This window comes from Gymnogyps californianus, chromosome 14 (genome assembly GCF_018139145.2).
Source record: "Gymnogyps californianus isolate 813 chromosome 14, ASM1813914v2, whole genome shotgun sequence".
Taxonomy (NCBI): Eukaryota; Metazoa; Chordata; class Aves; order Accipitriformes; family Cathartidae; genus Gymnogyps; species Gymnogyps californianus.
In genome coordinates this window covers 2884291-3006186 of record NC_059484.1, presented here as the reverse complement: position 1 = coordinate 3006186, position 121896 = coordinate 2884291, and the positions used below count along the sequence as shown (strand labels likewise).

The 121896-nt window shown below is 48.5% G+C and overlaps 2 protein-coding genes across 4 annotated transcripts; both read left to right on the top strand.

Moving 5' to 3' along the window:
* The first annotated feature begins 1194 nt into the window (after nt 1-1194).
* On the top strand, nt 1195-14556 carry NPM1 (nucleophosmin 1). Of its 3 annotated transcripts, none has more exons than XM_050905349.1 (11): nt 1195-1292; nt 2072-2151; nt 5180-5299; nt 5965-6058; nt 6831-6934; nt 7465-7526; nt 8044-8098; nt 9720-9809; nt 10473-10574; nt 13148-13222; nt 14199-14556. In XM_050905349.1, exons 1-11 carry the CDS (start codon nt 1229-1231, stop codon nt 14235-14237), a joined length of 885 nt encoding a protein of 294 aa, XP_050761306.1. In that variant the 5' UTR covers nt 1195-1228; the 3' UTR covers nt 14238-14556. The 3 variants fall into 3 exon arrangements, with proteins under 3 accessions (XP_050761306.1, XP_050761307.1, XP_050761308.1); XM_050905350.1 differs by having other exon boundaries at nt 9720-9813; nt 10480-10574; XM_050905351.1 differs by lacking the exon at nt 9720-9809.
* A 14454-nt stretch (nt 14557-29010) lies between these two features.
* Nucleotides 29011-102179, top strand: FGF18 (fibroblast growth factor 18). Its single transcript, XM_050905435.1, has 4 exons — nt 29011-29036; nt 57407-57587; nt 83037-83143; nt 101913-102179. Exons 2-4 carry the CDS (start codon nt 57407-57409, stop codon nt 102177-102179), a joined length of 555 nt encoding a protein of 184 aa, XP_050761392.1. The 5' UTR covers nt 29011-29036.
* The last annotated feature ends 19717 nt before the right edge of the window (nt 102180-121896 follow it).

Sequence of the window (121896 nt, the reverse complement as noted above, 5' to 3'; positions counted from 1 at the left end):
CCACGTGCCAATTCACATGAAAAAGCAGTTCACTCCCATCTGAACACCAGCTGAAAGGGAGTTTCCCAAAACATTGTTGCTCCCTGGTCCTCAGAGCCCAGTGGCACGGAGAGCAGTAACTCAGAATGGCAGCTCATCTTAATTGGTATGGAGACAGGAAAAGGGGCTGCTTTTTTCTTCTTTTTAATCAAAGCTGACAGGAGCTGTCAGCTCGTGGCACACACAATAGAGGAATAGGAGAGTACGTTTCACTGCAACAGGGCCTTCCTCTACGTGGAGGAGCAGTGGTAGATGCAAGCTCCTCGCCTCGCTCAAGCTCTTCTGTGGCTCAGGTCTGGAAGCCGTAAGGCTGTGCTTACGCACCCCATTTCTCAGTAGGGTTTGTTACTTTGGCCATAGCATTAAGCCTTTTGGTTCTTTTGCTACCTCCGCGAGGCCCTGGCCCGCAGGGTGGCAATGGAGCCTCTGTGGGCTGTGAGCTCTGCTGGGCCCTGAGCCGCATGAGGGAGGCTGCCCGCGGCACCCCGCTGCCGGCACAGCTTCCCCGGGCAGGCTGTCCAGCCCACCACCAAGCAGGGCGGCTGCCCCTTGACAGCACTTTCTATTCAGCCGGGCGGGAGAGGCACCTGAGCAGAGCAGCGGGGCGCAAGCAGCCACCCAGCGCCCAGGCTGCGCCTCCCCCGGGCCGCAGAACCCGCCGGTGTCGGGCCCTTCCCGCCCGGCAGCCGTACGCGCCCGCGGACAGCCATTTCACGCCGCCGCCCGGCCGGACCCTTCAGGCTACAGCGGCAAGCGGGCACCTGCCTGGGCGGCGCTCGCCGCCCTTTCCCCGCGAGGCGTGCTGGCGAGGCCACGCCGGCCACAGCCGTGAGAGAAGAGCCACCCGCGGGCGGCCCGCCCCGGCCCTGCGGGCCCGCAGCCGCTCCGCGGGGTGCGGGGGCCGCCCCGGCCGCCTCCATTTTGTGACGGCCGCGGCCCCCCGCGCGCGGCAGAGCGCCACGGGCCGCGCTCGCGACCCCCTTCCCCCGTGAGCGCGCGGCGGCGGCGGGGCAGGGCGGCGCGTGCGCAGAGGCGGGGCGGCGGGCCGAGGGGGCGTGGCCGGGGCGCGGGTCTCGCGAGAGCGCGCGGGCTATATCTGGGAGTGGGCGGGCATGAGGCTTCCTTTAGTGCGCGTCCGCCCGCAGCGCCGCGTTCCGTTCCGCTCCTCCCGCGCGAGCAGGCCGAGAAGATGGAGGACAGCGCCATGGACATGGAGAGCATGGGCCCCCTGCGCCCCCAGACCTTCCTCTTCGGTAACGGCCCGCCGCTCCCCCAGCCCCGCGCTCCCGCTGCCTGCCGGCCTCTTTCCTCCGCTCCCTCAGGCCTCGGGGCCGAGCGGGAGGCGGCGGGGCCCGCGTGGGGGCCGCGGCCTGGTGCCGGCCTTGCGCCGCGCCTCAGCGGGGGGGGGGGGGGGGGGCGGGCGGGAAGGGCCTTGTCGGGGGAGGGGGCGCGCGGCGCCCGCGGCCGTTACCGCCGCGCGTTCCCCCGCGGCGCGCGCCCCACGTGGCGCGCTGCTCGCACGTGGCGGCGGCCCGGCCCGGTGCGCTTTTGTTCCCCGCGCCGCCCGCCCGTCTCCCAGCCCGTTCCTAGGGACGCGGGCGCGCTCGGAGCGCGGTGCCCGCGGGCGGCCGCGGAGCACATGGCAGCGCGGCGGGAGGTGGAGCACGTGGAGGGCGGCGGGGCCGCGGCGCGCCTTGGTTGCCGGCGGCCCCTGGGGCGGCCCGGCCGCCGACACGGGGCGTCCCGGGAGATGGCATACCCCCGGGCAGCGCGGAGGACGCTGGACCTGGACGGTCTTAGAGCGGATGGGCTTGAAAGGACTACGCTAGGATGTGCGCGATCGGCAGTAGGCCGCGGACTCGCCTGGGATTTTCCCCACCCCACGTGTTTCTCTTCTTGTGTGCCTGGAGTGCCGTTGGTTTTCTGTGCAAGTGCAGAGCCTCGAAGCAGCAAGTTTTAAAATAATAAGTGGTTAGCAGATACCTGCGTCTAAGTAAAAAAGTATGCTTATAATTAAATGGTCTTTTTACAGGCTGCGAGCTTAAAGCAGATAAGGAGTATCAGTTCAAAGTAGATGATGAAGAAAATGAGCATCAGTTGTCTTTGAGAACGGCAAGTATCGTTTGGTTTTTAACTTCCAGGTTTTAAGTTTTTATTTTTAAGTAGTGGTGTGCGATGTTGTGAGAAGTGAGTTTTTTAACACATACATTAGTTTCCTTAAACTTGTTTCTTTTAGTGGTGTTTTTCTGTGAGTCTGTTAAATAATAAGCTGTTCTTATTGGGAGTGGAGCATACCATGTCACTTGAAATATTTGCTGTATTGAAAAAAAAAAGTTTAAAATATCTACTGATGTTTTTGTCATTTACAGCAAGCAATGCAAGGGTGGAAAAGTTTAAAAACGAATTTGCAGTAGGCTAATACATGTGTATTAAACGGAATTAAAGGTCAGAGTGCACACTCTGACATCTCTAATGCAGTAGTTCAGATGCTACAGGAGCACAGGGGGAGGATAGATTTATAAGAATCATACATGGGTACATTTTAGTAGACTTTATTAGAAACTTTATTTTGAAAAGCTTTTCCATATATTCCCCAGACATAATTCCAGTGCTTTTTTCTGTAGGCAGCTAGTAACTAAATCTAAATGGGGGGGAGGTTTATGTTTTGATTTATTGTCCTTAGTGTTGCCCTCACTAAGGATGTAACTGGGAAAAGCTGTCTTTCATTCAGATGATTCATCTAACAGACTCCTCACTGAGCAGGATACTCCTGGAAATCAGGATCTGTACACTGAGAGTTCTTAGATGTGTCCTTAGATCTTTCTGCTGCCACACAAACAAGAGACAATATTTCAAGGCCTTTGTTCTGGGCTAAGCATGTTACTTCTGGTTAGCAAAAAGATAATATGCCTCAACTTCACAGGCAGGGAATTGAAGAGTTGTAGCATGTCTCTATGGTTTATTACTGTGTTTATTTAAATACAAAGAGATACCTTGATGATACCTGGAAACAAAAGAGTCTTATAATTGTGGATTACTTCCTACGCCAGAATTGCTTCCTACAGGAGACTTGCATAATAACGTGCTCCAAACTTATTCGCAGTGATACTTACAACACTTTAATATAGGCATTACGGTTTTGTGAATCATGTGTCTTCAGTCCTTGTATTTTATGAAAATTACAGCCTGGACTTGACAATGACTAATTTGTTCTTAATTAGAATTTCTTTCGAGGGAAGAATATAACAGTAAAGTATGTATAGGACAAGTTCATGTGGATAGTTCTCATATCTGAATGTTTGTCATGCAGATGAAATTAGTCACTGAGTGATACTTGAGTTGTATGGCTTTATCCAAAGATCCTGGTTTTGGCAAATTACCTAGAGCATCTCTTCTGATGCTGTGCCCTCTTCATAGGGAATGAAGCAGATTTGGATGCATACCAGTACTTAGTTTTTAGGGTTGCGGGAAAAAAGTCTAATTCAATAACCTGTCTTTTTTAAAGACAAAAGATGATATACAGGAGACATGGGAAGTTGAAATAACAAATGACAAACTGGAAATGTCTTAAGAGGCTTGGAAGATCTTGGGCATAGCTACAAACAGAAAATGCCTTGGCAAGCAGAGGAAGGAGTTGATGGAAGATAAGAGTGTGAAGGTAGCAAATACCCAGTGACTGATCTGTGCACCTGATAAAAGACTAGATGTTTAAAGATTGACTGACACATGTCAGTTAAGATACAAATGTGGCGATGGACTTGGGTATGAGGTACAGAAGGAGGTGGGGAGAAAAAGATAAAAGTGAAAGGGGAGGACAATTTATGCCTGTAGAGGTAGAAAGTAGCACGAGGGTTTCTGTAGATGTCTTACTAATGATAGCTGAAAGAGGGGTGGTCAGTGCTTCATTGCCTATTTAGTGCCAGCGTGTATTCCTTCAGTGTAGAAATGAAAGCACATGAATGGATACTTGCCAGACACTTGGTAAAGAAATTAATAGTAAGTGCTGTAGTATTGCTTGAACTGGTGCAAATGACAGGAGTAACTGGGGGTGGAGGGCATGCTTTTAAATTCTTGTCCTGGTGGTTAGTCCCACCAGCTGAATGATTCGGTCTTGTTGCTAACCCATTTGAGAGGTGAGATGAGCAGCAATTTACAGTAACAACTTGCAAGGAGTAGTGAATCCTATATCCTATTTCTCAGCCTTCAGCCTGATACATCTAGTCTGGATCATTATAGCCTGCCTAAAACTCAGCTCTTGGAGAAAGGAAACTTAAGTTGTATGCCTCTACCGGCAGTGATTACACCCACATCTGCCATGGAGGGTGGAAAGCTTTCTTTTCATGGGCATTGGGAAGGGAAACAGAGAGCCTTGTTCACTGGTCTTGGGAAGAATTGTACTACTTCAAGGGATTCTTGGTTTTCAGATCTCTTGCAGGTAATCCTGACTCAGATGCCAGAGGTTCAGAGAACTGGAATTTCAGACCTGTCCAATGTCTGTCACTTATATGCCTCCCTGCAGCTATGATTTTTGAATCTTCAGAATGTGCCAGACTTGTACTCAGTGTAAAGAATCTAGGCACTTGAGTTTTGAAATGCTCTGGGACAGCAGCTTTCAGTCCATGGTGAATTAACTCAGGAGGCATATGCATAAATGACAGTTCAGTAACTGAGCAGTTGTTAAGACTTAGCTCCTCATTGAATGTCAAGTAAGCAAAAAGTGTGTAGTGTGATAAAGTGAAGCAGTTGGCAGACGAAACATGGCAGGAAGGGGAAGGATAAAGGCTTTGATTCTGTAGTAGTGATAGCGGTTGTTTCCCTTCCTCTAGGCATGTGTTTGTACTTCTTCCCTTGGGCCAACTTCAGTGCTGACTGGACTTGCCACTGACCCATTTCAATGCAGTAATCCGGTAGCAAAAGGCCTGCTTTTCACTCTCCTCAAAACACATGCCTTGAGTTGCACCTTGCAAGTGCCGGTGTTATGAGGAAAGAGGATATTGGCTTGGGGAGGAGTGCAGCTGAATCATTAGCAGTCAGAAATACAAACTTCAGTCTTCAGAGATGCAGAACAGTGAATGGAGTTTAAAAGACTTCAGAATATTTGGGAAGATTCTCAGAATGTGCACTGTTCTTTACTTCACAGGTTACTTTAGGGGCTGGAGCCAAAGACGAATTACACGTTGTAGAAGCAGAAGCATTGGACTATGAAGGCAACCCTATTAAAGTAGTACTGGCATCTCTGAAAATGTCAGTGCAGCCTACGGTAAGTACAAGAGCTTGGAAAAATCTACTATAAATTGGGTCTCAGGTGAGAAAGACAAGGTAGAAAAGAATTACGCTTTTTTAAAAAGAAATGATAGTAATTATGCATGTCATCTCTATGTATACAAGTGTATGTGTTTGCAAGCAGATGCATCTGTAGCCTGCATTGCTTGCTTTGAGCCTAGGGTGAGAAAAATCTAGTTTTTCTGCAGGTCCCAGGCTCTTAAGAGATTCTAAAGATGGCTGCTGCCCTTTCTTGATTTAAGGGCACCCTACTTGTCATTCCTGCCATCTGGAATGTAATTTGAATCAGTGTTGATGATGCTGTACAAGTGGAACCGCACAATGCTGGGGGCAGGTGTGATGGATAATGTTCAAATTGGCATTGCTGCCAAGCTGAGTAGAAACAAATGTGGATTGGTCTGGCTTTGAGAACTGTGCTTTAATTATTATAAGCAATGAGACTGTAATAAGCCCTGTTCTGGCTTATTGACCCTGATTTGACTCTAAAGACTTCCAAAATAATCTGTCAGATGGAAACTTGGAGCAACTGTATTAGCCTTGGAGTCTACAGATATTGGTGCTCTTAGTTTCATTTGAATGGATTGTCTGTTAAGCACACTTTGCCTTTAATATTTGAATAAATAACAGTGCTTTTTTCCTTAGGTTTCATTAGGAGGCTTTGAGATCACACCACCGGTGGTCTTGAGGTTGAAATGTGGTTCAGGGCCTGTTTACGTCAGTGGTCAACATCTCGTAGGTATGTGTTAACTGGTTACTAATCTGTGATCTTGCTACCTGTCAGCACCAACAGAACTTGAGTGATGTATCTGGTGTCTCAAGCAGTACTTTCTCTAATACTGACCCTCCGAATCTTTAATTCACTGTGCTCAGAGGCATGAGGTGACTGTAGGAAAGGAGTTCAGAGAAATGGTTGCATACCTTTCTTGCCTGTTGTTTTGTATGGATAAGGGGAGTTTGTCAGCCTTGCAATTTGATTTCTAATTTCTCTCCTTAAAAATGAGTGTTAGGTTCCTGGTGTTAGTGTCTCACAGCAGAAAGCTGTGAGCTTTCTGCTTATCAGTTGAGAATGAGAAGACTGCCCATGAAATAGTTTTGAGTTTACACTAAAAACTAAGCCAGGACTAGCCTTCTCCTTTGTAGAATTGTCTTTGAAACTGATCTTTCTCTCTAGAAGTTCTCTGAAATGTGTCTCCTTGGAAATGGAGAAAATTTTGTTAACTTTCTATGGCTGCTTTTCTGTGAGGAATGTTACAGGCAGTGTATGAGTGGTTTATTCACCCATTTTGGATTTCAGTGTAGTACTATCTGCATACAGTCAACTGGAAAAGTTTCTGATGTCAGTGGTTAGATTGCTGGTAGGAAGCTTCCTCCTATCAATTCAGCACCTCAGCAAGACCTTGACTATTTAGTTGTGGGTGATACTCTTCTGTTTGTTTCTTACTAGCAGTCTTGCTTTAACTGATGTTAAATGAGGTGGGTTTTTTTACACGTTGCCATCATTTTATCAGCATTAGAGGAAGAGCCAGAATCAGATGATGAGGAAGATGATACAAAAATTGTGAACACTTCGACAAAGAGACCAGCAAGTGGAGGAGGAGCTAAAACACCACAGGTATATATACTTTCAATCAGCTTGTCTGCAGAATTTTCTTTTGGTTTGGTATTGCTGCCTCTAGGAGTAAGCAGTTAATGGCTTGCTATGATTTGCTTAATATGTGGTCTGTTGATATCTGTGGGGAAGGATTATTTTGTACTTGGGTCTTGACAAGTACTAAATTACGGAAGTGTGGTTAAGTACAGATAGTTTCCAAAACTTTGCTGGAGGGGCTGATACGAAGGCCACTTCTATGTGGAAGTTCTGTCTGCTGCAGTAACTGAGCGTGCAGATTCTTGTATAAACATCATCATACTGCAAGAGTTTAAATGCTGATTGAAGCTCTGTAGTGTAGAAGGAAAGATTCTTATGCTCAGAGCATGCTGTAAATTTGTCAATAGCTTTTGACTTGGCAGGTGTAACTTGTTTGGTTTAGCTAAATTGATCGAAGATAGTCTTGTAAGTATGCCACAAACTGTTTTGGATCAAGGTTGCTGTTTATTAAGCCAAAATGGTATTGATGCTTAACATGCTTGATCTTTTTAAAGAAAAAAGCAAAATTATCAGAAGATGATGAGGATGATGATGAAGACGAGGAGGAGGATGATGAGTATGTATTCTTGTTTTGATAATGTATTTTGAAATACAGGGTTAACTGTTTCAGAATACGAGTTGTGTGACATAACTGGATGTTAAGTGAGCAAGCTACTTTTTATCTTGGCTACAAAAAAAAGCGGACTTACCTCAAGTTTATCTCCACAATGCAATCTAAATTAGTGTTATTCAAATATGTCATACTGGGTTATAAAACTTAGTTTCTTGTAATTCATTAACTTGTAATCAATTTAGAATTTCTTTATTAGTAGTAGTGAAAGTCTTAAGATATGTGCCTTCAGTATTAAAGCAGAAGGCAATGCGTTTAATGGCTTTAACAGTAGTAGGTAGAGTATTTGGCCGAACACCTTGCCATGTGTTAAATAAGGTATAAGGCAGACTTGGGAAGATTACTTGCTTCCTTCATGAATAAACATTTTATTGGGAGGGAGGGGGAAGACTAATTCCTAATGTGGTTAAAGCTGTGAGTATGCATCTTGAGTTATGGTGAGTGACTACCTTTCTAATTGTAGTGATGAGGATGACTTAGAGGATGATGAGGAAGAAATGAAAACACCAATGAAGAAAGTAAGTGGCGCATATATATACACGGACACATTGTGACTCTTCACCCATGAAGGATTAAACAGCCTGTTTAATAAACTTGAAAGGAAGTGAGTGGACACCAGATGGACTTACTATCTGCAGCGAAGTTTATTCAGACAGGGGGAGCAAGTGCTAACACCTCTTAACTTACTAATAGGTGCTAATTAACTGTCCTGATTGAGTTGTCTTTGAGGATTCATATGAAGAACCCTAAAGCAGAAGTAGGGGGAGGGGAAGCTGTGTTTGCATAAGCAAGATAGCTGTTTAGGTTTGAACTCTGCATTTATTGTAATGCAGAAGCTAACAGAGATGTCCTCTTCTTTGTACAGTATTCCATTTTATAATGGACTAGATATCAATACAAGGGATGACAGTAATTGGGCAGATAGTTTCTTCAGTCAATGAGTTTAAGCACAGCTATTTGGAATGTGTGAATGGGATGCTTTGATTTAGCTTAGTCTGTATAAAGAAATTGTAATAGGACATTAGAACACTTCAGTGTGAATACACATCCAATCCATATTTTATTTACTTTGCTGCAGAGGGGTGGCTGGGTTCTTAGCAGCATGCATATGCACATGCGCAGATGTCAGACTGGTATGATTTCATGTATGGCTATTGGGCAGCAGACAAAATCCTGCTCAAAGATGTGGTTTGTGCTTTGCCATTTCAGTTAGTCCTGCATGCTGTGAAAAAGGTCTTTTTAGCAACCTAACTTTCAATAAAAAAGGATCTAAATGTGTGAGCTCGTCGGAAAAGTTTCACTTTAGGCAGCCGAGTGCTTGAATGTGAAATTACATCAGCCCTTGAGTGCCATCTGGTGGTAAAATAAACTGTAAGACAGCTTGGCAACTGCAGAGGTAGAAGGTAGTAATTTTTTGGAACGTGCGTACTTTGGCTTGAACTCGTGTTCATATCTGCCGTTTAGAAACAAGCATTTAATGTTTTACTTCACTATATGCTGCTCTGTCCTAATGGATTTCTATAGGTGATAGTGCACAATAGTTTAAGGCCTGGTGAAGACAATCTGAACTGCGGATTTCCTGCAATCTAATCAAATCTAGTGTGGCTGAACGAAATGGTCCCTTGATGTATATAGGAGTATAAGAATCCGATTCTTAAATATACACGTGGCGTTGCCCATCCCAGATGATGTTTCTGTATGCAATGCCAAACGGGATAATGGTTGTGTTACAAAAAAACCAAGTAGCACTGAGTCAGATCTTGGAATCGCAGTGCCATCTAGAATTAGTTTTATGCAATATCTGCCCCCAAAAGTCTGCATGGTAATATATAAGGAAGGATGTAATATATAAGGGAAATGGAGTGGAGGTCCCACATACTTGTATGGCATCATAACAAAACTTGATGTTGGTTATGTGATGTATTGTGCTTCACCAACAGTTTTTCATTTGAGTTCCTGTAACGTACGTGCTTTTTGCTTAAGTAATGGACACTGATCATGTTGCATGGGCAATGAGAATGGTTTTTGTTTGATGTTGAATGGTATGTATTTGTCACTAAGTCTTGAGTATTATGTTAACAAGCTTAACATTTACTGGCAGTTTTTCATGGCAAATGAACTTAAGTGCTTTCTTTTCAGCCTGTCCGTGAGGCTTCAGGAAAAAATATGCAGAAAGCAAAGCAAAATGGAAAAGACTCTAAGCCGTCCACACCAGCATCTAAATCAAAAGTGAGTGGAGACAAATAAGTAAAACAAATGTTTATTCTAGTGTAGAAGCTAGTTTTCTTGCCTGATGGTAACTTTAAATAACGTACTAACCATTAAGTTAGGTTTTTGAATCTTAATATGAAGCATGCTGGGGATACTGTTCATTGCTTCATGTTCCCCTGTAAAACTGTTCAGTGATCAATATATAACTACAACAGCCAAGATTTGAAATGAGACATGCTGTCCCTTGTGAGTATTGGTTATCCCACAGTTTAAAATACAACTCTGTAGCTTTTGTGTAGCTGCTTATACAAGAGGACGAGTGCCAACTGTGTTGCCACTGCAGTGCACCAGGAGGCTGCTGCTAATAAGGGAGTCTCACTTAGCTGATCCATTTGAGAACTAACAGTTTTCTTCTTCAGTTGCTTTGTAGTTGTCAAGCTTCCTTATGCAGTGTTTCCTTGCTGCGTGTACTTGAACATGCATGCCAGGAAGGTTGATACAGAAATTAGTGTGGGATGGATGGCAGGATAGCATCTATCTGAAGTATCTGTGACAGCTAGTTCTTTTATTCCATATAAATTCTGCAGTAGGTTTTAACATTCTTGTTTTTAGAAAACTTGATCTCATATACTAAGTAGCTTTATGTATCTGCAAGTTCCTAATGAAATGAATAATTTTCAGACTCCAGATTCCAAGAAGGATAAATCTCTAACTCCAAAAACACCGAAAGTCCCTCTGTCGTTAGAGGAGATTAAAGCAAAAATGCAAGCGTCTGTAGATAAGGTGAGTTTTTGGAAACTTCAGGTTTCTCAGCCTTATTTTTACGCTTCCACAGATCAGAAGAACTGGATGTTTTTAAGAAACGGTTACATGTCACTGATTGCTGGTGCTGTTATCAGAGTATGTTGATGTTGAAGCTCAGGGAAATGAAAACTCATTTGGGACAAAAAGAAGCCTCTGTGCTAATGAGAAACAAAACCACTTTGTTTTTGTATTCCTCCAGTAGTGGTGATTAGTAATTTGGTATTTCTTGGTGAACTGTCTCAGTTAAAATTTGGAGGAAAAAAAAAACCCAAACCACAACAAAACACAAAGCAACAAACCTTGGGTGATATTTATTCTAAAGGTGTCTTAAGTAGTTGTATACATTTTATTTTAGGCAACTAAAGTAAATCAGAGTTCTTCACATGCTTGGAATAGCTTGGTCTTAAAGCAGTATCCAACTTAGATATCCAGATGCTTGTAAGGCTTTGTAACTTCCAGAAGGGGGAGATAGGTGCTTGTGATACGCATTAATGAATCAATAAAGACCTGAAAGGATTTGCTTTCTGAACTGGAGATAAAGGGTTAATTGGGTTTCCCCTCAATGGTTGTTTCATCTTTTGACGGTCACAGGGCAGTCACTCAGCTTCTGGTTGTTCTCAGCTTTGACTAGCACTTCATGGTTATGCGTATGAGTATTCTTCTTAGCTGCTATTTAAGTATAAAAAAGAAAAATGGATTTTAGTTACAGGCTGGTTGGGTAAAAGTGTAGCAGGTAATAGCTGTTCTTTCCCCCTTAGCCAAGTTTGGAAACCTGTGTGCTGGCTAGGGGTGCAGTTGAGTACGCACCTGTACTGCAGAATAGGTGGTAGTGAGGACCTGATAGCTAGACTATATGAGTTCTGATCTTCACTAGCTCAGGAGTGTGCTTACATCATATGCTCATTTGTGACTGAACCAGATTCTTTATTGGAGAATTATTTTTGGCTGATGTTGGTGCTGTGAAGAATTCTGTTTGTTTTTTTTTTCAGTTTGGTCTGAGATGATAAACTTTTTCCCCCTTACACTGGCCATCAGGTCATCTATAGAATTAGAATTATCTTCTGCTTAGATTCTTGATGGTTTGAGGCAGTTTTGTCCCAGGAATGCAAAATAAGACAAAAAGTGTTTCAATATAGAGTGGATGCAGAGTGAGCAGTGACATGTTATGATCAGGATTGAATCGCATATCCCTAAATTGTGAACCTGACAGTGATGGATGGTATCTTTCTGCTAGGTCAAACTAACCTCTTGGATCTAGTGGATGCTAGGGTGGTTTTTTGCATGACTCAGAGCAGCCACGATTAGTATTGTTTCTGCAGTGTAAGCAGAAGTGGCTGAGCTGCTCATGGTAGACAATGTCCCTATGGAGGGAAGCGTGCAGACCAGATAACTGGCAAGTAGCTTTAGAATCTACTTTCTGTTCCCGAAGAGTGTTTTTACTGGGAAATGCTGTGTAAGCACAAATACGCAGAAGCCATAGCAGGCAGCTTAATTTAATGTTTTCCAAGATGGTGCTAGAGCATACTTTAGTAAGGCAAAAGGTTTGTGCGTTGCCATATACTACAGCACTTGTAGCTGACAGCCAGCAAGTTAGCAGCTTTACAAAAAAAAAATCACTTTATTAGAGTGGAACTGCTGTATTATGTAGTAAGTAGATGTCAACAAGCTAATAGAAAAGCATCAGTACTTGACAGAATCCAGAGGTAAGACATTGTCCAAATCCAAGCTTTTTGGTTGCAGTATTGCAGTTTCAGATATTCCTAATGTAGCTTTGTTTCCTTTGAACATAAAATTGCTGTCTTCTGCACTGTGCCGAGTAGCAGCTAAGTGTACTGTCAATATTGGCTAGGTATATTTCAACTGATGTACCTGAAAAATGGCAAAAATACTACTCACGGGGTGCATGTGAAAGTAGTAAATCAATGTCTCTTAAAAGTGTGCTGTATTATTGTGCCTGGAGGTGGGAAGAGACATGAAGATAAACCTAGATCCATGAATTATTACTGAATCTGCTTTGTACATTTGAGTATGTACAAAGACAATTTCAGAGATAGAAGCAAATGTCTCTAGAAGACTTGTTTAAATTCATAAACTAATGCATTAGAATGAGTCTTAAAGGGTAGGTGGGAGATGAGTTAATTTTTTGCTTTAGAGAGCTGAAGTCAAACCTGCCTGTGAAGGATAGTAATGTCTCAAGTTGCATGCTGTACTAAGAATCCATAAATATGGAATTAGTTCTAGTTTACCTGAATAGCGTATGAATGTTGACTACAAACAAGGTTACTTTAAGTGATGAATGCTTGCTGTTAACATTTTTAAGCATGAGCAAAGGTGCTTGTACAGCCATTTTAGTGTGTAGGCACTCACTCCTGTGAGAAATACCTGGGTACTGTAGAGAAACGTTTTAAAATGGTTTAAAAGATTGGTTTGGGATGTTGCAAGGTGAGTTCAGTAAAATTCCACGTGTATTGCAAAGGGTTTAAGCTTCATAAGTTATTTATTGGAATCATGAAATGACCTGCATACACTAAAGCTTGCTTTTTTCAAAATAGGGTTCTTCCCTTCCTAAGCTGGAACCCAAATTTGCCAACTATGTTAAGAATTGCTTCAGGACGGAGGACCAGAAGGTAACTAAATTTATTGGAACTTGATAAAGTCCAAAAACTTTTATAACCTGACTTAGGGATTCTTTTCCACTTCTTAATCTTTACAAGCTTTGGACTGTTTCAAAGGGTTACAAACCACAAACAATACTTCAAATTAAATAAATGGGAACGGTTTTAAGGGTTTAGTTGGCTAAGATGGGAAAGCTAATATTTTATTACATTTTTCCAGCTTTTATATGGTTGGTAAATTATCTCTTGCTTACTAAACCCACAGAATTTTCCTTTTGGCACTGTATTGGCTAAGGAAATGAGCTGTGGTTTTCCTTGCTGCTGAATTTGGCCACCTAGGCCAGTCTGCTGTTCAGCCTTTTGTTGGGGAGGGTGTCTGGGAGGGGGAACTGTTTTGTGATTGAGATTATGGCTTTCTTGCTACATTTTCTCCCAAAGTCAACTGAACTCTTGTAAGAGGGCAAGCCAAAAGGTGGTATCAGGAAGCAAGTTTCGGAATTAGTTATTACTCAACGTATACTAGGCTAAAATGTGTCTTAGATTTCCCTATCAAAATTGCTGTAAGTTAAAACTTTGTTCCAGTGACAGAATTCCTTATGCTTTCCTGCTTCCCTCAGTGGTTCAGAGTAAACTTGTCTGATAGACAAATTGATACGTTCTTGAAAGAACGTTTAAAAGCAGTTAGCCTCAGCTACTGGAGCTGGTCTGACATTAGCCAGGGTAGGCAGAGTTCAGCCAATATTTGCCTAGCTGGTCCACACCCATCCTCTCGCTTACCTTCACTGAATTCTTACTATTGTGACTTACAGTGAATAACAGTCTTCTAGCAGGAGGACCTAACGTCTTGCTTTCAACTTGATTTTCTTTGAAAGGAATGCATTTTTTGTCGTAATTTAATGTCAGTGTTTTGTGGAGTAAGTGGAGATAGTAAACTGAAAATAATTAGAAAAATGGGTTTCAATTTCTAACTCTTTGTGTACACTTCCAGGTCATTCAAGCTCTCTGGCAGTGGAGACAGACTCTGTAAGAAAAGAAAACAGTTTAAACAGTTCATTAAAATCTGCAGTCTTATTTCTGTAACCATTATTTGGCTGTCCTTTTTACAAATGCTGAAAGAGCTTTCCCTACTGTGTCTGATAAATGTCATCCAGATTACCTTGCCAAGAATGTGTTGTCCAAAATGCCTGTTTAGTTTTTAAAGACGGGACTCCACCCTCAGCTTCATTTTAAGTATGTATGGAATGTTTTGATAAGGCATGGTGGTGGTGGTGGTCAGACAAATGGAAATGGTGGGGAGACTTAAATGTATGTGGAAAAAAAATAAAATTTAGTATTTTAATAAAGTACTATCGTTTCTTTTTTTATGGGTTGGGGGTAGTCTGCATACTGAATCCAGAAGATAACAGGGCTTTAAAGTTCTGATAGGAACTACTGCTAAGTATTTTAGATACTTCTCTTTACCAAGTACACATCAGATAGTCTCATTTATGTTGTCAACTTTAAAAACAACTCTGATTCCATGAGCTTTACAGCTACTGAGCAGATGATTGGTGAGAAGACTAAGTGGTAAGTGGGGCTTTATTCTTGTCTGGAAGTGACCACTAATTATATAATTGCCTAAAACAGCCTTTCCTGCATCTTGATTTCTGACCTGCTTCATTGCTCTTTGGTTTATGGTTTCTGTCTAACAACTGAGTTTGTAGGGCTTGTGACTCCACTTGTAAAATGTAATACTTTTGACGGGGAATTGCTGGCTGTGCTGTTCCTCTGAGGGGCTGCAGTCTCTGAGGTTGTCTCACATAATGACTCCTGTGAGGGCTTTGTGGAGAAGAGAATTAGCTTGAATGCTGTAGGGTGTGCCTAGAGAGCTCGCTGAGGGAGATCAGTGCCAGTGCATAAATTCCTGGGAATGATGAGGAGCTAATCTCCAGCAAATCCCAAAAGCTCACATGGGCAGGTAGTCCTGTGTCGGTTCCTTCGGTCTTCTTTGATTATTGCCTACCAATGACGCTAAGAGGCAGAGTTAGAACAAAATTTTGGACCATTCTTGGTTGTCGTGTAAAGTAGAAATGCCAAGGTATTCTTGGTTGTCATAAAGTAGAAATGGCAAGGCATAAGGGCTATTTCAGGTGAAGGGGAAAGAAAGCGTGCGTGTCATGCCTGGCACTGAACTCTTCCTCAAGGCTCTTGTCTAAAGGCTGTATCGCTTCAAATGCTTGAATACTATGCGTAGTAACTGCAGTAATGGTATGAAGATGGAAAGAATACTTCACAAGAAAACATTTAAGCAGTTGTATGGTAAGTGTTAAGCTTTGCTTTAATCCTTGCTATGTGTGAGAATTAATGCAACTGACTTGTTTTTCACAGCAGAAAAATCTTATTTGAGAACAGAAGGGCATTAAGTCAGGCTTTAGCAGGTTGAGGGTTTTTTCCACTTGAAGGACTTGCACAGTTGGGGTCCTGCAGCGGTTGCATTCGCAAGACATGGTAAAAACTTCTGTTGGGTTGTGCTAATTGGGCATGGGGTCTCTTCTACTGGGCATTTTTTTCCAAGTTGTTCTAGAAGCAGAATGTATAATTTGATTTGTAAAATTGTTGCTGGAAATATTTTTAAGGTTTGCTACTATAAAAACCTTAGTTTCTATAGTTGGGATTCTGGGCATGATGGAAGCCAATGCAAGTCTCCAGAAGCAAATATTTCTTTTTGGAAAAACAAAGCCAAGCAAAGTGCATGGTAGAGAAGTGAAACATGGTGCAAGTCTAGTGACAAAGATTCATTTAAGCTTGAGTATAATTGCAGCATGTGAAATGGCAAGAGTATAAGGGTTTGAAATGCCTGTTTCGATGGGGTTATGTCAATAGATGATGTCATATGCACAAGTGAGAGCAAATTTCCCTGGTGAAATAGAGCTAATGGCACAGACAGGCTTATTTAAGCAAAATTGCCCTCAATTTTGGCTGAAACAAGTGAAAATTGTACAGTAATTTCAGTAAGAGGCTATCCAGCCAATAAAATATTCTGAGTATTAAACTTCTAAGAAACGCCAGGGTGTTGTCTGTCTATAGGTCACTGACCAAAGCAGCTCTGTGGGGCGCAGCCACGCTCGGCACAAGGATTGCAGGGGGAAGATGGAGTGCCCGTATGGGCAGTTCTAAAGGAAAACGTATTCCTGTGCCGTAGCCAAGGTATAAGGTAAGTCAAATCTTTGTCAGGCTGCCATTAAGCATCGTGAGGCATCTTTGAGGCATCTGCATCGTGGCATAAAAACTGATAACTTTTCTTGGCCCCGGTTAGCTTGCTCACTCTTTTCTGCCAGTTTGCATTCTTACAGCTCCAGCTGTGAAGTGGTCAGTGTGGCTGTCCCCTGCCCCGCTCCTGGCTGCGTGGCGGTCTGCCCCGTCCCTCCCAGGAACAGACCTTGCCCGTTCCTGCCAGTCATGTCTCCAAACACTTCGCTCCTGCTGGGACTGGCCATCCGATGACTCCGTGGGAGTATCCTCTAGGAGTATCCTCTAGGATATTCACATGCAGCTGCCAGTTCTGCTTCTTTGAACAGAGCCTCAAAGGTTAAATTCAAAAAAACTTTAATCTCGGATGTGAAAATAATGGCTGAAGAGAAGATACCAAATACCAGATGTGGGTTATTGAAGTACTGGACTTGCTGCAGAGTTGAAACATGTTTTTACCATGGTAATAATGGCATGATTGCAACAAAGCTGTAATGTTTTGATAGCTACGTTGAGGCTTATAAGCCTGTGTGAGCCTGGTCCTTGAGGATGGCTTGTTTGAGAGCGTGGAGGTACGTAGTCAAGTGCCTTGATGCAAATGCAGGCTTTCTCACTCTACCATGGGAAAACAACTTGCCTTCCCTTTACGGGGTGGTAAAACACCTCTTCAGGTGGCTGTCCCTTGACCTCTTCTTTCTCCATGAATTTCTCTCCCTACTGCCTTCCCTGTTGTAAGACCTTTCTGCTCCTTGTTTTTTTGCATGCTTCGTTTCCTCCTGTAAGTGTTTCATTCCGTACAATGAACAGGTAGCTGGTGGTGTTCCCCTGCACAGGCCAAGGGGAAGGCCACACAGCTGAGCGGGTGTGCGGGGACCACGCAGGGTGTGCAGCAGCACTGTCCTCTGCTGCACAGCGGTGGCTGCAGATACAGCTGCTCCGTACAGATCTATTTTGTCTCCAAGTCTCTGGTGTTTCTGGACATCAGATTTCAGAAGACGTGATAATAGAAGGATACAGTCCTGCAGTAAAACAACCTTTTCCAGCTTCAGGAGGTCTTGGTCTGTGTCATCTTCCTTGAGGTATTCAAGAAAAGTGCTTGTGGCCACCCTAGGTCTGTCTCGGGGTTCTGTTTGCTCCTATGAATCAAACTAGCTTGCCAAGATGGTGTCTCAGACCCCAAGCGCTATGATGGGTGCGGGGCTCTTATTTTGCCTGTGCTCAGCAATTGTTGCAGCCTTTGGAGAGGAACAACTTGAGCATGGCTGGCAGGAGGGTGGAAGGGAGTGTGTGTGGGCTGAGGTAATGGAAAACAGGGCCAGGATGGGTGGTGGTTCTGGGCTTCTTGCCACCCAGACAGTCCCTCAGGGGCTAAGTTCATGCTGGAACATGCTCTCTGTCCTCTCCTTTTCTAGAAATCTTACCCAGATACCCCAAGCTATGTCCTCTCTCCTTCCAGTGTGCCATTACTGACTAGCAGCCAAACTCTCCCAACTTTTCCTTCCCTCTTTCCCTGTGGAAAAAGCACGTAGATCCTTATGCCTCTTGCCGTTTTCCCAAAGGGGCATTAAAGACTGGAGCCTACTTACGAAATGTCATAGAAAAAGCTGCAAATGAATTGGGTGGTTTGGAGCTAAGTGTTAGATGGAGCGCCGTTATTCCCTGGCCTTGTCTAATGGGCAGTAGGTGCTGGCAAGCAGCAGCAAGCGCAATTGGTTGTGTTGAGTGAGGTTTGGAGGTTTTGGGATCTGGTATTTATTAAGGGTTGCTTCGTCTGAGTCCTGGTTCTTGTAATGTGAACGAGGAGAGCTGAGCTTGCGTGATTGGGCACAGGAGAAGCGGTACAGGACTTCGAGGTGTGTCTGAAAGGGCCTGGCTCGTCCTTCCTTTTGCAGACAGCAGAGGGAATCCCCTGCTCTCTACTCGCTGGTTGCTTTTTATCTACATTTACACTTTCGGGAGCAATTGTGTGCTGTGTTGGATCAGCTCTTCAGTGGCTGGCTGTTGGGTTGTCTGTTACGTGAGTGGATATTAAGCCATGCCTTATTTGGACCAAATAAATTGATCAAATATATTAAAAGTTACTTAAGATGATGTAAGTGTGCCATGGAGTCCACTGGACTCTACTTGTATGCACGCATGGCCTGTGGTCAGTTGTATGGGGATGACTTTTGCTCTGCTCCTTACTTTCTTCAGCAACTCTTTCTTCTTCCCTTTCACCACTTCTATGAGCTCTCCCTAACCAAGCCAGAAGAGCCTTTATAGGAGAAGGATCCCAAGAGAAAACAAAGAATGAGAAAGGGCAATGAATCAAAAAAAAAAAAAGAGAAAAAGGGGGTTGAGGGTCAAAAGTGAGAACAGGAAAAATGGAGACCCTCAGTGGGATGTTCAGCGGGGGACTTCTGACAGTGCCTGCCACTTCCAGAGGTGTCCACGTGGGCAGTGATGCGCTGCCCAGGGACTTGTCCAGCTGAGGGAATGGAAATCAGCATACTTCAACAGCAAATGGCGAAAGGAGGGAACATAATTAGGCCACTCAAACCAGAATTGATGTGCCCGGTTCATCTTAGACCTAGTGTTTGGTTTACACTGGTACTAGAAACAGTCTGTTTCACACTGAAGGCAATTTTGTTAGAAGGGTCCTACAGTCTTACTTGAGATCCCTTCAACTCATTGCTGGGGCCGTAAGCCTGCTGAGCCCAATCCAATTCTGTTGACTTTAAGAGAAAATTAGTTCTTCTTGAATGAGGATATACATTTTCAAAGCTGTTTTCAAATTAAGCCTGAGGTTTTTTAATTGATTTTTTTTCATGAAAAATAACTGCAGGGAGAGTTGAAGGCACTGTAGCTTGTCGAGGTACTCGCCATCTCACTGCTGTAGCCACCTTTGTGCTCGATTCCTGTAACTTCTTTCCCACTAATCTTTACACTTGTCCCAAAGCTTGTAATTGTGTTGTTCTTCCAAGAATGTCCTTGCTGAGAGACTTCTAGTGACAGCAGTGATAGTGTAATCATCCCAGTGTTGCTTCCCATAGTACCTGCTGCTTTAGCTGTTCCCTGTATATGTGTGTGTGTGGACACTGAGGCAGTGGACACCTACATCAAATAGATAAAGCTTTCCATTTACTAACAAGGCCACCTCTGGCCTTTAGGACACTTCCTTGCCCCTTAATTCTTTTTTTTTTCCCCTACTTTTAAGACTTTGCTTCAAGTTTTCCACATGGAAATTGCTTTTATATGACCCCACCCCTCCTACCTAAGGGCAATAACATGTCATGGGATCACCATAATGAAGAAGGGGACCCAGCCCTTGTGATCTCTGGAGACCACAGGAGGACAGGGAGATTGGGGGATCTTGCCTTCTGTTTTAGAGTCTCAAAGTAGGAGAGGTACTTCTGCTTGTTCCCTCTAGCTTTATGGTTCTGGATAGTCCCTTCCAACTCATTCCCAGTTCTAGATCTTCCCACAGCCTTCTCCTTGCTAACTTGGTCCATCACTGCTCCTCAGGCTGCTCCTCTCTGTCTTTTGATCCTTATCAGTTCTTCCTCCAGTCTTTTCTACCCATTGCTGTTGTGAGGAGCGCTGACTTTCCCTGGTCAGTCTTGCACACTCAGTCTCTAGAAAAAGCTTGAACACCATTGCAAACATGGTGCTCCTTCCTGCATGAATCTGTTTCCCCTTGTGTGTTGCTTGGCAGAGTGTCCCTGAGAGCACAGCAGAGACTGATGCCCTCATTTCAGTCGTGGTGAAGAACGGTGATGATAAAAGCCCAGTCCTGCGGCTGCACCGCCACGCAGGCAGAGCGTTCAGCCTTACCTGTTTGTAGGGCTGCAAGATGCTTGTGCATGCCCCAGCAGAATGGGTCCTCCAGAGATGTCTTCTCTTTGCTGATCTGTGACACTGACTTTTCCAGAAAAAAAAAGCTGTGTTTGGGTATATTTTTGTGGAAACAGCAAAGAAGATGACTCACTCATCTGTTGTATGAGTTCTTGTTCTGAAGCTGGGTGTGGCCTATGGCTCCTCTTCAGAAGGATCAGTAGAAACATACTTTTTTCCGTGTTGTTTTTAAAGAGCTGTCCTGTGTCTGTCTCAAGGCCCACCTTGAGTTGCTCCAAGTTGCTCATTCAGTTGTGCCGCGGCTGAGGACAGTGACAAGGGGCATGGAGAGGTCCAGGAGATCACCAGTTGGTCAGCGCCTGCAGCTGTGTGTGCATCAACCCTGAACTGCCCCAGGGGTGGCACGTGCCAGCTGTGGGGACACGTGGGGTCATGCAGCCTCCGCATGAGGGTCCTGCCTGTGAGAGAGCACCTGGAGCAGCGGAGGGGCAGTGGGCAGGGGCCTGTGATGGTGGTGTGGGGAGGGATCGCTGTCCCAGAGAGAAGGAGGCTCTGCGGATGGAGGTTGAGATGGTGACTTGCTGGAGACAGCTTGCTTCAGGAGACTTCAGTCAAAGAGGTTTATGTTTAAGAGCTGTCGAGCTGAAAAGCTCTGAGTTAAGGAAATATTAAGTTTTGAAGCTTAACAGCTTGTGATTTTTTTTTTTTCAGGGAAAAATGAAACCATGAAGGAATATAAATCGAAGAAGCCAAGCCCTAGGATTTAATGCAGTGCAAAGGCTGGGAAGTGGAATTTCTCACTGGTTTGTGTAGGGTTGTCTGCAGAGGTTTGTCTCTTTTTGCCTCCCTTCAGAAGCATTCAAGCAGCTGCTGTATGATTTCAGAGAGGAGCTGCGATGCTCCTGGGTGGTGGGACCAAGGAAAGCCCATGGATATTGTCCCTGTGCAGGACAGGCAGGACACCAGAGCAGGGGTGGCCAGGCTGGGGGACATGGGGTGGGAGCATGCACTAGCTGAGGGGCCCTGGGCACTGGCGGTGGGCTGCCCGGGGAATGGCACTAGTCCATTCGTCTCTCCTTTAGCTTGAGATGTCCATCACTTTCAGCGCTTCTATTTTCCTCATTCCTCTACTGATAAAGCACTGAAATGATGGGTGTGCTGGAGCTTTCGGAGGAATCTGAGGCTTCAGTTCCCAAATCCCAGTGAAATCCAGGAGGTGTTTCAGTGGAGAAAAACATGATACACATCAGAGTAAGGGTTGCAGCATGCTGGGTTCTCCCTTTGCATGGGGCTGAGACATGCATATGGTCTAGAGCTGGAAGAGACGCTGCTCTTGCCTCCATTCCCACAAAGTCCAGGAAGGGCCGTTGGCTGCAGAAGCTCTTGGGAGCACCCCTGCTCTCTCTGGAGCTGGGACAGCCTGTCTGGAGCACTGGGCTGGCTGGCGGTGGCTTCTGGGATTTCCTGGCCACCTCCGTCCTCCCAGGACTTGGTGCTCTGCCCTGCCCCAGCTCCCTCCCCTCCCAGTCTGCAGAAGGCTGTCCCGATTTGTTGTCCCTCTTATTAATGCTACAGAATGAAAGCTGCCATGCTTGATATCCTATTATTTGTATTTTTTATTTATTTTATATTATTCCATTATTCTGTTATTTTGTTTGTTTTATATTTGGCATGCATTATGTGCTTTTTTCAGTCTTCATTCTCCAACGCAGGAGTTCCTGGTGGCCAAAAGAGGCCTTCCCTGGTCATGGCAGAGAAAACTCCAGCAGAGCTGGGCTGATACATCTGTGTGAGCTCTCACTCACCATTGAGGGACTTCAGATCATTCCTCACAGCTATTCTCTCCTTAATGCCAAATGATGGATGTGCTGTCTTTATCCAGGCTCCAGACAGAGACCTTCACCTTTTTCCAGCTGGGCTTCCCAGCAGCTATTAAATAGCAAATACTTCTTGCTAAAAAGATGGGGTCATGCTACACCTGCGTCTCAATAGTGCCAGCCTTCAGGTCTCTTGACTAAGACCCTAACCCACCAAGGTCCCAAGCACCGCATGGGAGTGCTTCTGTATTTGCGGGATTAATGTCTCTAATTCCTGGTGCCATCCCCACTGGCTGGCATGGCATGGTGCGGTTCACGTGTTCCGGGTTGGCATCTGATTTGTGGGACTTATCAAGCACAGCTTAACGGTCACAAGCTAAAAACTTGGTGAGCATAAGGCACCCGGCAGCAAAAGCACCGTTTTGGGTTCTTTTTTTAGCGTAGTGAAGGAAAGCTCTGTTACGCATGTTCTGATTTAGTGTTTCAAATGCTTGGTGTGGGAATTCAGCATTTCTGCTTTTACTGTATTTACGCCTTTGTTCAGTGTTTCAGTTCATTTCCTATGCCTCCATGCGTTTTCGAAGTCCAGGCAACCAGCAGGGCGATTGCAGACACACATTGGGTCTGTGCTGATCTCCCTGGCTCTTCATCTGTCTCGAGGCTTGGTGAAATCCCAGTGTAAAAGCTGACAACGTATGGTTTGGATTGCTTTTGTTCCTCTACACATGGTTTGTTTAAGTCCAGGGAGAAACTTCAGCGTGCTAAAACCTAAATTCCATCTGGAGTTAACTGATAAGTGAGCCTTCCCTGCCCATTTTGGTATGCAGTGAAATCTGGGAGCTGCAGGGGCTGAGCACCAGCACCCAGCAGCTTTCCAGTCTTGTAGCTGCCGTTTTGATGGCCCGCGGTGAAACAAGGTGCTTGGGACCAACCATGGGTGCAAAGCACCAAAATTGCTAAACACCAAATCATCGCGTGCTCTTCTTGTGTTCAAACCATACTGATGCAGGAGTACGGAGCTGCTGCCTTCTGCTGCTGCCTGTACAGCACGAGGGGAGGCATCGCAGGGTGCGTTAGCAGTGTGAGGGGCTGAAGAGGGCTACAGAAAGTGAACACAGCTGTCCATCTCTGCTGCTCTGACCTGCCCCATGCTAAGCACCCTTCCTGTGCGGTTGCTTGCAGGGCTCTGTCTCAGGGGATGCATTTTCATTTAGAAATTGCAGCTTTGCTTGTTAACCTTTTGCTGCTTAGCCTTTCCCTCTCTTCTCCCATATGTGAGTATCAGCAGGGCTGTTAGCCGTGCTGCCACCTACCACACTGATGACTTGCAAACTGCTTGTAGAATTTTCATGCATGTTTTTTATATACATATATATGGCTCTGTGCTTTGTGCTTCCAGTGCTTCAAATCAGGGCTTTAGCCTGGCGCTTTGTGGCTGGCTGAACCTGAGTCCTGACTGTTTGCTCTTCACTGTGTTCCTTCCGTAAGGTTGTGGCTGAACGTCATCATGCTAAGGCTTAAGTCCTGTCCTCCCAGGTATCAGTTCAGGGTTGTTTTGAGGTGGCTCTTCTGTCAAATGGCAGTAACTGCAAAGCATCCATCCCCTCCCTCCCTGCCTGTCCAGGCTATGTGGCGGAAGTGTTTCTAAAATCCCTTATTACCTTGGGATGAAGTTGCCTTTTTGTGTGTAGACTGGATAAAGACAGAATATGCATCACAGCCCTTCTAAAACTTGTCTTTCCTTTTACTGAGGTTTAAAATGTAGAAATCCTCTTCAAGGTGATTTTCAATACGAACTGCTTATTGAAATGACCCAAGGCTGGAGATGCAGAAGATGACAGGAGCAAACGGGGCACAGGTTTGCTCGCGAGTGGCAGGGCCGAGATGTAAAGCTGAACTTGATCTTTGTAAAATGTCAGCCCGGATTTTTTCTTTTTCCTTTAACTCTTGGATCTAAAGGAGAAAGGGCCCCGGTGGCACGGCATGCCAGGTGCAGTGGGGCTGGATCCTGTGCCGGCCTTTGCTGGCTTCTCATTCACATTCCAAAGGGGCGTCCAGGGGGTGGGAAGGTTTCCTGCTCAAGCATGCTGCTAAGTCCTTGGCCCCATTGAATGGGTTTCATGCTCTGTGAAATGTCCGCTCGTTGGGTGATATGGACCACTGGAGCAGGGCAAGGGAAACTCATTTCAGTGGAGGCACCTTCACAGCCCTACAAGCGAAAGGTCATGCTGCTCAGGCTTTTGATTTGAGCTGCTGAAGAGCAGTCGCTAATCCAATAAGCCACCCAGGCACTGTAGGACATAGTCTTAATTCAGGCATTTGCATGGATGAGTGAAAGGCAGTAGCCCTGGGAGATCCCAGGGAGCGCCCTGCGGTGCAGAGACCCTACCTGGCCCGTGTCTTCCTTAATAAAATGTTGTGACCATCAAGCTCTCGCGAACGTGCTGCACCAACCTTCGCACCCTGAGTATGCTGTGTGAAAAATAAACAGCTTAAAATAAAGGTGTTCGTTTTCCAGTGGGCACTGGCTGCGCTGGCTGGGTTTGTGTTGGGAATCAGATCAAACAGCAGCCTTCAGCAGTGAAGCAATAGGCATGGGCACAGAGCTCTTAATATTATATATACACACACACATATACATAACAATGTGAAGCTAAGTGATATTTCTATTTTTCCACAGATACATGTGAGCTGCCTCATCTATTTTCTGTGCTCAGCTGTGTTCTTCAAGGCTGGTAGCCCGAGATTCATTTAATATTGGTATTATTCTCCAGGTAACTACTGGGATTTTAAAGATTAAAGGGCTTTGTCAGACTGCTGAGGCACAAAACATAGATCTAGTTCAAATAAAGAACTCGTGTGTGATTGCAAATGAAATGTTTTCATAATTGCAGAAAGAAATGGCCCTCTTTAAAACAACCCCCGGGTGTTGCCCTGGCAGTTCTCGCTGTTTGAGGTGTCCAGGTGCCTTTTGCTCTGTGTGGATCCAGTCCCTTTGGCAGCCGAAGCCCCAGTCAGGATGCAGCGGTGGGAGGCAGCCGTGCTGCCGGCACGTGGCATGTCGGCACTGCCTGGCCCAGCATCGCCTGTGATGAGTTTTTCCGTGCGTAGCTTGCAGCTCTGCTGTAGCTGCTGTAATTTTCCCTGCTGTTGGGGAAATTGGAACTATAAATGTTAGTAGCAGCTTCACAAATTACTTTCCTAGCCATGCTGCTTCCAGCCGGGTGCAGCAGCCCTGGGCCAGCTCGGGTGTTGGGCAATGCCATCCGTCCCTGTTTAAGGAGCCTTTTCTCAGAGGCGGGTGATGTGGCTGCCGTGATGCAAAGCCCCAAAGTGGTGGGACAGGTGCTCATGGCCGCTGTAGGGACTTCCATCCCTTCCCCAGTGCATTCCAAATGGCATTTCTACATCAGACTGGTCTTATGAAGGCACGCAGTAGAAAAGCATGAACTTCCCTCGAGGCCAGCCCACATGTTGGTAACCTACAGCAGCTGATGCACTCAGTGTGTTGGAGGCTCTGCTCATGTGGGAGAGGGGGGCAGGTCGTGTGTGGGATGCTTTGGATTTGAAAACCTCACCAAGAAATCCTGACTTCCATATTATGGCTGCTGAGTGTTTTGTGTTCTCGTGGGAGGAGGAAAACATGATCCTTTCAACTGGCATACAACGTCACCTGTATGAAAGGCTGCGCTTTGAGGCTTGGCAGGATGAACCTAATGGTAATGGTGCAGCAGCTTGGCACCATCACGGCAAGGATGGGGACCAAGTTACAGGTACCCATTTTCTGCATGGATCCTGCTTCCTCAAGGGTAACTCTGGGGTTGGGAAGAGAGAAAGGTGACGTGGGCTGTTGGTGGAGTAGGAGAGATATCTGGTTTCAGCTGAGGATGCCATCCTTGGTCTGGTGTGGTCTGCGGTGTGCTGGCCTTCTGCGGGAGACTCGGTGGCCTTTTCAGGAGCTCCGCTGGGTGGAGAGGCCATGCAGGCTTCCCACAGCCAACCCCTACCATCTTCCCCCTCGGCACCTGATTTACGGCAGATTGATTTTACAGCCTTGCATTTGTGCCTAAAGAAGAGTTAAAGGGGAAAAAAAAATTACCTAAGCAGGGCCAAAGAAACCCTCCGGGGCCCAGCTCCTGCCCTGGGGCCGTTTCTGAGACAGTTCAGATTAATTTTCTGATTGCTCTGAGTTTCGGTGGTCAGGAAAGCTGAGAAGGAGCAACCAAAGCTCATGCTCACAGATGACTACGAGCGGCTGCAAGTGTTAGGGAGGAATTGTTGCCTTCTGGCTTTGCAGAACTGCTGCATGCGTTGTGCAGGGTCTCCTTGGGCGGCAGATACTGGACTTAGCGGGGCGAGGGGCTGATGCATGTGGAAATGCTGGGCTTGACCCCACGCCGTGGGGTGCCTTTCACGTGGGTGAGTGAGCAGCACCCAACGGCACAAGGTAGCGTAGGCCGGGTTCCTCCCCACCCAAACTGCTTCGAGGAATAGAGACATTGGTGGTGATTAGGAATATATTGAATTTTTTCACATCTAAGCTAAATGGCTCTCATCCTGTGGGTCCCCAAATTCTGTTTGTACCGTTACTGTGCGGGCATCTCAGTGAGCTCAACTTGCAGGGCTCGGGGAAGTGGCTCTGATAGTCTTGGCCATCCTTGGAAGCAGCCTTCAGCTGCGGCAAGGTGCCGTGGGACTGCTGTGACGGGGATGCGTGGTGCCACTGATGTCGGTAGCATCAGTAACTGACGGTGGTTTGGGTTTTATTTTTTTGACATGTGGATCCATAAGACCAGAAGTGTGAAGTCCATTAGATATGTATCACATACCTGTATTAGTGCTGGAGGCTTTATAAGAACTTGCTCTGGTCACTGTTTTCAAACTTCTTAATGTTTTCTGTGCCTCTTGGGCCTGAAACTATGGGCTGAAAACCACTGTGATTTGGTGTCGGAAGGGTTCCCAGCGGTGAACTCCAGGGATTAAAGATGCTGCTTGATTTGTGACTGAGAACGCGGGGGGAGCGAGCGCTTCAGTCCCCACGGATGTGGGAGCAGCAGGGCCCAACACGCTGCGCCGATGTGCGCTGTTATTCGAGTGGAGAATTTGGAAAGCTCAGAGTTATGAGCTATGGTTATGTTCTCACTTAATAAGGTGTTAACTGACGTTCGGCTCTCTTCGGAGAGTTAGGCTATGCGTGGAGGTTAACAGTTCCTGGCATTTTGTCTGCTATAAACGAGCTTTCGGAGACGGGGAAAGAGTTACCGCACGCTCTCAGCGTGTGAATTTTTTTTTTTCTTTACCTAAAACAAGAAAAATACGGAGGGGGAAGCCCGTTCGCTTTTCCCCCGGGCTGCAGGAGCGTTTCGGCGGGGCCGAGCCGTGCCGGGCCGGGCGGCGGGTGCGGAGCGGCGGAGCGGCCGCTGGAGGGCAGGCGAAGCGTGCCGAAGCGGGCGGGCAGCGGCGGCGGCGGCCGGGGAAGTGCCGGGCGAACCCCGACAACCTGACCCCGGTGTAAATATCCCGCCGTGGGAGCGGTGCCGGGCTAATGGACCCGGGCGGGCGCGGCGCTGCCCTGCCCGAGCGGCGGCGGGGCCGGCGGGGGCGGGTGCCCCGGCCCGCGGGGGCCGCGCCGGGGCTGGCGGGGCCCCGCTGCCGCTCGCCCGGGGCTCGCCGGGGACGGGACGCGCTCCTGCCCGCTCGCTCGGAGGTAAGAGTGCACCGGGCCGGGCCCCCGCCGCCCCCCGCCTCGGCCGAGCGCGGTGTGGGAGCGGCCGCGGCTGGTGCGGGGCGGCGGCAGCCCGGCGGTGGGGCGGCGGCAGCAGCCGGTCTGTTGGGGTGGGTTTTTTTTTCCCTCGCGTTTCGGGCGAGGAGCGGCGCTGCCCGCTCCGTCGGGCCGGGGAGGGCGCGGAGGGGGCCGGAGCGGCGCGGCCCCGCCGCAGCCCCGCTCGCTCCCCCCCCCCCCCCCGCGTTTTTTTTTTTCCCCCTTGGTTTTGGTTTTTTTTTTTTTTTTTTTTTTTTTTTAAATACTTTCCTGGCCGCCCCTGCCCTCCCGGCCGCGCTGCGCAGGCGGTGCCCCATCCGCGCAGGCAGTGCCAGCCCCGCGGGGGGCTGCCCGGGCGGGTCCCGCCTCCCGCTCCGCGCCCCGCGCATCGCCATGCCGCCCGCGCGGAGCGGCGGGGCGCGGCGCTGGCGCTGTGCGGGCGCGGGGCCGCGGGGAGGCTTTATCCGCCTCGCAGGGCTGGCCCGGGGGGGGGGGGGGGGGGGGGGGGGGGGGGGGGGGGGGGAAGGACGGACGGCGGGGGGGGGCACTTGCTGATGATCGGAAGTTACTGACAATACGCACCTTCATCCCCCCCAAAGGCGGAGAGAGAGAGAGAGAGAGAGAGGGAGAGGAGGAGGAGGAGGAGAGACAGGGGGAGAGGAGAGCTGATGCCTAAGCGAGTCACTCGGAGGAGGCAAAGCGGGCGGTACCACAACTTCTCGGCGGCGCGGAGCGGCGCGGAGCGGAGCTCGCCGGCCGGATCGCTCCCATGTCAGGGCGGCGGTGGGGGACTGCACTCCGCTAGCGTGAAGCCACTGACCTCCCCCCCTCTCCTCGCCCAGCGATGTATTCACTGCTCTCAGCCTGCACTTGCCTGTAAGGATTATGGCATATTTTAAAATATTTTTTCTAAAATTTTTTTATTGTTTTTGGGTTTTTTTTTTTTAAACTTTCATTTTGGAGGCTCCGGTTGCGTTTTCCTTGCAATCAGGTGGTAATTGGGACCCGAGCCTTTTTATAAGCAGAGCATTGCTCTGCACCCTTTAAAAAATTGCAAACAAAAACAAAGCAAAAAAAAAAAAAAATCAACTTTAACCATTTTACCGCATCATTTGATCTTTTGTTGCTTTTTTTTTTTCTCCTCTCCAGATGTTTACATTTCCTGCTGCTGTGCTTTCAGGTACAGGTACGTGTCCTTTCTGTCCTCTTTCGCTTTTGGTTGTAAAATAGAAACAAAGGCGGCGTGCTGACCTCGGAGTGCCAGGCAGTTTTGGCTAAGGCTTTCACTTTTTTCCTTCTAGTTTTTATAGCCGTATTAAACTGATCCCCGCGCCAGATGCTGGAGTGTCACTTGCACTGGAAAGGGGCTGCCCCTCTCGCTAAGCTCCTTTTCAATGACCGCTTGTGCCGAGGCATCGCCGGTGCGGCCGCTGCGGGTGCTCGGCCGCCCGGTGCGGGCTGGGGCGCAGCCGGGTGCGCCGGTAGCCTGCCGTAGCGGGATCCTCTGGAGTGCATTAGACTGGCTAATGATGTGAGAGGGAGTGCTGGACTCTCCTCCTTGCACAATGTTGATTGATGCACTTGCCTTGGAAGAGCAGGCGCTCTCCTGCTCGCCCTCCCTTTTTTTTTTTTTCCTTCTTTTTTTTTTTTTTCCCCCTCCTAGGGAACTTACTCCCAAAAACTGATACTTTGAAAAACACGAGTTTCCCTAGCCAGGAGAAGGAGGCTGTGTGCTCCCTCCCCATTATTCAGTAGAAAGCTGTCCAAGTCAGATCCTGCCTTTGATCCTGCCTCGGCAGGAATGAAGCCGTTGGAGGAACACCCTGAGCGGCGAGGCTCTGCAGCCCAGGCGCCCGCCGGACGGGGACGGCGGCTGGGGGTTCCGGGGCGACCGCTGCCCCCCCCCAACAGCCCCGGGGCTGCGCACCTCCCTGGGATGAGGGTTTTAGGTGGGCATCCCGGAGCAGACCCACCTGCGGGGCCAAGGCAGAGCAGGTGCCGCTGCCGCGGTGGCCCCAGCCCGCCGTCCCGCTGGGGCTGGGGGCCGCTGGTGCCCCCCCTCGGCCCCGCGCGGTGCTTTGGCCGGGACTGCACCTGCTCACGCTCTCGCAGATACCCGACGGCAGTGAGGGATGGTCCTGGATGAGCACAGCCGCAGCCTTGGAGGGAGCTCCATCCCTCCGGCCAAGCTAAAACCCAAACCACCCCCATCCCCTGCTCCCCCACCCCTCAAAAAAAATCCCTGGTCACGGTTTTTTTTTTCTCATCCCCTCTGAAAACTGCAGCTCGAACCTAACACCAGCAGAGCCTCCCCTCGGCGGAGCAGCCTCCTCCTCAGGAGAGGATCCACAGCTGTAAATTACCCTGCGGTTGGAAGGCGTTTGCTGTATTTCTCCGGTGCATTTTTTTTTTTTTCTTCAAGCCCAAGGAATAACAGGCTGCGCAGGGCTCGCAGCGACGGCACCCTTTGCAGCGGGGAGACATTTTTTTGCGCTTGTGCGGTAACTGAAGTTAATCAGCTCTCCAGCCCCCTCCCTCTCCCCCTCCCTTTGGTGCTTTTAGTGAATCAGAAAAAGTTTGGCTGGCTGCCTGGAAAGCACTTGCTAAAATCTGATCTCTTACTTCAGCAGCCTTAAAACTTGGGAAGTTATTGGCATTTATACAGTTGGAGCTTGCAGGCTTCCAAAGCAATAAAATAAAAAAAAAAAAGAAGAAAAAAGAAAAAAAAAAAGCTCTGCACTCTGGTGCTATTAGAACCATACTTGCTCCATTTCGTGCTGATTTTGCAGCGTTTTGTGGGATTTGAGGTGGGGATTCGCTGCGGATGGGTGCTGCGGAGGTGTCCTGGGCCACGGCTGGAGGGGCGGCGGATCTCGCTGGGTGTTACACCGAGAGGCGAGCTCTTTCGGCGATTAGCGTTGGGAGCCAAAACATTAGATTAGTCATACTCGAGGGCCTTCGAGTGAGTGTTTACAGTATTAATGGTAGATGAAAAGATGTGAATGCTGTAAGTTTTTATTGCCCATTTTGTTACACTTTCTTTCTGGATTTATTCACGGGATTACATGTTTTGAGCCTGAATGGGAGCAAGGGATTATAGGATTTCTTCTATAATGATCAGTTTGGGTAGGAGTTAGCCTTTGGTGAACTGGAGTAAATTAATGCATCACTTAGGTTTAATATTTATTTAGGCTAAAGGAAGTTGTTTAGTTTTGCTTAAAGGGCTCTGTGTTGTATTGGGGAGATTTAAGAGCGCCTGAAATGGATTATATTCTAAGGCCGCCTTTCGCCCTCCCGTGCAAGCCATGATCAGCGGGTCGTCCCTCGTGTTAGTCTTAGAATTACGCTCCTCTGCTGCTGACTGTTACCCTGTGGCTCTGCGTGCAAAGGTAAAAATCCCTCCAGCATGCGTTGGGGCTGGAGGTATTCTGGGGCAAAACACCATGGCTTGGGTATTTTGTATCTTCTATTAGTTACTCGTGTACAAAGACTGCGGTGCGTTGACGTGCACGCTGCCCGCAGTTAGGTGGTATGGTAGCTCAGCTGCTGGCTAAAAGCTTTCTCGTAGACCCCGAGCCCACCTCCGCAGCCGCCCGTAGGTGACCCGGTCGGGTGTAGCATCACCTGTGGGCAGGTCGTGGCAGCACCGGAGAGGCGTTCCCCAGCCCGGACCGTGGGGAGGTCGGAGGGATGGGAGTTTTCAGGAGCAGGATTTAGACTCCTGGACAAGTCGGACTGCTCCAGGGCTTTGCTGTCGGGTGACATTTCCACCGAGGGACACCAGGGAATAGCGCATGGCGGGTCAGAGGGGAGCGCTGCTGGAGCGCAGGCGATGGGTGCTGGTGGCTGTGCACCGGCGTGGCCATGAGAGTAGCCCTGTACCTTGCAGGGCTGCGAGGAGGACAGCTTGTTCTCCGGTCCCTTCCCCCGTGGCAGCAATGTCCCCATCTTGTTTTCTTCTCTTGCATCTTGGGAAGTTCCTCTGCTGCTTGGGGCTGCTGCAGTCCTGAAGGCGGCAGGGACACTGGGTATCCTTGGGGACACTGGAGAGATTAATTTGTTTATGCAGGTTGTTCTTAGGGATGCCCTTTCACCGCTGGTTACTAAACTCTCCCTCTATCACTTATCTTTAGCATCCTTCAGTTTAATTCTCCCACTGCCTTTTCATACTTCCAGGAGTAATTTGTCCTCCACGTGCTTTTTCCCTCTGTGTGTCCCGGAGTGGTTTTGGGTTTGGCTTTGGAGTCAGTCCCTGCTCTTCATGTGGGTGAGAAACCCCAGGAGCACCTTGCGTGGATGGAGGGGATCTCCCGTGCTGTGCCAGCTCTGGCAGCCCCGGTGGCCCTTAAGACATCGGGATCGGGGACATGGGACCTTGGGAGCTCAGAAGTCCCCCTTTGCCAGGGCAGGTGGGGGCCGGAGGCAGCTCCGGTGTAGGATGCGAGGTTTTGGGTCCTGCCCTGGTTTGCAAGAGCTTCTAGCTCTTCTGCCCCTGGGCCACCTCCAGCGCATCGTCAGCTGGAGTATGGGGCGATGCCAGAGCGGGCTGCCCCGGCCATGCTGTAGAGCGGAGGCTGATGCTGCCTCAGCCTCTCCCCTGCCCTGATAAACCTCGGCGTGTTCTTCTACATGAAGTGCATCTGTCTTAGATTATGAAGAGGTCCCTGATAGGGCCAAATCCTTTGCTTTTATGGCTCTTGTAGGTTAAGATCCAGCTTTGGAATCTGATCCAGAAGCAAACAGGAGGTCAGAGGAGCGCACAAGGCAGCACCGGGCTATTTTCACATCTGCTGGTGTTGTGTAAGAGGAAGGCTGCCGCGCGCCATGCCAATAGCAACTTATGTTTCTCCTAAGCTCCTGTGCAGCGACAGACAGTTATTGTTTGGGGCTTTGTAAAGTGAGACACGGAGAAGTGTTGCTTCCACACGTTCAGTGAGCCAGATCCTGCGGTCTGGCGAAGCTGCGTGCAGCACATGTCGGAGACGTGAGCCTGCCGAGCGGCTCCCTCCCCTCTCCCCGTCTGCTCCTCTGCAGCCATCCTCCCCGGGGGCGGTCGGACGCGAGTGCCACCGAACGGCGCCGGGGACACCGTTGTGGACAAGCCAGAGTGTGGTCCTTGTCACAGCCCGGCTTGCCTTGCCATGGGGCTCCTGGCTGCCCCTTCTGCGGGTGTGAAGCGGTGCTGGACCAAGGGTCCCTGCTCGCCCTGCCCTCACCCTCCTGACGGCAGCGCTGGTGGCCAGCACCGAAGGCAGGGTGCTGGACCGCGTGGCCCCAGTGGGGTTATTCTCGTGTCTACCCTCCCTGCGGATAGGCACCCACCTGCTCTCACCCGTGCGAGCATCTGTCTTGAGATGGCGGCCAAGGCTGCGTGTGCTGCCAGGGACAGAGGCTCTGGGACTTGGGCATCGCTCTTGAAGCCCACGCTGGGGGATAGGGCAGGTGCTACTTCAATGTGGCGTACCGCTCTGCTCCTTGCGGCAAAGCCCTGCGTGCTGAGACTCAGCGGGGGCCCGGCACCCTACGGCTCCCAGGCTGGGAGATCCTGTGCTTGCCGTCTCCGCTTAGTCTGGACCGGGACCACCGAGTCCTTGGCACAGGGTCCCCATGCTGGCACCTGCCTCCTGCTCTGCGAGGGTGTCTGAACCCCCTCAGATGAAGGTGGTGCTCCTCCATGAAAACGTCTGAAGTGAGTTCTGCTTTCCAGCCTTGTCTCGCTGTGGTTCCTGCCGCGCTGCAATACCCGCCTGAGCTGGCCCACCCTGCGCTCGTGCAGGGCTGCTAACACACAGGTTGTAGAAGCGATGCTGTGAAGGACAAAATATGGCAAAGCTGGTCTGGGAAAGGCTGGAAAGTTTTCTGTTGATTTTTCTGATCGCAGCCGACTCTTAATTATTAGGCAGTGAGAAGACAAGAGAAACTGCATAAGCAAAGCCTGATTTAATTAGAGGAGGAGGAGCTCAGCGATGTTGAAGTGCATGACCCCATCACAGGCTGGAGTTGATGAGCTGGTCCATGGCTCTGGGTCTGTGCTGCTGCTGGACCGCAGTGGCAGATGCAGTGCCTGCTCGTGTGGCTCCACTAGTCTGCGACCCGCAGAGACAGAGTTTGGCTGCGTATTGAATCGTTTGTTCCTGTTTAAAACCCCCTTGCTCTCCAGGAAAGGACCATGCTGCTTGCCACAAGGGATTTTTATTCCCCCCTGCTGACTCATTGCACCGTTCTACGAAGTGTTGTGTCCTGAAGCTGCCCCTCGTGCGCTGCTTCTGCCTCCCGGTCTTTGGAGAGCTCAGGCTCGTGGAGGAACAGGAGTCACGTTGGAGCGGTTGCCTGGGCTGGAGCGGGGAAGCCCGGCCCCGCTGAGCAGCAGCGGCCTGGTGCTTGTGCTGATGCATGCTCTGGTTCTCCCATGGGAGAAGGGAGACTGAGTTTAGCATGGGGTGAGTGCAGATGTGGGTCTCGCTCCTACACAGATGGGGGTACGCAGCCCGTGCCCCTGACAGCGGCTCTCGGCTGCCTGCCCTGGGCACGTGCTGCCTTTGCTTCCCACAGTCCCCAGCCCTTCAATGTGCTGGGACAGGTCCTCTGCCAGAAGACCCCTCAAACACGTGTTTAGCAGGAAGATTTGCAAGGACAAAGCTGGTTTCCAGATTCCCGTCCCAGCGAGGCAGAAACAAATGTGAACTCCTTCAGCATGTGGGGGCTTGGCATTTTCTGGGTGTGTTGTGGCAACGGGCAGCAAAGCAGAGCTGCTGCTTGGAGGCCTCGATCTGCGCACCTGCCTCTATTGCAGTTTGCCTTTTCAAAGCTTTAGAGATGTGCAAGATGCTTCAGAGGAACAGAGAAGGACTCAGGTGTTGTTGAGGGGAGCACGTAGAAGGGTATAGTAGATGCGGGGTTCAGATTTCCCCTGTTCAAGATAGCTGGATGCATCGTCGTTGTTATATATAATTTCTGTTTTGCTTTCCTTATTGCACCCGGTACATCCAGGACTGGATGGAGGCAAGCGATGCTGGGTTTGGAGCAGTGCTGGGTTTCGCAGGAGGGACGCCTGCTCAAACCCCGCTTGTTTTTCTGCTTGTAGAGCAGCTTGGCCGTACCGTACCGAGGCAGGAAAGCAAAGAGCCGAACGGGCAAAGCATCACGCTTCCCAAGCCCCGCGGGTGCATTTGGGACGTGGTGCTGCAGCCGGTGGCAGGTCCTTTGGCGAGGGAGGGGCGGGGGTGACTGCTGAGGGCTTCTGGGGGCTCAGGTAGGATGAACGGCATCGGGGGGACTCAGGTGGCCACTCAGAATATTTGATTTTGCTGTAAGCTGATAGCAGCAAGCTGGTCAGCCGGGCAAGTGGATATCTCCCTCCGCTGCGGGAGTCTGAGCTCAAGAGAAAGACTCCCCTGGGGCTGAAAATCTTTTTTTTTTTTTTTTTTTTTGATCTGTAAAGCTACTTCCTGGATCCTTGGGAGTGTTTTTATGGGTCTCTTCCGTAGGAGCTGGGAAAACCCCTGTCGCACTCTCTCCTCTCCTCCCTCTACCCTTGCTGAGTAATAGCTGCTTTTGCTTTGATTTTCCCCAAATATGGACACTTCAGATACCGGTTGTGATAAGAGCAGGTGAAAAACGTGTTCAGGGAACAGCATGATTTAAAAAGGGAAAAAAAAAAAAAAAAAAAGAGTGGCTGCTGTTGGTGCCTGGGCAGGGTTACGTGAGGATGGATACCCGCTGCCGGGGCCTTTGCCTAGCGTCTCTGCAAACTGCTCCAGTCCTGGGAAGGCTGGGGTAGGTCACGCCACGCCACGCATGCTGGGGGGGATGGAAACCTTGGGCACAGGGAAGCACCTAAATACCCTCCTGCTTGTGAGCCCGGCGCACGGCCCCGACGGGGCTGGCAGGCAGAAGCCCCCAAGATGCTTCCAAGGGAGATGCTCTGCTGCAAAGCGTGCCCTTCCCGTGCTCTGCTGCTGAGAGCGGGGGAGCTTCCACTTGGGAATCTGTGGCCCTGACATGTCCGAACCTTATTTTTTTTTTTTTTCTTGCCTTCCCTGGGTTTTTGTGTTTTGATTACCCACTGTGCCCTAACAGCAGGTACAACCAGAAATTATGCAGAGCTGTGCATTACGCTGCCTACCTGGTATGTCACTTCTGTGCCCTGGTACCTCTCCAGATGTCCATGGAGGATTAGGCATCCAGTGAAGCAGCTGGAGGGAAAGTAAGAAAAAAAAAAACCCAACAAAATAGAAAAGACTGTCTGGCTCTGCCAAAGTATTTTCCTACTGGCATTCAGCAGCCTCGCCATAGCATGAAGAGAAAGAAAGGGGAACAGAGAGAGGAAGGAGGAGGCTTAGCCTGTCATGGTCTGCATGTTTCCCTTTGTGCGAGCTCCTTGCCGCGCCGGGGGCTGCGGTGGGTGGGAGCTGACGTGCCAATCTTCCCCGCTTGGCCAGGGGCAGGCTGTGGGGTTCGTGCCCCCCGCGCCAGGCTCGCCAGCTCACTTTGACGTGGGCCTGGGCTCCCCGGGCAGCGCTTTGACACCTCCCTGCCTGTTTTGCCCGCACAAACAGCTGGATTTCAAGCTAAACCACGGGGCAGTGTTTTCCACGTAGCGACAGCACATCCTCCCCCGGCACAGCACCGTGCCCTTTGCCAAACTCCACTTACACCCTGCTCGCTGCACGCATTTGCTTTTTCATGAGGTTATCTGCTTTATTCTGCTGCAGCCAGCGGAAAAGGGGTCGTGCTGCCGGGAAATCCAAAATGCTTTTAACATACTGACCTTAGAGTGCAATAACAGCGTCTAACAGCATCCTCCTGCATGTAGCTCTTGTCTCAGCGTGGTGCGGCTCCTGCTTCATGGCTGTAGCTGAGTGCGTGCCCGTCAAGCCCGCTGGCGATGCCAGCTGAGGTGAACTTTGCTTTGGAGGCAAGCTGGGAGGAAAGGGGGAAGATTTGAGGCTGCGGTGTTGGGTAATCACAGCCCCTGCCTCGGGAGGCAGTTCAAATGGGATAAAAAGCGGGCAGCGGAGAACAGTCCGGCAGGTCCTGCTCACCGCCATATGGCTGGGAATGACGGGAGATGAGACGGAGCCCGGCCCTCGAGCTCACCCTGCTCCGAGATGGAAGGTGAGGCAGTGCTTTCCTGGGTTCATTGGGGCAGACTGGGGGTGCTGGGGCTTGCCCCGGGCGGAGGCAGAGCCCCAAGCGGTGGCGAGGCTGAGGGGCCGGATCCTGCAAACATCAGGGGGACGGCACTGAGGGGAAGCAGAGTGGCGAGGGGCCGGGTGTGCCCTGTGACTCCTCTGTTAATGTTTTATAATCCAAATCACGTTGAGATTGATGAATGCTAAACCTTTGTGAAGGTCCCAGGGAACTGCATATTGCGTGGGTAGAAATACCAGAATGCAGCAATTAATTAATAACGGATTGCTCTTCCTACAAGGTATTCCCAGCACTCCTTATTCCTCCCAGCTCCTTTTTCTCCTGCTGCATATTTCAAATCCCTTTCTTTCCTGCTAAAATACTATCTTTGGCATCATTTTTAAGGACAGCTTGTTAAAAAGCTGTTGTGTCTTTTGGAATACCCCGAGCTAGTCTTCTGCAGAAATCCAGAATTAACAGAAAAATGTAGGGAGCAGTGGCGAGCCTGGTAAATAACTGGGCTTGCGGCATGGGTGCTGGGTGACGGTGGGCATGACTGGCAGGATATGAAGCCCTGGGAATGTAAATTAGAAAATGGGATGAAGGACAGTATTGATAGAAGGGCATTTTGCTGCTTCTCTGTTGCTATTAATCCATTTGAAGAGAGGGATGGGCTGGGAAGCTGGCACTGCAGTGCTGTGATCGCACGGGTTCCCTCGCCCGCAGCTGGGTCTGGGGTCACCTCCTTCCCTGCAAACCCTGGGCAATCCGCTAACGATGCTGCTCCTTGCGCTTCTCGTGCCGAATTGTCAGATACGAACCTGCACAGGTACCGATATTTATTTTCCTAAGTCGGATTCAAACCGTAGGCAGAATTTGACTCAGTTATAGGAATGTACAAACTAACACCGAGTGGGGCGTGTACTCTACTTCCAGCCATGATTTCCAACTATAAAATGAAAGCTGATTTTTGACCCCCTTAAGCTGCCAGGCCTTAAGGTTACAATCCTGTATGAGTAGCATCGGTCCCTCAACGCGAGGCTGTACTGTAAGATTGTATGGTGCAGCGCGGTATTGATTATCTGTAAAATAAATTATGATGTATGTAGTGCAGGTTTCTGACCCCGTGGTCGCGACCTTGCGGTGATTGGGGAGACTTCCGACCAGCTGAGATCAGAATAGCAAACAGCCCCCCAGCAATCAATAGAAAAACCAGCAGGTCTGATTGTTGGGGCCTTTTACAGGAATGACGTTTGATGCCGCGTGCACACATGGCATTTTTATCCCGGGGAACAGGCAGTTCTTCTACAAACTTCACCTGAAATTAGACGAGGAACTCCGTGTTGGGTGTTCTGTTGTGCGACAAGCCAGCCTAACCAGGGGGCAATCGGGGACGGAAAACTTTGCAGCGCAAAAGGGAGCGTGGGCGTTTCTACGTCGGGGTTTTCAACGAGCAGCAAAGCTGGTACGTCTCGGGTTGGACGTGAGGAGCGAGGGCAGCTCTGCCCGGCAGCGCTGGCCAGCCCCAGCCGCGGTCTGCGGGGCAGGCACGGAGGGTCCGCCCTGGTTATGTTGTGTATTTATTTTGTGAGTTCGAAATAGCATTGTCTCAGCCCCTACGACTCGACTCTTCTGACCTGCAAGCCAAACTTGTGGCAAAATTGATAGCCAGGTTGCAGGGCTGCATTTTGAGAGATGTGCAGATGCCCGCAGGTGGGGATGCGGTGAATGAGGTGCCTGCTCCAGTGCTTTGCTGGGGTTGCCCCCCTAACCTGCATAGGTGCAGCTGAGCCACCAAAGCACGGGCAAGGTGGGGGACGGGACTGGGCTGCCTGCGAGGCACCCCGAGAGCATCATCCTCGCTCCTGACCCAGCTAGCGTGAGCATCACGGTGGTGCCTCCAGCTCCTGGGTCGGCCGGGCTGTGTTTGCTATTTGGAGAGGGAGCAAATAAATGGGAATAGTCTGCCGGAGAGGCAGAGGGCTTGCTTTTGTGCTGTTTCTGTTGAAAGAGTAAGTAATATCAACGTAATTGCCGTTTGAATTTAGCAAACAAGAAAACAGAATTTATTTGCGCAGTTTTCATTTCTTTCTGGGAGCCTGATTTCCCCAGCGTGCACCATCGCCGTGCGTGCCAAGAAGCTGAACACCACCAGGTTAAGTCGTGGGGGTTTCACTTCTTTAGAAGACCTGTGCTAGCTCTGACACAGGACCAGCAAGGCTGAGCTTGCAAAGCTGCTCTGTTAGCCAGGTGGCGGGCCCAGGGAGGTATGGAGCTATAGGCATTCCCGGACCAAACAGGAGTTACAGGCATTCCCAGACCAAACGGAGAACTGTTTGTACTGTTTCATTGGCACCATTTGTGTGCCGGGCGCCCGTGGGGCTCTGGCCCGCTCCTGCGGGTCCCCTTGCAGAAGGATGCTCGGAGAGCAGGGGAATGGGGATGTCTGGACGGAGGCACGGTGCTTTACAGCATCCTGGTGCTGTAGGCACGAATGCTGGTGGTTCAAAGAAAGGGCTGTTGGGGAATCGCCAGCTTCATGTCCTAAGGTCTCCTGTCCGTGTTTGCCCACGGCTGGCCTGAATTTCCCCCCAGCAGCATTTTTCCCGCTGCTGGTGACTGGTGATGGATGCAGCAAAGCGTGTTGGGCTCTCCCTGATACCCTCAAGCTGCACGGGGACGCAGCAGCCCAAACCTCGGAAGGTGCCTTAGTGATTGTAATGCCTCTTTTTCTTTTTTTCCCCTATTTAAAATGTTAAAGGATTTATTTTAAAAGGATAAATTTAAAAGGATTTATTTTCCAAAACTGTTGAGAATTGTTCCCTGAAAATGGGAAACCTGCAATCTAAATTAATTAAAACCCAATGAAACTTTTCCCTAACTCAACAAAGCAGAAAGATAAGAAATCCTATTTGTCCGGCATTTGCAGTGTAAAGATTTCCACGCAGGAGCGCAGCTACTAGAGATCAGTACAAATCTTCTATTAGAAAACAAACCGTGCTTTTCATTTCTGGCCCTAGGCTCACATGTTTGTTATATCTGATCCTGAAGGCAGATTGACAGTTTGGTTTGGATTAAATTCAACACATGGTTTATGCCATACTTTTGATAAGGCTCAATATTAATCTGATTTTTTGTGCGGTCTTTAGTACATGAGCAGCAGAATTGTCCGTTCCTAGGAATATTTTTGCAGTGAAACCACTGAGGAATTTATTTCTGGAGGGAAGGTGAAATTACTGATTTTAAAAACTCTCAAGATCCCAAGTAAAGTTGAAATCCATTAACTGCAGGCAGTAAGCTTGACATGACCTGGGCAGGTTTTGAGCTATTTTAGTAACTGATATAAAGAGCGTTTTCTTTAAGTATCTTTGGAAAGGCAGCAGAGGAGGAGACTGGCTCGCGCAGAGGGACCAGAGCAGGTTCCTGTGCTTTTACCACCAGCATCGGCTCACGGTTCTGGTTAGCTGGGAATGAAGATCCTCACCGTTTGCATCTGTACGTGCTTGCGAGCTCGGGTTTCTTCATGGGAATAACGGGCATTGCCACCGTCCGCTGGTTCCCTGAACGACCTCCTGCGGTATGTCCCAACGATGGGCTTTTAGGTACGTTGGCCCATTAGGTACAAATAGTTATTTATTTGTATGGTATATATTTATTCTGTTTATAAATGGGCTTCACTCTCCAAAGCCTGGTGTCTTTTGTCATTGCTCTGTTCCCTAGAAAGAAAGTGGGGGAAAAAGGTAGAAGAATTGGGAATGGGGAGGACCGAAGGAGAAGAGAGAAGAGACAAAGGAGGAATTGCTTGTCGCCTTTGAACTCTGTGGCTCAGCAGTTCTGTGCCTGGAAACCCGGCTGCAAAGCTTTGTGTCTGTCCGCACCGCACGATGCAGCGATCTGTTGTGGCTAATTTTGGGGCCACCTCCACCTCCGATGCAAGCGTGGCAACTTGCAAGCGTGGTTATTTTATCAGGGGTGAAGTTGGTCCCAAAGCTTGTCTTTTGGTGCTTGAAGATAACTGGTGCTGGCAGGACCTGTCGGTTGGTTGTATGGTGCTAGAACCGGGCACTGGAAAAGCTCTGACTTGACGGTGATGCTGAAAGCAACTGAGATCCTTATCCCAACTATATATTCACTTCATAAAAAATGAACATAATGGAGCTGGAGATGAACATTGCCTGGGTCCGCGTTCATTTGAAGCCGCCTCCAGCAGCGAGTTGCACCCAGCGAGGTGCTTAGGTGAGCTCTCCTCTGGGTGATGGAGCTCCTGGGGCGTGTGTCTCGGGGTGAAGTCCTTGTTTCTCAGCAAGACGATGCGAGTTCCCTGTATCCACCATTGGGTGAGCCGGAGATCTCCAGCCTCAAACGGAAAATGTGTGTTTGTACAATTAGCGTGGCCCCTTCCTTCTCTGGGAGCAGAATGGTTTATTGATTTCCTTGGCCCGCTCGCCCCCACCTATTCAGCAATAATGACCCTTCCACCCCAACTCTAAATCATCCCAGCCTGCCTTGTCCGTAAGCCCTCTAATCTTTTTGGGTTGTTGTTGGTATTTATGCTCGTGGAGGTTTATGATCTGTCGGCGCTGGCTGCTGAAATGCTTTATTTATCCATAGGCTGGGCCACACAGGGAGCGTCCTTATTCTGGTATCATGTTCAGGATGCTGTAGTTAAGGTTTGTGTCAGCACTTCCCTGCACAAACCTTGTTATTCAGGGGTTTTGCAACTCCGTGGAAAAGAAAACCAGTGACCTGGCATGGTGAGGGGAGGCTCAGAGGCACACATGAAAGCCCAACAACCCACTGCCCATTTAGGGATTATTAGATGGGCAACCTCTTTCCTCGAGGAAAATAGCCAAAACCATCCTCCTCCTTTGGTTTGGTTTTGTAAAAAGAAAACCCTCTTTTGTGTGCTTGTATTGGTGTCGGATGGGGAAAACACAGCGAGGTAGGACACAGGCTGGAATCCTCTCCGGATACTTAAAAAATAAACATCCGGCCGATGCGGAACAAAACTGCCTTCTCGGAACAAACCGTGTGCTGCGGAGGGTGGAGGGTTTGGGGAAGGCAGCGGCTGCTCCCTGCCGCCTCGCTTCGCCCGGCCCTGCGGCCGCCCGGACGGCAGGCTCGGCACCGCGGCCCTCCGAACAGTAGGCGACGGGGTATATAAATGTGATTTATTGCCCTGTTAGCGCAGGAGCTTGTGGGCTTATAAATTACTTGGAGATTTCTCGATAATAGAGGGAGCGTGGTATAAACAGGAGAGATAATAGGGCTTGAGAATGTATTTCAAAGAACTTTTGGGGAAGGAAAAGTTCCGTGGCTGTTGGCAGGTATGGGGTGATGGCTGGCTGTGGTGGAGGAAGAGCCTTTACAGACCAGACCAGCTGGGATATCTTTTTATTGCTCCCTCTTAATGGCTGATGGATTTTGTGGGCGCTCCATGGAGCAGCCTGGAGCAGAGTTGGTAAGTCAGAGTGAAAATGCTCGCAGAGCCCGTTAGCCCAAGACAGCAGGCTGGGGTTTGCGTCGGGAGTAACTTGTTTAAGCAGAATTGATCAGCCACTTGTGTCCGCAAGCAGGAGCAGGCAGTGATAAAGTACCCTCCGGCTTCCTCGGTAAGGGGACACTGTGGCAGCAGGGTTTTTATAAAGGGAAACCGGGAGCGCCAAATAGATGCTCGACCCTTTTGTTAGCAGGTACCGAGCTGGCGTGACTGGCAGCACTAAGTTAATGCTCCAAAGCCATTTTTCTCATCTCCGGGACGGTGCCGGCAGGTCTTGCAGCACATCACCACGTGTAGCCGAAGGGACTCAGCCACCGCGCATGGCAGCACGCAGCAGGCTGAAAGCAGCGGTGATGGTACAGGAGCATCGTTTTGGGGAGGGCATTAGTGAATTGGGAGGTGCAGGAATACATCGTTTCAAACATGCCTTTGGGCTGGGTCTGGGGGATGCCCAGCTTTGGAGCTTACCTCCCTCTCAGTCCTCGGTTTGCTGACCACCTTTGGCAGGGCATGCGGGGAAAGGGTTGGCAGCTTCTCTGCGGGCTTGCGAGAGCGCCGGCCTTGATGAGGAGCATCTTGGGTGCCGACACTGAAACAGAGGTGATTTCCATCTCTTCTGTTTTCCCTTGAAGCTTTTGGAGCTGGCCATACGTTTTGTTCACTGAACGTGAACTTCTAAGCCATTTTTGAACATCTCAGTCTTATATTGGGGATATTTTCGGTGTGAAATCGTGCTTAGCTGATCGCTCCTGGAAGCTCTGCAGCGTGTCACTGCACGGCATCTCAGACCGTGGTTTCAGGTAGGGCCGCCCTGGAGAAATGATAGGAAACAGAAAAGACTGTTGTTAATGATGACTTTAATTGAGTTTTGCTAAATAAAAGTAGGTCTTTGCAGGTAAGTTGATTTGAAGAGATTTATTTAAAGTAAGTAGCACATTCTGAAATGGAAATTGGTTCTGTCCACCTGCTACGTCAGCAGGGCTCCCGTGGTGATGTATTTGGGGTTCAGAGGACATCCAGAGAGCTCCATCCTGCCTTACAGTTCATGAAATATGTTTTGCAAGACAAGCAAAGCATAAAGCAAGATCAAAAGAAAATAACTTCCTTGCAGAGACAAAGGAAATTTTGCATCTTATGGTTTAAATAAGTGAATTACCGATCAAAATCATCTCTGGAAAGCCCTATTCCAGAAATAGCTTGCAAGACTTTTGTAAATAAAGATTTTTTTTTTTTTTTTTTTCTCATGTACATGTGAAGAGAACTATGCAGGAACAACTCTAATGCTGCAGGTGTTTGGTCATGGTAACTTGGGGAGAGGAAAAGGAAACTCATCAGCAATGTGTTGGCAAAGTGTGCAACTGAAATGGGGAAAAGCTGTCCCTCTGAAGGACAAGGGAGTGCTCATCTCCATGGCTGTGATTTCACAAATTGCCATTTATGTTTAGATAATTTGCTGGCGTACTCCACTTTTCACCCTTACTGCTCTTCCTCAAGACTATTACCCCGGGACCCTGCCTTTAACAAGTCCCAGTGGGTTTAGAGAGCTCCAGTGGCTTGTTCCTGGGAGCAGGTCTCCTGCTGGATTGTGCTGTGCTGTTGTCCCAGTTCCCGGCTCTCTCCTCTTCAGGAGCCTCCAACGTCCTTTCCAAACCTAAGCCTTCCTTGTGGCACAGCAGCGGTGGGCATCTCTGGGCCCCTGCATGAACAGGGCAGATGAATCTTACGTCCCCTCTGTCCCCTTTCTCTGAATTTTGGTTTTGGATACAGCTTTTTAAAAAGCAAGGGTTGTGCCCCTGGCTCTTCCAACAGTATCCCAAGTCGGGGCTCGTCTGATAGACTATTTGGATATGGTGGGTGAAGTCCAAGGACAGAGAATATGTCATTACATATTGCCAGCATCACTGATGAGTGGGAACTGGAAGGAGAAAAGGAAATGCCCAGTGGTGGCTGGTATTTTATTGGGTTTTTAGACCTGAGGAGAAGTCACTGTCTCTGTGAATCATAGCTTGAAGCTTGCAGAGATCTTCACATACAACTCCTTTTCCTTTCTTTTGATGCTAAAAGCTTCAGATCAGCCTGGCAGTTGGGGAAGGGCAGGTCCACAGTGACCCCTTAGAATGCTGCCATGCATCAGCCGCGTTCAGCAACACCAGCCCTGCTGTCACAGGCTTAACTTCACTGGGTCAGGATGAAGAGCCCAGAGAGGCTGTCCCCCAAGCTGGGCATCCCCATCGGGTGTTGTAATTAGGCACTGAAAGAGAGATCAGCCTAGAGAGACAGGACTTTTCCCCCTCAATAACTAATATTAGGAGGCTGGAATTCAGAAGACGTGTAACCATTGAGGCTGCTGTGTATTTACCAGTTTCCAGTGATGTTATGGTAGTTTCCATAAGATGGACGTGATACTTGCCGTGAACCTGCAAACGTCTCCCTTCAGAGCGGTGCCGTTGGAGACGGTGGGAGTAAAGAAGATGCTCAGCTGAATGATGGAGAAGACAAACTTTAAATGTAGGAGGGGAGGATGCAAGCTATGGGAGGGATTTTGGGTCTCAAACAGCTAATATCAGCCAGTCCTAAAAGCAGGCATGAAAAAACTGGAGGCAGGCTAGTGGGAATGAACGCAAGGCAGAAGTGAGGTATCAGCAGCGCAAACATTCCCAGCGGAATGACTCCTGCAATTTCAGTAAATCCTCCGATTGGCCTCCAGTTATTGTTAGATGGATTAACCTCCCTGTCCTTGGTCACAACCATTTTCTTATATCCTAGCACTGTGTAGAGGCTGCCAAATCATGGGATGAGTGAGCAGTGACACCTGAGGAGGTCCCTTTCTCCTTGGCACCATTCCCGTGTAGGGTCACTAGGTGTTACCTTGCCAGAATAAGCAGGAGTGGGACCAGTTGGAGCTTAGTAAAAGGTTTTCGGAGAGGAAACTCGATAGAGGAAAAGTGGCACAGGATAATTCGTTAGGGTCTCCAGACATCTCTGCTGAATCAGCTGTGTGCTTCTGGAGATCAGTGCTTGGGAGCTACTGTTCAGGGAGATAGTTGTTAGCCACGTCTCTCTTTTTTTTTTGCAAATGCAATGGAAAAAGATGTTTTGGAAATCCTGCCCTGAACTTGCGTGCGCTGCTCGGCAGTTGCCATGTTTTACCCTAGAGGGAGTTGCTTTTCTGCAATGGGAGCAGGGATCTGTGTGTTCCTTGGACGATGTCAGGGGACCGGGATGAAAGGAGCTACCAGAGTAAACATCGGCTCACTGCTGCGGTGCTGCCACTGCAAATGTTTATTTCTTTTATGGGGAGATTGGTCTCTGATGATCTTCTGTCTCCTTCTGACGGGAGTGTTTTCCTGAGTATCGCTTGGGTTTCCCGTGTCTTGTGCTTTTGCTCCTGTTTTCGTGGAGGTCCCGGCTGGGCTGGTATTGAGCAGAAGAGCCAGAGATGTCACCTTGGACCTGATGGGCCCGTGCTTTAAACCGGTGTTGCAAGTCCTAGGGGTGAATGATTTCGTCTTTTTCCAGGGCTTGTAAAACCCCTGACTGGTTTCAGGGGACTGGGCTTGGGGTTTCTGCTCTGCCCTACTGCCGTGGCCAAACGGGTTTGCTGCTGGAGCATCTGCCCCGGGAAGAAGTTGCTGCTGATGGAGGGAAGGAGAGAAAAGGTCAGGAGTGCTTTGAACCAGGCAGGTTTTTCAGTAATGGGCTCAGGTCTCATTTGAAGAGATGAACGAATTGCTGGTAAGTATTTTTAGTGGGGTGCCTGCAGCTTTTGTCCCAGCAACACCCCCCTGGGAGGACTGCCCTGGTCTCCGCTGCAACCCAACTGGCATGGCCAAGCTGGGCTCCTCCACTGCTGCGTGAGAAACGGGGCGAGGAGCAGAGGGCGATGGGGACAAACCATGTGCTCGACCGGCAGCACCCTGGCGACAAGCGGGGATAGGGGAGGGGCAGCCCCCTCACCCGTGTTTCTCACCTTGGCAGAGCTTTGTGCAAAGGCTTTTAAGTTGTTTGGGAGCGAGTTGGCTGCTGCGGCTGGGTGTGCTTCAAAAGGGACCTCCTCCCCGGCTCACCGTGCGGGCGATACGTGCTCAGGCACGGGTTACTGCGCTGCTGCCGTGTCGGGGACCGGGTTTGTTCTTAGTGTGTTTTGGGCTGGAGAGACTTTACGGTTTCGTCTCGAGGTTTTGTTTCTTGAATGCCTGTTTCAACTGCTCAAAAACACTAATAGACAACTACTTGCAACAGTTGGAATTGCTGAATGGTTTTAATTCCTGCATATCAGGGCAGTTTATTTCAGCAGGAGTATTTTCTCCGTAAAGAAAATAAACTTTTTTTGTTGTTAAGGTAGTGAAGGCAGTTGTAGCATGCCAAGCTCCCCGAATCCACCTGCTGACTTTGTGGATCTGTGATCCCACAGAGGTTGGTTGGGGCTGTTCTGCAAAGCCTTGTTGCAGTTTTCTTTGCAGTGATACCCATGCCACAAGGACGGACACAGGCATGAAACCACTTCTGAAAAATATTTACATCCTGGTGCTAGCAGCGAGGAGTGGTGGCAGCAGCATAGAGCTCTGCAGGGATCCTGGGTCATGCGTGGCCCATGCGAAGCCTGAAGGACGTTGCCAGCAGTCAGCAGAGCATGTGGGGAATTAATGAATATTGAAACTTCCCCCCTGAGCAGAGAGTGCACCCCTTGGGAGGCACGGTGGGAAGGGGGGGAATTGTTTTGGGTTTTGTTTTGCCCTCATTGAACTTGACGGTGTCAGAAATAACTGTGGTGAAGTGGCAACAATGGGAGCGTAGCTCTTCCCCAGCAAAACCATCTGGGGAGAAACCACAGTAGGAGATTTCAGCCGTAAAGGGGAATATTTTGGAAGGCTTAGGCTTGTGGAAGCAGTGATTTTTTGCAGATCAGGACTGTTGTGAAGGCTGTTGTAGTGTAACACATCCTCCAGAGCTGATCCGGTCTTGTCTCCGTGGGTTGTGTATCTCAGGGTGGGTTTGATCTGCATGGTAGGACGTGTCCAGAGCAATGTACGTGCAGTGAGGTCTCTCGGTCCTGGGGAAGTGCGAGGGTTTCTGTTGGCACCAAGGTTTGGGTTGCCGTGATCGTACGCTGTGCAGGTCCAGACCGTGTAGTTACAAGGCAGTGCTGTTCCGGCAATATTTGGCACCAAAGGGGATGAGACCTGAGCGGGTGGCTGGAGTGGGAGATGGCAGGTGGGGCAGTGCCTGGAGGGGATGTGGGGGCTTCACCCTGTCCCTGGATGGCTCCGCCAAAGTCTAAGGTGAGTGGCAGAGCTAAATAAACAGTTGGGTGATACTAGTCCAGCTTGTTCCTATGTTTCTTCCAGTAAAAAAAAAAAAAAATAGTGCAGTAGTAAATGGGAACATTGTACATTTTGGAAAGCTGTGTGCTGAACATGGGAACAAATTGGGAGCCCTGATACCCAGCCTATCCAACTTCTGGCTGGTGAGTGTGACAGCTATGGCATTAACCCTTGCAACTTCCTGCAGCCCAGGCTGCACAGAGATGCCCCATGGAAGCCTGAGGTGACCTCATGAAACCACCATGGAAATTTAATGTATTTCAGTAAGCAAGGGAGGAATCTGTTTGTTCAGCTGTTTGTTTGGTTTTATTTTAATATCCTCTCTTTTTTCCCCTAATTATCTTTTGTAAACTCCCATTCTTATTATTCTGGAATCATCACACTATTTCCTAAAAATATAGTTTCACTAAGATGTGGTTGGATTTTTTTTAAAATGGAAAAGCAGGGGATTTTGTGGGACAGAGTTGTAGCACTCGAGCAACGCTCAACTGCTTTGAACCCGTGTGGGCCCTAAGTCTCCCTGCATCAGTGTCTCCTCCTGAGACAACATCATGTGGATAAATGACAACTTTGAGTCAGGATTGCTGAGATCGCCTTCAACTGGTATCACAGATGTCCTACGAGACCACAGGGCTGGACATTTTAAAGCTCTGTCGTGATCTTGTGTCCCAGTTTGGGAACCCCAGAAAGGACAACCAGAGTTACTTGACAAATGTGCATTTCAGCATGTCCATCTGCAACATGGAGGATCTCAGTTTTGAGACCTCGGTCGACTGACGGTCGGCCAACGGTCGGAGCTGCAGAACCGAGCACCTGCAGATCCCTTTGGGTGCGTGGGGACCTGCAACGACCCTTCGAAATCATCCTGGGGGAGATGAGGTGCCAAAGCTGGAGTGGTCACATTTGCATGGCGTTGGGTGGCTTCGGGTCGGACCTTCTTTCCAGCGCCGACCTCCCTCGCAAGCCCTGGGCAGCGGCTTTGGAAGGCAACGTTTTGCCAGTCGCAGTGGAAGTCAGAAGGACCACCCAGTTCTGATAAGGGCAATTTAGAAAGGAAGGGGAAGATTGTGAAAAGAGGGGCAAAGGGGCACAAAGGGAAGAAAAAAAAAACCAACCCACCGCTGAACAAAAATGAAGATCAAGACCGCTGTTAAACACACTGCCTGCGAGGGAGGTCTCCACCGTGCCTTTTCTAATCTAGAGCCAGCAAGGATTGTATTAACAGCTTCAACGCAATGGAACAAATTAATCCCTGATGTAATTGAAATCGGTGAGGTCTCACAATAGGTGAGTTTGACCCAGTGGGATAGAAATAGAACAAGTATTGGAATGAAGGAGTGAAATGAAGTCACACTGTTCAGCCATTGGTATTTCATTCCTAGAAACAAAGGCCAGACAAATGCAGAGAATACATGGCTCTGCTGGGCATGGTTGAAAGCTGCTCAATAATATCAAGCTTTGAAGGGATATTTCTGTGTGGAGAGGAAGTATGTAGCAGAGATATAACAAGCATTAAAAAGAAAGAAAGACAAAGAAAGAAAGGAAGAAAGAAAAAGCCCTGCTTGCTCGTTGCCTGATTGATAGCTGCGGTAAAATACCAACCCTGATTTTTAGAAAAAGATATATCACAACTGGAGAAAAATAAGAAAAAGAATAAAGGTCTGAATTGTATTTCTGGAGAATCAAAACTGTCAAGAGCTCGTGGCGAGAGGTGGCATCCTGCAGATACCCCTGCAGATGAGATGCATGGGGTTGGTTTGCTTTGGTTAGCATAGGTAGCAGGAACTGGTCCCACTGGGAAGGAGGTGCCTTTTGGTGCTGGGAGGTGGCTCGGTCTTGGCCCCTTCGGTGCTGCTGCACCACGGCACGACGCAGGCTCCTGGGGGGGGGGAAGGTGGACGCTGGAGGGGCGGGCTCCCTCTTGCAGGCTGCTGAGCTGCTGTTGCTCATGGTAATTATATTAATAATGTGACTTAGGGGCTGCAGCCAGTGGCCTGGTTCTGAATTGGTGAGAACGGGCAGATGCAGGTGGAGATGTGAAGGACAGGGGTGTTGGAGCCTGTTTAAGAGAGCTGCGTTGCAGCACTTCAGCAACACTCTCGTGCTGGGCTTTGCAGCGGCAGGCAGCGCTGGCTGGAGGCGCCTTCCCTTCCTCTGGTTGCACGCGAGTACGGCTGGGGTTTTAAAAGTCATTAATCAAGGCTGAAACCCTGCTCTTCCCCAGACTGAATCATTTCCCAGGGTGGAACAAGTTTAAAATGTCACCATCTCACAAATGGTGCGTTTTCACAGTTCTGGCTAAGGCTCACTCCATCATCAAAAGGAGAAATTTGGTTTTCTCGAAGGCGGCATCATCTTTCTCTAGAAAATGGCCAAATACTGACTGATGGGCCATAAAACATTCGTTTCCTCAAATCTCTCAGGTTCCAGTTTTTTGGCACTCCCTCCCGCCTTCCTCGTGGTTTCATACCAGGCTCAGTAACACTGTTCTCTGCCATCCGAGGGTTGATGGGCACGTTGCTTTAGGGGAGCTGGATAGCAGTGGTACATGGCTTGGAAAGCTGGTGGGATCTCGGGGAGGTGCTGAGGAGTTTGGCTAAGCGATAGCTGTGTTTCTCAGAGGCTGCGTGTTTCAGAGAGAACGAAGGTCTGACGCTGCCCAAGGAGATTTAATGTATGGCCTCTCTGAATGCGGCAGGCAGCTCTCTGGAGAAAAAGAGGCTCCGCTTGCAGAGCAGCTTTTGGATCCAAGTATGCGTCACCTCGCTGAGCTGTATGTCCCCTCTTCCAAGCCCTGGAAATGTCTTCTCTCTGCATCTTGTTTAACATTTCTGAAATCCAAAGGGACAGGCAGGCTCGACCCCCTCATCACCCCGTTTCCTTCTCCTTTCCAGCTCCATCCCTACATGCACTTCACTTAGAGTGCATTAAACAAAGAGCAAACATCCTTGAATTTCACGTACTGCAGCAACTTGAAAGCGCTCAAGTCAAAGAAATGAGGGGCTCAATTTCAGAGCATATCTGTGCAGGAGCGGGGAGAGCTCTGGGTTTCTCCCCATGATGGGCCGAAGTCTCCTGCATGGGCCCATGCCGAGGGAGAGCTCGGCACCCATCCTCGGTGCAGGCAGGAGCTCCTCTGCAACGAGGGCAGGCACAGAAGGGGAGGTGGAGGTGGTCTGCTGCTTGGCTTTCTTCCTTTCCCAGTGTGGTGAAATGGAGGTTGGGAAGAGAGCGGAGAAAGGGAACAGCCTGAACACATCGCAAGGAGAAGCACAAGGGGGAAAAGTATTATTCAAGCTGGAGGACAGTGTTGGTACAAGAATAAACAGATGTAAACTGGGTATAAATATACAAGGTAGAAAACTAAGGCAGAGAATATTAGGCAAGTGTTTCTGAAACAGCCTTCTAAGGAAGCAAAGACAAAAGATGGTTCATGACTTGGATTTGTGAACGAGCTATAGAGTCGTACAGCTCTTTTGGAGCGAGATCTTTTGGCATCTGGGTTTTAAATAGGACATTCATGCTTGTCCGATGAAATATTTTTTTCCCACCCAAAAAAAAAAAAAACAGAAAGCGTTTCAAGTGAAATACTTTGTAAACACCGTTGGAGGAGTCTTTTGTGGAGTCTCGTGTCTGCATCGTTTTGAACAACCTCTTCCATGGTGCACCGTCTTGCCTTTTCTCCCAGTGCATCCTGGAGGGTACACAGTCATCATCCAAGGTGACATTTCCCAAGACTGAAAGTGCAACTTAGCTTTTTGGATATTTATTTTTCAAGGAAAAAATATTTTTCTGTGGATAGCAGGAAGAAACAAACACCAAAACAAAGGTCTAAGTTCTGTTATTTTGAAAGGTGTGGTTACATTTGTGCAATTCTGGCACTGTCATGCCATAGCCTCTCTCCCGTTGGATGCACGGAGATTCCCTGTGAAGTGCCCTCCCCCTTCGCTCTGAGTTTCTGCTCCGCATCTGAATACGGAGCCACTTTGTGTTAGATGAATTTCCAAATGTGCTTCTAAGCCCAAAGAAGTGAATACGTCAAAGCAGTGCACGTCCACTTCTGTCTGGCTTCGAACTAGGGTCTGTAACCTGAAGGTAACAATATCCTGGCGATGGATTGACTTTGCCGTTAAGAGGAGGACAAAGCAGCAAATAAGGAGTGCATTGTGTTTCACTGTATGTCGAGGACGGCTGTCATGGTGAGCTAGCAAATCCTGCTGTAATTGGCATAGAGGAATTTTGCCAAAGTCATGGAAGCAAAGTGGTTTGTTACTTGCCTTTGCGGACTTGAGAAGAGATCTGTCTTGGATATCCTCTTGTTGACCTTATCGAGTTAACTTTCATGTGTTTAGAAGGTCATGGAGAAAATCATTAATATTAAGTTGTTCTGATGGCTGAAAGGTAATAAGTATTTCCTGCTTATCAGATGGGGTTTGAAAGGACTTTGAATAGCTTGATTTGTTTATCTTTTGCAATCGGTACAGCCCTTAGCGAGAGGGATTTTGTATTCCTAGTTCAGTTTGGGGAATGACATATGGTTTGCTCTCTGATGAGGCTTGGAGGCTCCGTAGGATAAAAAGCAAAAAATCAGGAAATTCTGAAGTCCAGCTCCCAGCTAAGTTGGCCATGCTGCGGGCCTTGGACATCTCGTGCTGTAACGCTTTATGACATGAACAATAACAGATTAACATCCCCTTTTACTGGAAAGCTCAAAATAGAAAATTCAAAGTGCGTAGAGGTTGGTTGGATGGAAAGCCAAATCCCATAAACACGGCTTGGCACCGCAAGGGTTTCGCTGACCTTGGCGGGGCTGTGATTGCGTTCCGTTGACAACAAGGCATCGGTGTTTGCAGAGATGTGGCACGAGCTTGTGTAGGACTAACATCACAGTGCTGCTGTCAGAGGCTTTTGCCGTTCTTGGGCATTTCTTGGATTACTTAATGGTGAAACCTTAGGCTGCATCAGCAAAATGGTCTTTCCCTCACCCTCCACCTGGCATTTAACAAATAGGAGAGTCATTCTTTAAGCTGAAGGATCATTGTAAAGCCATTTAAAATGAAATCCACTCATTGTTTGAGAATCATTCGGCAAAAAAGCACTTGAAAAGCTCCCAGTGTGGGCTGTCTGAAGACAGATGTCGTTTCTGGTTTCTGTGGCTGTTTGGAAAGGAGGTAGGACTAAATGCACCTACCTTGAATGATTGGGCAAGTACAACAGCGAGGAGGGAGAGCTGCTGCTTGTCAGGAGTCAGGCATTTCTGATGCATCAGTTGCTTGATGTGATGGTTGTTTTTAAAAGGAATGCTGTTTATTCCCTTGCATAAGCCCTGTATTGCCAACTGTATTTTTAGGATGTCTTTGTAGCTGTATGTTATCACTGAAAGATGTAGTGATAAATAATAAATGGAGGAACTGATTGAAAAGAAAAAGAGAGGAAGTGTAAAAATGAAACCAAATTTGATGCTCTGTTTTAACGACTGGGATTTTGCAGACTATAAACTGTCGGCAAAGAATGAGATGGAGTTATATGAAACCCACTGTCCTGAGATGCTGAAGTTGTCCTGCATAGACAGCTGTCCATACCAGTTGGATAGATTTGCAAAATAGACCACAATACAACCCCAAATCCCACCAAAACGATGGAGGAGATAAAGTAATGCAGGAAATCCTTTTCCTGTCCCTGGAGAGTGTCCCACAGGGCACGTTGCTGGTCGGGAGCTAGAAGGTGCAAGCAGCCATTCATTTCAGGGACCTATTGTGCTGAACTCTGGATCCAGAGTCTGTAGCTTTTGCTACCTACAGCATAGATATATGGATGATCGGATTGAAAGGCCAAAAAAAAAAAAAAAAAAAAAAAAGACGGTCATTTTGTGTATGATGGTTTTTATATGCAGTAATAACATATTAATAGTAAAAAAAAAAAAGGAAAAAATATTTCCTTTTGCTTTGGTGAACAGACGTGAAAGCCCTTAAGTTTTCAAGTGGGGCTGAGACTTAAAGACATTTCTGCATTTGTTTTTGTGTGGTTGTGATTGTTACGGAAATGTATTTGGGGGTGGATGGACTTGGTTTTAGGTGACCTTCTTGAGTGAGTGTTGGCGATCAGTTACTGAAGGAGGCATACGTTACTAATTTTTTTGAGATTTATGAAAGAGAGTCTCTCTTATGGTATATATAAATGGACTTTCTTATCTCAAGTGAAGTTAGCTGCTTGAGGGAGTATACTCTTTAGGGCAGGAATACTGTGAGAATGGATTTCAGCAGTGATCAAATAGGTTTTATCTCATGAAATCGACACTGCATGAAATTTTATTTTAGAGTATTGGTACCCTCTGCTGTGGGCCAGATGCAGCCCAGGCTGGCACGGCTAATTCACCTTGGCCGCACTCCAGCAGAGCATCCTGTTTCAACAGAGTAATTAAGTGTGTGCTTATCTTTAAGCAGGCAGCTAAATCCTGGTGGTTTCACTGCTGCTCTGGACCACGGCTTCTTGACTAGGGGACAGGTCAGCTGCAAGGAGAACCTGTAGCATGTTCCTCCTCCTGGATTTCTTTCCCTGGGTTAGAGCTGGGCCTGTTACTGGAGAAGCGATGGAGTGATACACGCTTGGGCTGACTTTATTTCAGGGGTCGGTGTCCCCTGCTGCTCCCTGCGTCAGGCTACCGCTGGGCTTGGACAAGGTGTTGGGGTTGTGGGTGATGCCAGCCAGGCCCGTGGCTGGGGGAGGAGGAGATGTCATCCCTCTGGGCTGCAGCGTGCCCTTCTTGCGAAGGGAGGAGACACTTAATTAGCTGATCTCGGGCAGGAGAACTGAGACAAACATGGACAGGCAGATTCATGGCATGTTTGGAGCTGACCACAGTGCGGGATGGCTCCATGGGTGCTCCGGAGTCCACCCGGGCACTGCGGCTACAGGCTGGTGCCTCTGCGGTGTGAGTGCTCGAGAGACAATTAAAATAGAGAATTAAAACATGTTTTGGAAAACAGATTGCCTTTTCTGTTTGAAGTTTCCAAGAAAGCAAAGCAACCTGCCCTTCCCCCCACTTCAGATCCCACCTGTTTTTTTTTCCTAGAAAAATGTGAAATTCATTAACATGTGGTGAAAGCAATGTAACGACGTCATCTTGATTTAAAATCTGTTTTAAATCTTAAAATGATGGAGCCAGAATCTTAACTGCAAATAGCTGTGCTTTTGTGGGTACGAGGTAGACTGTCAACGTTACTCCAACATCTCTGTTTTTAGCAGTTTAGCATCCTTTGCAACAATATCATTTTAAAAGAAAGCAAGAAGAGATGTAGGAAGAAAAAAAGAAATGAATATTATTCGTGTCAAAAGCCAAGTCCTGCTTGCTGTGCTCAGTCGTAGCTGTGGTGCCTCGGGAGAGGAGAGCGAGCAGAGCCTGGCCCAGTGGTGGCCACGAGCTCCGTCAGCATCCCGCAGTGCCCTCCTGGCAGGTGCCATGGCTGCTTCTCCTCTCGTGTCCTCAGCTTTGCGTCACGGCTTCTTGCTGCGCTGTTTTCTGAGAGTGGGAAATATTGCTGTGATTAATTGTGTAATTCTTGTCTGTCACCTCTGTCATCACCTTGAACGTCTGTTTAGACCCAGCGTCGCCCTGAATCGCCTTTTGCTCAGCCTGTGCGTTCAGCTCCTGCAGTCTCCTCCCGCCTTCTGACAGTAAAATAAGAGAGTTAAATTGCTTTCTCTCCTAGGACTTGGGATTCAAAGAGCATAATCCCAGCATTTAATAAGGGCAGCAAAGGCGATCCCACAACATCCCTGTGAACCTCATTGCTGTTGCCACTGTGCTGAATATAATGTTTTTGTTTGGGTTGCTTAGTGAAGGTCTGGTGCTAAGCAGCGCTGCCTGCCTGAAGTTTTCCTCCTGCTGCTGATCTGTGTGTCTACTCGATAACTGGAAACGCTGAAAAGTTCTTTTGAGGTTTTGACTTTTAGGGAGTTCTTGCCTTCGAAATATTTGCTGGTATGAGACGACACATGCAGGAGGCTGAAGTGGGGCTGTTTTGTGTGTTGTGGCCACTTGCTCTTATGTGTTTTAGCCTGGAATGGACCTGAATGAGGATTTATTGACCCTTTTTCATTTGCATTCCCAGCTCCATCCCCACACCAATATATCAGGACACTGTTGCTTGCAGGCTAGGAGGACAAGTGTGCCATAGCGGGAATGTGTTAGGAAGAGAAGCAGTAACCCTGCTAGGAGTAAATGTCATTCCTCTGCCAGTCCCAAACCTAGGCATCATTAAATTCCCATGTGATTCTTATTTTGTGGTGGATTTTGTGTCTTACACCCAAGTGGTATACAGTATTAGAGCTCACCAACAACCAGTAGGCTTTGAATGGTCTTTGTCTTGGTCAAATTAAAAATTGCCTGTTGTGCGGTGGTTTCATGTGTGTGCCACTCGATAATCTTTTGCTTTTGGTTTCCGAATGATTTATTGTCCTGTGAAGGGAGTCTGCCACCGAAATATTGTCCGTCTGTGAGTTTGAAGTGGGCAGTGTGGATGTTGTGGTGCAAACGCTCTCAGGGATGGATTGTGGAGCGATTTCTGGGCTTGCGTATTGTTTGGGCGTGAAGTGCTTTTGGGTGCGTGCTGCCCGGCCTCCCCTTTGGGAGGGTATCTTGAGAACGTCTGGGTTGTCTGGTCCTCTGACCTTGGGCAAGGTGGGACGACTCTCTGGAAGCAAAAGCAGGAATCCTGTTTCAGTGTTTCTTGGGAACAGTTAAGATAGGAAACCAGACCTCCAGAGAAGGGCAGATGTGTCAGAGAAAGTTTCTGGTAATATTTTAAGGCTGTAGTGAACTAAGGTTAATTTAATCCACTGGCCAGAAAAAACAGATGAAGCGGCTCAAGCGATCAGACCTGGTAACGGCCTCACGGCTGGACGTGCTGGTTTGGCCCTCGCTGGTCCTTGTGATCTCTCCCCAAGCCGTGGCCGTGTTGAGGCGGACCGAGATGCATCCATAGACGGTCACTAATGAGCTGGCTTCACTGAAAAGCAGAGCTGGCAGAAAAGTTAGGCTGAAGAGTACCCACGTACAAGTGACGTTTTTATCATAGTAGATTTCATGCCTGGTGCAAAGCTAGAGTCCAGTCTGCTAATGTCAGCATAAATAGTTTTTCCCCTTGACTTCTTCCCTGTAGTTAATCCAGGGAATCAATGCAGCTGCTGAAGGTGAAGCACAAATTACCTGAAATGGAGTTACCCATCCCCTTTCTCCCATACGTGTCCGTGTAACCTGGTACGGGCTATGCATATGCAAAGGAGAGCCTAATTTATGGCCAGTGTGGCTGACCAGGATTAAATCAAAACAGGACCAATTTACTCACCCCCCCCCCCCCCCCCCCCCAGTTTGATTGTAAAAAAACAGGTTTGGTTTACTGTCGAGAGCCAGCTCTGGCTAGAATTACATGTTGAGTGCCTGATACCGCGGCTGCAGCTGTCAAGGGAAGGGCAGCCAAATCCGAGTCCTCTTGCGCCACGTGCCCGTTGGCAGGTTGGTGTGCAATCTTTCTGTCCAAGATGCTTGTTTTGTTTCACGGCCTGTTCCGTTCTCTCTCCCCCCTCCCCATCCGCTCTCAGATGTTTGCTGCCGAGGAGAATGTAGATTTTCGGATACACGTGGAGAACCAGACGCGAGCGAGGGACGACGTGAGCAGGAAGCAGCTTCGGCTCTATCAGCTCTACAGCAGGACAAGTGGGAAACACATCCAAGTGCTCGGCAGGAGGATCAGTGCCAAAGGAGAAGATGGAGATAAATATGGTAAGAATATTTACTGGTATCCCTCAGACTCCAGGTCAAAGGCTTTAATCCTGTATGTGGGGCTGAGAACCTCTTGGGAGAAAAATAAGAAGAGCAATAAAAAAAACGGGATAAAAGGGAAAAAAAACCTTTCCAGGTTAAGAACATGGGATTTGTTGTGTTGGAGCAGGCTCTCAGCCCGGCTCCCAGCTGCAGGCAGTTCCCACAGCAGTGTCATGCCCCAATTTATTAGTATATGATGGCGCTTGAAGAGAAAAATCTTTTTCTGCCCAACGGATGAGCTCACAGTGTGTCTACTGGAATTCATAAACGATACCCAGGTTGGTGATTGGGGGTGTTCTTTCCCCGTGAACTCTGGGCTCGAGTTTGGGTGAATCCAGTGCTTCAATGGAGCACTCTCATCTGTCTAGGTGGGGGGATATTTGGTTTGAGCTGAAATTAAGCAGACTTTGGAGCTTTGAGAGTATCCCAGAGCTTAAGTTGAATCTCGAGGCATGTGGATCCTGCAGGAACGCAAATAATTGAACTTCCCCCGGGCTAGCATCACGTTCAACTCTTCTCATTGTGATTTGCACACAAGCAACATGCTAGAAATGCTGCTAGCAGGCTGAATTACGAAAAAACGCTGTAATTCTGGTACATTTTGAGATGATTGCGGCAGAGATACTTTTGCTCAAGTTGGTTGCTGGAAGGATTTTAGGGCTGTTCAGAGAACTGGTCCTTTTTCTTTTATGGATGTACAGCCCCACGCGTTCGTGCGTTGCTGCAGAGGTGTGCGTATGCATTGGCTAGCATGCACGTTCATGTGAGGTTGACTTCACGTGCAGCCCTGGTGAGGTGGAGGTGGGCTATGAGGATGGCAGGTCAAAATCTGGGAACGGTTGTTCCCTCGGGGAGCTTCAGGCAGGATGAGATGAGGTACACGCCGTGCCTGGCACAGAGGGCAGCTACTGCCGCTGCCAACGTGGGCAGAGGAGCGGGGTGAGCTGTGCCACGGGAGGTCACTGCTAGAAAGCACCTGGCTGGTGTGAAATGAACCCCCACGGCTGTTGCGTTAAGAGTCACCCAGTCTCTCAGAGAAAGCCCTGCCCCGAGGTCTCATCATCCTTGTCCTTTGTCATTCCCAAATTTCCAGATAAAACAGAAGTGGAAAGTGCCACTTGGCTGCTAATTATTGTGTCATTTTATTGCATTCATCCTCTTAAGGTTTGATATGTAAACTAGTCGCTGCGTGCTGGCTGCTGGCTTCCCAGGAAACGCTCTTGCCCACAGTGACTGTCAGGTAACGTGATGTAGTTTTCCTCTCCATAAAAGAAGGCAGCATTTACAGTGGGGTGCAGCAGGGAAGTGTGCCCGTGAGCAGCTGACAAGTGCTAATTTATGTGTCAAAGCCCATCTTGTCCCCTTCATACATATGCAATCGTGTCTGAACAACAAATCCTCGCGCAGGAGCGTGCTCGTGACCGGTGGCGATGCTGCACAATTGCAGAGCCTGAGATTTCCCGTCTGGGGAGCTCCCCGGTGCCTGTGTCGCTGCTCGCCACCAAATCCTCTCCGCTCCTGCTTGCTGGTGTCCTTCCAACAACCCGGAGCGCTCCGGCCGGGGAGGCCATTTGCTGACACCCCCACCTGCTCCCTCCCCCGCGCCTCCTAATAAAACTCCTTGACGCCTCAAGCTGCAAAGCCTTCCCATCCCTAGCCGTGCTGAAAGGTTATGGAAATCTGTTCATCATCTTGCTTGGCACGGGAACACTTAGAGCATGATAATCGGGGAGACAGTGAGGTGGGACATGGAGGTCCAGGATGTGACCATGCATTGCTCCTAGCTGTGATAATGAAGGGGGGAGAGATGTCAGAGTTACTGAAGTGAGAACCATCTGTGTTACAGCCAAAACTGGATACAAAGGCAATGACACAGGATTCATTATGTGCTGGGAACCCCTCCCCCCGAGGCATTATTATGGAGTAACCTTTGATCAAGACCAGAGAGAGGCTTAAACCAGGTCCAGGGATCTCAACAGTTGCAAACTTTTGATCCACATCTCCGTCTTGCTGGTCGGATCAGCCTCTGAAGGAGGACACCTTTCCTTTCGTGCAGCAGATGGCTGTTTTTCCTCCTGCCCTTTTTCTCTTCTTCCCTCTTTTACTGCCTCTACGCCGGCACGGTGAGTCAGAGCCAGGCGTAGCACTGGGGAGTGCCCAGCTCGTTTCTTGGCTACGTCGCCCTTGCAGACGGTGCAGTCTCCGACAGCTTCTCCACTGTCTTAACCCTGTCCCCACTGACAGGGGAGATGACGGTGGAAGTGGTGTGGACTGATGTCCTAAGGATTACAGCCCGGGGAAGGCTTTGGGAGGACAAGCCAGAGCCAATGTCTGAGAAAAGGCAAGAGATGTGGGAAAAGGTGCCCATGAGCTGGCTCCAGCCCTGAATTCTCCCAACAACTCAGTCCCATTAAGAGAAGGTAACATTAGGCAAGGGCAACGCGGACTCTTAATGTCTTCATGTGGGAAGCTCCGTCCAACCGTGTGGCTGTGGCTAAGGTCCATAGTGCTCATCAGCAGCAATTAGCACTAGCCAGTTTTAAGGATGGGGGAGCTAATAACATTTTAGCACCTCTTTCCCCTCTCCTCCCATACATTCACAACTGGTTAAAGAACAGTGTCCAAGTGAAGAGATGCTTTTTTTCTTTTCCCCTACCCCCCCCTTTTTTTTTTTTGCACATATACAGCTTCCAAATGGCTGGCGTGGGAGGGTTGCCCTGCCTTTGAAGGGAGGTTAGTTTTATTGCAAGGTTTTATTGACTTCTGTAAAACTTCTCACCTCTTGGTTGAAGAGAATGCCCAGAAAAGAGGGGAGGTGGCAGATCTCAGGCAGTGAATTGCTCGTTTCCAGGCAGCCACCATGAGTACAGCAAAATGACCAGCCAGCCCTGGTTCAGGGAGAGAAGATACCGCAGGGCTGGGGGAATCGGGCCGGAGGAAGCCCCCTTGAACGTTTTATCCGGGTCTGCAAATGCCATGTGCAAGGAAAAATGCATGCTCTGCAATGCATAGTTTTGCTGGCATAATAATTCCGGTATGTAATTTTTGGTTTATGCGTTCTTCGGGGCTAAGATCTGGCCCCATGTGTCGAATTATTAAATGGCAAATTAAGTCAGTTAATAGAATTAATTGAGTCGATGTAATCCTTTTAATCAGATGGATTTGATCCCTTCTCAGATGAATTAGAATCCATTAACAGATAAGTCAATTATTGGACTAAATTAAATCTAATAATAATGCCTGCTGCTCACAGCAACACTAATTAATCTAAATACACTTACCTATCTCCCAAGGTTGGTTTTTTTTAAGGCTTAATTGATGTTCCTAAAGTGCTCTGAGATCTTTAGATAACAGACGATCTATGTGAGCAAAATATTATCTCTTAACAGACTATAAACTAATTAAAAGACTGATCTATTTACAGATTGCATTTTTACTTTAATCTCTTCAACCTATTCAGAAGGAGTTTGCACTGGCCCAGAAAAACAATATTCCTGTTATAAGCTTATTATTACTTTACAGGTTCCTAAGTGGTCCTTTCATTCAGAAAATGAAAGGGGGAAGGAGAAAAAACAACCATTAAAGTGCTGACAAAAAAAAGAAAAGGACCTGGAACCTTTATATTCTACCTCCGATAAATGGTACAGATAGGGAAGAGAGGGATCAGTGACCTGAAACCTTAGATCCTTTCATTTATTTTCATTTCACAAAAGGCAGAAGACATTCTATCCTGTTTGTTCACGATCTTTGTATCCGGCGCAGTTGGGGAGACAGAGCTCTCTTGGTTGGGTGAAGGCATTTTTTGCCTCATTTGTATTTCACAGCTATGTGATTTTTGTTTTAATTTGTACCCGGCTACTGCTGTCCTGCGGGGCGATGCGAAGTGATAGCCATCAGGAGAGAGGCGAGGGGGGTGTGAGAGGTCTTTGGGCTTGCCCTCTCTGTGGAGGTAACTTTTATTTGTGGCGAGTGCTTGGGTGTCCTGAAGGCTGGGATGTGGTGTAGGTAGGTAGATTATGAGTCAGTGTGTTCCAGGTCGCTATCCAGTGGTATTTTGTCCATTGACCTAGTCTATCACAGTTTAAAAAAACCTCTTGTGTCCCCTAGAAGGTTATAAACTATCTATTTTATAAACCTTCTTGTTTATAAACCTTCTCGTCTACAGCACGGGAGGCTTTGTTTGAGGACACCCCACGCAAGGGGCAGCGCACAGGTATGACATCTCTCCTTCGCAGCATCCCGTCGCTGCCAGCGTTTTCAGCCACCCAGGGGGGTGGACCCTGAGCCAGTGAAGTCCTCTCGAAGACTCCCCCAGAGTTCAGTGGGTTTTAGCTCAGGACTCAAGAGATGTTCCTGAGACAGAAGAGTTGGGGAGGTTAACAAAGCATGGGTTTGCTAGCAGGGTGTCGACGAATCTGGGGTCAGGCAGACCAAGGAGGGAAGCAAATTCAAGAGGTGAGCAAATTCAAGAGGTGGTGTGCATGCATGATGCCAGGCGTTACCTCCACGTGTCATGGGCGTTCCTGGTACAGAACATCACGTCCCGTACAGATGTGCTTTTTTGGGCGGTACAGGGAAAGCAAGGAGCTCGGGGAGACGGGTGCCTCCTTCCTAGGGTCACCCCAGCCTGGGTGATGTGCTCCGCAGCATGCAGTCCCTGCCTTCTGTTCTAGCTGGAGCTTCCCAGAGATGCCAGTGGACAAGCCCATGGAGAGCACATTACAGCTGTCTAGACATCAGCCACACTCCATCCCGCCAGAGATTTCATTTGTGGTAGAAGTGGGCTCTGTTCCATGAGGAGGTGTAATATGTGTGGAAAATATTATTATAGCAAAATAGCCTCCTTTAATTGACTCTAAATTTTGCAGGATTCCTTCCTAGGTTTGGGTAATCCTGTGCTCTCCAGAATTAATGAGCTGACATAGCACTTCTTCGGGTTTGGCAGCCTGACAGCTAATTTAGAACTCCCTAAACTCATTTCACTAATGACTCCCATTTGTTCTATCTCAAAGCCTGGAAACAAATGCAAAATACCAGTGCCATTGTCCCATCTTTAGCAAGTCATTCTTTCTCCTCAGTATTTCTGGCACCTTAACAGCAAGCTGCCTTGGGAAACCTGATTAACCCTTTCCCTTCCTAGAATAGTTAAAATCAATTTTGATCCCCCTCCTGGGAAGGTCAGGAAATAAAAACTCAACTCATTGTGGCTGCAAGGCACAGAATTAACCTGCAAGAAAGACGGGAGATGTAGCCCAAGGAGCAATTGGGGTTAGTTAAAGATAGCTGGATTTCCACAGGCTGGACATTCAGAAACCTGCTTTTCTTCCCAGGACCACCAGGTATGTGCAGAGGGCCTGTCTGTCCCGCTGCAGCTCAGCCCGATACCCCGCATGAACTGTGATTTGCTTTGTAATTTATTCCACTGAACCATCAGGATGGCTGTTTCCTATTTAAACAACGTATCGCTGCCTCCAGTCTCTTCCCATTACAGTTTTGACATGACAACAAGACAAATAATTTTTTTAAAAGACCTTTTATCTTCTAAACCATTTATTTTCACTTACTTAGCCCGGGGGCAGAGCTGACCTCAGCGTAGGGGATGATCATTCACCATGGCAGCTGTACAGTCATATGGGTCCCAGGGACTGGCCTGAGCCGGAGAAGCCTTTGCCGTCCAGCTGCTGTGTTGTGGCTCTGGTTTTTTTCCCTTCTTGCCCAACATTCCCCGATTGCTTTATTTTTTTTTCTTTTTTTTTTTTCTCCCCTCCCTTCAGATGTTTCCCTTTCTTATTTACAGTGGGGCAGTGGTGAAGTTTTCCTTTGAAAAGAGGCATGGGGATGAGCCGAAGCGCTGCGGCCGGCTCGCTGCTTTGTTGAACCACGCGTGGGGCGGCTGGAGCTGGCGCTGGCGCTGGAGCTCCCAGGCTGCGCCGGGCAGCGAGGAGCCTCGGCCGTCCTCACCTTCCAGGCGACTCGGAAAGGTTCGGCAGCCATTTGAAATGCGCTGTAGGCATCTTATACGAACCATCTGTACATTTAAGACATTTTTATTTTTTTTTTTTTATTCTGCCGTATTCTGCGCCTGTGCCAGGGTAGGGGAAAGCTCTGCTTGGGCGGGATGAGAAGTTCGGGAGGAAAAATCCAAGCCTTTTGCTTTTTGATTTGTGACAAACCTATTTCAAACAATGTATTTGTTGCCAATTTCCTTTACTTTTGGTTTTGGTAGCTGCTACCCCAAACTCCCACTGCAGCCAGCTTCACACCTGAAGTTCAGCTCTTTCTGCAGCGGTGCCTGTTTTGTACCTGCAGTAACAGCAGAAGCTGTTGTTTATTTTTCCTCTGATACTGCACTGATTTTTGATTTCCCTACTTCTGGACCTTGAGATAGCTTAAAGAGCCTTGACTTTCACGGAAAAAAACCCTCACCTTTTAGCTCTGTGTCCACACTTCAGGTCTCCGTAATCACTGATCAGGGTTCGGAAAACATAGGGCCTGTCTGTCAGTAAATATTAGGGACCCAGAAATAACGAGGAGAAGTAATTTAGAGGCCTGCTGATAATTTGTCATTTTTAATTTCTGCGTGGAGTGCAAAGTGAGCTACAAAGTGAAAAATCTTTATTTTCATGCAAGTCATAAAAGGGTTTTTTTTTAACAGTTTGTGTGTGTATATAATTCTGTGCCGTGATTTAAGTGTTTCCATTAGAAATGCAGAATAGGAAATAGGATCCCATCTGTGAGCAATTTAAGAGGAAGTGAGACAATGGAGTCGATTGCTGCTTCAGTTTAGATAATCAATACAAATATTATTAGTATAGTGATTTATCTTCCAAGACACTTTATGAAAATGTGAATGCCAGACCCCGAAGACAGGTCAATATGATATTATCTGTTCCTGCCTTGCTGTGATTACGTTTTTTTCCCATGAAGCTCCAGCAGCTGCTTCGCTAAATGTTCTTCCCTGACTGTGATGAAATAACACAGAAACAAAGTTAAGGCTTCCCTTTCTCCTCTGTGACTGCAAACGCACTGTGCATATTAGTACAAAGACTACTTCTACCTGAAATTTGTACCTGGGGACTGCCAGGTGGATACTGGGAGATGATCTTTAAGGTCCCTTCCAACCCAAACCATTCTATGATTCTATGACGAAGTTCTGGAAGAAGTTTGCATAATTTTAAATATATTTCTAGGCCATGAGTGATTCTGTGCGCAAATGCTGAGAGAGCTCCTTTGAGTTTATTGTGCTTGTTTTATGTTAGTGTCTGTTATCAAGCCTTGTGTTGTGGTATCTGAGGCTTCCCCGTATCTAAGCATTTGGCCAGCCACGAATTCAAGTCGGTTCTTGGGATGCACTTAAAAGTATCCTGCGAATAGGCTAGTCTGCATTTCTGAAAGGGTTTTTTAATTGCTTTTACTTTGGAGAGGGAGGAAGGAAAACATCGTCGACAAACTGTCTTGTAAATTTTGGCTTTGGTGTACATTACCATGCGCGTTGTCAAGTGGCCGCTGAGATTCGTCCTTCATAAGAAACTTTTGGAGGAGATGAAAAATGTCAATAACCCTGTTAAGAACATGCCTAATTAAAGACAGGATGGGAAATTCAAAACTTGGTGTGTAAAGAGCACGCTTCTGCTTGAAGATAACGTGGGATCTCATTAGGTTGCCGTTTGAGAGACCTAAAGTCAGTAGCTTGCTCTGCTGGAGACTTAATGTTGGTGGTGTTAGCCAAGTCGCTCAGCTGGAGCATCTCCCACACTCCACTTTGCCCAGGTGGTGGGACACTGAGGCTGGACCCCCTAGACAGTGGAGAGGGAAGGATCTTTGCTCCTCACGTATAGCGAAGTGGCACGAATTTCATCCTCTCAATCTCCTCGTGTGTCCCTCGCACATCTCCAAGACAAGGGTTGCACCGTTCCCTCGCCTCGTAGGTGTGCTGTCAGGATAAAAGCATTGCGAATGGAGAGATGCTAAAGAGACGGTGGTAATGGAGACCACATTGGTATCCTGGTTAGAAGTAATTATTTGGTGTTTTCAGATGCTGTGAGACCATTCCTGTTTTTAGGTTGGGGTTTCCTCAAGAAATGTGTTAAACTTTATAAAAAAATAAGGCACTTTAATCGCTCGGATTTCACCTCAGCTCTTTTAAAAACCAGATAGTCAGGAATTTCCGCAGCTGTGAGGTGGAGCACAGCAAACATTAACAACGCCAGTAGCATTGCGTGGCCGTCTGGAAGAGGAGGGAAGAGCCCGGTCCCCTACAAAACGGCACCGAGCCTCAGGCTCAGCGGAAAGGTGAAAAATAACGAAGCTCCGAAGAGGAGAAATTGCTGATGCGTGACGCTTGGAAATCTGGAAGAGTCCAAAAAGTGAGCTGAAAATACCCCCCAAAAATGACTATCTGTGGCTTGAACGAAATAGTGTCCGATCAGCATTCAGAAACCGCTGAATTCAGGCCGTTCCAATACTGGCATTTTCCAGACTGCCTGCCAGTCGGATGCAGAGGAGAACACGTGTAGAGCGTCTGCGGTCTCAGCGCTCGCAAGAAAGGGAAGGCGAGCTGGAAGTAAAGGGAGTGAGAAGGCCCAGTAAAAAAAACCCTGTTTTTCTTACTGTGAGGAAGAGAAGAGGGTATTGGGGTTGGAGGAAGATGGTTGCGTGGCTGCGCTCTGTGAGCATCCCTTTTAATGAGCTGTGCCAGCAATAAATAGCGCACGCTTTGGTCCCTGATGAATTTTAAGTATTTTCTGAATGCCCGTAACAGACAATTCATGCTTTTATGGTGACGTAGGAGCTGAGACCTTCTAAATGTCTCTTGAGCTTTGCGTCCCTGACTTCTGCTGTAGTTGCTTTGGGGATGTGCCTGTCCTTTGCTGATGCTACCTGGAGTGGTTGAGCTTGAAGAATCACTGGGTAGTGCTCAGATTTATTTTACCCTCGTTTGAGAGCTGAAATGAGTTTCTAAAAGGCCTTCTCCTCCTCTGCATTCATAGCTGCCAAAAAGGGCGCCTTTCTTCCCAAAGCAGTAAGAAAAAAATCCTACCATCTGCCGTGACCCTGCCTTCTGCTAGCTGTAACAAGTTTTGGGTCTTCTCCAACAAGCAGTTTCCCAGCGATCACAACTGGATGGCAGCTGTGCTGGCTGGAAGGATCTGGCCCCAGGTAGCGCCGTGGAGAGGAGTCCTTGTTCTCTGACGCTGCTCGGCTACTTCTGTTCCTCATCCAAGAGCTGAGCTGGTGGCACGGAGGAGGAGCAGATGTTGCGCCTGAGCAGCACGATGGTGACGCAAGCCATTGGCATTTGAGCATATGGTAGGCAATATACGCTTGGGATCCTGGCTTCAAGTTGGCGCGGCTGGTATGGTTTGGTTTCTACCTGATGTTCTCAAGTACTTTTGGAAGGACAAGCAGGAGAGGAAATGGGTGGTGGGATGTGAGAGGGGGGCTCTAGCAGCAGGGGACATCACCCACAGCTGCTGGAGGTGGTGAAGACCTCAGTGTGGAGAACAGCAGGGAAGGGCTAAGAATAGGATGGCATGTAAACACCAGATAAATCCAAAAAACCTATTGTCCAAATGGCCTCAACACTCGGCCAGGGACACTCATGAGGCTCCCAGTGTGTCCATGCTCCCCATGTATCAGTGATGTTGTCCCAGGTTCCAGCAGCAAAGCAGCTTGCCTAAAGGCAACTTCAGTATAAATCCCAAATAACGTTTCTGCGGGTTGCATGGAGGGATCAGAGGGCTGGATCTCTGTTACAAATGAGGCCTGATTATCCTCTTTCCTACGCTCATGAAACTCCACCGACTTCAGCAGAGCCATTCCTGGAACTCCTGTGTGAGACTGAAAGGAGATTAAGCGCTCAGCAGTGCCTCCCATTCCTCCTGTGTCTTGCACCTTTGTTAAGACCTTGCATTTCAAACCATTTTAGCCGGTGGGAGGCAAATCAAAGCTGTTAGATTTTAGCCGGTGACAATGGTAGGGTGCTGCGTGGTGTGCCCAGCCCCTTGCCTTTGTGCGACATTTGCTCAGCGGTGATTCTTGCCTTTATTTCATTTGCTTCTGCATCTGCATCCTCATTTGTAACCGGTTTTTTTCAAGTTAAGTTTCTGACTGGTGACTCATTAGGAGTAAACAGGCAAAAGGATATTGACTTTACACCTACTAATTTGGGGGTGCTAACAAGCAAATATAAGAGCTGTGTAGTCACCAGGTAAATTGTTCGACCTGGGAGGACTGGAGGAGGGGAGAAAACAAGCATTGCAAAGAAACTGCACTTTTGTTTCTAGCTACTAGCCTTGATTGTTCTTGCAACCATAATGAGTTTGGGTGAGCATTTGACGATCGCCATTGCTGTAACCTGTTTTGAGCTTTGCCAGGATTTTCTAGTGCTGGAACTATTAGACCTGTGTGGGCACGAGAAGAAGCTAAGATCCTAATTAGAAGATGCTAAATATGTTCGCTCAGAAATGAGGTGCCCTTTACGGCGGCTGGTGGAACAAACCCTTCTTCCTGCGGCATATGTGAGTGCAGGGCGGCGGATGAGTCAGGATGCGTGTCGCTGCCGGTGCTGGCGTGCTGCGTGTGCGCTGCGCTCGGAAAGGGAGGTAGAGACATATAGTAGCTTTAATATAGCTAGTATAGGTACCAACAGCAGGAAACATCAGCGGTGTGGGACGCCCGTTAGGTAAACGTGAATCAGTGTGGCTCCATGGACTATGGCTGCAGGGATGGCAGAGGCTCATGGTCATGGCCATGGGCAGCTCACTCCTGCTGAGGTCTGTTCGCAGTTTCGCTGGTGCTGGGGCCCCAGTCAGCTGCAGATGTGTCTGTCCCTCTCCAGCTACATCTCTGACGCAGTGAGCGCGCACCCTTAGGTATGCTTAAATCAAGACAAGGATGTCAGCTTTCTCGGGAAGAGCAACCTGTCGCAGGGGAGCTGGAGCACACCTAAGGAGCGATGGTCTCTAGCCCTGATGGTCCTGCTCTGAGCAGAGGGTTGAGCTGGATGACATCTGGAGAGCCTTCCCAGCCTAAATTGTTTTGTGATTTGGTGAGTGTCTTTCAACACTGGTTGTCAGAACAGAACTGGCAGATAAAGTCATCAACGATCCGTTGCTTTGAAGGTAGTAGTTCTCCTTTGGATGGATTCAGTGGGACCCTTAGGAAGTGTCGTTTCATGGTTTGTCCCTCCCTTTTCTCCTTGTCATTTTTGTATTGAGATTTTTAAGAATTTATATTATTTAAAAAATTGGGTGTAGGCAAAGTTTTCCATTCTACCACTTTTGTCCTTCTGCCCTTTCCCTCAGCTTGGAGTGACCCACTTACATCTGTAAAGATGATACCATCTGCACAAAGGTATATAAACTGTAGTTTATCTTAAAAGGTATGTGCTGCAGAGTGGAGAGGCACACTTTGTACGAGTGCAATAACCAGTTATCATCTCTACTCCTTTCTGGACATGAATCCGGTTTGCTGTGTACTTTGAATGGAAGGAAGGAGTTTCCAGTCCTGCTGTATCCGATGTCAGGCTCCCTTTCACCGGCTCCCACTCTGCGGCTGTGACTTCCAGCCTCACTCCTCCTCCTCGGTGCCTGACCTGGCTGCAGCCAATATCTGTCTCTCAGCAGGAGGAATCTGAGGAAATGCAGCAAACTTCAGCTCCTGGGGCTAAATTGTTGTGCTCTGTAACAGCAAACTGTGTTGAACTAATTGACAACCAGCTTTAAACGTAACCCCGATCAAGCAAATACGTTGATTTATTTTTTCCTCTCTTACCGAGTGTTAAGCAGCTTCCAGCTTGGTTTCCTCCCCAAGAACTGGATAACTCATCTATTGTGTAGTAAAACTGATGGGCAGTTTTGACCTCTATACAATCCTTTCAGTATGTTGAGGGAGGAAGGACTTTCTTATACTCGTATAAATGTTTGACCACTTAAAAAAAGCAAAACAAAAAAAGCCCAACCCAAAACCACACACAACAACAAAAGATGATCCATTTTCTCTGGACGTCTTTGAAAGAAGCTTAGTTTAGAGACAGACTGGAGAGAAAGGCTATTGATTTTGTTTGACCTCCAAACAGACTGCGGTCAGTATATTTTCCCTGTTGGAAGCGGTTCAGGGCTCTGAATTTCCGTGTCAGCGTTTGTTTTCTGAAGTGCACTGGAGCTTTTGCTGCTTCTTCAATAAATAGCAAGCTGTAGGGAAAGGTAGTGCTGGTATATATGGATTTCCCTCTGGATCTGCCCTTCCTTTCTTTTTCTTTCCTATATAACTCGGTCGTGTTGCTGCTTAAGCATTTACAAGTCTTTTTCACTGAACGTCATGCAGGTTAGTGGCTTAAGCTGGGACTACAAGCAACAGTTTTGTAATCTCTGTCTTGCTTTTTCCAGTGCTGAGCCAGGTCCTTTCCCAGCCTCTTGCCTGCACCGGCACCCGTTGCCGTACCTGGCATGGGGGAGAGACGCCTTCCTGTACACAGTAATAAACCCACTAAAAAATACCGTCCTCTCTTCTACCCTGATTATGCTCAACCTTTACATAGGAAAGCCTTCCTGATTTGCACTTAGTCTCCTGCAGTGAAACGGAATATTCTGTTTGGTGACTCCCGTAGTACTGGAACTGCTCTGCTCGGTACAAGTTTGCATAGTTTTGTAGATGTTCTCGTGAAATGGCTTATGAGAACTGATGTGCCCTTTCTCTGGCAATCGCCTATCAACGAGTGGCTTCAAGAGATTGGAAATACCTGTAGGATGTGTTGATTGTGAGGTTTCTAAATGAGCTTCTCAGAGCTCCTTTGAGATGAGCGGTACCAGTCAGCATCTCTCCATGCCGAGGTGTCGACTGCGTTATCTCCTCCTAATTTAACAGTAATGCTTCACTCGGCGTGTTTTTGGTTTGTATGCTTCTGCCTGCTTTGCGGCAAATTCAACATGGCAAGTTTGCTGCTGTTGGCACATCAAAGGGCATCCTGATAAACCTGCCATGATGTAATCAAGCTGTAGGCAGAGGGTTGCTGATGTTGGATACCAGTTGCTGAGCTGCTCTGTTGGCTTTGGCAGCATGAGCTTCATTTCTAACCCACATGGACAGATGTTCCTCTTGGTCCTAATGCTGACCCCCTCTTTAGAGAAAGGGTTGGTCTTCGTTGCCACTGCCAGCCTCACGTCTGCTTCTAGCTGTGTTTTGGGTCGGGGTGGAGGCCGCTGGTACGGATGCGTGACAGCCTGTGGCATATGTGGTCTGCTGACAATTATACAGCATCAGTTTCTAACTTAAGCGCTTAATTTCCCAGACAGTAATAGCCCACTGCATCCCTAAAAAATAATGAATGGTGGAAGATGTATTTGTGCAGCCTGTGCCAAGTCAAGCTGAGGTTGCCGCCTGCATTGCATGTGTAACTCTAGTGACTCCCCGGAGCAGGACTTTAAGGGTTCCCCAGAACCTTTTCTTGCTGTCTTTAGCCCAAACCCCCCTCTCCCTATATCTGAATATTCAATTACATTAACCCTTTGCAAATGGCTCAGCAAACACCTCCGAGAGTGGTGAGAAAGAGAGGCCTGTAACTGTTAAACCTCTGCACAAACATGAAGGCAAGGAGCTGACGGAGGGAGGCTGCAGGAGGTGACGGACTCGCTCCCAGCGATCCCCCAGCCCCAGGCAGGGCGTGAGCCTGCCCAGTGCTGCCCAACAGAGCCCAGCACTGTTTGCCCTGCACATCCCTACGGCTGGAGCTGCTGGAGGTGGGTCCCATGGGTGCTGCCTGCCGGCCTCCGCAGCTGCCCAGCCACTCTGGGTGCTCGTGTCTACCCTGGGTACCAGTGCTGCTAATTATCCCCCGGCTCCAGTTCCCAAGGCCTGCGTGGCGAGTGGTCTCCCCCGTTTGCACTGGGCCATGGGGCAGAAGAGGGCAATGCAGAGGGGCTGCCATGCTGTCTGGGAAGATTTAATAGTAATTATTACTAATACAGCAATAATAATCATCAACCTGCTGCTAGTCTTGGGAGTAAGTAGGCCTGGGCTTGCAGTCTGAGCACAGACTGGTCTGTTTAGGTATTATCCACCTCAAGGTTATCATGAAGCTTTGCTAATTAGTAAGCAGAAAGTTTTGGCAGAGCCCTGCGTGGCAGGTGATGTATCAGTAAAATATGTCATCGGAAATGTAGGTAATCACTGGGAAAGCAGCAATGCTATATGTTACCCTATTGCAATGGCTTCCATAGGTGGTCTCCAGTACATTGTGATGGTGGATCAGGAATATGACAGTTTCTTGTTAATGATCTAAATCGAAAACTAAGCACGCGTAGAAAAGCAAAGATGTCCTTGTGTTTTAAGTGCCTGTAATCTGTTTCTAAGAGCTGGGTACCAAAATATCCCTTTGATTCTCAAAGGTAATTGTACCTCTTAATTAGCTGGAGAAAAAAAACCCCGCAGCCTGAGATCTTGCTATATAAATTATAATTAACCCCTTGGCACTGGAAGTTGAGATTTCCTGCCCCCGAGCACAAATGCAAAACGCATTAGCAGCACTTAACGTCAGGCACTCTCGCCCACCGCAGCCGAGGGGTCAGCTCGCTACCCCATAAATACTGCTGCGCTCCCAAGTCCAGTAGGAGAATGGCAGGGAAGCCGCGGAAACCCGAGGGGAAGCACTAAATACACCATTTGAGGATGTTTGCCCTGCTTTTTTTTCAGAGCTGCAAATGCCCCAGCAGGAAGGACAACACAGGAAAAAAAAAAAAAAAAAAAAAAAGAAAAACCCAAGCCCCGGTGAGGAGATGGGAGCAAGGAGAGGGACGCTTCCCGGCGAGCGGTTTTGTTAGCCGACATGGCTGGTTGCTTCGCCGTGAGAATGGCTCTCGGCGCTCCCGCCTCACACACCTCCAGCGAAATAATTGTCTGGTGCCAGACACACTTGGCTGTGCCTGTTGTATGCGGAGCGCGCCAGCCAGGGGCCATCGGCCACCCACTGCTGTCATTCACCAGCATCCTGCTTTTTTTGTCTCCTTTTCATTCGTGCCTGTTGGGGGATGAGCTTTAACTCTTCACACCGGAGGTGGACCTGCAGGGAAACACCAGGTCGGGGCAGCTGGAGGCAGGGAGGAGGGCAGCATGGCAGTTGCTGTGGGGAGGCTGGCCTGAGCCTGCGTGCACCTGCGGCTCTTCCCTTCCCGCTCCCCTGATCTACAAAGGGTCTCTGCTCACTTCATGACCTCGGTGGAGGGCCAGGCCTGGTGGGCACCTGGATTTAGGGAAAGCCATCTGCTTTCCCCCACCAGGAGCTTGCACAGAAGCTCCTTAGTTCAAGTTAGCCGGCTCCTTTGGGGTCCCGGATGGAGAAATGACTCCCTTCTGCTGCCATGGGTCAGTCCCAGGGTGGCCGCAACTCTGCGCTGGGCCATAAAGCCCTTGGTGTTGTTTGCCAAGGGCTGTCTCTTGCCCCACGGGTTGTGTGGCATGTCCTCGGGCTCCTTCGTGCCGCTGTCTCTGGCGGTGAGGGGTGTCGTGGGCACCGGCAGCTCCTCCTGCAGCAGCAGTGGTCGGCTGAGCTCGGGTGGTGGCAGCAAGTGTGGGGTGCCTTGGCCACCTTGGCAGGTTTCTAAGGTGGCCTCGTCCTCCCGTGGCAAAGGTGAAGGGCAGCCCCGCTCCTCGGGCTTGGCACGGAGATGTGGCCCTCAGGACTGCCTGTAAATGTTTCAAGTCCGCTATGTATAAATAGCGGTGGGGAATTTCCTTCTCCTGTCTGCTCCAGAGATTGTAGAGGGAGATAAAATAGGAGAGTAACAGGGTGTCCCGGCGGGGAGGAGGGACGTGCTCCCTGGCATGGGGTAGCAGCGAGTGCTGGAAGGAGGGTTTGTCCATTGGGTTTTGTCCTTTGTCTGTATGTCTGAAGATTTTTAAAGTGAATTATGTGCTGATTAAAGAGCTGGCTGAAGAGCCCTCCAAGCTAAACGAGCTCTGTCTATCCATGTTAGGATGGGCACAGGCGTTAGGACACCTACAGCAGCAGCGTCACCTGCCAGTGTGGCACCCGCCGCCTCCAGGGACCGTCCCCTGTGCAGGTCACGGGGCCACCCCCTCCAGGGTGGGGAGAGGAGGGGAGGATGCTCTAGTGCAGGGAGGAGAGAAAAGGGCTGAGAAAATTTTGGCTGGAAACGTGGGGCTGAGTCTGAGCCTTGTAGGTGACCTGGGTCTCTAGATAAACTGAAACTAGGATAAGTAACAAATAAAATAATACGGATTTTACACTGTCAATGCTGATTCTTTAAACCCAGAGTACCCCAAAATAAGCTATTAGAGAGATTGCCTCTTTTCTTTGCTGCTCTTGTTTATTACGCCACAGATGAGGACTGGCTTAGTTCTGTACTTGATTTACTTTTTATATTAAGATTTAACATGAGATCTCCTTTTCTTAATCCAAACACTTATGGTTTGAATGCAGAATTATATTTGAGATTTTTAAAGTACCTTTATTAAAACGTAAAACTAATTTTACAGTTCTGACAGGTCTTATTTAAATACCCAGTGCCAGATGCCTTTTGTCCCAAATGACTCTAGGAAAAAAAAAAAAAAAGACTTTTAAAACTTCTCATGCAATTAAAATGCAGTAAAAGGCAAGTAAATAATCTTACCTATGCTGTGGACTGGGGGTAGTAATTTAAGAAAAGCCCCATGCTGAATGTGTTTCCAAAAATAAATATATGAAACCAAAGGTGCTAAAGGCAGAGTTAATGTGATATCGGATTTGTTGTTATTTCTGTTGCTGCTGCTCTGAGAATAGTTGAAAGAATTGTGCTATGTCTGGACGGAGAGACCTTTTCCAAGGGACTGATGCAGAGGACCCTTCTCCAAGGTGCTTCACCCAAGGGACTCGCTTTGGCTGCAGTGGGTTCCAGAGGACGTGTGTCCCCAGGTGCTACAGAAGATCAGTTCTTGTCCACCTCTTTCAACCCTTTCCCAAAACGAGTCACACTCCCATATTCTTATCTGAGTGACAATTTGCTATACTTCGTTTAATAATACGTCATCTTTTATTTGGCAAAAGTGAGCTTCAGCAGCACAAGCATTAAAAAGTCAGATATCTTTAAAATTGTGTTTGCGTCCATTTGTAAGAGCAAACCCTGTTTAAAATCTTAAAACATAGAGGAATTTTCCCCATGTGCCAGAACATTTTTTCTGTTAGGTTGCGCTGCTGCCTCTGCTCCTCTGCGTTCCAGAGCCACAAGAATCCCATTGAAAATACCGGAGCATCCTGCAAGTTTATTTTCAGCGTATTTTTCACTTGCTGGAAGAAGGGAAGGTTACAATGAGCCCCTTTGAGAAAGTGCACGAGCATGCTTATATTCCTATCCATAAAATTAATTGTCATATTTTCAACTTTTACTGGCACGGAGTAAGAAACCTGCTCGGTAGAACTTAACATCTTTGTATATCAGGCCCAGCTGATAATCTTAATTCAACTAACACTGCAAGTGCTTTATGCATTTCTCCTGATTAGCCCCATTTTGGAGCACTCACAAATACAAGCGGAACCTGGATGGACTAACTTTTGGAGTATATGAAACCATCATGGTGTTGGCGTACGGGAGAGATTTATGGGTTTGGGACTCCTCGGTAAGAGGATATGGTGGTGCTAACATCACACGTACTTCATTGCTGAGGATGAGCAGCCAACTACCAGGTTGCCCATGGGAGGAGGGTGAGTGCTTCGGAGTAAACGTGGCCTGTCCTACGCTTCTGGCCACAAATAAAGCAGCTTTGGAGAAGCAAGAGTACATGGGGTTCCCATCGCTGTCATTCTCCGCTTATTGTTATTTTTGTGTACATCAGTATTTTTATTGGGTTCAGCTGAGACTGGGAACAAAAGAGTCAAAAAACTTCAGCAGGGTTTGTTCTTGCGGTAATTCTAACCCTCTGCGGGACGGGAAAGGTTCACGCTATTTCCAGACCCAAGAGACTCCAGTGCTTTGGATGCGTTTCAGCCAGGCGCTCAGGGCCAGGTTCTGAGGTCCTTGTCTGTTGGGCTTGACTATGTCAGTAGGAGTTTATCCAACTGAGAATGATCAAAGACATCAGGGTTTGGCCCTTTATTTTTCATTTTAGGTGCTTTTTCAAGCATAACAGAGCTTCTGAACTTTTTTGAGGCTCATCCTTCACTAATTCCAGACTCGGAGCCTGGCAGCTCGTCAAGCAGTTTTCCTGCCTCTGTAGAAATACTGTCCACTTGAGCTGTGTTTGGAGGCAGCAAGACACCCTGGTGAGATAGAGGAATTTCTGTGCTAACATTTTTAACGTTTCTCTTTCCAAGCCTACTTCTTAGTCATTGCGAGTTTGCAGGTGGCAAAGTTCAGTGCAGAATTTGTTCACTGACGCTCCCCGCCCAGGCGTTTTTAAAGCACACAACCTATCGCCTCCAGTTTTGCTGAATCTTGTCTAAATAAGCTTATTCACCATCATTGAAGCAACTGCCAAAATATTTTTAGTGTCTCTTATGGTGAATTATGTATAAAACATCTGCAAGAGGCCAAGTCTGATTCCCCACTGCTTAATCCTGTTTTCTTAGATCTACAAATGGGTGCAAATGGCTCCGTGTCAGAATGACAGTATTTTACATTCATTTTTCACGTGGGTAAACGATGACCAGTCTCTGGGTAGTGCAAGCTTGGGCCAGTGATATGACACTTATAATTTTCACGTTTTCCTCAGATATTTTTTATTTTTTTTGTTTTTCACAGAATCACAGATTCAGGGATTTATTGAATTTTTCTTTAAGTTGGGCAAAATCTCTAAGGTCTACCTTGGTATTTATTCTGGTCTTACGTCAGCTGAACTATCAAACAATTTTCATATGCATGGACTGATAAAAGACCTCAAATTAGCGGATTTTCATTTAAGCTTCTCCCAAGATGTGGTGAATAAAGTTAGTTTATAGGGGCTGTGTCTGGAAGCTTTGTCATCCTTTAGGAGCCTGGGCAGTCCTGAGCAGAGTACTTCTTTGTTTCAGAATCTCCTTTTTTCCTTGATACTGCCATTCTGGCATAAACAACGCATCTCCTACAGGGTGGGGAGGCAGGCTCTCCCCGAGATGGTCCCTGAGATGCTCGGGGAACACCAGCAGCTCAGCATCGTTCTCTGGGCATGTTTTGTTAGCCACCGCTGAACTGGTAGTGGAATTTTTTGGGTGGGCATCCCTACAGGTGAGACCACTGTAATGGTGCGATAGGCTTAAATAGCGGAGGTTTCGCTAGTGTGCGAGTGATATTTTATTACCCAAATATCTCGGTCTGTGCAGCCTGTGGGGTTAACTGCTGCGGCAGTGTGTCATGCTTGCACATCTGTCCTGGGCTGGGTACTCAGGCTGGCGTGGTTGGCACCAACATGGGTATTTCCGCATGTCTTGGCCTCCTGTCGTGTAGACGTGCCAAGTGAGCGCTGAGGAGATAGCTCAGCATCCTGGAAATGGGACAGGATGCCTTCTCGGTGTTAGATGGTTGTTTGCAGATGAGAGTGCCTGAAAGCATCTCCCGGAGACTGAAGCTCTTATCAGCTAGTGCAGAGGTGAAACCCAGAGGAAGGTGTCCCTGAGTGTGCCAGAAAAGGGAACGTTAGCCCTTGTTTCTCTGTTAAAAGTGCTGCGATCCTGCACTTTTCTCCATCGCATCAAGCCCTTGGGGCGGTTGCAGGTAGGCAGGGTGCGGAGACAGCCCTGCGGAGGGCTGGGGAGGGGGAGGCTCACACCTCCATGTCCAAAGCTGTGCTCCCAGCGTGTCCAACCATGCAGCCGGTGGCAGAGGCGGGACCCTGAAGCCACGTAGGGGTCTTTATCAGCACTCGAGGGACTTCCGATGTGTGTGAAGTCCTTTGTGTGAAAGTATTTGCAGGATCAGGTTGCTGCAGTGTAAGTGCCTTTGAGGTCTTTGCTGCATTATAGATTTTCTTCTGATGTCTCCCATGCAAATATTTAACCTGTCTGGTTCCTGAGAGCTACTAAGGCTGTTAGGCGGGTGGCAGGTTGTCTCTGCAGTCTTTCCTTTGTTCACACAGAGCCCTCGGTCCTGCTCCCCTTCCTGCCCCAAAATCGGGCAGGGAGAAGTGCCGCGGGGGACTTGGCACTTGGCGTATATTGATGCGTTGGTGCTCTGAGGGGCTTAGGCGCTCCAGATCATGTCTTTTTCCCTAACTGCATCAGCTGACCTAGTAAAAGATATGATGTTTAAAAGAAAACCTCATTTAGAGAAACAGCTTTTTTAAAAGCCTGGGTTAAGACTGGGTGCGCTGCTCCCTGAGCAGTCCCCCTGCTCTAACACCGGGTAGTTCCCTTGCTTGTGCAAAGTCGTGGCTTAAAAAAGAAAATACCTGGAGCCTGGATCTTGGAGCTGCTCTTACTCCTCCTCCCCACGACCATCCCTGTTAATAATTTGACATACATATCCTATGCTCGCTCAAGACAGACTCGATGAGCTAATTGCAGTGGTATGTGGGTCAGAGCTCTGCCCTCCTGAGCACCAGCCTTATTGATTTCGGTGGTTACTCCTGATTTGCACCTGAATAATTGAGAAGGGAGTTGGGTTGTATGGGTTATAACTATTTAAAGATACAGCTTGGAGGAATATACAAGTGTGCAAGCAAAACTTGAGGATGCAGCCTAGATTCCCTCACTTGTTCATAGCCTGCAGGCTTTATTAGACCCTCCAGACTTTACCTAATTTTGGCATTATTCCCTCGTCATTACATCATGAATGTGAAGTGGAGACAGGGTCATTCTCTCCTATGTTGCGGTCGTGTAAGGGATTCACGTGGTTTTGGTAGGGGGTAGGCCGTGTTTGAACAGGTTTCAACTATTTTAAGCACCCTTGGCCATGCTGGGGTTCACACTGGAAGATTCAGTCTTACCAGAGAGTAAATTTTACTTTCCCATCAGATGCGATATATGCTGTGAACTATGGAAACGCGCTTTGTCTCGGTTCATAGCACCAGAGTAACTAAATTGGAAAGCCGCTCTCCATCACAGACGCTGTGGTCCCAGCCTCGGCGTATCTGTACATCCTTCCTCTTCATTAACTGGAAATGGTTTCAAGTGCTGAGGCTGGTTTCTCCGACTTTGTAATTGCATCAGAAAAAAAGTGCAACAAAAGCAACAAAATCTCGGTCCCCTCTGAGAGCCTTTTCCCCAGGCAATCTGTTTTAGCCTGTGGGCAGCATAAGCAGCTGTACTTTCTTTCTCTCTGCAGTTCCTTTTGCAGGATTTTTACCTGCAAAAAAACCCAAAACACCAAAAAACAATGGTGGATAGCCTCGAAGTATCCAGTCCTTCTGCACCTTCCTTGTGTTTTCCCCTTTATCTCTTTATTTATCTGAAACTGGCTGGCGCTTAGGATTTTGTGATAGGTACATGTAAACCTTACGCTTCTCAGGTGCCCTCTTTCTCCTTTCTTTCCCCCTGCTTTTCTGGCTCCCGTCCTCCCACTCCCAGGAAATATTTGAAAGATAATTTGGCATATTTTCTGCCATCTTCACATATCTCCCTGACTTCATGTTTTCTTAGCTGGAAGATAGCTTTTCAACATATATATGTAATCCTTCTCACCTAGACATGTGAGGAATTCCAGTCTCTTCCAGTGGGAGTTTTCAGGAAGGTTTAGGTTAAATGGGCCAATAAGGCAAAAGCATGTAGCAGAAGATCTCACCCTCTAAAGACATCTTTTCTCCCCCCCCCCCCGGAAAATATATCAGAATATCTAGCTGTCAAAGAATTTAAACAATAATACCTGATCTGAAGGCTAGAGTGCAGGGCTTTTGAAAATAAAAGATTGTAATCTCTCTATGGTGTATCCAGGGACTAATGGAGCTGGAAGTCAGGTGTCCTGAGCAGCAGACTGCTGTGGGGACACTGCTCCGGCTTGGTGGGACTTATTTTACCTTAGCTCTCAATGGAAATTCTCTTAGATTTTCCCTGGCGCTTTCGTTGTGGCCATGGCATCTGTATCATAGAGACAAGACAGCAAGCCAAGTCCAGTTTACGTGAACTTAAATCCTATCGGTGGTGACTGAGCTTTTCTCCTGCCACGTGTGAGTGGGGTGGGAGACCTCAGTAGCCCCTTCTGCTGGGCCAGCCTCCGTCCCCCAGAAACTCTTGTTGCAGCGTTCAGGGCTGGGATTCATCCCAGCTGATTTTAGCTGACTAGATGTGTTGTCCAAGGTCCCTGTCTGGGCTCCCGAGAGAATTTAGGGAGATGCCTGTTGTAAAAAGGAGAATCAGCTGTAAGGGGTGACTTAGGCTGGAAGCCAACTAGATTATGAACCCAACCCTAAAGCTGCACTGATCTCTCTTGTAGGAAAGGAGGTCAAGGATCCCTAGAAATAAGAACATGTTTCCAACATCTTAAGACTCAGATTTTTCAGAAGCAGGTACCTATGGGTGGCCGTAGCCTGTACTTCGGCAGCTAGGATCACAGTGGGGAGCAGACAGCATCTGCTGAACCTCCTTCCCTCTGCTCCCCACTCCTAGACATTGGGTGCAGGATGATCTCTGGGGCTCGCAAGCCTCCTCGGGGCACTGGGCTATGTATGCTGGTGTATTTACTGGTGTGAGTGTCGCACTGGATGCTTGCCCATCCACTGCTGCTGAGTCGGTGCTGTGGCACTAGCCTGGGACGGATCTCAGCACCAGCGTAACCTTTGCAGCCCGCAGGGAAGGTGACTTCCATTTAGTTCTAAATTATGGCATTATTTTATTAGATCTTTAAACTTTATTTAAATTCTTTATTTAAAAAGGGGGAGGAAGGTATCATATTTTAATTAGTAGCGGTGTCAAAGGAGACCTAGATTAATTATTTGAAATCACTCCATCCAGATGGTTTTAATTTTCACAGCAGGGAACCGGCATCTTTTTAAGGTGATATTTTTCAAATTAAAATCAGCTTGGATATTACTCATACTGGCTGCAGAGCAAGGGGGTGGGGAACACAAGCCGGTGTGCCCCGTGTTTGTCCATCTGAGCGCGGGCTGCTGGTGGGGACCTGCGTCGGAGAGGTGCGGGTTGCTGACTGTCCATCGGGATTGCAGCTCAAGGCTCTCGTGTTGGAGTGTTTTATCAATGTTAGCCCCTGCTTTGGCTGGCCAAAACTGGTATCTGATATTCAGCGTTATTCTTAGCAGCTTTAGTTGCAGCACTGAGACTGGAATGGACAGGGAACGCCTCGCAGCTTGGATGGGAACTTGCCATGTCCTGTTCTTGCCTGTGTGCAAGCTGTGGAGCCCTCGCCTGACCCCTTTAGTGGGTGGCCCCAGGTCCGTTTGCGTGCCTGGGTGGATTCGACACGGTAGATCTGTGGGCGACTCCTTGGCGCTGTAGGTGTTGGCCGTGGTTCTTGGGCCAATCTTTGGGACCTCTTGTGCTAGCTCCATAACCTTCCCTCGTGTGCAGGCTGCTGCTCTCCGCCTCTGAGGTTGACCATTAGTCCTCTGCTCATGTGAGGGGAAGACCTTTCACAGTCACCTCTTTAAAGATAGTCATACCTTTGGCTATTCCCTTGTCTGTTAATGCTGCGTTGCATCGGAGCAGCCTCCCTGAGCTTCTTGGAGCAGTGCGCATTCACCAAGTTATATACCATGTTGGTCAGCCTCCCCTCGAAGACGTGTCTTTGACCCTGTGCCATCCTCCCCCATCCTGGCTTGGCTTATCTTGATATCCCCGCTATGACCGGGTATTTCTGGTTCATGTGGCTCTTCCTCACTTAGGTGGTCACTGGTTCGATACCAGCTTGGCAGGTGTAGAGAGAAAGCCTGCAGCACCCAGTTGTTGCTTGCAAGCTGCTCTCCATCACAGATACCCAAAACCACAGTGCGTTTCTGAAAGACCTAGATAAATATCTATATTTATGTGTGATTGCAAGTAATATTCTGCTATAATACAGGCATTATCCCACTTGCTGTCAGAAAGAAGTTATTCTTTAAATATGCCCTGTGATAACAGATTTCACAAATATATCTAAATAAATGTAGGCAGCTAGTAACTGGAAAACCCTGAACTTGCATATGTGACTGAGCTGCAAAGGGAAAACTCCGTTTAGGGCCCTTGTGAGTTAAAGGTTTGTGATATTTGCACTGCTGCAGAAGCCAAAAGCTGACTTTACAAGTGGGAAAAATATTAATGTGTTTAAATGAAACAAACTCCTATTTCTATCCCCATGGTAAATCCTTACAGTGAACATATTTGCTCTTAGAGGGTTTTAAAGTTTGAAATATGAATGCCAAAAAGAATGTGACTTTTTGCAGCACAGATCAAACATTCTCCAGAGTTTGGCAAAAGCCGTGTTTCTACGGCAAGGCTCGGGTCTTACAAGCGTGAGTATTTCCAGAGCAAGACCGTGGATTTGCACTTGCTGACACTTACACATTCTTGCATTGTGTTTCGACCGTGTCTCCTTTCTCCCCCTCCATATCGGAGATGGATCTGAACCAAAATGTCCAGTCTGCCTGTTCCTGCCTCTCCAGGGAAATTCCTGGAATCCGAACCTCGAGCATGACTGGAATTTGTGTTTAGATCAGAGGTGGAATAAAACACTGAATTTGGACATGTCTAGGTTTTCGAGATGATGATGGCACGCTACGCATATGGGTGGCAGCTCGGCCACTTCTGCAAATACAGTTGTGTGTCAGGGCAGGTGGTTTATGAAGATGCAGCAGAAATCTGTCCTCTACCGTGGCTCCTGGCAATGCTGCAAACCAGCTCTGGCCTCAGTAAACGTGTGAAGCACTATGAGATTGGCCATATTTCTCCCAGCTAGAGCAGTCATGGACCTGGACTGCTGGAAAGCAATTCGTGACCTCCTGGGAACATAACTAGACAGACAGAGGACGTCTGCAGGGCGGGTGTTCATCAGACAGAACAAGCAGTGCCGAATTTCTCCCCTGCTAGCTGCTGCGGTGATCTTCAGGAGATCACTGCAATGTTTTGCACCACTGGACCACTTCTGTGCAGTGTTTGAGGGCTGCTGGCTGTGCGGAAAGGATTTTCCTTCTTGTCATGCTAATCTTTTATCTTCATGAGAATAAAATCCATGTTCTTACTCTCCAAGAACCCTCCTGCAGCATGAGGGAGAACATTAGCATTGAGCTTTATATTGCTGATGGGGTTGGTGGGGACAGATGGAGCACACACGTGTATATGCATGCTCTGTGCTAAACTGGCATTAAATCTGGAGCATCCGCATAGGAGTCAGTGGAGACGTGTCAGGTCTGCACCTGCGAGCAAGCCTGGAGCTCAGCCCTTGGGTCGTTCCCTTGCAGAGCGTCCCGGCGTGGTGTGGTTCAGGTAGAGGTAATGGGACAACGCACTGATGAGCTTTGCACGCTCTGACTTAATGGGACCACATTGGTAAAAGCTTTTTTTTCTTCTTCCTTTACAAGCCCAGCTTCTAGTGGAAACAGACACTTTTGGCAGTCAAGTCCGGATCAAAGGGAAGGAGACAGACTTCTACCTTTGCATGAACAGGAAAGGCAAGCTAGTGGGGAAGGTAAGTGTTTCCTATTAATTCATTTATAACATGAGTGTTACCTTTAGCAGCCTCCTCAAGGCTGTAATGATGTGTTCGAGCTTTGCCTGTCAGCCTCAAATGAAAAGCAGGACGGAGGGGATGTGGGGTTTGCAAGGCAGCCCGTGCCCTTCCCGAGCCCTCCCCCGCGTCCATAAAATCAAGCTCTGCAGCCAGCCCTGGGATTCTCTCATGATACTTCGGATGCGGATGGGTCTGCGCTTTACAGTTGCGTTAAATTGATGTGAGATGTCATCTGGGCATCCCAGCGTCGTGGCCACCTCCACAATAACTTCGTTACTTGTTCTATCTTTGGAGGGAAATGCAAAATAAAAGGGCAAGGGGAGCACTGTGCTGGGGAGGTAGGCAATGTAAGGCTCCTTTCAGTGGTGAGCCACGGGATGGTGTGGCAGAGCTAATACTGGAATCCGAACATCATACTGGGGCTGGGCCTCACGGTTCTAGCGTTACAGGAATATTTTATGACTTTGGATCCCCACACACTGGAAGCATGTAACAAATTACAGCGTATTCACCCATCTAGCTTAACTTCTTTGCTGAAGTCATATTTTTTATGTATTAACTTGTTTTTGTAACTTAGGCAGTTCTTCTGTATTGTTGGCGAACCTAGAAGCTTGCCAACTAGGCAGGAGCTTGCTCAAAGCTAAAATATTACCAAAAAATAAACGTAAAACGAAATATCTCAGCCCTCAAAGGCCCCCTCCTCCACTGCCCGCACTTTGCACCACCAGAAATTAAAATCTGGCATCTTTGTGGCTGTGAAAAAAGGAAGCTGGGTTTTGTTTTGAGTCAACACATCGAAAGCCACACTCCCAAACAGAAACCAGAAACCAAATTGCTCTGATGAAACATTATTTACTTTTGCGGTCCCGAGAGTGACACTTGCGGGACAAGTGCCTTCCTCGGAGGATCCCTCCTGCCACTTTTGTTTTCCTCACGAGCTGCGCGGGTGCTTCTGTCGAGACTGAGCCCAGATCTTTCGCAGGCAGCCGCTAGCTGTGGCAGCCTGCCTGACCCACTGCGGAGCTGCTTTGGCGAAGCAGGCAGCATCCAGGACGCTGCTCGAAATCGGTGGGGACTTGGAAATTGGTGCTCCGGGAGGATTGGACCAAAGCAGCCGCTTCTCTCTGCTTCCTGCACTTCTGCGGTGCAATTACTGCTCTGAATGAGACAGCGTTGTTTGATCTTGGACAAGGAAATTTGTTTTTTAACTGGATTTAGACCTCTCAGGATATGCATGGATGCTTTTGAAGACTGCACTGAACACAAACCTGGCCTTTGATTTTTTTTTTCGTGCCTTAATTTTCCATCCTTTAAATGTGATAATAGCATTTTTCCCTGAAATGTTGTAAGAATAATTTTGTTAATGTTTATGAGGTGCTGATACCGCAGTAATGGAGACCTTAGAAGCGTTCAAATTAGACGGGGCAAAATGAGCATGAAATCTTACCTTTTTCTTTAATAGACCTTACCCCAGGGTGGATCAGCAGTGGTACACAGTGCAACCCACATCCTTTCCTGGTCTACGCTGAGTGTCCAGGAGCATCCTGGCAAAGTCAGAGGCTGGTTTTCAAAACATATAGTATATTTTGGCAAGATTCATCCCTTGATTTGGCCCATTGAGCACCAAGGCAGGACAGTTCTTTAGCTTGTCACCTTTCATGCAGCGTAAAGCTTTTTTTTTTTTTTTTTTTCTTGACGTGCTTTTCATAACATTAAGTTGGCAAATGGTTCGTTAGAAAAAAATAAATAAGTCTATTCTTGTAAATACGAGCCTTCCCACCCCAGGCTGCTGACAAGTTCACAAATCAGCCGACCTGAGCAGGAGGGGGTACGGAGCGTGGCATTTGGAAGGAAAATGTTCCAGACACATTGCCCATATTAACAGCTTCTCATGAGCAAAAAAAGAAAATAATAGCATGTCTTCTTGATACCAAAGAGTGTGATTTTAATTAGTGTCATAGTTTCAGCTCTTTTTGTGGCAGAAGTTTGAGGGAATGCTTTTTAGGTTGAATGCTCTAAGCAGCTAGTAAACCCCAAGGAAAACATTAGATAAAAGTTACGCCTGGGCTTATACAAATATTTAAGTTCAGTCTGGGGGTGGAGGGGAATGAAACCCATAAACTGATTGTTTCACAGTCGCCCCGGTATGTTCATTTGGCAAGAGAGGAGCCATGGGACCAAACCGGGTCTTCTCTGCTCATTTCCTATTGCCTTACGCTGCATAATCCCTAACAATACCAGCATATGCCATCTGGCTTTGTTCTTCTCCTCAGTCAGCAGTTTTGGATCCCCTCCAGTTGAAAACCTGCTTTGAATTTAGTCCTTTTTGTTTCCCATAATCACCTACAAAGGGTATTACAGACCGGAGCAGGTTGTTGTTGTTCTCAGCTGGAACTGGTGACGAATGCAAGAGCTCCAGAGACGGGGCTTGCTCCCCACCTCGGAGCTGGTTGTGTTGCAGGCAAGCAGACTAACCCACAGGGCTGAGAAGAGCAGCTTTTGCATCTTTTTATTTATTTATCAGAAATTGCACCTACGCCAGCGTTTCTGAGCGGAGGCCATCTGATGGAGCTTTCTCAGGAGCCCCAAACCTTGTGTTTTCTCCCTCGCTTGGTTGTTACTGCATGCGTGTTCACGGCCAGTGTTGGCCAAAGGGCTCAGAGTTGTTTTGCGCAGGCTTCTAACTTTATTTATTGTCACAGCATGCAATTGCTGAGGTCACCGACGCTCTACGTGCTGCTTATGAAAACTGGAGACAGGGCAGGTGTTGTACAGGGAGTGACTTTTCTGTTAAAGGTGACCAGCACCAGGGGAAAACAAATTGGATTGTGTTTCTTTGTTGATTCGTGGTGTTATGTTGAAGAAGGCCCAAGAAACAGTTCGTTTTATTTTTTTCCTTCTGACCATAGGTTTTTTTGCCTGTGGGTTTTTGGTGCCTCTATGTATACAGATGTAGAAATTGTAGGTCCTGAGTTTTCTGATTTTGCTGAAGTTTTCTATCGACCACTGAACTTTATCATAGAATCGTAGAATAGTTTGGGTTGGAAGGGACCTTTAAAGGTCATCTAGTCCAAGGCCCCCTGCAATGAGCAGGGACATCTTCAACTAGATCAGGTTGCTCAGAGCCCCGTCCAACCTGACCTCGAACGTTTCCAGGGATGGGGCATCTACCACCTCTCTGGGCAACCTGTGCCAGTGTTTCACCACCCTCATCGTAAAGAATTTCTTCCTTATATCTAGTCTAAATCTGCCCTCTTCTAGTTTAAAACCATTACCCCTTGTCCTATCACAACAAGCCCTGCTAAAGGTTTGTTCCCAGCCTTTCTTATAGGCCCCCTTTAAGTACTGAAAGGCCGCAATAAGGTCTCCCCGGAGCCTTCTCTTCTCCAGGCTTTATGGTGGAGTTGTATTACAGGAGAGAGATTAAAATATGAAAACTCAGAACAGGAGTGCTAGGTGCTTTTCTTAATAACTTTTTTGTCTTTTTTTTATTATTATTCCTGTTTATTTATCTCAGGCTTCTTACAAACATGGGGGAGAAGGGGACTCTGAAAGATTCAGCTCTCCTTCCAAGGAGAGGCGCAGTGTGACTTGTCCACTTGTGACAAGGCACAACGTGCCTGGTCACCTAGAACACAAGAACTCTGAATATTTGCAATAATTCAGTGTTAGGGGAGAAGAGGAGCTAATGGTCTCTTTGGAGGAGCTCTGAGTTTCTAACTGTGGTTCGCCTGGGGAGTCCTTCTGTGTTTTTTCACTCTGCCTCGGCTTCTCTTATCTTGTGCATTGAGATAAGGATGTCAATAAAGTGGGAACTTCATGTTTGTAGAAGGCTGTCAAAGGTAAGTCTTTTAAGTCTCCGGAGCAAGCAAGAGCAGCCCGGGGTGTGAGCAGGTGGCTGTTAATTAGCTTGGCCCCCTCTAACTGCTCTTGCTGAGCCTGTCCTTACGGCAAATCAATGCTCTCTAGAATTGCAGGACGCTGCAGAGATTTCCTTTCCCTGCCCTGTCCCATTCCTCTCGTCAGGAGAGCATTTGCAAGTGGTCAGTGATCTCTGTGAAGCTTAAACTGGATCTGTTGGCACTGTTAGAAGATGACCAAAGCCCTACCCCTTCCTTTAGGCACTGCTAGGGCTAGTGGCTGGTATGTGGCGATCAGAGCATCTCCTAATCCCCAGGCACTGTTGCCAGGGAATTTCCCGTGGTTCTCTACCAGCCACCCGTGGGATCACGCAGTCTGGTTGACACTAGCGCTCAGGTTATAGCAGGTATCCGTAAGGAGAGTATTTTGCACTCCCAGCTATAAAGGGAGAGGAGGGAATAGGCCTGTTTTTCTGGACTGACCAAGGGCAGAGGAGAATGGACCTTGGCTTCCTGCAAAGCTGCCAAGTGGGAGGAGAGGCTGCTTATTGCAGACCGTGGCAAGGGAGACATCAGTTTTCAGAGCAAGATATAGAAGCAGGGAAGGTAAGTAATGACTGGAAGGAATCCAGAAGATTGGAGAAGAGTGAGGAAAGAGCTAAGCACATCTTTGATTTGATCCAGAAGTTTCTTCAGAAGATGCTCCAAGCAATCCCACTAATGTTCTTCCATGGCATTAGGTAGATTATGTCTTTTTCAGATCCAGCAGCAATATTGTTCCCTGTGGGTTTCATTTTGAGAACAGCTCCATCGCTCAGTGCGTTAAGTCACTCCCTGAGCTCTTCCAGGAAGGAGATGCAGGTGGTGGGTGCTGGAGCCATCTCCTCAGGGTGGGATGGGACTCAGAGTGCAGGTGGAGTTGGGACAGCGTGGCGACTGTCAGTTGTGTGCTGTGCTCCTGTGTAATGCTACTCCACATAATGTGGCTGTAATCTTGATACTGCAAGTCTGCAGGAAACTCCCGCACCACTGTAAATGGGGGTGAGTCCTTCTTCTGAGGTAGGATGTGGCTACGGAGAAAACTCCAGAAATAGGGGCAGAGTTAGAAAAGACAGAACGATGTCTGTCACAGGTATCATCCCTGCCAGCTCTACAGAAAGTGAGAGCAGTAAAATTGTATCCTGAGAAGTCCCTGCTCATTACATCGGTTCAGCTCCTTCTAAGAATTCAAGCATGAGAGTGTGCAGTACTATAAAATAGGTGACTTCCCACCAAATCCACATGCTGACTTGCACCATCGCTCTTGGGGTTTTCTTTCAAAAATCCTCAGTGACCTGCTATACACACACTCTCAGAAAATCATTATTGTATACATGCATTATTTTTGAAAAAGCATCGTATACATGCGCTATTTTTGAAAAAGCATTTTAATGAGTTTGGTTTTATTCCTCTGTTCTCTGTGCTGAATGTGAACAGTGGGAAGAAGCTGTTCAGTGAAAGGTAGGAACCCCCCGGATGGTCAAGGTGGCTGAGGCATTGCCTCAGATTGATGACAGGTAACTGGGGTGCTCTCTGGGGACAGCTTTGCTGATGCCACGTCTGCAGCGCTGAAGCCCTCCCGGTGCTCACAAAGCACAGACGAGCAGTGCTGAGCTTGTGCCCTTGAGCACGGTCCAGCTCCCGAAGAAAAGCTGTGCCAGCCGAAGCGTGGCTGTGCCAGGGGCACGTCATCTGTGCCAGGAGCTGGAGGTGGCATGGCTCTGCTGGCCACCGTCACCTCTCCCCCACCCCTGACCAGCACCGCTGTGCTGATACCACTTACAGCATAGACCTGCCTCTCAGACGTAAGATTTTTTTCTGGTGTGATAACTGCTTTCCAAGCCAATATATTTCTTAATGTTACCAGAAAGTTGCTAATACCATATGGCAAGGCTCTCTGTATTTTTGCAGGACAACAAACAAATTGTTGCTAGATGCCAGACTGCTCTGGCAGAGCTTTATCACTGATGCCTGCCAGCAGTAGCCTTTGGGGGATAGTAATAATTTGGGGTTGTTTACATTACAGCTTTAAAATAGGGGTTTTCTTGAAGCATGTGTGTGTTTAGTCAGGAAAGTTGGCTAAAAAAACTCTGACAGCATCAAAGAGTGAAGGCGCTCGCTATGGCCCATGCATGTGGTCTTGGCCCTTTATAATACCTCTGGCCTTACAGGAGAAGGAGCGTATTATGTTACAGGAGCTCCAGGTGGTTCCGTGGGAGCCACCCTTTGTAGGACAGGGAGACTTACCTGGGTAGGAGACACCAGGTGGCTTCTCCAAAGCCTTATCGGTGTCCCTGGCCCGGCTTTTTCATCAGTTGGCCAAGGCAGAGGTTGAGCTTTCTTGAAAAGCTACCTTTGAAACACCGATGGTGGGAAAGCAGTGCCTCGCTGTAAGGCCAGGGGTCTGTGTTAGCCTGAGACAAGGACACTCAGGGATGAGCTCCTGATGCCCTTTGCGTGCCCCAGTCCTACATGGCATTTGGGTGCGAGTCTTCCCAGTGCCTGCCTGTGCCGGGGTCTGTCCCGACAGCCAAATGTGCTGCAAAGATGTCGGGAGGTGTGTGGTGGGGGCAGAGGGGCACTCAGAGATTTGCAGTTTGAAACTCTGATGCCGTAGATGAGGTGTTTGCACTCCTCAGCTTGTATGTTTAAAACCACGCCTAACTGCATCTTGGATTTGGGGCAGAACGCTGAGTTTCACAGGGTTTTGATGCTTATCCAGAATTTTCCCTGGAGTTGCACAGTGTTCGGGTTGCTTAAAAGGGGCTTGTAAAACCTAACAATTTCTGGGGCTGAATACTGAATTCGCAACAAAAACACGATCAGAATTAGTGGAGTGTTGGGTTTAATAGCGTGCGTTTTGCGGATCTCTCTGTGACGTGTTTAGCCATAAACTATTCTGACTTGGCGTCTCATGTGAAAGCAAAACTTGACATGGCTTTTGCTGGATCTTGCTCAGATCTCATTTTGAATTGCAGTCTGGTTCTTCATATAGGGTGGGATTGGTCCTTTTTTAAAGTGAACTGTTCCCAGGCTTTCGCTCCCCTGTGAGTCTGTTTTAGTTTAAGTCATCTAAATGAACGCCTTCAGTGGAACCTGGAGCCAAGCAACCTTGGACCCTGTCATACTTTGAACAGGGACCTGATCCGAAACCAGCCTCAAGTGTCCAAAAATCTTGAATCAAGGCCTGCAGGATTGCAAAGGTCTTAAAAGCAATGAGATGACAAACCCAGTTTTCTTTCGGTTGAGCCATTAGAATCTTCTGCATTCACCTAATCAGGCTTTTTCCTGCAACCAGTGGAAAAAATTTTGAATTATTGTTCTGAAAACTTACAAGCTGAGATTCTCATGAAATTAAAAGCAGAAGTGGAAGCTAAAATCAGCAATTACCCTCCTCCATTCTCAGCCCCCAAATATCATGAGGCTTTTGGTAACACTGCAACCTTTCACAGCTGCTCCTTTCCCATTGCTGGGCACCCTGAAGCATTGCATTCAAACTTCTGTGAATGCTGGTGGAATTGGTATCATCTGGTTCATTTGTTGCAGTTTCAAATCTTTACAGTGCTGGAAAGGTGTCAGAAGAATTCCCCAACTAGGAGTTGCTAGATGTTACGGTAGGGATGTTGTTATCACGCAGTCTCAGGGTATGTGGACACGATAATTTGTCACGTTACTTCTCGGTAGGTGTAATGTGCTAAGAGCTGGCCAGACCCCATTGTGCACCTTCCCTAAGGGGCTGCGGCGGCTCTGCCCTCCGTTGTGAAGCTGTAGGCAGCACAGGGACGAGGTGTCACAGTCTGAGGTGGGTCCGGTTGTGCTGGGTTCGCACACCCGGCGAGCAGGAGCCCTACTGGAACAGCTCCTGTCCTTGAGCAGAGGCAGCCGTCAGATGCTGAGCATTGCCCAGCTTTTCCAGGAATCCTCCCTCTGGATGGCACAACCGTGTAATGATTCCCAAGAAGCCATTTATGGTTGAGCCCAGTGAAACTACTTTCCAGTGTTTATTGCCCTGAGGCTGCCTTGGCACAAAAGTGGATAGGCTCCGATGCTGCAGTGGTTCCTTCAAAGTGGTAGGAGTTTGTGCGAGCTCACTGGACCTTTGCAGCGTTAATATTTGCTATGAGCAATGGGCCTTGTCCTGGTTCTGTATTTGTGACGATTTGTTTACAGCGGTGTTTTGCACAGAAGTTTCTCGGGAGGTGGGAAGGAGCGGGGAAAATGATGTGAATGCAGGTAATGAATTTTGTGGAAGAAGTTCAGCTGTTTTGTAGGGGTGTGGGGTAGCAGGTGGCTGATCTCGGTGTTGCAGGGAGAGCAGAGGTCATTTTGAAGCTCTGTGTGCAGAAGAGGGAGAGCAGCTTGGTGGATACTGATAAGCACTGAACGGCTGCAAGGCTTGGGAAGGAGAGCTGGGAGAGTTTGCAGAGAGAATGGGGGTAGCTGGGGAATGCTGGCAGTGCTTGAGCTCACATGGGGAATGCTGGCAGTGCTTGAGCTCACATGGCACAAGAGGTTGAGGAGATGGAAGAAACATGCTTGTATGGAGAAGACCCCTTTGCTTCACAAATGGTTAAAACTGCATCAATTCTTAACAGAGCCTGTGTGTGCACGTAAGCTTGAATGCCAAAGCCCTGAAGGCTGTCTGAGCCAGAAGACTGTGGTATTCATGGCACTGAATGGAGAGAGAGGCTTATGCGACCGTGTAGGCATTTACCAATGTCTTCCCTTTGCTGATCAGTTGTTAGTGCTGTATGTACAATTTACCTGCATGGTCTGATGGATTTAGGTCACGGGTTTCATAAATGGAGCACATCATTAAGCACATTTACGTCCACAGTGCGCTGCTGGAGTTGGATTTGTATTTAGCTGCTTTGCCAGGCAGAACATTGACAGTGTTGGTTGGGTATCACCTAACATCTTATAAGAGTAGTGTGAATATTTAAGGTCTATGCTAAGTCCTTCTGTGCTACCTTCAGTTCTTGCAATCTTCTAAGCAGCCCGGATGGATGCTGATCCTCTCAGGCTGAGCAAGGATAGGAGGTTTTGCTTTAACCAAACTGTGGGTAGAGGAGCTGTGCATGACATGAGCTGTGAATCCTGCGAGCAGGGCTTCCTCGGATGGTAGTGGGAACATCCGAGATGGGACTGGTGCTTAATACATCATTTCATGGGCCAGGCCACGTGGTCAAGAGGTCGTCGTACTCATGTTTTAGCCATATATGAACAACTCCAGTTAACTTAAGCTTCTCAGCACAGCCACAATGCTTTAAGTGTTTGCTCTAAAATAAGACAAAAGGTCAGTTATCCTTTTATTTTAAAAAATAAATTCCTTCATGATATTGGTTTTATGCTAGAGAGTCGCAGTTGCTCAGCTGAGGATGTGAGTGTTGGCCCTTTATCTCCAGGCTGTGTCCGGTCACGAGAGAGCTGTGTAACAAGTTTACGGATTTCTTGTGATTCCTCTTTAGCAAACTTCACGTTTTCCTTTGGATATTCCTAAGAAGCACCAATTCTCTCTCAACTTGGAGTTTTGCAAAGTCAAGGCTGACATTGCAGACCAAGCTTGTAAGCTTGACCTCTAAATCTTTTTCTTATCCCATGGCTGGAAGATGTATATCCCCTTCCAGGGAAAAAATACCACCTTCTTGAAAGCTACATGATAATTTAATTTAATCCTTTCTGTGTTCAAGGAGCAAGTGTCGCCATAAAGCTGCTAAAATCCTGTCCCCGCTGTTTCTTGGTGGCTGCAGCTGTGTGTGATGTTGGAATATTTCAGTTCCCTAAGGTTAAATGTTAATTAAAATTATTGAGAGGGGATCCCTGAGCCCTGGTCATGCCTCACCCTGTTTGGGTGGAGAGAGTGTGCTGTATGCGTCTTGTGCTGACAAGTATCAAGTTGAATTTAATTGCTTTCCTCAGAGCATCTTACCTCCGAAGTGCAATTTTTGTTGGTCTTGAGCGTCTCTGAGATGAGGGTGATGTTTCTTCTAAATGTTACTTTGCAAATACACTGAGGTATTTAACTTGCAACAAGGAACAAAGCAATGCAGCCTTGTCTTCCTCAAGTGGATGCAGTTGAGATGCACATTCAGGTGGATCCTGCTATTCAAGGACTGTTTCTACTTGACTCAATTCATTTTTGGAGATGAAGTGAGAACGGAGGGTAATTTTGAAGCGGAGAATAAAACCTGTGCTCCAACAGTAGCAAAAGATAGTCCATTTGATATGGCCATTACAATACTATTTTTAAGGTCAAAGAGAAGTAGATCTTGCTTAAAAACATTTTTGTTCTTGACGTTTTCTTACATTGTCTTTTGAGTACTTAAAGATCTTAATTTTTCCTAAGGGAGGGCAAGTCTTGAAAACCTTGCATTTGTTGTATACAGATGGAAGTTTGTCATTCACAGGCTGGAACAATTCTGGATGATCATTTTTTATGGATGGCACTTGATTTGATCATGGATTTCTCTTTTTTCTTAGTAATATAATTTCACATGGAGAGAACTAATGCCATTCTGCAGACAATCAATGACCATTCTTGGTCCTAAATTCCACTGATTTAAACTTGCCCGAAGGAAACTAGTGTCACTACCAGAATGTCGACTGAATGCGATTGCACTCGTTTAAAACAATAACTTAAAAAGTCAATGTGTGTGTTTGTTTAATGTGTATAAATCTGGGATTTACCAGACCTGCTATGAGGTCAGCAACTGTTCTAGTCCCGTGTTCTTGCTCCACTCATCATCTAGACCTGATGTTTCAAATAATTTAAAAAAAAAATTTCCTATAGTGGCATAGGTCCCTATATAATGAATTTAAGCCTACACGAAATATGCTGCTGCTCTTAGTTGGCTTTTATAGAAAGTTCAGGACTAGCCTGTGGAGTCTCGGTGGAGGCTGAAAATGCCTGCTCGAAAAGGAAACGCAGCCAACCCCGGCAGTGCATTTAACCAACAGGTTGTGCTTTGTACGGATGGGTAAAAATGCCTTCCCAACTCTAACCATACTTAGCACCTAGATGCATAGGTGCAACTGGATCAGGTAGGTGCAGGTAATGGTAGATGCCACAGACCTGCTCAGATGTCACGTCTGAAACCTGCCTGTGGTTTCAGATCTCCTGAAGCAGTAGCTTCCTATTGCAGGAAACCCGCAGTTTTGACTTAAATTAAGTTTTCCTAAATTTTCTATGGGTTTCATAAAGTTCGTTTAAAAAGTGATTGACATTTCTCGTCATTCGTAGTAAGTACACGTAGCTCTCTGAGATGCAGTTAGGAATTTCTGTTAACCAAGTGTACATCTCTCCAGATGAAGCCAACCTGGTTTGCTCTAATTACGGATATGTGCCGTCCTGCCATAATGCTGGCAATAAACGTGCCTGTGACGGAAGGAGTGGGTTGGGAGGCATGCCCTGGTGTAGCCTCAGCCTTGCTTGGTTCATCCCTACAAACACTCCTTTCATCTCTGTATCCTCCTGTTTCTCCTGTGACAAAATGCTCTTCTAGGGCAGTGTGAGGGCTATGGAACAGATATTAGTTAGAAAAGTGGAATTTTTGAATGAAAGGTAGAAGGAAAGAAAAATTTTAAGCTGTTCTCTTCCTTCCTTGGTTCTTGCAGCTCGTGTCTGGCACAAAGAGGGACAGGGCTCTGCGAAGCCTGCAGGTCCCATCCCACGCATGCAAGACCGCGGCCATTTTCGCATGCTTTCGGGAGAGGTGGGATGTACCCCCGGTGCATGTGGGCAGGTGGGCGCTAACATGGGCAATGCTGCTTTGAAACTGGGCCTCTGAATGGGGATGTACCCTCTCTTCGGAGAATCTCCTCCGCATGGGTTTTGTATTACTTCCCCTGCTTCGTGAATGCACTTAGATGTCCTGTATACATAATTAACCTCTCCGCTGTGCTGGCAGACACTTTTATTGAACTGCCCATCATGACTCCTAAGTATTTTCCTCGGAGGATTGTGCAGGTTCAGAGGCCAGAGAGCTGGGGGAAACGTGCATGAAGCTGAGTAACTCTTGGCAGTTATAGATGCGGCTTCCCTGATTTACAGCCCGGTCTAGGAGCAAGAATGTGCATTTGGGTGAAGAGGTGTCTCTGTGGTCAGGATGCCTTGCCATAAATCCAGGATGCTGAGCATCAGGGTGCTTATAACGGATCTGTCCTGATAATGCCTATAAAGTGCACGAGGATGGCTAGGCCCAGCTTACCAGCAGCTAGAGCACTCAGATTTGCCGTGCTGCGAGGGGGTTATATCTCCCACGGCATTGCTGGATCTGGCAGCTGCTATACCCACCTCGTTGTCACGCTTTCTGACCTACCTTTAAAAGGTATACATGTGCAGGGGGAGAGAAGGCAGTGCTAGAAGCTGCGACGTTAACACAGCTCCTGCCTTACCTTCTTCCACTCGGGATTTTCCAAGCCACGTGGAGTGAGTCTGGAGGAGGCTCTGAGCGTTGCCCATCTGACTTTGAGCTGAGCTTGTGTAAAAACAGAGAAGTAATATGCTTCCTGAAAATCATATATCACTAGGTACATGCTGTGTAAACAGCTCTGGGGCTTTATAGGGGTTATCATGATGCTGGGTGCGCCAGCCCTTGGTCCTCAGCTGGGGATGCTTCAGGAGCGGCTTACTGGGACTGCTGAGCCACACATCTCCTGAAAACCCAAGCCTTCCCTGCTGTCACCGCTCCGAAAGTTAGGAAATACAGGGCAGGATTTCTTCTGTATAATGCAGTGTGTGAATCTAACAGTGCCAGCGTTCGAGGGGAATTTTCAGCAGCCCTTTGAAATAATTACTGAGCTCAGTGGGTGTACCTCGCACCTGGGGCTGGCGTCAGATCCAGCACGGTGGGGTACCACTGCTCGGGAACCCCCTCTGTCTGTCTGTCTGTCTGCGGAGGGGGAGGGAGGGATGCAGAAATGGTCCGTTTTCAGGGTTTTTCCTTGCAAAAAACCTAGGTGCGTACACCTCCTGGAAACCTTTAGCTTGAGCAGCAGCTTTCTCTGCTCCAGGATTTTTAGGAAGAGGGGCCTTGCTTTCCTTGCAGAGGGAAGCGCTCCCACTTGTATGGAGGGCTGGTATCTCCACAATTTGACTTCGAGCCTGGGGGGCTGAACTTGCAGAAAGGTGATAATTAGACAGGAGAGTCATCCCCCTCTCGCTTGAAAGGTTGAGTCTCGCTGTGCCCTGTGCCAAGCCGGCATTCCTGGGTCGTCACAGATGTGTTTCGTACGGTTTGGTGTTGGTTATTATTTGCGGCACATCACCAGCGCATTCAGTCACCTTACCCAGAGAGCTGCTAACTGTAGCATCATTTGAGGAGGGGGGAAGTGTTTTAACATAAGCTTAGCTAACAACAGCTTAACACAGCGTAACTCGTAGGGCTTAATTTGTGCCCTGATCTTTGCTAAACAGAGAAACCTTTCAGTCTTGGAGGCATCTCTCCCCGCACCGTGGTGTTACCGCAGCCGCTTGCACGAGCTTATTGTTGCCGTAAAAGCCGAGTGAAGTTTGGATTTGCCGGTGCCCACTGAGCCAGATTTGTGAAGCATAAATGAGAAAACCTGCCCTGGCCTCCCTTTCCCATAAAAAGCTGCTCAGGTGGCTTAGTGTGGCAGGCTAATAGGGAGAAGGCGGAGGCGGCTGCTGCACCTGCTAATGCTTTGGCTCAGGCTGGTGGCACAGAGGCTGCCGCGAATTCCCCCTGAGCAGCAAGCTGTTAGTGGCAGGAATGCCTCGCTCGGAGGAGCGCTCCTGCTACGACAACAAAGAGCCCTTTGATCCTTTCCATTTGGAGAACTGAAAACGAGAAAGCCAAACTACAATAAGACCAAGTTGGGTCATAAAAAGGAGAGCAGGAGCACCAAAGCGCTCCGGAGTGTAATTGTAGAAGCAGCAAATGCTTTGGCACTTAATTCTGCTTTAGTGTCAGTTCAACATGTTTCACGTTTAATACTGGAGAGCCCGTCGCCAAATGCTCTGCACAAACAATCCGGTGCTGCTCCTTGGTAAGCTCAGGGCATTCGGAGAGCCCCTGGCTCCAGCGCAGCTCCTTCAGCTCCGCTGCCTTCAGCCACACACGGGATGGAATTGGCCCGTGGTGTATAAACAGTCCCACGCTCGAGATAGATACCCCTTTCTGGAGGGGGAGCCTTGGATGGCTGTTGCTGCTCTAACTCTGCTTGATAAAGGGACTGGGACCGCTCGGGTCCACCACCTTGTCACTGGGCAGCAGCTCGCTGCGTCCAGGGCTGGTCGCCAGCTATGATTTACAGGAGATGCTCCGCCAGAGCCAGTGCTTCGTGCTGCTCGGGCTTTACCGGCATGGCTGTGCTTTCCCTCGCATCTGTGCAGACCTGGGTGATGCCCGAGGGGTTTCTGTGGAAGGTGGCGTTTAGATCAGGCATTTTATAAGGCATTTATCAGAAGTCTGGCTATCAGCTGCCACATCTTCCCACGGCTGTTAGGGGTGTGTTTAAAAAAATGCTCTGAATTGTTTCTCTGCAAAGAGCTGAGCTGCAAGTTGTCGCCTCCGTGGTGGCACGGCGTCATCACACGGCCAGGCAGCAGCCCCCGGGGGCAAAGTTGGCGATTTGGGGCTGGCTTGTCACAGGTACGAGGAGGTGCTGACTTGGAGAGAGCCCGTGCTTTTCGCAGGAGCAGGGTTGTGCCTCTGCAATGGCTCTCGCCCTGCTCTGAGCAGGGAGCTTGGCTGGAGATGCTACCTGTGGGACAGCGGTGAGCAAAATGCAGGAGCAGCTCGTCCCCCGAGCACATGTGGGACACCCCGGGGCCGCAAAGCCCTCACGCCTGCCCTGCTCTGCGGGGCCGATGGGGATGCGGGGCTGGGTGCGGGTCCTCCCCGCATCGTGTGGCAGTGCCATCGCAGCAGGCCAGGCGGTTCCTGCGCAGCTCCGAGGCTTTCAAGAACTCTTCTTTATTTTAAAGAATCAGTTCAAAACATAAACCTCCATGTTTTGAAGGGCGAGCGCTCTGCAAGGTGCATCCTGACAGCTAAGTATGTATGAAATGCGGCTTGGCAGCATCTCCCGGCTGACGTTGGCAGCAGAGGGTGCAGCCCTGTATCGGCAGCAAGCATTTGCACTAGGAACTCCTGGGGAAGGGCGAGCAGGCGGCTGGAGCAGGGAGTGATGCTCGGCCAAAGCCATCTCCCTTTTCCATCCTCCTCTCTTTGGAGGAGCGAGGGGATGGGTGACAGACCCAATGAGTGTTCTGCTGTCGTTTAAATAGGGACATGATTAGACCATAAGTGATGGGCACCTGGTGATAGCAAGGTGACACTTAAAAATTATTGAAAACCCTTATAAATTGCTTTTTCCCCCAATAGATTACCATGGGTCCATCTCTCCATGGTGTAGGTAACGTGTGCAAGTGATTTATTCTTTTGGGGATTGTAAGAGATGCTGTAAAATCATCTTGTAAGTATTTGAAGATCATTTGTCTGTCTCTGACGTGTCTTAGCACGGACAGGAATGCTTTGTTTGGGGAAGTGAGGTCCTTATCCTAATTTATCTCAAGGTACTTGTAAATGTTACTGTAATTTCATGTTATCAAATAATTTAGCTCTTCCTCTTCCAGAACAAAGTTATTTTATCTCATGCACCTTGTTTACTTCAAATTGGCCCTGAGGTTGGCCTGAAGTTGCACCTTGTTATTCCTCCACCTCCTGTCTCCGTCTTAGGCTCTGTCGGCAAATTTGAAGGTATAAGTAAATACTTTTTTGTTATTAATAGAATAACTTCCCCCTCCTACACACACGTTTTCTTTTCATTCCAGTCTTCGTTTTCCATGAGAAACTGACATTGCAGTACAAGCGGAAACCTCCCAAATTGCATGAAAACGCCTTAATTCTCCTAGCAACAAGGTCAGGGCTCAAATCCCGGACCTTTCCATGAGTGTGGGGGAAACAGCCCTTCCAATTACCTGCTCCCCCTGCGGTATGGATCCGGTCGGTTCATCAGCACCTGGGCTTGGGTGGATTTGAAACTCAGCCATGGTATTGTTTAAAAATTCTCCATTCATTGGGGAAAGGTTTGTAGTGGGCTGAGCCCTGAGAAACCTGGGGCTGGTTTTATGGCTTCCCATTGAAACCTGGTGGAACCCCGTGGTGTCGACTGATTTCCCCCTTCCCCACTCATGTGGCTTTGATCAAACCCAGGGCTTGGAGAACGACCCCCCCCCAGGAACTGGAACCACTGAGCTTTGCCCAGTTCTGCCGTTCATTAAAGCATTTGTGAGCTTCCAGTTGTAGATGATAAAATTAGGACCTTTGTGCCTAGCCTGGGATGGAGATTGCCGGTCCTATGGCAGAGCTGTCTTTGCCCCCATACAGGGGGCACCTATAGGGAACACGAACCCTGGATTAGCATGTTTAATGCAGAAGTTGCCATGATCTCCCGTGCCCTCTTAATGAGACCTACCCGTGGTAACGAAACCCTTCAGGCAAGATGGTGCATTAATGATTTTAGGGTAAACATCACATATTGTTGCACGGATTGAATTGAAGCTCTGCTGAAGGTTTTAAGCCAGGGAGGGATGGCAGGTTGTGGAGGCTGGTGATGACGAAGCTTTTCTCCTATTGTTGCCTGCGTGACTCCAGCTTGGGTCATTGTGCTTGATCGTCGTTCTCATCTCACAGTTCCGTTTGTAGCTCGTACGCAGTTATTTGGGGATCAGAGGTGCCAGGAAGCCTGGGCCAGCTTGGCCCAAGGGGTTTCCCTCCTGTCCCGTGATCCCCTGCCGTTGTCACAAACTGCACCAAACTCTGCTGTGATTGTGCAGGACTTTTTAGGAAGGCTTCTAGGAAAGAGCAGGCTGACCTGGCCTTCGGGAAGGGGTGCTAAGCGTGCGGGGCTGGGCTCCTCGCCCCAGCCATCATGCCCTGAGCAGAGCCACTGCAGCCTGGGACCGACCATCGATGCAGGTGCTGTGTTGGCCACGCTGCTGTGGCTTTCCTGTCCCCCCAGGGATGGGATGGGTGAAATGGCTAAAGACTGAGAGGGTCTGATATTGTTTAGTTCGGATGGGGAGAGTTTGATAGTAAGCGTAGCAGCAAGCATAGGCCTGCAGTACTGAAAAACTCATTATTTGACTTCAGTGGGGAGTTGGATTGGGCTAATACTACGACGGAAATCGTTCCTTTGGCTTCGCTGAGCATTAGATTAAGTCCCGTATGATGCTCCATACTGCGCTTATCCCCATCCGGAATCCATAAAACACCCAGAGCTGAGACAACATCCAGGGCTGAAGTGAGCCCGTGTCTACTCCCTAATATCTTTTGACGCATAAAACAGAGTACCGGTGCACACAACAGCACGTGACATTCTAGGTGCAGCACCAGTAACTCAGCAGTTAAAGGGCAAAATGTATTTTCTGGTAGAAGATTATAGGTGAGAAGAATTTCCTCTGTGCTGAAGGACTTAAAGATGCTGTTGTGTGATGCTGCAACTCCCTCCACTGCTGCATGTGCTGTGTAAATTAGAGTCCTGAATCCAGCCCGAGATCCGTGTGCTGCCACGTTCAAAGTCCAGTTCTGGGTCTGTTAGTCTAGATCTCCAAGCTGAGCTGAACTCTATTTGCCAAAATCTTGAACCAGTGGCTGCATCGGAAAAGGAGTCCCAGCAGGGCGGGCGTTTTGCTGCAGGGTGGTTGGGGAGCAGCACTGATGCTCAGGAGCTTCTGGCCTCCAGTCCTGTGCGAATCCCGGCTCCCTCTGCGAGGACACAAGTAATTTAAGGACATGGCTTCCTAAGCCAGGTCCTTGAGCTTTGGGTGGCTGCTTTTAGGCTGAGACTGAAAGGTCAGGAAAGGGGAAGGACCATGTTCCCCCTGCCACCAGAACTGAAACCATCTTCCAAACAAAAACCTACCCTGAGAGAGCAGAGGTGTAAAATCAGGCACTTGTGTCACCCCCTCTGGCAGTGGAGCTGGGGTGGGTCTGGTGGCTGAGAACACTGCTGCCACATAGTCCTCCAGCTGCAGTCGCATTGGGATGCCGGTGGGATGCCGGTGGAATGCCGTGCCATCCGGGGAGCCGCTCCAGCGTGGGAACTGCCCTTTCTGCTGCTGATGTCGCTCAGGGATGTGAGCCGGAGCCAAGCCTGGGGCGTGCAATGCGGCTCCGAAATAACTGCTGGCTTCAGGGCTCTCCAGGGTCCCAGGGACTGGAGTGGGGTCGGGGATCTCAACGCCTCCGGCACCCCTCGGGCTCATCCGCAGAGCTCCACGCGTGGTTTATTTGCCCGGGATGCTGCAGGGAAGAGTTTTCAAAGCACTGGGAAGTCTTAGACTAAGGCTTGTAATGATTTTAGTGGGATTTGGGTAGTTATGGACGCAAGCCCATAAGGTGTTTCGGGAAACATATCAAAAGTGAGCGGCAGAAGGGGAAATGTTGTTCTTTGGCCCTTATGAGATTCTGATTTTTTTTTTATTTTTTCTGATTAAGTATGATGTTTCCCTGGCACGAGTTCAATTCATCCTCCTTTCCTAATGGAAAAAGCAAAGCTAAATGTCTTGCTTTGCTTGCAGTTGAAGTTGCTGGACTGGGTAAACGTAACTGTTGTCTTTGAAAAATCTTTCTCTCCTTGGATAGGAGTGTTTAAAAAAAATGAAGTGATGACCTCATGCTTTCATGCTTTTTTTTTTTAATCATTTCTGTTTCAGCTGATGTTTGTTACTGCTCCTATTAACAATGTTTGAACCAAAAACAAGGTCCAGATGTGATGGTTTTATTGATGCCAAATTGGGTTTTGGTCACTGAGCTTGCATTTGGATAATGAATTTTTTCTTTTTTTTTTTCCTTTTTCAGCCTGATGGCACCAGCAAGGAGTGTGTCTTCATCGAAAAAGTCCTAGAAAACAACTATACGGCACTGATGTCAGCGAAATATTCAGGCTGGTATGTTGGATTCACCAAAAAAGGGAGGCCACGAAAAGGGCCCAAGACCCGGGAAAACCAGCAAGATGTACATTTTATGAAGAGGTACCCAAAGGGGCAAGTGGAGATACAGAAACCTTTCAAGTACACAACAGTCACCAAGAGGACTAAGAGAATACGACCCACCAACCCCAGTTAAAAATAGACAAAAACAGTGTCACAATAATAAACCACAAAAAAAAAAAAAAACTGCACCAGAGGAATATTTTTACATTAAAAATAAGGAAGAAGCTCTATTTTTGTACATTGTGTTTAAAAAAAAAAAATAAAAATAAAAAAAATTAATAAAAGACTAGATGGCAAACGCTGGGGAAAAGCTGTTAGGGATTTATTGTGACTTGAAAAACAAAATGAACTGCTCTATTTAAATTGACTTCTTGTTGTTGATGACTCACAGGTGCTTATTTCGCTTTTTTGGAAAGGACAACTTTTCAAGCATATCCCCAGAGGAAAAAAAAAAAGTAATTATTAAAAATAAATAAATAAAACCAAAGAAAACCAAAGTTCTTTCCCAAAGTTACTGAGACCCTGCCCCGAAAAGTGCCGGTTTTGCAGTAATCTATTTATTGTCTGCTGCACGCCGGCCCGAGACAAGATGGTGTGTGCCGCAGTGATTGAGTTTCCGTGGAGTTCTCGACGCATCGATCTTCTGTAACCTTTCTGACGACATAAGGTGTCACGGCTCTGTGATCCTGCATTATGCTCAGTTCTGGAGAATGCTGCTAAATACATTCAAGTGACTACAAGATGACCTAGTACACCAATGATAAGGGAATATTTTAAAACCAGCTATATTATATATATTATATATATATAAGCTATTTATTTCACCTCTCTGTATATTGCAGTTCCATGAACCAAGTATTACTGCCTCAACAATTAAAAAAATTATTTAAAACACACGTACATATTTTTGCTGTTCACACTTCTTTCCCCTCCCTGAGTAGTGGTTTTTTAATGCATATTTATCTTTTATGTGAGGGCAGCAGGATATGTTCGGGGTAGTTTCCCAACTATAAACTTCATTGCTAATCCTGTAATTCCTCCTTTTCCTTCATACCGTCTTCCTCCTCCTCCCTCGTTGTTCCCACGAGGAAGAAATCTTGCGTGGAGTGATGATGGGCTGAGAGCGGGGGAATCCACGCTGGTGTTTTTCAAGAGCAGGAGTTAAATTTGATACTTTTCAGGCCAGCAAATATTTCCTAAAGCTTTGGCCAAGCGGAAGGTAAACTGGAAAATTAGCATCTGACTCAATTAACACGTACTTACGTGTGGCTTGTGTTTCCTTCACTGGAGGTTTTGAGAGGGGCTATTTGTTTCAGCTATTTAATTCAATGTTGTATCTTTTAAAACTTGCCCTCAGCCGGCCAAATGCCTCTCCCTTGCCCTGCGTAGTTCTCCCAGCCCGTCAGTGACTTGCTTTCCTGGCCAGTCCGGCCAGCTTTCCTCCCAGGTGTTTTGCCTAGGATATGGATGATGTAAAGCCACGCATAAACGCAAGGCGTGAACCTGTATATACAGACTGACCCACATGGTGGTGGTGGGGGGTGAGACAGCGTTAAACAGAGAGTGGGAAAAAGAAGGAAGATGAAATAACTGACCTCAAATTTTAGCCGAAATGACAACTGAGCCCCAGTGAAGCTTTAAGGAGAAGCTTGCTTGACTTCTTCCCTCTCTCTGTGTGCAGACGTTGCTACACTCCCTGATTCCAGCCAGGGCTGAAAATGCTTAAAGCCACTAAGAAAGCTTTTTCTTGTTAATCAGAAGAATAACTCTCCCCAGAACAAGCTTTCTCAAGATAACTTTGAGAGCCGCAGCCAAATCCTGCAGATCAAAGCTGTTTGGGAGATGGTGCAGATAAGCATGCAAGCTTGAGGATGCTTATCTGAACCGATCTCCAAACCTCGCAAGCCTAGAGAAAAATGAACAGTGCTGAGCAGGGTCACTCCATGCTGTTCCACGAAAAGCTGGGCAGCCTTACAGGTGATGCCTTCACCCCAGCTGAGCACGGGCAGTCACTCAAGCAGCCACTCTCCCAGTGAATATACTGGGAGCTGCTCTCCTGGTGCACCTGGAGACCAGCACGGAAGCGGGACCTGATGGCACGGTGGTGGAATTGGTTGGTGGGGGCTGGAGGGCTTGCCAGCTTTGCCTTCAGATTGATTCATGTGGGAGAGATTTGGGGAAGGTTCAGAGGAGCGCTGGGGGTGGAGGATTGGGAGCGGCTGGAGGTTTGCTGTGTTAGTACCTCCGAGAGGAGAAACCCAGTTGATTTCCAGAGCGAGAAAGGATTTATGGATGCCTTTTTTCTCCTTGAAATATCGCCATGGCCCATGGCACTGATGGTTTTACTGTCAGAACGACAGGGTTTATTTGCCATCAAGGAAATTCGAAGGGGTGGAGGCAGTAAATGCTGGAGAAGGCTGGGCAGAAGGGATCTCCTGTGAGGCCGAGAGCAACCAGGGAGGATCTGCTCCCTGTCCCGCAATGCCCACTGAGTTTGAAGACCTGCACGTGAGAACTAAGGGCCATGCAATTGGCAGTAGGGGCCTCTGGCACTTGTGTCATTGGTTTACAAGAATATTTCTTGGACAGCAGTGAGATGGGTTCCTCGGGCTGTGAAAAGTCAGTGTGGTGAGGAGATATGGTGCTCACCTGGGTTAGGTGCTGTTGGAGAGATTTGTTGGCTGAGGATGGTGTGCATCAAGTATTCGTGTTTGAACATCTGCTCTGTAGGCTTTATTAACAACAACAAAAGCAGGGGCAAAGACAAGAAGAATTCACACCAGGTTCCCTTCAGAGCACCTTCATGTTGGGCAAAAGTGTGCTCTGGGGAGGAGATGTTCAAGACATGAACAGAAATAGGGGAAATCCATCACGTGCCCAGTGACGGACAGCCTTGTGCTTGCGCCCACCAGGCACGTGGTGTTTCTGTGCCTGGGTCATGCTTGATGGTTAGGCCAGAGGTTGCAAGTGGTTGTCCACAGCCCCACTGGACAGGTTCCTCTGCTGACTCCTGTCTGGGGTGTTTAACATTCCTTCCTTTCAGAAAGTCTTCAAGCTCCCCAAATATGGGCTGAGATTCCCTGTGTAGGCTATTACATTTGATTTACTTTATAATTGAAAATTGTTAATGAGGATTTAATTACTATTGTGGAAATAAGCTCAAGAGCAAGGGGCGTAATGCTAGGTGATTGCTTGAAGCAACCGATGGCATTAATGTGTGTGGAGCTCTGGGTGGGCACACTTTAAGACAAATACACTACTTAATTGGACTTAATAAAAGCATATTGTAGCTACTGTTTCAGAAATACTGCTAGGTTTGTAGCAATGTTTTCATAGCTGAGATCAGATAGTGGCACGCTCTGATACCACTGTGGTTGGTTTTGTCATGAAGCCGGGCACAGGGGCTGCTGGGCACGCCGAAATGTGAGTCCATCCCAGGAGGGAAACTTTGTCGGTCCAGGGAAGTTTTTTGTCAATACTTTGAGCGTGTTGCACAAACCAGAGTGCTGTTTGGTGAGACCTTCCGGGTGGTGGGTTTCCCATGCTGTTCCGGTGATGGTGAAGGCTCGGTGGTCAAAGCTCAGCTGGGCTCTGCCTCTGGTCCAAGTAAGGCAAACCCTTCACCACGGCATTGTTGCGCCCTGCCTGGGGCTCACCACTGGCCAAGAAAACAAAGAATGTCCTGGTCCCTGTGCAAGGTGTCTTCCAGCTCACTGGCAACCTTTCCTGGACCACAGAGCTGTCAGTGGCTGGGAGCGGTTGACCAAGTTGACACCCCTGCAGCTGGAGCCCCGAAGCCGGTGTGGTCTTTCCTCCTCGCCAGGCAAGTAGTTTTGTTCTGCCTCTGCCTTGTTGATGCAAACGCAGGTGCCATTGCAGACTCGGCGCCGCAAAGCTGGGTGGTTGCTGCACCTGGTCTGCCCCGTTTGAGCCTCATCTGCCCCTCTTGCCAACAGTCGGCTTTTGGCAACACATCCTTCGGGAGCACGAGCATGTGGAACTTGGTGCCCGTTTTCTTGGGCTGTCCTTGCAGTCTTCTTTAGCTCAGGATCATCCCCATAGCGCTGCTTCACAGGCTCGCAGTTAGAGATGAACTTTTTGCAGATGTGAAGCAGCGGGGAAGCCTCTTCTAGGAGCACGCTCGCAGTTTTAGCTGTGCCCTTCTGCAAGCAGGGGGTTATTGCGCCTGCCCAAAGGTGTAGCCTACCTAAGCAGGGGAATTGATCCCTTCAACTATATCTCTTACACACCAGCATGTATGATATCTACAGAATTAATATTAGCTTCTGGGACCGTAGCTGATGATACACTCCTCCAATAAATGTCACAAGGTGGGACAAGGTGAGAAAGAAGGAATCAGGACAAAAATAATGAAGTCTGGGGAAGGGATGCTGCCCTAATGCTTCAGTGATGAGAAGACTCAGTTTTTATGTCCATGACTACTGGAGTTAAGGCCATAGCCTAAATGAGCTGGATGCTCTAGTGCCCGTGAACCTGCTGAGTCTGTAGGGAGATGCACGTGGGAGTGGAGCAGAACTTGGGGAGGATCCTGGAAAGCACCGCGAGGTCTGCGCTTGGCTCACCCCTGCCGGCTGCACCTCCTCGAATCATCTTGGGCTTTGCAATAGCTTATTTACCTTGGCTCGCGGAAACACGGCAAGGTGGAAGTTAGGTCTGGTTTAAGCAAACATCCAGCCTACACCAGCTCTCGGAGCAAGGCTTGACAGGCACATGCGTAGTGCTGCGGGCAGTGTTTTGCCCCGTGGATGTCCATCAGCTTTCCTGGATTCACTGAGCGTTTTGGTGTCTCCGTACTTTCACAAAAGCAGTGGAATGAGATTTCAGCCAGGACCTCAGACTCCAGCTGGAGGAGATGGTCTAGCAGTTTGTCTTGTCTAGGAGAGTTTGTCCACCAAGGACGATCTGACTCTGAGCAAATGGAGTCGGCTCTAGGTGGGATAGGTTGGGTAACAGAAAACATACGTGACTTTGGCTTTAAGAGCGTGCTATGTTACCGTACCCACGTTTGAAAAATAAGGTTGTAATATGTGAAAAAATGTGTGTGTGGAGCGGTGGTTGGGTTTTTTTAGGGCACTGAATTGCTCTACAAGACAGTTATCTGCTGATGAAGGAGGAGGAGGTGTGTGATGTCGGTGTAGCTGTAAATATCCCCTGCAAAGCCCTTTGCCTGTCGCGGCGCAGCCCAGAGCCCCACTCGGTCCCGCTCGTCCAATGTAGCAGAAAGGGTCAGACAAAGCATGGGTGTCCCCCAGGAAAAAAGCTTTTCTCTCCCGTCCACTCTCAAGGTATTAAACATCGTGATTTTTGTCTGCTGCAAGGGAAAGCAGGTATATTCCTATGCATAGTTTCCTGGTGTAGTGCCAAAGGGTGGAAGTTTATACTTAAGGTTCACAACAGCTGTTTAAAGTGCCTATGTCTCGTGCCAGCCATACCACCTGAATGGCCAAGGGATATATATAAAACTTCAATTATTTTTTGAATGTTTGTTGTTACTCATTTGGAGACGGATGAGAGGAGATTCCTCACGAATGATGTAACCTACGTAGACTCTGTTATATCCAACGGTGTGAGCTGAAAAATTAGGGAGGAAAAATCAGGTCAAACCGAAACTTTTCTTTTTCTAAGTGAGACAAAAAGTACTGGGTGGAGAGATTTGGGTTTACCAAACACATTTAATTCACCCTATTCAACAATTTACTTCATCTCTTTAAATACAGGTAATTTTAAAGGAAAAAAAGAGAAAGCAGAAGCTTCACTTTGAAAGCAAAAAGCAATATTTAAAGTGTAAAAAAATCTCACCTGCCTATTTCTCAGTTGATACTGTTTTCAAAGTCTCTGAATAGATTTGAGCCCCCCCCTCTAAAACTCCACTTCAGCAGTAGTTTACTGTTTCTTTAGCAAACGCCACCTCGCTCCACTGGCCGAGGCCCTGGATGGGAACTCCCACCACCTTTTCCCCAGGGCCTGCTGAGGGGTCCAGAGCCCAAACCTTCTCCGGGTTGCCTGTGTCTTACCCATTTCTTCTGCTCCCCCTGCTGCCACCCCCTTTTCTCCAGAGGCTGATTCCTGGCTGATGGGAAAAAAGCTCATAACACCATTTCCTTTCTCCCATGGCATTTTGAGCTCGCAACGCCTGCGTGAAGGTGCCAACCCAACGTAGACCATGAGCATCCCCTTCGGTGTGTCACCTGCAGAGTGAGGTCTGGCACATACCGGGGTCTCCCTGGCAGTCAAGACCCCCGGATTTAGTGGTTACCTGCAGAGACAAGCCAAGCCGTGAGCGCTGGGCTGGTGGCGACCGCTGCAGTACCTGGCCGTGTTTGTTTTGGGTGGGACTCGTTTCTACTCAGAAAATTACGGAAAGTTGTAGTCCAACCAGGGTAGCCCGAAGGTGGCCAACACCTCCCCGGGCAAGAGCTGATTTCCAGTTTCAGAGCAGACAAAAGGGTAACTGTCTGCACATCCCCAGTGTCTGCCAGGCTGGGGGACCCGTGGCTGGGCCATAGGAAGTGTAACTGAGTTATGCCGGGCTTGGGAAATGACCGGTTGAGTTTCCCAAGCCACATCAAACCGATCTGGAGAGAGATGAATTGGTCTGCTTGGGCCTAAAGGATAGAAAACGCCGCCTTTGTTTTGAAAAAAACAACCGCGGCGGCCAGGAATAACAGAAGATGTAACCGCATCGAAGCCTCTAATGGGAGTTTCTTCCTCGTTTAAGCAGCGCAAGTGTCATGAGGTTCCCGGTGTGTTTTGAGGGATGTCCTGGATGAAGGACAGCATGGCTGGGCCGGGAGAAGCACCACAGGTGATGCTGCAGTTCCCCCTTCCCAGCCGGGTGCCGAGGAATCGCTCCTCCCCTGGGCTGCATTTTCACTTGCTTGTGCAGTCCCAGGCTTGGAAGGGCCATTTTTTTTCCCCCAAAGAGGCAATTCTGAATGTGCTTCCACCTTAAAAGTAAATGAAAGGAGTTATGGAAATCGTGGGAGAAATTTGTAATTGGGAGATTTCACTCCAAAACTTCCCAGCTAGGGGATCCGGAGACAGGCACCCATTTTGGGGTACACCGCCTCTCCGTCAGTAGCCGGGAGAGATGTGCCATCAGAAACTTTGCCGTGGGTGGAGCAGAAAGGACGCAAGGGAAGGCTCTCCGAGTGTTTCATGAGGCCGCGCAGAGAGCCGGCTTGAAGCAGACCCCGTCCCGGCTGGTTCAGAGCCAGCTGTCTGCTTGAGGGATGTTGTGTGCAAGGACAGGAGGAAGCAGCGTCAGGAACAAGGAGGGAAAGCGATGGTGTGAGATAGGCCATGGCCTGCGGCATGCCAACGATTAGTGCATTAGTTCCTGGGAGGTAGCACATGTTACTTTGATCATATGATCGTATTTGCATGAATCAGAATGTAAAAATCTTGGCTGGGGTTTACAAAGGAGCCTAGAGGAATGAGCTGCCTATCTATCTATGTATCTGACATGAGCACATAGTGAAAACCCTTCCACTCCTTCGTGGGACTATTTTCCAAGGAGAGACAGCTATGTGGAGCTTAAATGTTGTTTACAGCCATGGCAGGCTTTAGGGCTGTGATCATCTCTGCTCGAGAGTTTTCAAAAGGATAAAATGAGCCTCCTATTATAAGGGCTGAAAATGATCCTAAATGAATAACACACATGCAGCCTTCACAGGCACACATTTCTGAGCCATTGGAAATGTTGGCACATGCAAACAAACAAAAACACATGTCTCGGGTCTCTGGTTTTCATAGATTTGTGCATGCCATGACATTTTGGGGGATGGCATTGCCAAGAGCTAACAAACCAGATTCCCAAGCTTGGCTCACAGAGCTGGCTCAGTGACGCAGGGACTAAGAGGGGAGGCCTTTGGGCTGCGGACAGGCTCTGGGGATCGCAGCACCCCGAGCAGAGCCTTCGAGGGGTGCCTGCCTGCGGGAGGATCAGGCAGCGGGGAGGGCTGCTTCCTCCGGAGCAAGGTTTGCAATCGGGAGGCTCTGGAGCAAGGTTTGCAATTGGGAGGCTCTCTGGAGGCAGCCTGAGACCAGGGATCTGCACCCACCTCCGCCTGAAGGCAAAGAGGTGATGGAGAGCAATTGTTCTGAAACCCACAGCCGACGGCAGCGCCCAAAACACTCCCTGGAGAGAAAGTCTGGGCGAGTTGCATGTGTACGGCTCCATCTGATCCTAAAGTTGCGATGACAGTGACATTGGCAATTGCCGTCAGAGCCAGCACCAGCCCCTGGGGACCCCGAGCCCAAGCATGGGGAACAGGGACCCTGCATCTGCCCAGAGCCCGTGGAGAGCTGGGCTTGTCCAGGCTGTGCCCTGCAGAGCAGCTGGTGTGACCCACGGCGCTCACCCAGCTCGTGTGCACCGTCTGTCTGCCTGTCTGTCTGTCTGGGTTGCTTGGGAAAGGTAAAACACCGTTTCCTGCGGGGTCAGATATTTTGGAGGGGGAAGAAAGCAATTTGTGGCTGTGTTGTCTGCCTGATCAAAAGTGTTACCGGACTCGGCTACACAATGTGCACTCTTTAAACCAGTCCCAATTAGCCCTTCTTGCTAATGCTGCGTTTCATTCCTGGGAGACTGCACTCAGAGAGCTGTTATGACTTTGTGATTGTGCACATACCTTTATGTGCTTTCATTCTTAATCCCCTTTTTGCAGAAGCCAAAAGGTCTTCCAGCCAAAAAGGAAATCAAAACCTTTTGTTGGCTGCTTCATAAGAATTAAGGGTGGGATGAAGGTTGTAGCAGGATCTTAATTAGCCATTGTAAATAACGAGAGCGGCAGTGCCTGCAACCATATACCACCTTGGGTTGAGATATTGTCAGACCACACAAAGCTAGGTGAATGGGCAGCACAATGGCAGATAAAATTCACCCCTGACAACTGCAAGGCAAGGCACGACGAGGAATAATTTGAGCTATGCACGCACGTCGTCGGGCTCCAAATTAATTGTAATCATTTACACTTTTACTGAGCTATCTGCAATGACTCCGGGGTCTTTTTTCCTTTTTCCTGTTGGGAAAGTAAAACAAAATATGAGGATGGTTAAAGAGAGGGATGTAAAATATTCCCGAAAGCCTGCCTGCTCACAGCAGAGATCCGGAGGAGACCTTTGCTAACATGCCGGGCTCCTCTCTGGATATCTGATCTCAAAAGGGGATATAGTGGAAATAATAAGTGTTCAGAGGCTGACAATGAAAATGATTAGAGGCCTGGTGAGGGAATGCTTTATGGAGGTATTGAAAGGACTGCGCCTGCTTCATTTAGAGACAGGAAAGTAATGAATAGTCTAGACTGCAGAGAAAGTAAATTGGGATCTCCCGCTCACCTGCTCTCCTAACACAGGCGGGGAAATTCAATGAAAGGCAGCAAACTTCAAAACTGGTGAAAGAGAGCAGTTCTTGACTTGGGGGAAATTAACGTATGGCATGGCGATTAACCTTTGGGTTCAGACGATGGGAGCCTGGAGACCGGCCTCGGAAGGGCAGGGCGTTGGGCAGCATACCCCCTTACGGACGGGTGCTTCTCCCACCCCACCCAGAGAAAGCCATGGTGGTTCAACCGTGTTTTGTCCAACAGCTCTGAAGAACGCACAAGATCCCTCCAGGTGTGCTTTGCATCCTTTCCCTGTCCTGTCACATAGGCCTGTCATTTCTCACACTCCTGCACTGGCTGAAGGAGCAGCAAAGATGCTCCATGATGGCCTCATAGAACGCTTGTAGGGTCCGTCCTTTCTTTGTTCCCTTTCCAGCCCCACACGAAGCTCCACAGGCACCTCTCCCCAAGGAGACCTTTGCCCAGGTGGCAGCCACCCTGCTTGCAAGCTTGTGTTTTCTCTTGGTGCTTTTTGGATCCCAAAGAAGTCCTTCCCACGTCGCACAGGCACCATCCCATTTGCTCACCATTGAGGCAGCGCCAGCACTGGCATGTGGCAGTGTTGTATGGCCACCCTCACCAGCTGGTAGGAGTTGGAGAGGAGAACTATCAGCCCCTGCCTTCACAGGGTCACCCAGGTCTTCTCCAGGCCTTGCTGCCTTTCACACCAGCCATGCCAGGCAACTAAGTGCAAGTGGTCCCGTTCCAGGGGCGGGGAAGTTGAGATTACTCGTTTGATCTTGAACATGGCAAGTTTTGAGCTCAGTGTTTCGCAGCTTGATTGTACAAGCTCCTCGCATATATTCAGGCTGAGATCTTTCGTCGCCTGGAGGATTTGGGTGTTCAAGTCCCATCCATTTGGCATGTTGCAGCTGGATTTCTCCCGTGATTTCAGGAGGAGATCCGTGCACACGGCGGGCCCTTTGCTACGGGAACCTAAACGGCTACATGGCATGATTTGCTGGGAAGCATCAAAAATAGCTGCTGGGTCAGAGGTGAGTCTGGCTCCGAAAGCTCCAGGGCGCTGCAGAGAAACTGGGTGTCCTCTCCATCGCCTGCACAGGGAGCAGGTTTGGGCTGTCCAGCCCAGCTGTAGGGTGCTACCGTCAGACATCGTGGTAGGTGGTCTGAACCCGGCCCAAGGTGCTCTAATCTACGATCTGCTGTAGCAGCCAAGTGATTCAGGGCTGGATGTTTGCTTTGTACCTCTTCAAGGTGTGAACTGAGATCACGTCATGCTCTTGAAAGAAGACAACAAAACCAGACCCTCACCCTTCCCACGTGGCTTCTCCAAGCAGACAGTGGCTCCGCTCGGGTGGTGGGACCGACTGCCGCCAGCTCGGCCACAAGCCCTGGCCCTTCTCCCTCTCCCGGGCATCGCTCTCCAAATGCGTGGGACAGGCCAGATAGATACCAGCTCACAGGTGCCTTGGGAGGCAGGGATCGCCTTCAAAAAGTGACTGACTCGAGGGATAAACCAAAACCCTGCCCTTAGGTGGAATTCATGACATTTAAATTTAGAGGTGGCTTCTGTGTAGTGCCGCATTGCAAGGGAGCCGGGAGCAGGACTTTGTGATGGGGTGCATACCTTTACGGTATGTGCTTCATTAAACACCTTTCCACCCAAGCCAAGTGGTTCGTACACCAGAACAGCAATCAAAGCCTTTCCTGGTGGTTTCGCAGCCAGAGGAAAAAGGGCCCCGCTGTCCCCTGGGACATGGAGAAAAAGCTCTGGGGAAGGTCTGGCAGTGAGCGGAGGGGAGTGTCGGCACCTGGAGGAGCCCCGCTGCAGGATCCTGTCCTGCGCAAAGGGGTCACCCATGCAGGCAAATGGCAAAAAACATCGCTCCAGGAGAAATTACCCCAAGTCCTTGAAAATGCCAGTGATGGGGGAAAGAAAAATGGACCAAAAGAGCATGCAGAGATGAAAAATTAGCAAAAGGTATTTGGTCTGGAAGTTTCCAGAGAAGCGGTGGTGGGTGCAAGTGAAAATGTGGCTGCGGCTGGAGGTTTGAGAACCAGGGGAGGGCTGCGCCTGCATCTGCTGGCAAATATCCGAACTGGAGCATTTTGTTTCATTATCTACTTTGTGGGGTTTTATTATCGGCTTCACATCTGTCCTGCAACTTCTTCTCTGCTGTTTGAAGGGTGTTACTAGTTCCAGACCAGGAATAGCTGCGTCTTCCCGGAGGGCACAGGGACACCTGCTAACGATGTCGAGTCAGATGTGCTGGGATGGTGGAGGGGAAAATGTGAGCACCCACCTGCGTGGGGAGAGCGCGATGGCTCCGGCGAGGTCCCTCGCTCTGCCGTATTTCAACACACACATGCGCGGGTGCCCTGCACCGATGTCAGGGGTAAATCGAGTCAATTATCTCCCACCATCTCTGCTGAAAGTGGTACTTAATCCTTTCCTCTAAACCTTTTATCTGACATTAAATGGTCATTAGTTTAAAAGAAAAAAGTTAAGCTGACTCACTTTCCAGCTGGAAAAACCTTTATAATTGCAGTAAAAATGCACTGAGGGCATGTACTGATAACATTGTTTTAGGGAACAAACAAAAACCACCATCAGTTTTGCATTCATTATTTTTCTGGGCAAATGAATTAAACAAACAGGACCGCTGATTTGTAACTTGTGGGCACATTATTGTGTTTACTATTAGACCTTCCTGGAAATTTCCCGAGTTAGAAGAAACATTTAAATTATAACCAGCTACACGTTTCTAGTGGGAATCGTTCCCAGTCATAAATAATAAAGAAGTCTTTAGGCTGATGAGAAGGAATTCAGATTCATCTCCCCGATGTTTCCAGTCAAAACCAGGAATCCAAGACCCTGCTGCTTTGGGTGGAAGCTCTTAGGGTGGGGAGGGATGCCGATGGGAAGCCCAGGGATCGATGCTCGGGCGGGCGGGAGCGGGAGACCCGGCTCATCTGCCTGTCCTGCTCCACGGGCTCCTTAGCTGTTTGCATCATTAAGCAACCAGCCTCCGCTCTCAGCTTGGCACCTACACCGTACTGCCCTGGAGGAGCTTGGGTTTTCTACCAGGGCTTCTCCATCCGGGCTGTGTCCTGCTGCTTTGAGGCAGGAGCTTCCTGACACATCTGATCCTGGAGACCCTGGCGCCGGGGATATGACGGGGATCAGAAACGGGGTGCAGGAGCTGGCTCGGGGTCTCCTCCCACGCAGTGCCATGCTGAGCATGGTGGGCCTGTTGGGCTTTTCCAACCCAATTATTGGAATATTATTAGTGGCATGAACTCCTCAGCACCCCCCACTCCTCTGCAAAGCTGGAAAACGAGTGGTGGTTTCTCTGTATTAACTCTTTATACCCCTGCGTGTTGCCTCCGAGCTCTGCCACGATCCTCCCCATTTGCACAGCGTGAAAGGAATGGGGAGGGAGCCCGAGTTACTGGGGGTTGCTGGGAGAGTCGCTGCCGTCTGCATCCCTTTCTGCTGGTGGCCGTGGTGTGACCCGGGACAAGGACAGGGGAGACGGCAGCCTGTGCCCCGGAGCAGCCTCCCGCCCTGCCGTGCACCCAGCGACCGCCACCCCAGGGTGCGCAGTGACACCCTCGCTCGGTGCCTGGTGCTGGCAGCCACCTCGGGAGATGCCTTCACCAAGGCCAGAGCTGAATCTGGGATTGGACTGGGATGATTAAATAAGGACTAAACATTAAATCAGGAATTAGCTAGGGGTTCAGTGAAATATGACTGGGAATTTTGTCCTTTTTGCCTTGAAAAGTACAGCTAAAGGATTAAGTTTTGTATTTTTTTAACCAGATTTTTTTTTCTTGGAAAGTTCTTTGCATTTTTCCAGCCTAGAAACAAAGTCTAGAAATATTGAAATGTGAAAGGAATGCATTTCAGGTCCCAGTTTTTCTACTTTTGACAAAGATACAGGTTTCCTTTAATGCAAAGTTTTTGCTTATCTGTAAATGTGTGGAAATTTCCAGCCAGCTCTAACATAGATTATTCTGTTTGCAGGTTTTGAAATGGAAACGCTGAATTTTCCCAGGGTTAGAAGCGCAGTGCCAGGACCTCTCCTCCTGCCCCCAGCATTGCATCACCCATGGCAGGGCAGCAGGCATCCAGAGCGGGGCACAAGGGAGGAGCTCAGCTTTTCAAAGGATCAGGGCTCTGTTGACATGGCCAATCCAGCTGTTGCCATCGGGCTGTTTCTGACCAGTCTGTGTCTGAAGCCCCAGAGCAGGGTGTGCTGTGAGCCCCTTCCCAGGACCCTCCGCACCCACGCGCTCGGTGCTGCAGGCATCACTTCCAGGAAGCAATACCAGTCGTATTTAATTTACTAGTAAATTATAGATCGCGTGGTCCATTCTCCGCTGCGCTGGTGCTGTTGAATTTACATGAAAGGGATAAAGCTTCTGCAGTGAAAACCCTCCTGTGACCGTGGGACGTCAACCGTGTCGCACGGGGTCCCACGGATGCCCAGGGAAGGTTTGCCACCAGGTAAGTGAGTGGGAACTGACTCCAACCTTTTAGGCTGCACCCTGTATCTAGGCCTGGGTCTGTTATTACTTGAGGACGTTTTATTAACGAGACATACGACCCAGCTATGCCTGCCCCATTAATGCCAGCGGTTGAGACAGTAGGGTTATTTGCAGTTGTTTGAATGTTTTGCTTATGCTGGCAGCGAGTCCTCCGTTGCTACCTGCTCCGCGAGCAAAGGAGAGTGGCCACATGCATTGTCTGCATGGAGCTGGCAGGACCAAAGGCTCAAGTAGCACGATGTATTTCATACGAACTCAGTCCTGCAACACTTTGCAGAGTTACATGGCAATAACAGCAGTACAACAGACAGACACAAGGACAGGGGCGAGAGCAGCCCCCATTCAGGTGCCATTGCCGCTTGTGCATGGGTGCAAAGCTCTCCGCTTGGGGCTGTGGTTTATTGAGACTAGGCTTTCTTGGGCTGGAGATTTGTACAGCATTTAGCACAGCAGGGGCTTTGCATGAGAAAAGTCGTCATAACTAAAGGGTAGGACAATGCACGGAAGAAATGACACAGAGCGCGAGCCCCTTCTCTGTGCAGCAAGAGCTGCTGCGAGAGGCTTCTGTTTGCATAACGAAGTAGCTCAGCTTTTGCTGTCTGCCCGACTCATTTATGCTTTTCTACAGCTCCTAGCCCCAATCCAGCCAGACTTGACATTAGCAGATGCCAAATGAATATTTGCACAAATGTTCACCAGCGAGTTTTCGTGCCGCTCCCTCCCTCAAGGTGGCAAGTGTGGGTGTGGAGAGTGCTGCCTGTGTTTGCGAACATGTCCCTTTGAACTCCCCGGCGGGGAGGGTGAAAGAGAGGGGAAAAGGTTTTCCAAGCAAGGGAAAAAAAAAAAAATCATCTGAACAGGTTCCAGCCTGTGTTATTTTGTTGTTAACTCAGAAACCTGTGGATACTGGAATCTGGGAAAGGAGAGGAGGAATGGAAATGGACTCAGTAAGAGCGGGAATGCGGCGAGAAATAAAGCAAACCTGAAAAAGCCCCGAATCATGACTTTGGTTTTGTTGATATGAGAATTAGGCACATACAAATTAGTTAGGAAATATCCTGTTTCTTTAGGGGGGTTGGGGGAGGAGAAGGTATTAACCTTATAAAGGGAACTCTCCGGCCACCCCAGGGAGGGTGTGAAGTAAGTGTTGGGTGATGTGTTGACTTTAATGCAGGAAAGGAGTCTGCTGCCGAGAGCAGCATTAATCCTGCATCTGCATTTGGGCTGCAGTTGTTAGCATCCTCCCTTGTCTCCCAAACGTAAGCGCCCCATTTAAAGCGGTGCCCGGAGGATGCACGGTGGCCCCCACCCTGGCCGGGGCCAGCTGGAGGGGGCCGGGGTGGGGAGGGGGTTTTCAGCTGAGGAACCCAAATCTGCTTGTCCGGGGGCTGCTGGTGGTGGGCATAACATTTTGCCACAGACAGGCTCTCGCAGGGATTTGGTGGTGGCCCCCATGGGAGCAGGACGAACCCTTCCCATTCCCGCACCCCTTCAGCGGCGCAGGCGGGAGCAGCCCCATCCCCGAGGCAGGATTTGGCCACCTTCCCCAGACCTCCTCCTCAGTCTGGCGTTCGCTGGGTCCAGCCAGGTTTGCCAGGGAGCCTGCGAGGGGGGAGCAGCAGAGAAACGCCTGAGGACGGAAGAGTTAAGTGCACCCTGGCAGCGCTCCCCTGCCTCCCCTCCCCAAGCTAATCTAGCAGATGGGGGAGATACTAATTATCCCCCAAGCCGGTAGCTGTGCGGTGAGGGCGATGCTGTCCTGGAGCCGTGCCACGCAGCGTGGCGGCATCGCTTCGGCAAGAGCAGGGTGAGCTGTTTCGGGGTGACCCGCGGGGAGGTGGTGCGACCAGCCTGGGAGGAGGATGCTGCTATAAACCCTGCGTTCAGGAATAAAAGCAAGGCGCTAGCGGGGCTGGGGTGGAAACAGGCTTGGCTTTTCCTGTCTCGCCGTACCCTTGCTTTGGGCATGCCGATATCCTTAATTCCTCCTGGGACTTCCCAAAAGAACAAGTAGTTTTTAACCGCTGTAGTACATCATAGCAGGTAACTGGAAAGCTGCTCTGGCAGAGACTGTTTCCTTAAAAAACAAACAAACAAACAAACAAAAATCCATGTATTTAGCATGTCTGAGAGATGCCAAAGGTGCCTTGTCAGCAGGCAGCTTGTCCCTGGTGTACGCTGGGCTGGGGGGGCTGGTTCCAGCTCTGCCTTTTGAGTGAGGGTCTGTGCAACCCCCCCTCAATGCCAGCTTCCTCCCCTGCAAGCCCCAGGCGTCCGTGCCCCCCGACACCGCTCCGGGCTTTGCAGATGAAAGCTGCGTTACAAACAAAGCATTATTGATTATTATCCCCTCGAATTTCAGAGCGGGCTAGCATTTCATGTGCACGACACAGTCCGTGGGCTTGCTGGAATAAATAACACATGGGAGCTTGTTCATATGCCTAGTCAATAGGGAGCTGTCGGCTTACATGCGATTTCACACATTTTTTCAGCTAGCTCAGCAATCCAAATGCAAAAATCCGGCAAACAGGGACATCGTGTTTATTTCTGACAATCCCTGGAGAGGGCTGTATCCGTAAACCAATGAATGGATTACACTCATCCATAGATGATGGGTTTTTTTCCATCTGTGACAGATATTATATGGAAAATCTCCATTTAATATCTGATCCAAGAATAATTCAATACAAGTGAGTAATATAAGTTAAAAATATTGTAAATTCTTCTTAACTCTTTCAGGGCAGTATGTGCGGGTGGAAGGCAGGAGCTGGTGGAAATCATTTGTGAAACAGGGGAAGGGGAATGATGCTTTGCAGGTGTTATCTCAACTGAGAGACCTAACACCCATACAGCTCTTGGGAATACAGGTTGTGATGAATTGATCAGGTTTTGACCCTTCTGAGGGGCATCCTAAAAGCCTGGCTGGGAAATGACAGAGGGGTCTGAAATGCAGAGGTTGCAGGCAGATCTCAGTCGATGTCATCACAGCAGTAGCTGGTGGAAAGCTGCTCTTCTGGACTAGTCCACAGAGTCATGCCTGGATGGAGCACCCAGGGTATGGGCCAGCAGCTGCAAAATAGTGGTAAACTATTAATATGTGGTCATCAGGTCAGAACAGATGCTCGTGGGTAAATAATTGCGACGTGGGTTGTGCAATGTCGGCTGGGGCTTTGCCCCTTCATGGCATGGCTGTTGGTGCGGTGATGCCAATGATGCCCTACAGACCAAAATGGGATGATAAGGCTGTTGTACGAGATTCCTGAGCAGCAAAGTGCTAAGCAGAGAAGCACCCTGAGCACAGAGAGGTGATGCTTCTGGCCAAAGACTCAAAACATTGTGATCTTGGGCTCTACATGCCAGCTCTTGCCTTTTGGGTCTTCCAAAGGCAGCTTCCAGTAATTCCTGACCTGGTTCTGGCTGGATGAAAGAGGCACTCCATGAGTAAAATACTCCAGACCTTCTCCTGAAAACTCACCAGTGTGTCCTAGAAGCAGCGAGAGTGGCTGAGACACGAGCTGGGTATCGGAAATGGAGATGAAGGGGATCAGCTTCTGCTTTCTGCTCTACTAGCCTGGCACTTTTAAAAATTAATGCAGTCCTGAATTTATACCAGCTTGAATGAGATCTGATCGTTAATGACCACGTACTAACAGACTGTCACTGCGGTTTTTGGCTCATACAGCCATTAAATGATAGTGGACTGTTCCTGACATGCTCTGGTGCTAGTCAGAGGGGCAAGCCAGGATAGTCCTTGACCCACACAGTTGTCAAGTGAGTAAAAAGCCCCTGAGGTGAAAAGCCAGCACCATACCAGCAGCTCTGCCAAAGCACGTGGAGCCGTGTCCAGTGCCACAGGTCCGGTTGTCAGCCCTTGCTTGGGTGAAACTCATGTTAAAAAGGCTTTTCCCGATCAAGGCTGACTTTCTCAAGAGCTGAGGGTCGGGCTTTTTGTCCTGCTCAGGACTCTCCGCGGTGGCAGCTTGTTTTAATAATGAAATGATACTTCAGGCTTGCAGGCTGGCTCTGTGCGGGTTTGAGCACAGGTCCTGTGCGGGGAGGGCAGAGTCAGGCCCTCGGTGCACGGCTGCTCCGCTTCCCTGCCCGCCTCGTGATGGCAGGAGGCGCAGGAGGTGTACGACGGCGAGCTCACGCCCGTGCTCTCCAGCCCAGCCTGTCCATAGCCTGAGGAGCGAAGGCTGCAGTCTCCGTCCTGAAAGAGGTGCCGGTAGGTACCCACTGTGAAAATTCAGAATATTGAAACTTCTGACTACATAAAGAGCTTAGACAAATTCCATTATCTCATGCTACGTCAGGGCACGCTGACATTACTCAATGTGTCTGTGAGCCACTGTGATGGCTGGAAGTGCCTCTTGGTCCAGCACAAAATGAAACACTTTGATTTTCCTACTCAAACAGTGCTTGCTCTGCAGACATTTCCATTTCAGTGAAGGCCTGTTTTCTGATGGGATTTTTTTCTTTTTTTCCCACCTAGCCAGGAGAAACAAGGCACTGACTGCCAAAGGCTGGACCCCACTGAATACATATAAATATAGACATAGATATAGAAATATACACATATACATACACATGCATAGGCATACATATACACAGACACATATATATACATATACGCACATACACATAAACACACACACACACATATACATATACATATACATATACATGGGTGTGTGCGCCTCTCTGTCTTTATTGCCACCACCACAGCATCCCGAAGCTTTTGTCCTTGACCTAGGCGACGTGCAGTACCAGCGCTCCGAACCCGAGCAGGAGAGGAAAGGCAGCAGATGGGTGCAGACAGAGAGCGAGCGCAGGGAGACGATGAGCCAATATTGCTCAGTATGATAGACAGTGGTCTTAGCACACCAGCAGCCTAATTCAATTTTTTTCGCTGTCAATTTTTCGGTAGATATGCTGGCAAAGGATGGATTTAAGGAGGAATGTGAAGCGGCAGATCTTGCTGCTGTTTGCAGAGATCCTCCCGGTGCGGAGGGTGGGCTGGAGGAGGGCACTGGGGCCCGTCAGGGTCAGTGGAAATGAGCAGGCGTGGTGGTTTACAGTGCTCAACACCAGCATCGCGCGGGTGAAAGTCCAGCTGAATTCAATGTGTGTTTTACCTGCCTGGAGACTGGATCTCCTTCAGAGAAACTGAGGGATGAGATCTGGAGCTGGCTGTGGGGAAAAACAAGGAGAGGGAAAAATAAGAAGGGTTTGCTGTAACAATAGAATTTCATATGGGATAGACTTATTTTAATCTTAAGAGATCATAGCATCAGTACATATATGTATTTATAAATACAGAATATAACAGCAGAGCTTAGTATTCAGGAATCAAGATATCAGTGAATTTCCTCCCTGGACCGTGTCCTTCTCTCGGTTCCACTCCTCAGCCCTATGTGCCGGGGTCTCCGATGCAGAATGAAACCCCTCCGTCCCTGCCAGTCACTTGCCCCCTTCTAGTCCTGGGTGCTGCATCCCGGAGACGTTCTCTCTCATCGCTGTGCGTGCCAGATGGGTCATGCTTTTTCCTTCATCTTGGGACCATCTCAGGAACATGGCAGCATACTTTACCCGAGATTTCAGCCCTCCGGACCTTTTAGCTCCCCCGAGATGTGTTACCTGCTCTTACTCTAGGAAATGGGCTCAGGATGTGGGATTGCTGCCTGAGCTGGATTCTGCCGTGAAAGCCTCCTCTCCCCGAGGGAAAGCCCTCGGGAGCTCTCTGTGCCGCCTTCCACCACCCTGCAGCTCATTCTCTTAAATACTTGCAACTTCTTCGAGGATATTTAACTCTTCCCCGGGCTGTGCTGGCCTCTGGTGTAATTTCAGCAGCTATTTCCAGCTCTTGTCCTAGTTGTCCGAGCCTGCAAGCTGGTTTGGTTTGACCTGCTAAGCACAGATGCTGTTATGGAC

Excerpts from the sequence above, each read along its gene's own strand:
- NPM1 (XM_050905349.1), top strand. The coding sequence starts at position 1,229 with ATGGAGGACAGCGCCATGGACATGGAGAGCATGGGCCCCCTGCGCCCC. Across the intron at positions 2,152-5,179 it reads ATCAGTTGTCTTTGAGAACG|GTTACTTTAGGGGCTGGAGC; the intron begins GCAAGTATCGTT and ends TTTACTTCACAG. Across the intron at positions 13,223-14,198 it reads TCAGGACGGAGGACCAGAAG|GTCATTCAAGCTCTCTGGCA; the intron begins GTAACTAAATTT and ends GTACACTTCCAG.
- FGF18 (XM_050905435.1), top strand. The coding sequence starts at position 57,407 with ATGTTTGCTGCCGAGGAGAATGTAGATTTTCGGATACACGTGGAGAAC. Across the intron at positions 57,588-83,036 it reads AGAAGATGGAGATAAATATG|CCCAGCTTCTAGTGGAAACA; the intron begins GTAAGAATATTT and ends TTCCTTTACAAG. Across the intron at positions 83,144-101,912 it reads AAGGCAAGCTAGTGGGGAAG|CCTGATGGCACCAGCAAGGA; the intron begins GTAAGTGTTTCC and ends TTCCTTTTTCAG.